We start from the raw sequence: 111,229 nt of genomic DNA on the forward strand, positions 1-111,229 counted from the left end.
CACGTCGATCGCCGAATCTAGACAGTTTACACCCAAACTTATCACTATTCTAGAAGAGCTATTATATGTCAACTCATCATATGAAATTTTTTACAGTTAACGTTCAATTTTGTACCCTTTTTATTGTTAGAACACAATAAACCCCATCAAAGTCTTTCTCTCTCCCTTATCCTCTCTGCGTACGACCTCAAAGCCCTGGTTCTGCTCCGACGTTACCGGCGCGTCCGCACGCGTCAGGCCGTCGGGGGCTCAGCTCTTTTTTTATATGTCTTCGTCTTTGCTTCACGATCAAAACCCCTCTCCTATCGCTTTGTTCCCGGTCTCTGGTCAGGCGAGTCTCTGTTTTCAATGAGCCGCGCGCGAGGAATTCGGCGAAGGTGGAGATCCGGCTTGCTCTGGAGTCGAGGCGCGGTGTGTTGCAGGGGTTATGGTTGGCGGAGTCGGCTTTTTACGGCTGAGAGAGAGGTCGCATTTCCCTTTTTAGATCTTCTCTCGAGGCCTCCATGTTCGTGGTGGTGAGTTGGCTCGCCGTTACGGTGAGGTAGTGGCTTCGTTGCTGCTTTTGTCCGGTGTGGTGTGTGTTTTCTTCGAGAGGAACCGGGAACCCTTACGGCGTCGTCGGGTTCGTCTCCATCTGCGGTGAAACAAAGGCAACTGGAGGCGAGTCGAGGTTGGGTACGCTGGTGTTAGTTGTACTCGGTCTCCACAGTCGTCTATGGCTGTCTATGGCTCGTGTTGGAGTGCCGAGTTGAGTCCTACACAGTCGTCTATGGCTGTTTCAAGCTCTCCTCAGCGTTCCACTTGTCTTTCCGGCTTCATCAACTCGTCATCAGTTCGAGCACTTCATTAGTTTAGCGGCCGCTTCTCTATTGGAGTCGAGCTCTCGTGCTTTATCTGTTGGTTCACTATTGACACAGGTGGATTATGTTGCGAGTCACATTCTCCGTTTCTTCGGTTCTCAAAGGCGGCAAGAGGCGTCACAGATTGGTCTTCGGTGGCGGTGTCTCTCTTGTGTTCCACTACCATCCCAGTACCGGCAAAGGGTCACTTGACCCGTCACTGGTAGTGTAGCTGGCTGTTTTGTGTGCTGGTCGTTAGAGCTCTCTTGGATTGGTGTGTGGCTTGGAGGTCAGGCCTTTTTAATGTTCTACGGCGACAGTAGCGAGTTTCTGTTCGGTCGGGAGGCAGTTTCAAGTGCTGTGTGGTGCTGTGTACAAGTCGGCTTTGGTGGCATTAGCAAAGCTCTGGTATGTACCCGAAACTCTCCTCTATTTGTCGTTTGGAGCTTCATGTTTAGAGATGGTTGCAAGTATGGTGGAGTTCTTTGGGAGCTAGCTACTCCGGAAACGACACGAGAAGTCCCCGCATCCGAGGCAACGAGGAGAACCTCACCTTCTTGTGATTATCGTTAAGGGTTGAGAACAGTAACCAATTCTGAAGAATTACAAAAAACGGATTAGCGGAACGTGCCGGGTTTAGTGGGTGGGCGAAGCTAATTTCTGTAATAGTTTGACTTCGAAAATTTTGTACAAAACTTGCTTGTAACCGGATCTGAAATTCCCGTTATACGGGTTGATTTTAATATATATATATTAATTAAAAGAAAATAATAATTTGAGAGTTGAAGCCAGACATGTCAATTAGGGTCAAAATCCGCAGTCCGATCCCGTCTAGCCCTAAAAAATATCGAGCTTGAGCTTAATTTTATAAGCCTAATAAAAATTGGACCTTTCGAGCTAAGCCTTTGGGCTTTGGGTATATCGGGCCTAAGCCCGTTTGGGCTGCTAAGGCCGGCCCGAAAACCCCAAAATTTTTAATTTAGCGTAAATATTATTGTTCTTGCAACCAAAACCATTATTATTATTTACATATTTTTATCCAAACTCTAATAAAGCAAATATAAAAGTTGTTAATACACTTTATTGTTTGATCATTACAAGTGTCACATTTTAAATTTTGCAAATGTACTTTCTTCTTTCATGTACAACATGTTATTTTTTTTTAATTTCAAAATACAAAGTATATGAAATGTTTGACCATGTTTATCATAAATTTTATTCTCTTATATGTTTAGTTTTAATTTATATTTGATTATTTAAATCTTATTAAATTTGGTTTGTTTATAATATGTTTTTAAAGCATACGAAAAAAAAAAAATATTTTTTGATAAAAAAGAAACTGTTTTTTTTTTATATGACAAGTATTAAAACGATAGATATGACAATGATATATTAAATGTTTTGTGATATGACAAATATAAAAAAGAAACTGTTTCTTGATAAAATATATTAAATATTTTTTGATAAAAAATGAAACTGTTTTTTATAAAAATTCACATGTATTAAAATGATAGATATGACAATGATAAATTATGTTTTGAAAATCCAAAAAAACCCGAAAAACATGTAGCCCTACAAAGACCGGACCGGACTCTGTATTCTAGGCCTAAAATATTTTCGAACCAGGTTCAAATATTTACGAGCTTATCGGATTTGGGTCGGACCAGGCCAGCCCGAATTGACGCTCCTAATTGAAGCCTTGGTCATACATTAACGGAATATATATATATCAAAATATGTAAGGAAAGTTTCGCAGAGAGATGACATCTAATCGCACCATAATTTGATATTTTATGTTTTGCATGTGTAGAACCAAATCTATATATATATATATATATTATACATATATATATATAAATTTGTCTTTTTCTCTTCTTCTGCCAAGTGGCAGGGGGGATTTTACGACACATGTCATCTATGTATTTGTTTTTACATTTTAGGTCTTTTTTTTAGATTATTGTCATTTGTCCAATTACTTTCTAATCATGAACTATTTAATCATTTTCGCACTAACTATTATCGTATGAAATTTGATAATCTATTTTATTGTTCACTAAAATTCAAGATGAATAAAAAAATAAATAAAATAATATAAATATATTTTACATATTTAATTTATTCACAACTAAAAATAACATAATTTTTGTTATTTTATTAGTTTTTTACCATTTTCTATTATTTAATTTACAAATTATATATATATATATATATATATATTTAACTATTAAAAGTATAAAATGACCAAATTAATAAGAAATTAAAGTGCAATACATAATTTAAACATAAAACATCCACAGTCAGAAAGAAAAAGCAAATTATCATAGTAACACTAACTCAATAAAGATTTGGAGCTGAAAAAAAGATCAATAAAGAAAACTAACATATCTCATCTTATTATAGAATGTCTTGGATAGAACAAGCAGATGTCAGAAAATGCAAAAAACAAAATATGAGACAAAGCAATCCCCGAAACACAAAGGATCTCGATCAAGCACCAGCGCAAAAAACAAAAAAAAAACCAGTCAGAGAAAGAATAATCATCTGAAGAACAAAGTCACCACGAAACAAAAAGACGCATGTCTAAAGCACCAGAAGCACAACCACCAGCTAAGAGATAAGAAGCACCTCACAAATTAAACAAGCATATATAAGACAATTATGCAGCGAAGAACCACAAAACTCTGAATAGAAAAAACCAAAGCTCCAACAGACTAACTCCGCACACCTACACTAAAGGATGCATGATAAGAAGATACCCAACCTGAGTGGAAGAGAATGGAAGCCAACCACCGAGAAACCAAAGCTTACCACTAACAAGTGGTATTATACATACAACAACACATTATTAAAAAACAAACACATTATATATTATTTACTAAGTATCTACTAATACATAACATAATAAAACATCAAATATGATCTTTACAAATAAATACTGACCACATAATTACATCATCAGAAAATCATATTTAATATTTAAAAATAATAAAATAATATTCTGCGCGGAGCGCGAACAACCCTCTAGTAACTAAGGTAAATAAGGTGTTGTAGCTCATATAACAAATTAATATATATTATAAACTTACACTTTTTCTTTTTGAATACTAGGAGGTTCGAAACCCATAATTCCTCGGACCTGAAACTACATTTAATATCTGTTTTATCTCAGCAGTCACTTAAACCGGAGACTTCTGATACAATAACCATGGTTCTTTCCAATTAAGCTAACGATCTCTAGTGAACTTGCACTTTCAGGTAACCTTAACGAACTATAAAATAAGAGACAAAACATCAGAAACAGTCAAGGAACATATCATCTCTTCATCACAAGCAACCCAAATCTCTTACATATATATATATATATATATATATATATATATATATATATATATATATATATCATCTCACAAACCCGATTGAGAAGAGGAAGAAGAATCCCCGAACCGCCAAAATCTGGCATAATCTTGCTCTTCTTGTGGCCTAGAAGAGCCACCAGAAGACGAAGAAGTTGTTGCGGCAGTAGTACTAGTTGTTAAACTAAAGCTTAGCATATCAGTATTATTCCCATCTTGATAATATTGGTTATAGTATGGTATATTTTTTGGCTCGATTTGATTGGAGGAGTAATAATTAGAGTTTGATAACTGATCATTATAGGCAACGTTAACCCTCTCCGGGAAATTGAGTTTGGCTTTGCTTCCTTTGAACTTAAGAGCAGCTTCATCATAAGCTAAGGCTGCGGATTCAGCGGTTTCAAATGTCCCAAGCCACACACGTGCAGCTTTTTGTGGATCCCGTATTTCAGCTGCCCATTTCCCCCATGGCCTTTGCCTCACGCCTCTATAACGTCTCCTCCTCATCGAGTTTCCTTAATATCAATCACAAAAATTGAAAACAATAAAATTGCATTGTATTTGTGTAATAAATTGTATATATTGGTGCTGACTTACTGAATCATATACTAATAAGGTCATACTACAATTGTATGAGAGATCCTCTCAAATAAACTATATTATAAATTGTTAATGAATAAAAGTTTTACATCATCCGTTGTTGAAAAATTAATAGTCGATTATATATATAAAGCTATGATCAATTCACTTATCACCAATTGGTTTTTAGTTAGAAATCAATGATAAGCTCAAATTTAACCTAAATATAAGTTTGAGATTTACATTTGATATGGAGTTCGTTTCACAAAACTTCCAAATAATATAAGACATGCGCATGTATATGTATATATACCTTGATCTTGATGAGATGGAGCAACTGGCTGACTAGGGTCTTGTGGATTATACACAGAAGGACTATCGTGAGAGATGCTCTGTTGGTTTCCGATTACTTGAGTCAAAGCCGAGACCATAACACGCATGTCGTGTTGAGATCGGGCCGAGAAGACCGGGAACAAGTTCTCATCTTCCTCGGCTTCTTCCTTTTCTTCAGGTTCATCACCTCCAAAGGGCATCTTCTCATAGACTCGAGGATCCACTTTTGCTAATTTTTAGTGAAAATATAATCTTTTGTTTAGAAGATAGAACCCGATATGTGATTGAGTTTAGGGTTGTTCATTTTATCTTTGGACATCAAGAACAAGGAGGCAATAAAGAGAAGAGATTAGACTGAAGTAATTAAATGGCAAAAGATTGAGTCAATGGTTTTTTGGGGAATGCAATATTCTGAGGCTTTTTATGTAGGAAGTCTTTTCTACGTGTGTGAACATATGACCTTCAAGAATATACGTGAAGTTTGTTTTTCTTTTGTTTTTTTTTGGTCTTTATTTATTTGTTATAAAGTATTGTAATTGTTTATAATTGTATTTTAGAAGTAATAATTATACACAGCCATGTTGTACGATTAGTACGGATCGATGTTTTAGGGTTTTGAAATGAAAACATGTATAACATGAGAATGTTTGTTAAACTTCTCTTATTGGGGAAAATGCATGTGTATTTAAAGGGGTTTTTGCCAAAACTAACCCACAACTTGATTTTAATCCCAAACTTGAATCAAATGCAAAACTAACCTAAAAGTCTAGTGAAATTACAGCTCAGCACCTTGTGACCAAACAAAAAAACAGAAGCCATTTTTACGAATATAGCCCCAGTAAATCGTCTGAGTCGTCTGAATTGTTGGAAGTCGTCTAGACGACTGAAGTTTCAGTCGTCTGGTACCAGCTTATTTTAAAAATAATTTATAAATCTTGTAAAAAATATTTTGATGCGTGAAAAATAAAAATCAAGTAATTATAAACAGTTTTAAGTGATATAAATTAAGATATGATAAAATTGATTTGTTTTGAAGATAGATGAGTGGAAGCAGTGTATCATTATATTATTTGGCTTAGAAGTTTGGCAAACATATGTTGTAGTATTGTATGTATTGTTAGGGTTAGATCTTGGAAAACTAAAATGTTTTTTTCAAAAATTAGTTTTCACCAATATGTGTTTATTTCTGTGTATAGTAAACACTTTTCAAGTTTGATTTGATTTTATGAAGTGTTTAATTAGATAAATAAGTTTAGGGGTTATGTTTAGGGTGTGGACGACTTATATTTCAGTCGTCTGTTGAATAATTTACACGGACGACGTATATTTCAGTCGTCCACATCGTACCGAACCTTTAATTTTACCAATGTACGTTTTAACCTAACCGGATCATTTACCGGACATATAAAAGCTATTTTTTCACTATTTCACAATTTTCCGAAACCCTAGCGCCGTTTCTCTCCAACGGCGATTTCGAAGGCGATAAGACGAAAACCCTACCGTGGTCGTGTTCCGCCGTTATCTTCGCCGGTAATCTCTCTGATTACGACGAATCTCGTTTCTCCTTCATGCCGTAGAGTATTTTCGTAGTTTAAACTGACCGTCCGCTTCTTTTTTTCAGATCTGAAATCTCGTTTGCCAAACTCCGCCGCCGGTATGTTATTTCTCATGTATTAAGGCGTTTAGCCGCCGGAAAAACCCTAAATATTTTAGTATTGATTCTTCTTTTCCCTTCGATTTGCAGATCTGTAACGGCTTGGGGCCACATCTTCTCCGACCATATCTTCTCGGACAATATATTCTCCAACTGTAAGTCATTCGTCTTTTGTTTAAAAGATTTTGAGATTGTTGTAGTCTTTTGCTGAAAGATTGCCCAGACGACTTCCAGGAAGTGAGAAGACTACTCAGACATGTAATTCGTCCAGAGAGTAAGACATAGTAGAAGACTTCCTGGAAGTCGTCCAAGTAGTCTTCTCACTTCCTGGAAGTCGTCTGAGTAGTCTTCTCACTTCCTGGAAGTCGTCTGGAAGTCTTCTATAGCATTTAGCATAGTGCGCAACCTATGTGTTTGAGATGGTTGTTTGTGATTATTTGCAGGCCTTAAAATGGATTTACCAGAATTCCCGCCGAGGATGTTTACATTAGGAGAAGAGCCTGATGCAATCAGGAGCATTTCGTATCATTCTGATGACACGAAGTTGTTTAAAGCTCTATGTGATTGTCTCACAGCTGACAAATATGAGGATCTGAAGGCGTCGAAGTTAGGAGTGTTCATCAAATTCAAGGAGCTTGACTTTGGTTGGACTTCAAGGCTGGTACATTTTATGCTTTCTTTCCAGCTAGACATCAAGAAGAAGTTTGAGCTCTGGAGTCTTGTCGTTTCACAACCTGTGAGGTTTTCACTGATAGAGTTTGAACACCTCACTGGGCTGAACTGCGATTACATCAAGGACCTGGAAAATCCAAGGTGTGAGGTTACGACGGAGATGGCTGCTTTCTGGGAGAAGATGCGTGTTGATATCGATACTGGGCCAAGTATTGATCAGATAACAGAAGCATTTTACAACTGCGACGAGTGGTCTCGGGATGATCGCATGCGGCTGGGATACCTTGCCATCTACGCAGGGTACATCGAAGGGAAAAAGTTCTCATCCGCTACATCAGCTAGTCTTGCAAGGCTAGTGATGGATTTAAAAAAATTTGAGAATTATCCATGGGGGAGAGTGGCGTTTAAGGTGCTGATGGATTCTCTGAAGGCAAAAGACTTGACGCAAACTGGTTACACTGTTGATGGATTCATACAAGTGCTCCAAGTGTGGGCGTACTATGCTCTGCCAGAATTGGGTGCTAATTATGGGTCTCCCATACCAAACAGACCGTCTCCACTGTTGCTGGCTTACAAGAGTGGCAAAAGACAACGCAAATTTTTTAAGGCTGCTATCAATAAACATGTACTTAACTTCACTCCTAAGACTTCTCAGACGACTTAAAGTTAAGTCGTGTGGAAAGTCTTCCAACACAAGACCACTCAGACGACTTACTTTTAAGTCGTCTGAGTGGTCTTTTTGTTGGAAGACTTCCAGACGACTTAACTTTAAGTCGTCTGTGAACAAAATACTTCTCAGACGACTTAACTTTAAGTTGTCTGAGAACAAAATACTTCTCAGACGACTTAACTTTAAGTAGTCTGAGAACAAAATACTTCTCAGACGACTTAACTAAGTTTATATCTTTTATTTATTGCAGACTATCGTGAAGAACTTCGTTCAGAAGGATTTTGATGAAATGTTTCCAAAATGGGACGGAGACGTAGATGACCCTGCCGCGGATAACATAATTAAAGTCATGTTTAATGATCCTGGATGGGAGTGGACCATGGAATGCTGGCCAGTCACCGGTACCCGCAAGGTTGTGAAGATGGAAGTGATTCCAGTGAAGAATGAAGTGAGTCCCGTGAAGTCAGAGAGTGTTGTGAAGGAAGAAAGTAGCAGACCTCGGAAGAAAGCTCGTAAAGGGTCTTTTGTTTCTGCTGAGACACCTGCGGCGGGTAGTGAAGGGATGACGCATCAGCAGATTGAAAAGTCCTTGAAGGACATATCTGATGCCATTAATATTGGCTTTGGGACGTGTCTTAAGGAGCTCAAGTTACTGGCGGATAGGATGGAAGCTGTGGAGAAGAAGGTGGGAATCACCAACAGAGGGGGTTCATCTGATGATCATCAACTTACAACCACTTCAAATCCACCAAAACCTGTTGACGAACCCTGGGTTAGTACCAAAACCTCTCCCAAAATTGCAGAGAAGAGAGTCACTAGGCAATGTGTTAGGAAGAGTCAGGACTGATGTGATTTGTTTCTTGTGTGCTTTGATGAACATGTGTGCTTTGTTTCTAGTGTGCTTTGATGAACCACTGTATGCCTTGATTCTGAACATGTGTGCTTTGTTTCTAGTGTGAATTTGATCTTTGCTGTAAGGGCTTTTGTTAATAGTTTTTAAACACACTGTGAACTCGAAATTGCAGAGTGAAAGTGTGAATGGGGCGAAAGCAGAACAGAAGGAAGCCAAAGAACCGAGTCTTACTACAGAACCGAGTTCCTCGAGAGAGCTCTGTCTTGTGAGTCCTGCAGACGACTTACCGAGTGATGATCCTAGCCTTCTTATATTGGACAAACAAGTTTCCACCGCTTCAGATTTACTCGTTGAAGAAGCTAGAAGGCAGACAAAGAAGGAGACTGCTTTGGTGAATCTCCGTAAAAAAAGTGTGCGAGAAAGGAAGCTTGCTCCCACACAGCAAACTCCTTTTAAGGGAAACAGCACTGCCAAACAGATCATTCCAAACAAACAGGTTGGCGGAGGCTATGATCCTTTTGCACCCATTGACAAGATGAAGTCGAAGGAGCTCACTGCATGGGTGCAAAAAGATCCGTAAGTTGCTGTTAAAAATATGCTTACTTATATTTGATTAAAAAAAGCTTCCATTTGATTATTTACATTTTGTGTTTGCAGTTCTTATAAACTGCCTCTGAAAAAAAAACCACGTAGATGTCGAAGTCGATTCTATCAGGTCCTCCGAACTCCCTTAGAATGGTTAACCGACCATGTAAGTCTTCTGCTATTTTCTTACTCTTATATAAGTCGTCTGGTAGTTATCTGGTACTTTTCTGATTTGTATAAGTCGTCTGTGAGTCGTCTGTGAGTCGTCTGTGAGTCGTCTGTGAGTCGTCTGTGAGTCGTCTATGAGTCGTCTATAAGTCGTCTGGTAGTTATCTTACGTAAGTCGTCTGTAAGTCGTCTCTAAGTCGTCTCTGAGTCGTCTGGTAGTTATCTTACGTAAGTCGTCTGTAGGTCGTCTCTAAGCCGTCTCTAAGTCGTCTGTGAGTCGTCTTGTAGTTATCTTACGTAAGTCGTCTGTAAGTCGTCTCTAAGTCTTCTCTAAGTCGTCTCTAAGTCGTCTGTAGGTTGTCTGTAAGTCGTCTGTAAGTGTTTTTGACTTGTATTGTTTTATATGCAGCAAATGGATGCTTTTATTAATATACTGAGGCAACGGTACCAAAACCATCCAGAACATTTCAGGAGCGACAGAATGTGCTTTCTTGATCACGTCTTTTCTCGGCAGTGGAGGGCCTCCTACCCTGATTTTAAGAGCGACGCTCCTGATGCCAACGGTTTAGGAAGAAGACTCCCTGGTGGGGCGTGGAATTATCATGCAGGCTTGATACCTTCTTTTTGCCAATCTAAGAAGGTTTGGGGGGTGGATGTGGATGATATCTATGCACCTGTGAACTTCAAGAACCAGCATTGGATTGCTATATGGATATCGATCCCTAAGAGGCACATCGTCGTCTGGGACAGCATTGTCTCTCATATTAGCCCTGAAGAACTCGATGAGGTAATGGAGCCTTTTGTCACAATGGTCCCTTATCTGCTTGTTGAGTGCGCACTCTCTGACGAACAAAAGGTTCAATACACATTGGAGCCATACACATATGCGAGACAAACCGTTGGAGTACCTCAGTGCCGAGCTGGTGATTGTGGCCCCTTCACTCTGAAGTACATCGAATGTCATGCTCTTGGGATAGAATTTCCCACCGCGTTTGACAAAAAACACGGGAAGACCATCAGGGAGAAAATGGCGCTGGATATATTTCGAGAGCTTCCTAAGTGCCATGAATGGGAAAACCAAGACAATGATGAGAACCTGGCAACGTATGATTAGATATTGGATGTGTTATTGCGATTGTATTTGAACTTGATGCTTTTGTGTACTGTTGTTAGGTAGATTAGGGGATGTTAACAGGGTCAGGATAGGATGATGTTTTTTGTAACCTATCCTCACACCAAACTAGAATTCCGTAGGAAATTAGTTTGGTAGTGCAGTAACCTTTCGGAATATGTAATGTTTAACTTGTTTTTTTTAAATTGCACTGTTGGAATTAGTTTCGGAATATGTAATGCTTAACATAGAAGGTCTACAAAGAAAAGTTCATAAAACATATAAATTCATAACATAGAGTCTACAGAGAAGTTCATAAAACATAGAAAATCATTGGACGACTTACTTAAAGGTCTTCTGGACGACTACAGAGAAGTTCATAAAACATAGAAAATCATTGGACGACTAACTTAAAGGTCTTCTGGACGACTAACCAGAAGAAAATTCTAATTAAGACGTTGGACGACTAACCAGAAGGTCTTCTGGACGACTTACCAGAAGAAAATTCTAGTTAAGACGTTGGACGACTTACTTAAAGGTCTTCTGGACGACTTACTTAAAGGTCTTCCACGTCAGTTCTTACATTGTGGACGCTTATGGCCAGTTTCTTTGCAGACTGAGCACCTATAAACCCTGTGTGCTTTCGGGGTTTGCGTCCTCTCATCCTGGATAGCTCCAACCAAGATTGCCATCTTGATTTCTTCTGTCTCCCCGGACCACGCTTTACTTCCGGAGGAAAGCATGTGTGTGCCTCAACAAGTTGTCCAACACAAGGATATATATTCTCTGAGTATCCTGCAAACAAAGTATCCTTTGAGTAGACCGGCCACACAAGTGTGGAGATATGCACACCAGCTGCTGTTCCAGCTGCTATAGCATGAGAGCAAGGTATTTTCTCGACTTGATAGACACCACAATCACACTTTTGAAGTTCCAGATCAACATTACAGTCCCTATTGCCACCTTTCACAAAGAACTTCCATCCATCAATTTGTTGGACTCTCAGAGTATACGCGTTCTCCTCTCGGACAGCAAGCAAGTGTTCAACACCCCGACTATGTTGAGTTGTAAGACTCAAAACATCTCCTCTCCTTTTCCAGTACCACCTTCCTAGCTTCTCCCTTATGAACTCCAGCAGGAACTGAATAGGAAATCCTCTTGCTCGCTTCAGTGCGGAGTTAATTGATTCAGCGATATTGCTCGTTTTTAAGTTGTACCTGTCTCCCTGACAATGAACCCTAGACCATAGGGTCACATCGGCTTCCTTCAGATACTCAGCAAGATCCGGATTTGCACTCCGTATCGCATCCATGTACCGATCAAAATCGTAAAGTGTATGAGCATAAGCAGCACCTTTCACCAAGTGCAAGAGATGCTTCCCTTTATACTTTTTGACAATATTCTCTTGAAGGTGATAATAACATATTCCTCGGGTTGCCCAAGGAAACACCTTTTCACACGCATTTATAATGGAGGCGTGCCTGTCGGAGACTATCACCAGAGGATCAGATACACAGCTCGCCAATTTTGTGAAAAACCATTCCCAAGATTCATCATTCTCACCATCTACGATCCCAAAAGCCAATGGATATATCTGAAAATTATCGTCTTGTGCGGCTGCAACCAACATAGTACCCCCATACTTCCCACTTAGGTGAGTCCCATCTACCACAATGACCCTTCTTTGATACTTAAATCCTCTGATCGAAGCTCCAAAAGCAAGAAATATATACTTAAATCTATTCAGAGAATCGAGTTCTATAGCTGTGATAGAACCCGGATTTGCTGCCTTGATTTGCTCCAAATATGAAGGCAGTCGCTCATACCCGTCTTCCGCTGATCCTCTCACCATTTCTTGCGCATATAACAATGCTCTGTATGAAGTGGTGTAATCAAGTGTCATGCCAAACATGTTCTTCATTGCATCTTTGATATGCTGCGGATTCAACCCATCAATGATTCCAACTCGATCTATGAAAAGTCGACCAATGTACTTCGGAGTACAACGTTTCCGCTGAGCGATTCTGTCTGGGATGGAACATGTATGAGTTGCCAAATACTTGGTTACCCAAAACGTTTTAGTCCCATGTTTCACACTTGCTCGGACCTTCCATTGACAACCACTAACACGACATGTTGCCACAAACAGAGTTTTCGTTGACTTGAATATTCTGAAGGAGAACCTACGCCTCACCGCTGTCAACCGCAACTCTGAAAGCAGTGCATCCTTACTAGCAAAACTCTGGTTGACATAGATTCTGTCTGCAGATGATCCTTCTCCTTCACAACCATATGCCCCTTTGTAATCATCAAAACAGATTTCATCATCTTCTTCCTCATCCTCATCTTTAACCTTTCCATACTCACTATAATCCTCAGCATCAGCAACAACAGGGATGTCAGCATCCTCCTCCCCATCATGATCCTCAGCTTCATCCCCCTCTTCAGCTTCATGCCCCTCCTCAGCTTCATCCCCCTCCTCAGCTTCATCCCCCTCTTCATCTTCATCGCTCACATCAGCTTCATCCCCCTCCTCAGCTTCATCCCCCTCCTCAGCTTCATCCCCCACATGATCTTCATCCCTTTCCTCTGAAACCGTTCTCATCTTGCTAAAGCTTGATACACAAAGACGTACTTCATGCGTTTTAGTTATCTCGAGCAAGTTCCGAACTTGTCTATCACTTGTAACATGAATAGGAGGAAGGTCTGGAGCCATCTGTTGTAATGAGTAGGTTAGCTCCACAGACTCTGTGTTCATGTCCAGGTTATAATCTTCTTGAGCCATTGCAACAAGATCAGCATGTGTCGAACTTTCATTCAAAAATAACATTCTCGCTCCTTTGAAATGATCAACCACAAAATTCCAACATCCATCTTTCAACAACCATTCTCCATACACTGCATGTAACTGACGCATCATCTGAAAAAGTCAAAATATAACACATTAGCAAACTTAGAACAAAGAAAACGAAAGTTTATTAAAAACTGACGCGGACGACTTCAATCTAAGTTGTCTAGACGACTAAACTATATGTCGTCTGGTCAACGCAGAGGTTATTTTTGCAATTGACTTTGAAATCTGTTATTTCGGACGACTGAAAGTTAAGTCGTCTACTATTGTTTGGTTAAAAAAAAAACTCCAAAAAAGCTAGACGACTTACATTTCAGTCGTCAGAGGTTAGTTTTGCATTTGACTGGATTATTTCAGAAGTTTGACTTTTTGGACGACTTACATTTCAGTCGTCTAGTGAAAATTAAAATAATAATATTTTTTAAAAGTAGACGACTTACAGTTAAGTCGTCATAGGTTAGTTTTGCAATTGAAAAAAAAAACTTCAAGATTTAATTATATACAGACGACTTATAATTCAGTCGTCCACGAGACGACTGAAATGTAAGTCGTCCAGGATTTACGAGGTTTGACCAGAATCTCGGAAAAAAGTCCTGGACGACTTACAATTAAGTCGTCTGGTGGACGACTGAATTATAAGTCGTCTGTGTATAATTAAATCTTGAAGTTTTTTTTTTCAATTGCAAAACTAACCTATGACTACTTAATTGTAAGTCGTTTACTTTAAAAAAAATATTATTATTTTAATTTTCGCCAGACGACTGAAATGTAAGTCGTCTGGGGAAGTCAAACTTCTGAAATTATTCAGTCAAATGCAAAACTAACCTATGACGACTGAAATGTAAGTCTTCTGGTTCTTTGGAATTTTTTTTGAAAGCAAACAATAGTAGATGACTTAACTTTCAGTCGTCTCAGGTTACAGATTTCAAAGTCAATTGCAAAAATAACCTCTGCGTTGATCAGACGACTTCCAGGTAAGTCGTCTACAGCCAGACGACTGAAAGGTAAGTCGTCTACAGCGAGACGACTTCCCAAGTAAGTCGTCTGACGAACAGATCTGGAAAAAAACTCGATGTCGTACCTTAAATTGGTGAGATAAGTTCCTTAGCATGCATACATAGGGCTTCTCCAAGCACACAGAATCACAAACGAAAGTCACCCACCCATAATCGTTAGCTTCTATGACTTTATGAACCATAAAAATTTTAGAATCAAAATCTTGGGTTTTTTTAGCTCATTGTGGAGAGAAAGTGAGAGATATGTTGTGTTTAGTTCACAAGAATGGAAAAAGAAGAAGGGTAAATCGATTTTGGGAGCATTAAGAGCTTCAAATTGGTTGTTCATGGTGGTTGTGGTATTGATGACAATGGCAATCTTGTAATTACTTGAAGATGATGAGGGTGAGAGAGTAAAAATATCATTTTCGAAAAAAAAAAAAAAAATTGATGGCATTTTCGTAAATTATATGAACTTGTGGGGTGAATAGGGCAAAACCAATTTTCAAAAAAAAAAAAGGTTAGTTTTGTGTTTGACTTTAAGTTGTAGGTCAATTTTGCAAAAAGTCCGTATTTAAATATCAGAAGATGGGGATATTTCATAAAGGTTACTTTAAAAGATACTAAACGGGATGGAAAGACTAAAACGTGCAAAATAATAAAAAAAAAGAAGAGGGGAAAATGCATGCATGTTCACGTTTGGTATGATTATCTTCGTAAAAGGGTCGTTCACACACTCATGAAAACGAGGGAAAGAAACCAGTATTCTTTTTGAATATTAGTCTAACTATATACTAGAAGAACTCTCGTGTTCTTAGGAATGTTAATGAATGTAGTTGTAAATGTAATGGTTTACAACACAAATGACGTTTTAAAACCTCTACAATCCTAAAAACGTGTACACATTCAAATCGAATTGAACAAAGTGAAACCTTTTTGTTTTGGCAGCAACGCGGAATATTTAATCTTAAAGATCTGCATTGCTGAAAATATAACATTTTAACAAGATACACTGTTGGATAGAAGATCTCACGTTGAAGATATGTAAGGAACTTGAGTAATATATAAGGAACTTGGACCAATCCACTAATTGCCAATTGGTTTTAAGTTGAAAGTCCAAGAAACTTATCATGGTATCAGAGCGGGCCCAACACCCTGACCCATTAATCCGGCTCGGACAGTGATTCGATCATCCCATTAGCTGATGGCCCATATAAGGCTCAGTTCTGCCGAGATCACTAGAAAATAAAACATGGTCTCGGAAGGGGTATGATGGATTCTGCGAAATTAATGGTTATATGCACCATTATCTCGAGGGAGAGTGTTGGAGAGAATATTCCACATTAAAAATATGTAAAGGAACTTGAACCAATTCACTAATTCTCAATCTCTATTATTAAAAGAGAAGTATCCATTAGAAAATACTTCTTAGTTTTTAAAGTTAATTACACTTTCATGCCAATAAGAATTAAATTGAATTTTCTATTTTAATGCTTCCCTTTTTCAGTTAGATGAATGTGTTTTCCTTATTCAAATATAAACTTAATGTCATTAAATAAACCTACATATTTTAATGTTTGTCTTTTCCAGTTAAATTAATGAGTTTTCTTTAATCAAATTTTAATTTAATGTCACTAAATAAACCTAAAAATACATCATATTTAACGTAGCTTATTACGGACGAGTACAGCCCAATAATGAACTTGAATTTTATTTTTACGAAAACGTGAATCACTTGACATATGTAATATTTAAAATATATTAACTACAATATAACATGCATATAACCTAACTATACTTTAGTTTGAAATGATCATGCTCAAGTTTTATATAGTCAACTTACACCATGCATCTATCGATGTACAATATTCAAACCACCTATAGTTTTCGTTTTCTTTATAGGATGTATCAACCAACCAATCATCCTATTGATTTTCTAAGCTTTATAAAAAACAAATCAATAAATACAAACTCAAAATCCAATATCTTTTATTAATCAAAACTGAATATCTTCAATGTCGTATCTTTAATGTACCTATTAAATATAGAAATTGTAACCATAATTACACTAATTATAAGAATAGATTTGATTCCAACCAATTGATCTATTACTTTGGTAATTGATTTGCTTGCAGAAAAGAAAACAATAAATTTAAAATTTGTAAGAATATAAAGATATAGAGATTCCTACCAATTGCATATATTTGCGTATGATTATCGCTTAATAAGCTTCAAATTGAACATTGAAAAAGATAGAGAGATTTTTTTTAATTTTTTACCGATGCAGAACTTAAACAAAACGAAAAGTTAAAGGTATTTTTTCTATTACACTTCCCGGAAAAAACGGTTACAACATGAGCTTTCATAATACGGCCTTTTAACATATTAATGTTATGGACATTTAATAATTATCTTGACGAAAAACAAAGACTATAAATAATTTATTATTTAAAAATTATTGTATTTCCTTTAAACATGTATAACTGATTTATAATCTTTTATACCATACTAAGTCATAATATAATATTTCTTCATATTTTACATTAATAACCACCGTTTTTATATATCGTCTACAATTCTCTAGTTACGTCTATTTGTTCAATTTTTTATATGATATTTAATATTCGTCGTAAATAGATGGTTTAAGATGCCAAAAAAATATTTAGTTAGTGAATATAATATATCAAATATTACAAATACATCATTTAGTGAAATAAATAACCAAAAATCGAAAATTCATACCCGCGCTGGCGCGCAGATCAGAGTCTAATTGGTTTTAAGTTGGAAGCCCATGAAACTGATCATACACTATTAGTTTTATATGGATAAAAATTTATACTCACCTTGTACACCATACTATATAAAAATGCTTCTTTCGTTTGTTATTAAATGTTACTATATAAAAATGCTTTGTTAGTATACAGGAGAAAGCAAGCAAAGAAAATCGTAAGACAGTCTACGTTTTGCTCCTATGATTCCTAACAATGACTAAAATCTTTAAACCATGCTTTCTTACTTTACAAATCATATTTTACTACGTAAGTATGAGGATATTTCCAAGCAAAAAGTATTTAAGTTGCTGATGTTAGGGGATTCTGTACACGTTTCTGCTTCCGAATGGAACTTTTTCATCTAAATAATGAGACTGCTCTTTTATATTATTCGCTTTAATCTACAAAGTATCATACACTATTTGAATAACTAATATAAATCTTGACTAACAAAAAAGTCAACAGCTAAGTAAAGTTGACAGGTAAAAAGAATAGAATGCGTCATGTGGATTTTAAGACTCGCAAACGTTGCTGTCTTTGTGCATTGTGTCTTTGTGTAGGTATAGGTGTTAGAGCATGAGCATTGGTGAACCCCTCTTTGGGGTTCACAAGATTTTTTTAATATTTTTTTGTGGGTCCATGAATAGTTAAGAACCTGTAATTGATTTTTTCTGCATTGGTGAACCTGAAGACGGAGTTTAAAACAATAAAATAATAATATTTTTTTTTTTAAATATTCAAATTATCCAGAAAACAAGAATAAAATATTTAAATTATTATTAAATTTTTGAAAACTATTTATTCAATACATTAAAAGAGTAGATTACATAAATTGAGAAATAGAAAAACAAACGAAGTTTATTCATCTTCATCACCAAACTTTTGCCAAATATTTTCCATTAAATCAGCTTTCAAACGAGCATGCTTCTCTTGATCTCGAATTTCTCTGCGCATGCCTAACATATCACCGGCATGAATACTTTCTCTGGTTGTCACCTTTGAACTTCTGCTTGACTCTCCTGATTCGAACTCAGAAGTATTTATTTGAGCGTATCCGTGTCGTTCGTTCTCTACAATCATATTGTGCAATATGACACAAGTTCTCATTATCTTTCCTATCTTTTCCTTGTCCCATTGTAGAGCTGGGTTTTTAACAATTGCAAACCTCGACTGCAATACTCCAAAAGCCCGTTCGACATCTTTTCTGGCGGATTCTTGCTTTTCTGCAAATTTCTCGGCTTTAAGACCTTGAGGAAGTGGGATGGATTGGATAAATGTTGACCAGTTTGGATAAATTCCGTCAGTAAGATAGTAGGCCATACGATAAGTGTGGTTGTTGACCTTGAACTTAACTTTAGGTGCTCGACCATGTAAGATGTCATCAAAAACATGTGACCGATCAAGAACATTGATATCGTTGAGTGTACCTGGTAAGCCGAAAAATGCGTGCCATATCCAAAGATCTTGTGATGCCACGGCTTCTAAGACAATTGTCGGCTTTCCTGAGCCCCGTGTGAACTGACCTTTCCAAGCCGTTGGGCAGTTTTTCCACTCCCAATGCATACAGTCGATGCTGCCTATCATTCCCGGAAACCCGCGTACCTCTCCAACATCGAGTAATCGTTGAAGATCCTCGGCTGTAGGGCTTCGTAGATATTCTTCTCCAAACAATTGTATTATTGCATCAGTGAAATTTGCCAAACATAAACGTGCTGTACTGTCACCAAGTCGGAGATATTCATCATATGTATCTCCCGATTGACCATATGCCAACATACGTATAGCTGCCGTACACTTTTGAAGTGGAGAAAGCCCGTTCCTTCCGCAAGCACTTCGTCTTTGCTGAAAGTATGGAACTTCATTACTTATACGTTCGACAATGCGAAGGAACAATGGCTTGTTCATTCGAAAACGCCTCCTAAACATTTCTGGTGGGTATGTAGGATTATCATTAAAATAATCGTTCCACAGCTGATTGTGTCCTTGTTCCCGATCTCTTTCGATATAAGCTCGTCTCTTCGGCTTGTTGGGGTGAGCATGAATCATTGAGTCGATGTAATTATCAACAACTTGGTCGACCATTTCTTCTAAAGCTTCATCAACTTCATCACTCGATGAGGAAGACATTGGTGGGTTATTTTTTTCCTAAAAAACAAAAGGAGATTTGTAACTTAAATTTAATAAATTGTACATAATTCTATAATTCTATTAATTTTTTCAAGGTCTATTATATCAATTTTTTTCATTAATCTCTCTTATTTTTCCACTTGATTTCATTTTGTATCTAAATCTATTGGGTTTTCAATTTTTATCATCTAATAAATTGCACATATTTCTAAAATTCAAAAATGTTTCACATTATATCATCTTTTTTCATAAGTTTTTAGTTTCACTTACCTTGGTACCTTGAAGAAAGAAGGTTGAAGAGTTGGAAGCTTGAAGCTTGTTGTTTGACTTAGGTTGGAAGCTTGAAGCTTGTTGTTTGAGCACCACGATGACAAAGAAGGTTGTTGAAGTGTGTTGGTACAGAAGATAGATGGTTTACATAAGATAGATGGTTTACAACTTGTTGAAGTGTTCTTTTGGTTGGAACCTTGAAGTTAATTGTCGCTTTTATTGTAGTGAAATGGGACAAAGAAGAGAAGAGAACTAAGAGAGAAACAAGTTGTTGTGCTTATAAAGTTAGGAACACATAGTTTATATAGAGACAGAGATCAAGTTTATTACATCCGTGAATCAATGTTACAACAAAACAAAAGAAGTCACTGTCTGATCCGTGACTGAAGTGTAGCATGAAACAAAAGGCTACACTTTCACCTACTATCCGCGGCTTAACATATAGAAACAAACAAAAGATAACTTTGTTTAAAAAGCAGAGAGTAGAGACATCATTTAAATAGAGAGACATAGAGTTACAACATAGTACATCCGTGAATCAAGTTCAGTACATCCGTGAATCAAGTTCAGAGTTACAACAATAGAAAAATACATAGACATAGTACATGATTGACCTGCAGTGTAGAAAGAAACATAACCCGTGACCTGCAACAACCTAAACTTCCCGTGACCTGCAACACTGTCACCTCTAACCCGTGACCTGCAAAAGAAAAGATAACATAATCAGTAAAGCAAAGCAAGGAAATACACATCAACTACTCAAGCAAAGCAAGAAAATACACACAATAGACATCAAAGCATTTCAGAGATGAGTTTATTCTTGAGAGCCACTTCATTATCAGAAAGTGTGTCTATGTTTTTGGCTAGCAAACGATCAAGGATCTTTTGTCTGGAAATGGTATTTTTCTCAGCTAGGATGGTATGTATATGATCATAAGCTGCTTCATTTGGCTTCTTGCGTTTAGCAGCTTTGCTAGCCTTAACACCAGGAGGCCTAACCTCTTCCTCCTCACGCACCGCCTCCGCACCACCTTCCTTCCTTTTCTCCTTCGGCTGAGAGTGTGACCTCCACTTCTGATCAAACCGAAGTTCCCTCCAGCAATGTTCAAGCGTGAACTTGAGATGGTAGTCATTGAAATAGATGTCATGCGCAGTCTTCATGACATCATTTTCACTTTGCCCACTCGCTTGCTCCTTCAGAGCGGTTTCATGGGAACCCACAAACCTGCAGACCTCTGCATTCACCCTTCCCCACCTCTGCTTACATTGACCCCACTCTCGAGGAAGGGAGCCAATGAGCTGAGGACTAGAATTGAAATACGCCTCAATTCTCTTCCAAAAAGTCCCTAACTTCTGTTCATTACTAACTATCGGATCTTTGCTGGTGTTTAACCAAGCACTGATCAGTACAAGGTCTTCTTTGGTTGTCCACTTTCTCCTTTCCGGTGGTTTAACTAACCCGGGTGAGTTAACTGCAGCCTCAGCAGAGTCAACGTCTACTGGACTACTGCTCTGCGAAGCTAATAGGTTAACAAACCCGGGACCGTGAAGGGAAAAAGGTTCCATATTTGAGGGTTTTGTGTTCTGGTTTTGGTTTGAGGGTTTCCGGTTTTTGTTTTGGTTTGGTGTTAAGATGTTTCTGTAAATTTTTAGGGTGGAGTTACTATGTTTTTTAACAAGTTTTTACGTGTGGAAAGAGATAAAATTTAACTAACTATACCAACCAAAATTCATTACAGAACTACTACATAGTAATGAGCAGTCAATAGACATCAAATCAGGCGAAAATACAGCAAGTTTTCCGTTTCAAAAGAGAGAAAATTAAACTATCTCTACCAACCTAAGTACAATTCAACATTAATCACAGCAACCAACCAACCAACAATTAATATCTACTTGTACTTCTAGTTCTCGTACTAGTTTAGTTTATGTCTACTTCTAGTTCTACAAATAGTTATACTTTTGTTCTACTTCTACTCCTACGTCTACTTCAATCCACAGATAACAATTACCCTAGATATAGTTTAGCTGACTCTAACCTTTCATTGTCAATCGAAGCAGACCTTCTCGAGGGAATGGACCTGCACAGTGAGGTCATAGACAGCCTCATTGAGTGAATTAACCTGTTCCTGGACATGGCAAAAGTGTAGGACATTTGTGTTAGTAACTGTAATACAAATACAAGGAAAAAAATTAAAAGCGATGAAAGAGCTCAAAATGTTTGACTAACCTCAAGTCTCTCAAACCGTTTACTAAGATTGGACACTCCCAGCATCACCTCCTCAGCCTCTTCCACCCGTTTAGTTAGCCTCTCGAGCTCCTCCTGCACACCTATCACCCAAGGCTGACGATAATGGAGCCCATCAGCCTTGGTTATAACATCAAGAATCATCAGATATACAACTTACAATATAGAACATAAAGATTGATGAGATTATGATATACAACTTAAAGTGAATTTAAACAGAGGAGACTTTACCTCGTAGTTTCTGCAGGTGAAGAAACGCTTCCCAGGAAGAGTGTCGTAGTCCTCCTCCCCGCGCACCTCGTTTATGAGTCTCCCACCACACGGACACCTTTTAGGAATACCGTACTCAGAATCCGCCACGAAACTTAACATGTTGATGTGTTCATGTTGCTTCTTTGAATGTCTTCTATCTTCTTCTGGATCCATCTGTCAAATAAATCAAGATTTTGTTAAATAATTACTCGTAAACCACTATCACGATCTGCAACCCTAAACCCATCACTCCATTTAACCCATAAAACGAAACCCATCACTCAATTTATAAACCCATCACTCACCCATAAAACGAAACCCTAATTGGATTTCAAATCTCTGAAAAAAGAACCCTAAAACAAAAAACAATCACGATCTACAACCCTTGATCGAAACCCATATGTCGATTTAGATCCCTAACTCGAAACCCCCAAAAAATTTCAAAATCGAATAATTGCTTCCCACCCCAAAATCGACCCAATAAAGCTATAAACCTACAAGGTACTCACCTACGCTGGTGGAGAGAAGAGGTCGTCGTCGATTACGTCGAAAAAAACGCCGGGAATCGTCGTCGCACGATAAGTCGCCTCTCACGGTGAAACCCTAGTTTTTTCAGAGAAAGGGGAAAATGAGAAGAAACAAGGAGTGGCCCGACTTTCCTCCTCGTCAACGCGGAACGCTTGACCAACCAGCGTACGCCGCGTGGCAACATCCGCCCCTTACGGGTTCATGCGCAAGGCCCGTTTCATCAAACTTATCGAATTTTTATTTTTTTTTTAAACCAGCGGGCCTAAGATTTCGAGCCCACGAACCTCTTATAAACCGCTAATGCGGATGGTCTTAGGTTCAACTACCATTTTCCTAACCGACGGTTTACTTTTAAGTTCATGCATGATCAAATTTTCTCTATTTAAAATCATTACTGTTGAATGAATTTAATCAGTCTCATCCCCCCACCCCCCTCCCCCCACCCCCCACCCCCCCCATCAACAAAATAACGAAGAACATTAAATTTATCATCATTCCTATAAATTGCACAATTTAAAAATAATACTTTTTATTTTCATTCTTTTTCGTTCATTTTAGAGAATTATAAAAATAAAATTGTTCTTTACCAAAGTTGAAAAAATAACAATCATTCCTTTTTATTTATATTCATTATGTTTTTGTTTTTAGGATGATTAATAGTTACTCCTTCCGTTTCAAAAAGATTCATATTTCAAAAAAAAAATTGTTTCAAAAAGATATATGTTTCAAATTTTTAATGTATAAATTAATTACAAATTGTAAACTTCAAAAAATATAATGGTATTTACAAATATTTTATTGGTTAAAAGTTTTGAGGAACAATTGATAACGGAAAATAATGCATGGTAACTACAATTTGATATGTTTCATTAATAAATGTAAAAAACCTAAAACATATCTCTTTTTGAAACAGATGAATCTTTAGACTAATCCAGGTTTCAAGTCCCGGAGAGAGCAATTTATTAAACAATTATGCAGATTACGGAAGAAAGACTTACAAGAGATCTTCAACATGGTGCAAGTAAATCTGGTCTGACGTGGATCTTCATAGAACGGCTCAGGTGATGTAGTTAGGCGTAGGTCTTTATAAGGCATATATTATTGTCGGTTGTCGAATCGTCTATGTAATCTTTCTCATATCATAATTATAATTGTAAGATCATAATAAATCAATGTTAAAAAAAATTCATTAGACAAACTATAAATTGATAATTTAAGACCTTTTAGACTATGGCTTTCTCATGTTTGAAAACTGTAAACGTAAATCATTTGCATTTATAATGTATTCAAAACACAACCAATCCATTGTTGGCATTACAAATTGCTTCATTCGTCGAAATTTTTTACATCCAAGATTCAGAAAAAGAAGAAACACAACGAAAAAAAGCCAATGTAATTGCACCGTGTAATGTATATACTTATTATGTACACTTTCCTTTGGCAAATCATTTACACACATGACAAATCGTATTCACAGAGGAACTGGCTTCATGTTACGGATTCTCATATACGTCAAAAACTGTGAAGGCAATTCAGCAAGTAGCGCTTGTACTACAGAAACCTCTCCATCTGCAAAGAAACAACACACTCATTAAACTCAAAGGAAGTAACTAAGCCTTTGTCATACGGTTCCTGTGGGTTAAATTCAAGAATCAAGAACAAAACTCACGTTGAACGTCTCGTAGTGCTACAAACTGAACGATATCACGTGACGCCACACGCCCGCTCGAGCTCTCTAGCCGTTCACCTCTATCAGCGTCTAGTATCTAATATACCACACCAAAACCAAACCCACAGTTTACACAAAGATCATATATATATAGTTGTAAGAATCTTCACATGTCTTCTTCTTCCATAGAATTTTACCTCCATCTCTTTGAAATCGGCTCCTCCAACTCCTACAATGAGGATTGATAACGGCAAATCCGATGCACTGACTAATGCGTCTTTTGTTTCTTGAAGGTCAGTTATTACACCATCCTGTAACACAAGTTTTGGTTATAAACAAACAATGTTCGATTTTGTTCTAATGTTGTTTTTTTTATATTTTATTTAATATACTCACTGTGATGATTAATAAGACGTAATATCTCCGTGAACCTTGAGCTAGAGACTGGCTAGCTATCATTGCAGCGGAGTTTATCACCGGACCGAAAAGGGTAGGCCCTGCTAGAGAGACGTTGAAGAGCGCACTTGTGTATGAAGTCATGATTCCTTGAATCCCATCCACCTGAGAGTTAGAAAGAAAAACACTAGATTTGTGAACACAAAAACATCAAAATTTCTAATAATATTTGATAAGCGAGTTGAGTTTTGTTTTTTTACCTCAGAGTATGAACTGCTTCCGTTGAGGTTAAAGCAATGTGAAACTGGAGAGTCAATTGGACGAGCTCCAAATCCCCAGGCAGGGAAACGTTTGTCTGAGTCATAAAACTGCAATACTTCTCCAACATCCACTATTGCCTGTTTAATTAAAAAAAAAAAGAATTGGTTCTAGTCACAGTGACTGGTTATTAAGAAAAAATGGAAGTAACATGATCAAGTCCTCACTCTCTGGTAAGCATTTAAATGCCCTGAAGGATCAATGTAGTGCAAAGAATCAGGGAGGCGTGGATTTCCATTTGATGCTGCAAGGACAAAATAAAAAGTTTATAATAGTAAGAAACTAACAACAACATTATATATATTCAGACAAAAGTTTTTAGGATTATCTGCAGTGGTGGTGTAAGACCTTATACCTGTGAAATCGATTGCTACCATGAAGCTTAATTCAAACCCAGAGGCCAAGTACTCTAGAAATGTGTGCTGGACAGTCTCTGTAAACTTCTCCACAAAAAGCTGGCTCTTTAATACCTTTAAAATAAAGGAGAAATGTTATCAGATAAACTTACATGAAAAATGCATTTAACATGTTTTGGACCTTCATACCTTGCTTTGTCCAGCACCAGTAGTAGGCAAAGACAAGTTGATTCCTTGGCCAGCCAAATGAAGTTTCTCCAAGTCTGAAAGCGATTTTTGAACTTTTCTGGCCACCCAAAATAAACGAGTACTTATGTCAGTTAACAGACAGAGTTACTCCAAAAATTAAATAGTCTGAGCTCTAATCTTACCCGATGAGACTGTGTTTGCCATTGGAATTAAAGTCTGAGCATTCTATTATCAGTGGGCTGTCCTGCAAGATTATAGAGAGAAAATTTGAGACATCTTATCTCAGACAGAGAAATAGACTTTCTATTACATATTCATGGATATAAGATTATTCTGCTATGCTATACCTTACTACCGACTTGTTGAACACTTAGAAAGAGTGGTTTCCAGATAGGGTTTAGATTGTTCTTCAGGACTTCAGTTTTAGACACTGGTATTGGAGTTCCTTGCTCCACAATCTTTGATACCACCAAAAATGGATCCTATAAGAAAATGAAATAAACGAGTTACATTTTATGTCTAAACTGTGTTATTTTAAGTAAAAAAAAGGCTTAGGAGGAGAAGGACTCCACAAACTCTTACACTTTTTGAGAAAAGATCCTTAGATTCCAAACTAGAACATCTGAATACAATCTCTGTTGTAACCTTAGAAGCAAGGGACTCCTCAGCGTGGATAATAAGCTTCCCATGGTGATGCTGAGTCTGTGCGGTAACGCCTTCTTTACGCTTGAGCTCTAATGTAATCGTCTTAGTTGATTTTGTGATTATCTGCGTGGTTAAAAAAAGTAAATATTTAAAGTCCAACACATGCCAAAACTCAGGTCTATCAGACAAGTAAAAGGATAGCATTTAAATTAAAGCAGTAGTTGGTACCTCAGACAATACACATGTTGCCTCACCAAGAAATTGCTGTTGGTCAAGCTTAAGCATCTGAAAAGTAAATCTTCATCAGTAATGAATGAACGTTGAGACACAAGCATGTGAGTGGTGGTGGTGGTACCCACATTTTAAAGAGACAAAAAAGACTCATGAGATTAAAAATGAAAATGGAGGAGGCATAATAAGATGAGGTAGAATTAGTTACCTCCTCTTTTGAATTTTGATACTGAGTGTCAACATCATACACACGAAACCTGTGTAACAAACAAACAAACCAACAGAAGGTGTCAAACTACTTTGATCAAGTAAAGGGTTTTTTTCCTTTTAAATCTCTCTCAGCCACATATTTTGTTTAGAAGCAATCTTACAAGAATGTCTGGACAGTCTCGAAATGATACGCGAGTGTAAATTTCTTAATCCATTTAGGAGCTAAGGAGTTCAAAACAACTTCGCTGCGGTAGACTTCCGAAAGTGTCTCATCTTTTTCCTTTCTATAGACAACCACCATAGGATCACTCTGCAATAAAGAAAATCAAATATAAATGTGATGCTATGGCAAATACTAAAATAGCTCCATCACTTGATAAGACCTTTGGTTAAGATATCAAATGACAAAGCTTTGAGGCCATTGAATAGATACACTGCCTTCAGGCAAAAACATCAAATTAAACAAGCCATTACAACGAATTACCTTGGAAAGCACGTCACGGTCTCGCAAATTGGAAGCAGAAAACGATAGCTGCAAGAACAAAAGACAAGGCATTATCAAACATAAAACCCTCAGATAGAAACAGAATGATGAGAAAAAATGATGTAAAGAGGGAACCTCGATATGAGAGAAGAGGCCGTTGAAACCTCGAGACTTGAGATAGTAATCAACGGCATCGTTAGTAGTGCCGCGTGCGGAGGAGATAGCAGCAGTTCCACCAACGCCAGCTATAGCCCCAGCTCCAGAGGAAACATCGGAGCAGCAGTTTCCCATTATAAACGGTTTGGATGAACAACACACAGCTACACCTGTTTTTTTTTTTTGTTTCAAAAAGAAGGAAGACAGAAAGATTCAGACGCAGTAAAATGGGACCCCACTTATGCCAACGCGGCCTTTTATTTCGAATGACTGGCTCCCTCGTCTTCCCCTTTTTATACTTCTGTTTACACGAAATATCCTAGAAACTTTCACCTACTTTCTCCGAAACTCTCTTTCTCATAAAGAGTCTTAGTCAATTGTCAGAAAAAACGTGTTTATTAATTTTAATCAAACGTCAAGTTTGAGTTATTAGGAAAAAAAGATTAGTTTAGAGGATTCAGCTTTTGTTTATTTTTCATTAAGGGGTCATTAACATTTTTTATTTACCAGTCTTGGTGCTTTTATAAATTCAAGGTGCCAATGTCATGGCACATGCTAATTGGTTTGATCACAACATAATTTTATTCTCGGAAAATATGATAGCTCAATACTAGTTGATCTACCTTTCATTTGTTAGCAATATAATACTATTGCAAACATTCGTTATCTGTTTACACCAATCGAATCATTGTTTATTATGACACATCATAGGCTTGTGGTCAATAAACAATATTAAGTAGAACAGTTGATTTCCATCTAAAGTACATAATTAAGAAAACTATAATAGGCATTTTTCTTGACATTATTGGGTCAATAATTTTATTCAGTGTAATATCTATATTTTTATGCCAACTGGATTTATTATTATTTTATTATTGATGAATATTGTAATAAAGATTATTATTTCACAGAAAATATTGAGAAATTTTCAGGCTACATTTAAAGCTGTTGCTTTTGAAAAATATTCAGACTAATTGTTTGGTGTAACTTGTAGTAAAAAACACGACAATTGCCATTAAAGTGACGGTAGGAAATAGTTAGGGACTTTCACGGTAGAATATTTTACACATTTGGATAATTACTCTGAAATCTTGACTTTTCACGTTATTTCGTGACAATTCACCTAGGCAGATTTGAACTTTGTTTTTCCCCATTTATGATATGTGACACAACAGCAACAACAACAAAAAAACAGGACCAGAGCCTAAGTACATAGTGTACCAAAGCAAATGTAAATACAATATGGGGAAAGAAAGATAGAGACAGACCTCTGAATCAAAATCTCCTTCTTTAATTCGAGAAATAAGTAAGAAAGAAGGAAAATAATTCTTTTTAAAAAAGATAAGAGAAGACAAAGAGGAAAAGCAAGAGAACATGTCATGTGAATTACAGTGCAAGTGCTCAGTCATACACACAGTGTGCAAGACCCCATGAGTGTAATTCTTTCTAGATTAAACTCAAAACCAAAACAAACAAAAAAGGCATTTCTTCTACCAACAGGTCTTCGGGTTTAGGCCAGTTAATCTTAGAGTCAATAAGCATATTCTTAATAGCAAATCCAAAATATCAAACAGAAAGAAATGTTTTAGGAGAGCTTTTGATAAAAGAGTTTTAATATGTTTTTCTTTTATTAATTTGTATCTCAATCAGAATTACACTTATGAGTAGGGATTTGAGGAATTTAGCACAGAAATTAAAACCTTATATGCATAGCTTTTTTTAACTTACAGCAAACGAGCTGGAGACTTTACCTCTTATGTCTCTTTGTCCTTCTTTTCCAGTGAGTTGCAGTGTTGCACTAATTTGCGTCCAAGCTTCTCCACCACGCACAAGTTTCCTCAGATCCTGCAAAGCTAAATTCAAAGACGTTTTCAGCATCAAACAGTTTCCCAACTGAATATAAAATCATGTTTCTCAACTGACGACCCATTTCTAAGTTGTGCAGCAGCTATGAACCGCTCCTCAAAAGATAGCTCCCTGGGTGCTGTTGAGGCTCTGGAACCGAATCTATGAGGTAATGCATGGAGTTCTGGAGAAATAAAAGAACGAAATAATGATAACAGAGACATAAACCTGCAAATCCATGATCCTTTTGTTCAGCCTGGCACTTTGGAGACATGTGTTGTAAATCGAAAGGAAGAGTGAGTGTATTACTTGGTGAGGAGCAAGTTCTTGCTTAAACTTGTGGCAGCCTTTGTACTTCTCATAGATAGCAGACTTGAAAATGCTTTTTGGCAAGGGATAACAGTTGTTAACAATTCCAAATCCAACCTGCCGAAACCAAGAATAATAATCATAGTCACATTCAGTTGAGATTAATCTAAAGAGGTAAATACCTGAGCAGGATATTTCTTGTCAAAAGCTTGTGATTCTATATCCAACTTGCCGCCAATAGTAGCTTCCATAGATACCAACCATAAAGAAGTCTCTTCTCAAAGTCATAGAGGAAAAGCTTTCATCCCTGGTTTTGATACACGGTAACGGTAGCAATCAGGTTTTGTTCTGCCGTTAGAGATAAAGATATATTAACCAGGCAGCTGTTCATGTTCCTGTTCCTGTCTTTTCCTCTCGATCCCATTCTCTAACCCAATGCATGAGGTCCCATAAAGACCATTCCTTTTATACTTATCACTAGGTTTGCTCAACATCGGAGAACTCCATCTCCGTCTCCATCGCCTCTGACACTGTATTTCAGAGTACAAGTAAGCTTTTTGTGCAAGAGGATTCAGACAGCGATCAGATCATTAAAAGATTGGTGACGTGATGCAGCTCACGTGACAACCATGGATGAAAATGAAACTAATGGTCAGAACCTAATGGGCCTTGATGGATTAACATAAGCCCAGCCCACTTTGTGATTGCGCTGCAAGAGCAGAAACAAATAATAGTTGGAACAATTAATCAAGCGGAGACCAGAGTTGGTGGTGGTGTAATCGATCCTAGTCTTCTTGTGTTGGATTTCTATCTCTTCCTGTGAATTTCAGGTTCGTGTGATCAGGGGTTCTTAGGAAATTGATTGTCTCCTTTCGCTAGTTAGAGTTCTGCTCTTGTTGATTCCCCTTGTTTCTGGGTTTCTTCTAGCTTCTTCTTCGATTGCTGAATCTCATTGCCACATAAAGTAGCTAGCTTTGTATTGAATCAAGCTTCCTCCATCACACTTGGCTTGCAGATATGTCTTCAAGGGAGAGGCTAGGTTCATCTAAGCATTATAGCCGAGGCATGTCATCATCATCATCATCCCGGCACCACGAGACCATCTCTTCCGCTTCCGACCACCGGGTCTCCCATTCCGACGTTCTTGAAAACAAGATTGCAGCTCGAGCTGCTGAGATTGACCGTCTCTCTAGTGACAACCGCAAACTCGCTGCTAGCTACGTTGCTCTCAAGGAAGACCTTGCCCTTGCTGACCGCGAAGTCCAGGGACTGAGAGCTCACATCGTCAAGACTGAGACAGACGGCGAGATTCAGATCCGTGGTGCACTCGAGAAGATAGCGAAACTTGAGGGTATTGTCAACAACAGGGATAACATAAGGAGGGAGCTGCAATCAGCTCACATTGAGGCTCATACATTAGCCAGAGAACGCGAGGAGCTAGCTGCACAGGTGAAGGCGGCAGTAAAGGAGTTGAAGAAGGTCTGCCTCGAGTCGGAGGGTCTAGAGTCTTCAGTTCAAGAGCTTGAGCGGTTGAAAGAAGAGCACCAGAGATTAAGGTAAAAGGAAACGTCTTTTACTTGTCAAAAGATTCATCATCGTCAGTTGGTTTAATCATTTTTGGTTTCAATGGAGCAGGGAAGAGTTTGATGCCGAGAAGAGCCGTAACGTAGAGAAACTTGAGCAATTGAAAGAGATGGAGAGTAACATTATCGGAGCAGTCAAAGCTATTGAGAAGCTGCGAAGTGAGATCGCAACCGCAAGGAGTAGAGCTTGAGACTCAAAAGAGGGTCTCTCTTTTCTATTTAGGGAGAGATGCAAAAGAACCAACCAAAACTGTGTTCTGAATTTTCGTAATATATATAACATGAGTTTATCTTTTTCACATCAATCAACAGTCTCATAGAAAGGTTAAGCAACTAGATCAACTTCACATCGAGCCTCATCATACTCTTGTACTCTTCAGGCACAGGTGCACCACCTTGCACACACAGCCGCAGGAGCTTTCCCATAAACGTCCTCGAAATCTACAATCCGTCCTTCAATGCTGTTCACAGGTTTGGTGGATCGTCTCTTCGATGGGAACTTGTCAATCTCTACCTACTCCTGCTTGTATGCATAACTCAAGAAGCGCATAGATTTTAGGGACGGTAAACCTCTCGTCGTGGATAACTCTAGGTTTGAACTTCATTGAACACTAAAGAAAACACATTACTATAACATAAACATGAAAAAATCAAAAAGGCTAAATCATAAACAAAGCAAGCACACATAGTTTTATTGAGAAAGTAGTCCATATGATTCCACACTCTACTCAGCGCCGGCTCTGGACGTGTGCGGACGGTGCTTTGGCACAGGTTCTCATCATTTTTTGTATATTTAGAGTCATACAGTTTTAATTTTTTATATGAAAAGGTCATTTTTGTTTTTTTGAACACACAAAAAAAGGGCCCTAATTTTTTTTGATTTGTATAAGAAAGGGCCCTAAAAATTTGTTTGTGCACAGGGCCTAAATATATTCTGAGCCGGGCCTGACTCTACTAAAGCTGATACTCAATTGTATCTGCTCGGAGAGGCCGGAGAGTAACCCTGGCTGTGATTTCCTCAGCTGTTTCTCCTCCTTCATTGGAGTCTGATTAGGCTTCCTCTCCGATTAATCCTTCCGAGGCTTAGGTACATCGGCGTAGAGAGGATCGTCATCATCAAGAGGTTTTGGTTACGCCAAGTCGAGAGACTGTGAGATTTGCACAAGCACCTTTCCTCTCTGCATTTTTATTGTTGTTTTCCAAAAGAAGAAGAAGAAGGTTTAAACCTTAAACCCTGAAGCTATTAATGGTTTTATGCTAGGAGGACCCAATAGCCTAAGCCTTTTAAAACGAGAACGAGCCCATTATGAAGACAGAATATATATATGGGAAGTGATGCAGGTTTGGATATGGTGAAGTTGAAGAAGACATCTGCATAAAGCTTATGACTAGTTCTTGTGCTGAATTGTGATGCCCAGATCTTTGTTGGTAACCGGAGAAAGGCCAGAGATTCTGTTTTATGAAGCTGGTCGGTCTGTGATGGCCTAACCGCTAATATCAATATGGGAGAAACCTAGCATTAAACTGCCTCTCACTTCCCTACAGTTTTTGACCGCTCAATGTCTCTAAAACAAAGAGTTGCATTGTGTTTCCAAACTCATCTGGCGACCATACAATCATGTAAAGAAAAAAAGATTATGAAAATTTATATTTATCCAAAAAGGAAGCATTCATTAAAATCTCCAAAAAAGTTACAACATGAAATGGCCACAAATAGCCAGCAAAGACGTTGAATGTAAATCCAAGGCTTGTTACATACTACATCGATAGCAAGAAGACAAAAATACTTGAATAACCCCAAACAAGACAAAAAAAAAAAAAAAAGTAAAGAGAAACTCTCGAAGATATTTCTCAGGGGATATTTGATAATACAACAAAACTGGTGAAGCAACCTGTGAAGGTTTGAGGTCAACAAAGTTTAATGATCTCTCCAAAAATATATCTTCACCGCAAAAACAGTTTTGTCAGGGTAAATTTAACACCCCCGATTTACAGAACTCTAGGGTGTGCTGATGATATGATTATAATAATATAAAACTTGTGTTATATCTTTAGCTCTTCATTTTTCCTTAACTTTCTTTTACCTCTGCTTGGTTTTTTTGCTCATTGGTTAGTTCTCCTTCAAGAAAGGATCGGTTCCATTAGGAGGTTCTTCTCTGTTTTCTGAAACGGAAGCGATGCTAAAACTGTTGTGGTTATCAATGCTACTGCTTCGTGGCTTTCCTGGTCTTGATCGTATGTTGGTTCCCATTGGAAATGGTTCCTGCAAATAATAACAACAAAGGTGAAAAATATGAAACAAATCAAAATCTCTTATTGAGTAACTGAGCATCACCACATCTTTGAACTTATGAGATCTCACTAAGAACCCATTTCAATATGTGCAACCAAAGGGAGAGCGAAATTGAGCAACTACTACGAAATGAGAACCCTAACAAGATGATGTTATCTGATGTGTTAGTAACATTCACCTGATCACCAGCATTTGGACCATCGGTGTGGAAAAGAATAGGCCGGCAACGTTTGTCTTCGTTCATTAAGCTTGAGTTCTGGAAATGGGCAATAAGTGCTACTTTTCCTTGAATTCGAGCATATGTAAGAGTTGCCACCTTCTCGCTGTTAAACTTTTCCCACTTTTTTCCATTAAAAGCCTGCAAGTTTTTTTTAAACTTTTAACCAATGCTCTTCAAGAGAAAAAGCCAAAAAATATATAAAAAGCAGCAACAGAAAAGGCTGGCTGTACCTTATAAAATGGTACAATCTTTTCAGGTTCAATAAGGTTGATGAAAGCGTATCCCACATTGCATTTGTTCTGAAACGAGAAGGTAAAATTAGGTTAGCAAAAAAATACTGATATTGCAAATACCAAAAGCCCATTTTCTACATAAGACTATTATATAAAAAGGTAGGACGGACGCCTGCTTGCCTTGAAATCAATTGGCAAATAAAGGAAATCATACGTTCCTTTACAATGCTCGTCAATGGCGGAGAGAAGCATCTTAGAAGTATACCTAAACCATAGCAGCATTTTATAGAGTTCAGAATTGAAAAGGAAAACATCAAACAACCTACGAAGCTAACAAAAGATATATAACAAGGAATAAAGGAAAGACACTGAATCCACTTACTTATTAGGAATGTTTTTAAGCATCAGTGTTGTCCTGACATCATCCCCACGTAATATACGGTCAACATCAAGCTCAAACAGTTTCTTGTCAGCATGACTAGAGCTAGACTCGCTTCTACGGTGTGAGAGATTCCTGTATCGTTCATTAGGCGAGTCAAACGAACCCGGCATTGAAACCATTGGGTTCCTCCCGGGGAAGAGATGAGACAACTGTTGGGGAGATCGCAGTACAGCATTTTGGGAATTTATATCCATGCGATTCCCAGCAACATGGGAAAAGGACTTGTGAGAACCAATTTCCATTGGATGTGAGGGTGAAGAGCCAGGAAACCCCATGCTACCATGAGAACCTATGTGGAAGCCAGGCGATTCTAGAGATTCAGCAACATAGGCTTGTCTTCTATCCCAGAAAGGCGAGTTTAATACGGGCGCAGATCCAATGTGGTGGTGCACAGGGGAAGATGCCATATTCACCATAACAGGAGGTGCTCTAGAGAATACAGTAACAGGTGGGCGCTGACTAGTAATGCCGTTGAGGTGAGACGGCGAGCTAGGCCACATCATGCCACCTGAAGGATTTTGTTGCTGAGTGTTAGAATTGCTCCATAAATTAAGGTTAGGGCGGCGGGAGTTTTGGTTCATGGGAGACCCTATGCCTACAGTCAAAAGACCACAACAACTAAAAGTGAGAAAGAAAAAAACAATATTATGTATGACAGTAGAAGAAATACTAGCACTCAGTAATTGTGCAATTCTGTTGACATACACAACGAATGTTTCAGCCACTTTCAAATTCAATTTCAAACCCAGCACAGTTATCTGTCTATATGACTGCAATTAAGAACATAATACTAATAATATTTTCCCAGGATGACAAGTTTTACACCAAGAATGCTTTTAAAAAAAGTTGTCTACAGAAACAGTACCTAGAATTTTCATCGCTGTAGCACATTTCAGATTCCACTAAAATTGTAAGGACCATCCTAACAGTGTGCTACGGCAGACATTCTTCTTAAACTCACAATTGTCAACTACATATCATCATTATTCTTCGACAAATTTATCAAAACAGTAGCAATTTAGAGATAAAGAGCTTACCCCCTCCGTTAAAGCCATCCACTCCACGAACATTATGTAACATAAAGGCATCATTTGCTTTCGAGCCATCACTGACGACTTCAGAAAATGCTGTCGAGGACTTATATGGACTACCATTTGTAAAGTTGTCGAGGTACTCTGAAAAAGAATGAGGATGAAGGTTTGGCATGCTTTGGATCCCCATATTTGAATTGTCAAAAGGGTGGACATGCTCCTGAATTCCGGGCTTGCTGGCTGAGATGACGTTTGCCGAAGGTGGAAATCCAATAGGAATGCTGAGACTCCTATGACGTTCAATGAAGGAGTTCACAGGCGATCCAACAGAACTATGACTAATCCCCATAGGTCCACCATCAATGGAGGTTGAAGGAATTATTCCTGGGAAATGTCTCCCTGACACAGAGATATTTAACGGCAGTGATTTTGAGTATCAAGATGACAAATCATTCAATTAAAAAAAGAATTACAAATGCTGAATGCAAAAGCATACCCATGTGCCCAGATGATGTATTAGTAAAAGGCATTTTAGGTAGAAACCCTTCAGCATCATGTGCAACAAACTGTGACATGTACCTGAAATAAAGAAAAAAGAATGGGTGAACCCCATACATCAACACAACTGGCATCCTCGTAAATACTTAACAGCAAAGCACATGTTCAAATCATTTTGATTTAGGATTTTGTATTCATTCACAGCCCACAAAGGAATATAAACCAGGGAGAAAAAAAAAACAACCAGTCACCCACCTTTGACTCTCTGGATAGGTTAACGCAAGTTTAAGCTGCTTCCCAGCAACCTCGAGTCCATTCAGGCCACCAAGAGCAGCCTCTGACGCTCGGATGTCAAAGAATTCTATGTATATCTGTGGGTTATCGTGCATGGTTCTACGAATCTGCAAACCACAGAAACATCATTAGAATCTACCTCAGAAAAGTAACTAAACGGAGCATCTCAATATATCAACCTCTTTGATTTCTCCATACGATTTGACCATTCGATTGAGTTCTTCATTTGAAATAGACGAATCAATATTAGTAATCAACAGGGCTCCTTTACTGGCGTCTTTTCCTGAAGGAATTTCCTGGAGCCAAGAAAATTGTAAGATAGATACAAATCAACATAAGTCACAAATACTGTCCACAGAGCAAAGACAATATATTTCATAAAAACAAGGAATCATACCTTAGGGATAGAATAACGAATATCAAGTTTCGTTCCTCTTAACAGCTTATTGTGGAGTGCTCTCGCCGCATTTTGAGCAGCCCTTATATCATAGTAGGATACCATGATAAAACCACGATTCTTGCAAGCTGTATGAAGAGCCTGGATGTCTCCAAATTGCTGAACAAGTAAAAGTATTCTCAGTACGAAGTAATCAATTCCAGATTATATAAACAAATCTGTGGGGGGAAACGCTGCTGGAATAAGGTACCTCAAAAAGGACCTTCAGCTCATAGTCTTCGACATTGCTACTGATATTTCCGGCCAAAATTGTTCTGGATGGAATTTCCGCTCGATGATGTTCGCCAACAGAATTATTGCGGCCTCTCTCTCCGTTTCTGGGGCCCATAGGAGGAAAAACATCTCCATCTAGCTCCATGCCACCAACACTGCTGAAAAGGTCAAAATCATCTAGATCATCTCCACCGGCACGAGATTTACGCCCAACGTCACCCATCACTTCTGCAAAGAGGTCATCTTCATCTGGCAGAAGATTTCCAATAGTTTGCGCCTCAATTTCTTCTAAAGATTCAGAGGGTTCTTCCTCACGGTGGGTAACAACTGTGTTCGCAGACATAGGAGATAGCATATCACTTCTCTGTAACCGTACTGCAAAAACCAAGAATTTGGAGACGCAGTCAAGTAGTTAAAGTACAGTAAGTTAAAGGAGAAAGAAACAAACTTTCACGATCGTCTATGATGTACTAGATTAACAAACGGCGTTTCTTTACCGTAGAGGATAAAACAAAATCAACATAATAAGTAACAATTCATAAAAGTGAACCAGAAGCTTACGTTTTCTACTAAATGTATCAGACAGTGAGCTGGAAAATAAACTACTTTCCCACTGGCTACCATTTGTGGTGTTTCTTGCGTTAGGGCTAACAGAGGGGTGCACCCCAGACAAGCTAGATTGTGGCTTCAGCTGGTGACTTTCAGGTGTCCAGGAACTCTTTGGCAGATTTGAAAATCTATCACGACCACCTTGGTTTTCAGGAATCAGGTCTGTTTTCAGAAACCCAAATTGCCTCTGCCAGACAAAAGAACAAGTATACTTGAGAAACAAAAAGAAAACAGTTTTAAACATCATAGAAAATAGTGGCAGATAATGTGACAAAGATGGTGCTACACAGTTAAAACCCCATGGAAAAAAAAAGTTACCTCTGAACTAATACGAGTATCTTCACGAAAGTGGGAAGGTGTTGATACACCTCTCTGTTCCATTATATCAGACGGCATCATGCAGATGACAGCAAAATTTGGAATAATAAAACAAAATCTCTTTTGTAGCTTTTTAGTCTTTTTCAACGGACCATATCACTTCCCCTGAAAGATGAACAACCAGTTTTAGATTCAAAGCCAGTAAGTCTCCAAAAGAAACAAAATCCACTATTCATTGCAAAGAAGGATCTTGCCAGACAAAAAAGATTAAGCAAAATAACTCAAAGGACACAAAAAAAAACAACACAAGAATTCAATTAGAACTAAGCAAAATCAAACCCTAAATCCAAACAAAGTCAGCAACTTTACGTACTCTAAGAAGAAGTTCAATACGAAAAAAATCATCTTAAACCTCTCTCCTTTAAAGCGGAGTAGAAACACCTGGAAGACAAAGATTAGGTATTTCAAAAAGCCATAAGAGACTACAATTTCGCCTAATTCATGATCCTTGTTCAGCTCATTATATGCAAACAGGGAACCAACTCCTACCTAATTCACAAACTTGGGCACCCAGTTTAACTTAATTTAAGAAAATAAACCTAAATTACTCACCAGCAAATAAAAAAACAAATACAAAGAGCTTACCTAATTTACAAACAAACACAATTACGCTTCCTCCCAAACATTTTTTCCACTAAATTAAATTAAATTTAAAAAAAGAAAGAAACTTGTGAAGAATGGATCTCGTGAAATTCATTACCTTGAAAAATAAAAGGATGCACGAAGAAAACACACAGCAGCAACAGCGATGTTCGACAGAGAAGAAAGAGAGAGAGAGAGAGAGAGGAGCAGAATAATTCGCCTTCTCTTTTATCTTCCTCCTTTCCTTTTTGTTTCCTTCTATCCAATCACATCCATCGCAGAATATTTAATTCACACAAATCAATTAAAATAACCCCCAAAAAAAAAGTGAATCGGTGTTTCTAATTTTTTTTTCTTTTTTTCGAATTTCCTCTCCTCTCACGACGCGTTGTTTCCAACGAATAATCTATGCGACCGGCGGTAATTATAATAGTTCCGGCGATACTCTTCCCGTCGACGTGCGATTCCGGTTGTCTCTCCTAGAGAGAGAAATGGAGAGGAGAGAAAGAGTTTTTTGTTTTTTTCGGTTAGTTGGTTTAGAGTTTCGACTAAAAAAAGAATGAGAGGAAAAAAACAAAATAGAGTTGAGGAGAGGAGAGCACTCTTCTGTGTTGGATGTATCGTGGATCTAGTGGTTTCGTACGATATTAAATCTGGACCGTAGATTATAACTAAAACTGACAAAAATTACGGTCTCACACGAGAGTCTCGACGGCAGCGAGCAGTCGATGAGCGCGGTTTTGTAACCAAGGAGCAGCCTATTTATTGAACATGTGGACTATTTGATTTTTTTTTCTTTTCAAAGTGTGATTTGTTTTTAATCTACAAACTATTTATTAGAATATGTTCAAATGAAGTTAGGAAATTACACTTTACTATTATATATGAATGAAAACACGAATAAAAGTTGTTAGTTTTTAATTGATATAACCTCTATAAATTAATAATTTTATTATATTGATAATTTTATAAGTGTCATTTTAATTCTTGATTAAGTTTTTTTCTGTAACAACTTGAGCGAAAAGTTGATAAGAATGTTTTTATAGTTACACTCTTTGTTGAAAGAATACAAAACAAAGTCTGAAACTATAGTTTGTGTTTACAAAAAAAACTACTCCATAGTTTTTATGTTTACTAAATAAGCTTTTTTTTTATCAACTGTCGTAAAAACATTGTAATTTTTGAAGATAATGTTTGGTTGGTTGGATCAATACTATCTTAAAATGATTTTTTGCTCACTATATCTCTTTCTTTTTATGACTGAGTGAATTAGTTTACTCGTGATCCACGGTTGTTATCATCCGTGTTTGGATTTTTTTTATTTTACAATGAAGTGCACAACAACAAAAACTGATAATAAATATCCTTGATTGTGAATTTTTATTTGTTTGATGGCCAATCCTTCCACGCTATCAAATGAGCATGTGCAGGTTCGAACAACCAAATAGAGAAAACCGAAAAAGGTGGTATGGGGAAAAAAGTCATCCACTATTGTATTTTGCCTTATTATTTCAATTGTAAAGTAACAATAAATAGGGGAAAAAAAAGAATAGAGGGTCATGTAGCATGCTACAAAAAAAAAAGAGTCATGTAGCAAGTCGACCGTGAAAACATCTCCAAATAAAGTTTGCAATATTACAAATTTAAACTTCGAAGGTGATTATTTCCGAAATAACAACTTCAAATTAAACTTTAAATATTTTACATTTTGCATTATAGTCTTTTATTGGTGAAAAAGTAAACAAAAGTCATAAAATTTTTATTTAGCAATAAAATATATAATAAAAATATTATACATAATACTCCATCCGTTTCATCAAGATAGACTTTTTTGAAAAAGTTTGTTTCACAAATATGTATTTTTGTGTTTTCTATGAAAAATTTGTAAATTTCAAAGAAATTAATTGACTTTATTGAATTACTATTGGTTAAAAGTTATTGAAAATTGAAAATTACATAAAACAATACATTTATTATGGTAGTTTAGCGTGTTTTCTTAATATGTGTGAAAATACTAAAAAAATTATATTTGTGGAACGAAAAGAATATTAATTACTATTAGTAAGATAATACATTTTACTAGCATATTACATGCATTTTGAAATAATAGCCAACTTTTTTTTTTTTTTTTACTTGTAGCTTACAAGCTAAAATTGTTGAAATCGTGTACTTTTATTAATTGATGTAATAATTTTGTTTTCATATAATTTTATCCTTTGTGTATTTTGCTTTATAAGTTGTATTAAATGTGCATTTTAATTTTTTGTATAATATTTTGCTTTAATGTTATTGATATATTTGTATTTTGCATAAGATAAAAAAATATAAAAATTAAAATGGTAACTATAAAAGTTAACAAGATTATTTGAAAATAGATAGCTGAAATGATTTTAAAATATGGAACTTTGAAATTGCTTTTGGAATATGAAAAACTTCATATTGGAAATTTTGAAATTGCTTCTAGAGATGCGGTGTATGATGATATCTCTCATCTGTCAAATTAATAGTTAAACAAAAGTTTATATTTATGTGTTATGTTGTGTATAAATGCATTGCTTAAAGATTCATGAAGTGTTTTGTATTGGGATCTCCGTCGAACATTTTTATCATTTGATTTCGTAGAATACAAAATTTATATATTATTCTGAAAGTTTCAAATAGAGTATTTCCCCTCCCGCTTAATTGCAGATGTATGAGTATTTATAAGATAGTAGTGGTCCACTGTCTTATAGTATAACGAGTAGATGATTCACATAAATACAGTAGATGACTTGAACCGAGCTAAGAAGCTGAGCTAACTAGTCGATGGAAACTGAGGGTTGCGTGAGAGAGAGGGTCACTGTCCCATATTTTAAATGCTGCTAGGCGCTGCGTAAAGGATTAGAAAAGCATTTATTTTTGAAGATGCTCTTCTCAACGTATCCACGTGTCAGTATTTCATTAGCTTACACAACAAAAGATGAACCAGCAAATCTTAGCTCAGGATGTGATCATCTACCCCACTAACCATCTTAAATCTTTGTGGACCTTTTTCATATGAACCGTTGGATTCATCGATCCACTTGTGGTTAACCGTATCTAACCGGCGTTGAATTACAACCAAGACCAGACCGTCTTCCAGCTTTTAGACCAAGAAGCGAGATTTGATTTGATTTGATTTTTTTTATCAACAGCGAGATTTGATTAGAGTTAGCATTTTTTATTCCAAAAAAAAAATTAGAAACATTTAATAAAATCCTCTTTTGTCATAGACTTTGTAGTGTCACGCTGGTCTCACATGCCTACGTTCTTGGAAGTTTGGAATAACTCAGCTACGGTCACCAATATTAATTATTGTTAACATTTAAAGTTATTCAAAACTTGTGTATGAAATCATTGGTAAGAGATAATTTATTTATTTTATGGAATCCTACTATAATTCAGTTCTTTCAAGTACATATTAATGGTTATAAGTTGCAACAATTCAATGTTTCATACTCCCTCCGTAACACTTTAAGTGGTGTTTAAAGGAAAAAAATTTGTTTCAAAATAATTTATGTTCGTATTATTTTAGATAGAATTTAATATCATTTAAACTTTGTGACCAATAGCAAAATACTGAATTTTTTTTATTGGTTGGATTAATTTTATTTAATGATATTTTTACGTAACCAAGATAAATTGTATTCCATCTCTTTCTTAATGTTACATATTCTAGATTTTTTACACATTTTAATAAAACACATTAAATTTACACATTTTTTGTGTTTATCTTTGTTTCATAATTTTAAGCCAATAACAATTCAGTAAGTGCAATTAAGTTTTTGAAATTTGCAATTAGTTAATAAAACATGTCTTGAAAATGTAAAAAATGGATCTTTTTAAAACAAATTTTTTTCCTAGAATATGTAATATTAAGGAATAGAGGGAGTATAGAAGTTTGTATTTTCTTAATCCAAATGTAAAAACCTTAAAAATCAATGATAAGAGTGAGTATATTTTTAGTTGGCACCAATACATGCTAGTGTGATTAAAGAACCACACGCAATTCAAATCAGCAACACACTAGTTTGGGTTTTCACGAATGAGAAAACAGTATGAATTCTATAACACCATTGAATTTCAACTCTGCTTGAAAGATCAAAAACTAATAGTAACTTTTAAAATTTTGTATAAAGGCTTCACGTGCTAAATCTTGAAGAACACATTGGACAGAACAGCAAGACAGATGCAAGAACCAATGGAATTATGGCACATTATATAAGCCTTTTATTCCATTGGATAAGTTAACTAAAATATTTATTATAATGATTTTTGAATTATTTGGTTGTTATAACTTATATGGTCCACCCGGTCCTTTATCTTATAGATTTTCGTCGGTCTATTTATTAATTATCTACTGATTTTCAATCATTAAAAATGTCAGAATATTTTGATGTCAAAAAAAGTCATAATATTTTATTATTTTCTATTATTTAATTTTATGTCAGCAATCTTGTGTATTTATATATGGATTGTTGTGAACAATCGCAAATTAACCAGAAGAAAACAAAAGAGAGCAAAAACATATTGAAACAAATACTTATTTAGGATTTCTTATTATTATGTGAGTTAGATCTTTTAACCGCGCTACGCGAAGGTTATGTATTCTAAATTATAAAAACTAAAAACAATTCTTAATTAAGGTTTTTAAACAAAGTTTTATTTAAATTTATTAAAAGCTACACTTTTTACACTTATGTACACAAAATTATTAAATATGAGTATCTAAATTATTATAATATATTATCATGTAGTTGTTTAAATATTTAAAATAAAGCTAAATAAAATTTAAGTTGGTATTTATTTTCGTTTTATAACAATACTTACATAATATCTTACTAATAGATGTCATAATCATAAAAATAAAACATAAAGCATTTCTATTTCGTCCTATCTTTCATTGATATCTACTTTTTTATATCTACTCGTTCCTCTAAAAAAAATTTCTGGTTATTTTTCTTTTAACTAAATCAAAAACTGGTTTAGATTCCATCACTTCCAAAAATTTAAAGTTACCGAATAAAAATAATCAGAATATATAATAATAGCAAAAGAAAAACAATAAAAGTTGCATCGTATAAAAAAAAACTCAAAATCGAGGCTCTTCGTAATCTAAATCAGAGTATAACAAAATTAAATTATAAAATATTGACCTGAGATAGAAGGTTAGATAGACCAGTATGCATGAGGTATAGAATTAAGTTTGCAAGGTGTGTAAGTTCTCTGTGTATATAGATTTCGTAACTTTATAAAAAATGGACTTTAAAACGTTTTAGATTTATGCCATATTTTCAAATATGCAGAGTTCATGGAATATTGGTAGTAGAAGTAAATTTGGCTACAATTTTACTTATGCACACCTTGTCATACGATTGATACACATTCGTTTTATATCTGGAGATCCGACCAGTTGAAATTTAATCAGTCAACATGAGTGCAGGTTCTTATATTTCAAGAACTACTTTTTACATAGATATGCTTCGGATGTTTTAGTTCCTTAAAAACCATATAAATGACTTTAGTTTGCAGTAATGATTTATTCAGCTAACAATATAACGGTAATTATATATACTAGAGATTTTGTCCGGGCTACGCCCGGGATTAGACACCTGTCAATAGATTTAATACATATATTACATCCCTTGATATAAAATTATTAACCATATATAGTGAAACCTCTATAGATTAATAATGTTGAGACTACACCTAAACTATAACTTTTTTATTAATTTATCGATATACTAATTGAACCAAAAAATCAATTTGGAACTATAAAATTATATTATTTTATAGAGATTTTTAGTGTATATTAATTTATAGAATATTAATTTAAAGAGGTTATACTGTATTGAATTAGAAATGAGTAAAACTTACAATTTATCATTTTTACTATCTAAAAATACATATAGACAGATGAGCAAATGTGTAATGAAGAAAATATAATTAATTCTAAGTTATGATCCAAATATTTTTTATCTTATATATTTGGTTATTATGAAAATAAATTATTAATCATAAGTAAAGTCCATCTGATTGCGATATAAATAAACCATATATTTTATGTACACGCGGTTTATATATTTTAAATTTGTTAATTTATCATTTTTACTATATTGAGGATTGTTTTTTTTTGTTTATATTTTTTATAAAATTTATTGATTTTATAATTTTAAATATTTTCCTCTGATTCTTCTAAATTTAGAATATGATTTGCTAAAACAGTGTAGTCTAACCACATATTTTTGCTGTCATAAAATATGCTTACAATTCTTTAAACCAAAAAAATGAATTGCATGATTAATACAATTTAGTTTGGTGTTATTTATGGTATGATGTTATATTTCATGTATTATTTTTTTAATTTTTATTTGAAACTTTAATTTATGTTTACAATTCTAAGTTATGATCCAAATATTTTTTATCTTATATATTTGGTTATTATGAAAATAAATTATTAATCATAAGTAAAGTCAATCTGATTGCGAGAATAAATAAACCATATATTTTATGTACACGCGGTTTATATATTTTAAATTTGTTAATTTATCATTTTTACTATATTGAGGATTTTTTTTTGGTTTATATTTTTTATAAAATTTATTGGTTTTATAATTTTAAATATTTTCCTCTGATTCTTCTAAATTTAGAATATGATTTGCTAAAACAGTGTAGTCTAACCACATATTTTTGCTGTCATACAATATTCTTACAATTCTTTAAACCAAAAAATGAATTGCATGATTAACACAATTTAGTTTGGTGTTATTTTTCTTCCTAGTCGTTTTGACTTTGATTAAATCCAATTATAAAAGAAAAGAAAAGATAAATTAAGAATAAACTCTGTTATTTTTAATGTTATGTATTATATTTTATCGTATAGTTTCTAATTCTTTAAATCACGGTTTTCTACTATTATATAATTATTTTGATACATAATTTGAATATATGGTTTGGTTGGTAATACTCATTTTAGGTGTTTTATAAATTTTGAAAATTTGATTCATAGTATCTTCGACAATAAACTATTTATCAAAACTATGAAGGTATTTTAATTTGATCATCCTGTCAGCATAATTGATTTTAAGATGGTTGCAAAAGAATTTAAAGTCTAAATATATGCATGATAATTTATTTAATTACAAAAGTGTATTTTATTTTTACGTTTGTATGAAATATGTTATATTTGAAAAACTTTGTAATAATTAAATATGTTTTATATATTTTTGTAAAGATACTGATGAATAGTCGACAGATTCATCTCATTGATCTTATAGTTATCATTTCAATATTAGAATGTGTATTTGTTTTATTAAGCTAAATTTCTAACGGGGGTCAAACCCAGCAATATTATTAAACATATTATACTTCAATATCATCAAGAGGAATGCATTAGAATGGATAGGAAAATATAAAAACACTAATTTTAAAATAATTAAATAACTTTTTTTCAAAAAAAAATATATAAAAGCACGTTTGGCTTATTTAAGTTGGCGATATATTTTTTTAACAAACACGATGAGTGAATTTCTTTTTTGAACAACGATGAATGATCTAATATGCAAAAATATGATGCATATTTTGCGTATACCATTGGCAGAACATATAGTTTTGACATAGACTCGACTCTTACTTCAATCTTATATACATATATTCAATGATTGTGTTTCATGTATGCACTAAAAGATAAATTTTGTTCTGATTATTTTGTTTATTTGATAGTTTAAAGTCTTTCAGACTGAGATGAATCTAATGTAATTTCATTTCATTATTATTTTTATCATATAAAATTTTTAATTATCTGTTTTGGATTTTTTTTCAATAGTAAAAATAATGTTTGTTTTGAAAGTGTAATAGTGTTTATTATTTGAATGGAATTATCATCTTTATTATGATATTGTTTTTATATTTAAATTTGGACTCTATCATACAACAAAAATGTAAATAATTAACATATATATATATATATATATATATATTTTACTATGTTGTATATAATTTTCACACATAATGTCCAATGAAATATGATAGTAAACATACTTAAAATCTTAAAGTCGATAAATTATTGTTAGTTTGATAAACTGTCTATTCCTAGAGAGGTTCCTAAAACAAAATAAGAGCGCCTTGAGTTTGGGCAAAAGGAGGAGGAAACAAAGATTCATTGCCATTTGCGGAAGGCTGTTTAAAAGATAACAATAAACAAAACAAAAACAAAAACGTATAGATAGTTGTGTTACAAAAAAATAAGTAGCGATAGAATTTAAATGAGTGCTTATTCAAAGATGGGTATAATTTAAAATAAAACATAGAAAAGTAGTTGTGCCGCAACACAACATTGCCATGGCCTCAGTTTACGTGGCTTATTTGCAGAAGGCAGACCAGTCTCCTCCAGAGACAGGTCAATTTTACCATGACTATTTTCTTCACTACCTTCTCATGGGAGGCCTTTAACCTGCAAGCCTTCTATGATTCCAGAATTGTTGACAGCTACACCAGTGTTAACTCAGTTTGATTTGAATGTGGAAAGAGCTCCAACTCCTACCCATATCATCGCCTGGGTTGTCATCACCTCCCTGAAAAGGAGACAGTTGATGAGAACGCAGCAGTAGGTGGAGGATGTAGTAAAATAGTCAATTCACATGTTGCTCAAAATTAGGAAGGCGTAGGCGTTGGTCGAGTTCGAAAATCCGTGCAATTGTAAACGACTTATGCTTTGAAGAGAAATTAAACTGCGACACCTTCACAGGTAATGTAAAGGTCATACCCACAATATCTCACAGGCATTGTGGGAGGGAAATGTTCTGTGTATCTTCCATTGGACCACCCTGCAAAATTCAAAAATTAGCATTCAGTGGAATTTGTTTTTTTTTAAGTAAGATTCTAAAGAACAGACATGGGAAATTGTTGCTGAAACTCAGACCTGCGACACTGCTGCAGCTGAAACATTTGTTAGCTTGTTCATCTCACCATCAAAACACACAAACATGGCAGACTCTGAGACGTCGGAACCTTGTTGACACATGTAATAAAAATATGTTGTGTATACTGGTGTGACACATATCTTCTTAAAAGCTAGACTTTTAACTGAAAATGGCTGAATAGTAATTACCTTAACACTCAAAGCAACATTTTCCCCATTACATAGTCCACATGTAAAGGATGAGAAGCCACGCTGAAGTTGATGGCAACAATTGGAACATGAGATATAACACTAATGAGCTGTTTCAATGTTTGTCACTTCCCCGGTGTATAGGAATTCAGCAATCTGCTTCAATCTAAGTAAGTTCTAGTGAGGTTTTAACCTGTGGAGAGGAGTTGAGGACAAAGCCATTCAGTTCCGAAATTACCGATTCTATCTTTTTCAACGCTCCAAATTTTGTTGGAGTTGAGGAAGAGCTCTCTCGTTACTGGTTACCACCCTGTAGAATAGAATGAATTACGGTACTGCACATAATAATAGCTTCATTGAAATGAAATACATACGAAACGCAAAAAGATAACCTTATCCCTCAGGTATTTGGCGCTGGCCTCACACTGATGGTCAGAGTAGAAATGTGTCGCTGAGGTTGCATTCAGAAAAAAAAGATGACCTGCAAGTAAGTAACAGTTTTAGCATTTTAACATTATGGTTTGAGGTCGTAATTCACAATCTTATTCCAACACAGGTGCCTCCAACCAATTTTGGATTGATATTAGTAGCTACAATAACCCGGGGGTTCAAACCATAGAAAACCAACTTATGAAGGAGTTGCATAGGAGAGTATTATAATAAGACGGTTTAATAAACTAAACCATCCATTGTCATGGTGAGCATTACAACATAAAAGCGATAAGTAGGCCAAACCTTTGAATGCATACTATTGCCATAATACGTTTAATTTTGTTGGGTTTCTTCATTGTAAGCTGTTTTAATTCCCATTCACCAACAATATCTGGAGACAATCAAAATTTTGATTTAGGATCAGTAAAATGAATTAAGACAGGGGAGTCAGCAAGTATGAAGGTTTGGTGGCTCATAGTCCTGGTCACATCTAAAACACTGAGCCCACCTTCTTTTATGAGGTTTCTGAATGCATTGAGCCTATGCACGTTGACTGAACCCTGGATCAAAGTGGACTGCGGCCAAACATATGAGTACCCGTAAGCAGGATACTCAGAAAGGTGTACAGGTTATTAAAATCGAAGCAGACAGCAAGAAAGGTTACCTTTCGATCGACCATTTGGAGATCCACGCCTTTAGCTCAAAATAATGGAGCTGCTGATTTACCATCGTCGGAGAAAACTTCAAGCGAATTAGAGTGATCTGACTTGCAAATAAAAGCTCGAATCTCCATGGCGCCTCTAACACCGTCTGTGGTAATTCATCGTCTACAAAAGAGCCTTCTCTTTCTTCTACCGTCTATCTCTCTCTCTCTCTCTCCTTCTCCTTCTATGAATCATCGCACAATGCGAGTCTTCCCCAACTCCTCCATGACGATTCTCTCTGTTCTCCTCACAACCCTCCTACTCTCTCTCCCTCTCCCTTCAACCCAAGACCTCAACGCCGAAAGAGCCGCTCTTCTCTCTCTCCGTTCCTCCGTCGGCGGCCGCACATTCTGCTGGGACATCAGACACACCTCGCCGTGCAACTGGGCCGGCGTAAAATGCGACAACAACAGAGTCACCGCCCTCCGTCTCCCGGCATCTCTCTCTCCGGCACCATCCCGAACGGTGTTTTCGGAAACTTAACTCGTCTCCGAACACTGAGCCTCCGTCTCAACACCCTCGCCGGCTCTCTCCCTCTCGATCTAACCACCTCCTCCGATCTCCGTCACCTCTACCTGCAAGGAAACAAATTCTCCGGCAAATACCCGAGAGCTTGTTCAGTCTCACAAACCTCGTGAGGCTTAACCTCGCTGAGAACAGTTTCACTGGTGGAACAGATTCTCCAGTCGATCTGACGGTACCAAGTCTCGAGTTTTCTGCTCGTCCTCGTCCTCGTCTCGGTTGTGGATGGTGATGAAATTGAATCAAACAGACGAATCAATCTATTGTTAGAGATTCTATGGGTTGGATTAAAAGATAATTATGAATGATGGAGGAAAGTATGGGAGTTGAGAAGACAATCGTTTTTTGCTTGAGGAGAAAAGATGAGACGACAATCGAAAGAGACGCGATTCTTTTGAGAAAGCTGATTGGTGATGTGGCAAAAAAATGATATTTGATTGGCTGATTATTTTTGAGGATGTGCAAGCATGAGTGGAGCCCTTATTCCCCTTTTAGTATTGTATTGATGTACTTTCACGTATTGATTTTGGAATACGATAGTTACCTAATAATATAAGCAAATTATTTTTTGATGTGGTCAGTTATAAATAGATTTTCGTATATTACATTACGGGTACGTGGGATTAGAGCTAGAGTAAATTAAAGTAGGTGACAATTTATTTTTAACTTATTTACTCTAATTTCACCCAATCAAATAAAAAATTATTATAACTTAAATAGTGAGAAAACAATAAACAGGGTATATCTTAACTCAAATTTAATGAAATGAATTTTTTTTTCAAATTTATTTATTTTCATCCCTCTCATTTTCACCATATTTTCCACCTTATTACTCTGATATCTAACCAATCACATTGTACAAATATTCTGAAATCTATACTGTGTACTGATTTTCACATGAAAACTGATGACTTCTTGTGTTTATTTATTGATTTTATCTGGCTATGACATCAACATATAAAACATAGTTAAATTTTCGGCACACAACGTTAGATGAACATTATAATTTTGTTTACATGGCTTTGACCAATTCCAGCTTACAGAAAACCGGTCTCTAAAGTTTATTAAATATTCGGCACACAACGCATGTGTGTGTTTACCATTATTGCACGTCACAAACCGCTGCATCTTATACTTGGAAGGAGTGATGAAACCAAGCATATATTCTAATGAAAAGAAATACTACATGGAACAAAGTAAGATGCCTTCTGAGTGTTACCTTGTGAGGGAGTAAAAGTAAAAACGTCTCACTGAGTTATTGCAGTGTAACAAAATCTCCTAAAAGGGTCTTAGCGCAGTCACTCCTAACTTTGAAAATTTACATCATGTCATAGAACAGCTTACTAATGGTTGATAAGCCGAGCTATATTCCCTTTATTTGTAGCATCAACAACTACTTTCTCACTGATCTTGAACAGCTGCAACACAAATCCCTCCCTTGGTTAGAAGAGAGATAGAGAGAGAAATACATAATTGTAGAGATAAATGGGAAATATTCTGAACTCATATAGCATTTTCCCTTCTCTCAGGTCTGCAATGGTACGTCTCACCTATTCCAGTCTGTATTTAAGAATCTGAAAAAAAAAATATTGTCTATCATCATTCCCTCTCTATAAAAAAACAGACAAAACCCACATGGCCACATTCATAGATAATTCTGCTGGCAGAAAGGCCCCATCCATGTATTCCAGATTTCCAAAAGAAGACCCGATCAATTTCTGTCCTCTGTGGCATGGAACATACATATTAGATTTGATGATAATACCAAAAAAGACCTGTAGACTAAAATCTCTTTACAACATCAGAGAATGCTTACATGCAGTGTATATTTGAGAGAGAACCTTCTTCTTCTTTTGGTAATTTGAGTGTGAGAAACCATGTTCATTGCTGCAAGATTCAGTCAAATGAAACCGACCAACCCAGTTGCTTGTCCCTTGGATTGAAGAGGGAGGAAACTGAGCAAGAGCTAGATCGCAGATAAGGAAGAAAGTTAGGAAAAGCAACGCAGCTCTTAAGAAAGGTGAGATCCATGGCATGGCATATAAGACATCAACCCCAGTGCTATGAAGGCTGCACCATGGGGTCTTGCTTGAGAGCACGTTGCAGCTTCAGTACCTCGTATTGTTGACTTGTTATGCCGTAACGTTCACTACTTGCTGGAGCAATGTTGGACTGAACATCTCGGGAGAGAAGTGCCTAGAGAAAAGATAATCAAACACAGAGCCAATATAATAGATTTAATTAAGCTTCCAAATTATATGATCAATCTGAAGAGAAGCACTTTGAACAAACTGAAGAGACTAATCCTAGACAAAACACAAACATACAAAACATTGAATATTGATATTACTCTATCAAGTATACTTCTTACTAATTATCAGCAGAATTCTAAGTAAATTAGGTTCATATAGCAGAAGGAGATGCCTGGTGATTTAGGCCATACATTTTTTTGTTGTTTCTCGTAATGCAATATGTCAAGAGAACTAATAAAGAGCTTATCTTCGCCTTAGGTGAAAGTCTAGTGATCTCGTGCAACAAATTCTTGTTATCATCAAATTCGCTGCAACACAATATGTTAATCGTCAACTAACGCACTGGAATAAAAAAACTCGAGGTCGTCGTAAGCTGGGGATCGAACAGAAGGAGTAAGCATGCATATATATATCCAAAGTAATTTAGTATATGACAAAAGAAATTAAGAAACAAAACTAAAAGATGTTACATCCTATTTTCAAATCTGAAATCAAGAGATAGAAATCGATTGAGAGAAAGTTCCATACCTAAAAGACGCAAAACTTTAACGGTCTCGAACCTTCTCTTCGTAGTATGTGGACCTTCCTCTCTCAAGTGATCCAACACATGACAGACGACCTCTTGCATTTCTCTGACGTCGCGGCTGGAATTGAGGAGGAGGAGGCGATGGCGGAATCAGCAAGGGAAGAGGCGTGAACAGGGGCGGAGGCAGCATATGAGGAGGGGGGTCAGTTGACCCCACTATTTTTTAAAAAATATTGTTTTGTTTTAAGCAAAATTTTTGTTGACCCCACTAAAAAATAATTTTGACCCCACAAATATAATTACTAAACATTGAAGATAAAATTTAATTATACAACTAAAATAATTATAATTTTTATCATTGAAACTTTGGAGTTCTATTAGTTTTAACCTCATTTTTTATAATTATCAAAAAATATAAAATCCCTAAACATGTTTTGTTATTTTAAACTTTTGTAATATGTTAGTTTAATCCCAAATTGTATTAGGTCCAAGTAATTTATAATATAGAAACATTATAAAACAAGTAAACATAAAAAAGAAAAGAAAATATGTTCCTCTTCCTCGGGAACATAAGAGTAAGACTACAGCGGACTTCTAACTCGTGCTCTATAATTATTTTTTAGTTAAATTTTAGGTTGGTTTTCTATATTTTTAGCCAATAAACCTGTCATAAAAAAGTTTTAAGCTATAAGTGTGCGTAGAGTAAAACTGTTATAATCGTGTGGTTCGGTCTGAAAAGATTTTAGAGATAGAGATAGAACTCTGTTTTTATTCATTGTTGCTATGTTTTTTCTTGAAAACTTTAAAAATACAGAACACTCTAAACAAAGAAGCGGTCATTGTACAAACGTTTTTTGGTTTGAATAAATTTTTACATTCAACAGAAAATGGAGTGTGCCTAGAGTATATATAGTTTTTTGTGGTTTATAAATTATATTTTTGATTTTTTTTTACCCCGGGACAAAAATTTCTGCCTCCGCCACTGGGCGTGAAACTGGCATCAGTTACAATCGGCTTGGAGTTTTAGATTTTGAGAGGAGATCTCTTGGGTGAACTGTTTCAGCTATGTGGAGTAGAGATAAGATTCAATGTAGTTATGTGCTTCTGAGTTCCATGAGATATTCGATTCCTGGTGGTAGCTTGAAAGCTACATCAGTTTATACTGGGTGAAAGAGGAAAAGTGGAAGAGAAAATCGTTAAGTTTTTGTGTTGTTATGAAGAGGAGAATAATGGCTGCAATTAGTGTCTGCTTATGCAGATTTAATGGAAAAAGGGGAAACGACACCGATAAAGGTAGAGGAGATAATAGTTGGGCCACAACTGTGAGTGGTAAAGGGTTTAAAACTGTGAGTACTATCACTTGATTTCGAATTCAGACCACTGGAAAATTAATATTTCGGCATCGCCAGAGACAGAGAAGCGACACGTGACAACACGTGACTACTCTGGATCACTTCTGTGGAACCAAGACGCCTCTGTATAATTAAAAAAAAAAGATAATAGTTGGGCCAAGATTGCAAATTAGTTTAAACCCAAATGAAAGCTCACTTTTATCATTATCGACATTAACTAAACTGACATGGCAAAAAGACTCTCCATCATTGGTCAATTTAATTAAATGATGTGACATGTCTCTCTTTTGAGGATCAAGGGCTTTTCGTATTGTAAGATAATTAATCTTACAAACCTTTAGACCCGTATTTATAATAGCCTTAAAACCCAATTTTTTTTCTTTATAGGAATACATACTATTCTAGAAAAAATAAATTTCTGACCCAACGAAAGTTGAGATTTTACTGGTACACATAGATTTAAGAAACATTCAGATACAACATTGACCTTAGCTAATCCAAGTTTAAAAATGACATCTAATATGCGGGAACAAAATTTATAGGGCAATTTTCCTAAATAGACAATTTTTAAGTTTTGATCACAAAAATAGACCACAAGGAGGAAAATGACAAAAATGTTTCGTTTAATAGGTAAAATGACCTTAATACTCTAGAAATATAAACCAAATTTAAAATCTTTTAAAAAATTTAAAAAATATTTTTTTTATGGTTTTAGATTATATGTTTTCAAATTCGAACTTTTTTATAAAAATATATTTTTAAAAAAATTGGTTTTTTATACTTTTTTCAATTTTTTTTGTAATTTGAAAATACTTTTTGAAACTATTTTTAAAAAATTATTTTCAAATTTTAATATTTATTTTTTATTTTAGATAATTTTAAATCTCAATCCCAAATCTCCACCCATAGCTCTAAACCCTAAGGTTTGTATTAAATTGGGTGGGCGCAAGGTGGGTACTTGCTTTTTTACGTATACTTGATACTTGACTTGCCTTGAACGAGTAATGAATTTTTCGACTTCTACTTGACTTGTTGGAAACGAGTACTTGTTATTTCGAGTACTTGTCCAAAAATATGTTACTTGCAAGTTACTTGTCTTGTTCGATTACTTGCTACTTACAAGTATTTATTAATTACTTGTATATATTTTCAAGTTTCTAAAAATTACTTGATAGATAATATCTTACGATAGAAGGTTATGAAGTTTGTTTTATTTACTCGACTTGGTAAAAACACGAGAGTTATTTTAAATACAATATTTGCACCTAAAAAAAGAAAATAGAATTCGATAAGAAAGTATTGTTTACTTCTTACAACAAAGAAATATTAGTTTAGGGCTTTGGTTTTTATGGTTTAGTTATCATTTTTTTAGTCGTAGAACAAGTAACGAGTAATATCAAGACGAGTCGTAACTTTTTTTGTTATACTTGTTACTTGCCTTGTACTTGCAAGTAGCAAAACTCAACGACTTGATACTTGACTTGACAACGACGAGTACTTGAAAAAACGAGGCGAGTACAGGTCAAGTAGCAGGTATAAGGCAAGTAACGAGTACTGGTGCACATCACTTAACCATAAGTGTATATTTACCTCTTTAATGGAATATTTTGGTCATTTTGATCTTTAGAGTCTATATTTGTGAAGTAAACTTTTTAGTGCTATCTTAGGGTATTTCTCAAATTTATAAAAAAAATGAAATTGTTTTTTAATTTGATGACAAAAGTAATTATGCAACTTTATATTACAACAATAAATACAATATGTTTATAGCATCTCCAACTCCACTCTATAGTTTACTCTAAAATAAATAAATAAATATTGCAACCATATTTCATATAAAACAATCTTACTTCATAAATGAAGTAATCATTTTAATTTTTGTTCATTATTTTATTTTTTACTCTCTATGAAGTAACCGTTTTTAAAAAAAATTTCATTATTGTATTTTTAACTCTATATTAATTTAGAGTACATTTGAAATATACTGAACTCTGTATTACTCTATTTAAAGTAAAAATAACCCTTCACATTGGAGATTTTCTTACCAACCACCTATTTCTTTTTGTTGATGTTGAAGAACTAGTCAAACTCGGCTATAAATAATAGATATGGTAAAAGTTAAATTAAACAGCCAACAATATAAGAAATTGTGTAATTTACTGTACTAGGATAAGACATGCGCTTTGCGCACGATAAATTTATTTTATAAATATTTAGAATATATAGTATTGACATTAATATTTTATATTCGATCATTTTTATAGCATTAATAAACCAAAATCTAGGTTAAGTTTCACGGTTTACGTGAAGTGACACAGACGTAACAATTATATATTTAAAGTAGTGCTGTTCAATTTCGATTTATGTTTGGTTTCGGTTTGGTATTTTGGTTTATAAAATTATAGACCATATAAAATTATCTACTTTGGTTTGATATTGGATTATATAATGTCGGTTTTAGTTTATTATTTTTTATACCAAAAACTCAAACTATATTTTTTATAACATTTTGTCATTTTAATTTTATATAAATAAAAATCGAATTTAATAGCGCATCATGTATATTTTTAGTTTTTCATATAATATTTTTTTTTAAAATACCACAGCACTATATTTATCAAATCTCACGTATTTTTTAAAATTAATTAGGCATATTTGCGAATATTATACTACATCTGGTTGATGCCTAGTTGGAAATATGATGGTCTCGTCAATGTGCTAGAAATCGTCTATATAGTTTGGCTTATTTAGGTTAACATCATTAACTTTTAAGAAATGTAATTACCATTAAATTCATTATCTTTTCAAATTATAAGAGAATGATTTGTGTAATTTTTTTAATCGTAATGTAATATTGCAGTGCATAACCTTGGTCTACAATATTATTGAAATTTTTTTATATAACTATAAGCTTCTAAATTTTTTAAAAAAATTAACTACAATTCTTAAGAAATATTTTAAGCCACCAAAATTTCTAATCCAGTCTTGTTGCATTGTAGTAATTTACAGAACCATACATTTTTAAAATTTATATGGTGTAGAAGTTTAAATTTATAGTCTACATTATAAGGAATATATTATATAGGAATTCATAATTTACACGATTTAATAATGATAGAAAGACACATTTACCTTATTTTAGAAATATAGAAAGTCCCACATACAGTTTAGTACAATGTTTATTTGACAATTGACATAAAATCACTAACTATATTTATTTCTTTCCAAAAACATTCTTACCTTACATAATTTGAGTTATTACGCCTTTGAAACTTTCCAAAATCATTCTAACTCACAAGCTCACATTAAAATTATTTTTTGCTAATACGTTGTTTTGATTTTCGAACACGTACATTATATATATGATATAAATTTGTAATATTTTTCACCAAGCACGGTTTGTGAAAGTTTAACTGGTACTTGGTATTAAAAGAGTTCAGATTAACTTATATATATGATATTTCTATTTAGATAAATTATTCACAAACTTGAGTAAACCAAACCAAATTTAATCTGGGGTTGAATTCATGTCATCTTAGTTGTCTCTATTCAATATATTCAACAATTGATATAATCTTCAAGCTTATGCAAAATTGATTAGAAATTATTAGGGCTGTTCAATATGGTAAAACCGAACCGTACCGAACCGAACCGAAATAGACAATATGGTTTGGTTTTGGTATATACCATATAAACCGAATGGATATAATTTTATAAAAACCGTAGGATTTGGATATGGTTTGGTATATAACCGATTAAACCGAATAAACCGAACAAAACCGATTAAAAGTAAAAACATGTAAATATGTATCTATTTTATAATAATACATGAAAATCTATTTGTTACATAAGTTAAATTTGTGTTAATAACTATTACCATAATTTTATAGTAATAAAAAATCTTAATTTGTAAAACACTTGAACTATAACTAAATAACAATACATCGCAATTCAGACATCTTATTTTCTAGGTCTTTTTTGATCTTTTTTATTTATTTTAGTCTTCACTATATTAATATGAAGATTATAAATTTGATAGACAATAATTAATGGAAAATTTTTAATTGAAAAAGCATGACTTTAATGAACACTAAATATGGAAGAGTGGAAAAAATTTTCATTCATGTTTCTGTTTTGTTTCATATTTTTATTTTCAAAATTTCAAGCTTTGATTTTAGTTATAGATTTGATTATTTTATTTGATGGTATAAGCATTTTTACTTTTTTGTTCATTTATTTGAACATGTAATATATTTTTAATAAATGACTGTGTTGACAATATGACTCTAAAATTCATATAATATGATCTCAAACAAAATAATTATGTTTTTTGGTATAAAACCGAATAAACCGAAAACCGACGGTATATAAACCGAACCGAACCGAAGTAAATATGGATTTAGAATGGTAGTTATATTTTACTAACCGAAATACCGAAAACCGAAAAAAACCGAACCGAAACCGAACCGATATCCGGATTGAACACCCCTAGAAATTATCCATGTTTATCTGTCTCCAACCATTGATAGATCATAAATCTCGTGAGTTATATATATCTTTTTAGATATATTATTCTCAAACATAGTAAACGAAATAGAAATCAATTAATAATATCAAATAACATAAAATGTTTTAAATAGACGAATTGTGAGTTATGTCCATACATGGTTGCACAATAGAGAGGTTCACAGTGCTCAACAACGTGTGCTTGTTGAGTAGTTTTTGTGAGTTTAAAGTTGTAAGAACAGCCATTGTCATCTCTATTCTCTGATTTAAATATCAGTTTATAATGTTCAAGCTTTTTTTGTGAGTTTAAAGTTGTAAGAACAGCCATGGTCATCTCTATTCTCTGATTTAAATATAAGTTTATAATGTTCAAGATTTTTCTTGTGAGGCAGAGATTAAACAATGTAATCTATCAATAAACTGTGCTGGCGTGATAAAGTATAAAAAAGGGTGTTCTAATTATAAATGTATAGTATACCTATCTGCAAAATTTTGACTTTGATTGAACCAGAAAGTATGTGAGGTATGCTAAATATACGATGGTCCCTCTGTTCGGTTATGTTGTTGGTCCGTAGATTGTGATAGTTGAACTTGAGTAATAACTGATACATAAGCTAATAATCCTAACTGAGTGATTAGGATTATTGTCACATTTGTTAAACCTACATGATTCAAATATTCTGTTTATAGTAAAATATAAGGAATATGTATACGCTAATTTTATACGATATATATGCGATTGTTGTGTTTTATACGATCCTAACATGATTACATATATATGCAACTGTTACATAATGATATTTATTAATAGGGGATATGTGACCAACGTTATATTTTTAAGAGAAATTAGGAGCTATACCAACAAAGTATAGCGTATTTAGCAACCTACCAAACGACACTGTTTGGAAACTCTCATCAAATGTTTAAGACATTTATACCCCTATAAGCCTTCCACGTCAAATAGCTGTTCAGTAGCCGAAATCATATGGGGCAATTCTGAAATCTTTGACGTGGATTCGGAAAGATTTTATAGTCACTGTTCGCATATATGGAAATCTTCCTGTGTCAGAGACGAACAAGGAAGGAAGTAATCTATTACACAGACTCTCTATCTATCTCCCCATTTCTCTTCATCTCTCACTTTCAGAAAAAGAAAAAAAATCCCAATTGCAAATCAAAAACCCTAGAAAACAACTCTGTATAGTTATAATGGAGAACGAGAGGTCGACAGCTCCGCCGTGTACTATACCGGGGAGAATATTCAAGGCTGGCAAAGAACCAACTGGGGTGAGGGTGACACCTTATCACAAACCGTTTGGTATCAAGCAAATTCTAAACTCTCTTGAGCCCGAAGAAATCGAAAAAATACGAGCTTCTCCTTTCAGTAAATTTGTAGAGCTTGCTGATAAGCCTTCATTCTCTGGTCGATTCGGTCGCTATATCATCTCAAGACAGTTGAAAGTTTCCTGCTACTCAATTCAACTCAAATATCTCAAACCACATATAATCAATTCCCTGTTTTTCAAAGTTATATTGTCTGTATACAGAATCTTGTATGACCGTTTATATTAGCTTAATACTATACATTAGATACATAAACTTATCGGATTAGCCGGTTGCAACACATCAGATTCATAAAATTATTTGATTAGCCGGTTACAAAGCATCAGATACATAGACTTATTAGATTAGATTAACAGGTTAGGACGCATCTGATACGGAAACTTATTAGATTAGCCGTTTACAAAGCGTCGGATACATAGACTTATTAGATTAACCGGTTAAGACACATCGGAAATGAAAACTTATTAGATTAGCCGGTTATCTTTGTAGATATCTGACATTTAATTATTGTTGGCGACCCTTATTGTTTAGACCATGTTATTAAACCGAAACAATTAATATATCCTTAGGATATGTAGTAGCTCCCGTGCTTGTTTTCTAAATTGTATAACCGTAAATTTGAATAATTTACGGATATTTATTTTAATTGAGAGTTTTCATATTATATGTGAAATGTCCCAGCCTATTTTTCCTTTATCAATGTGATATGCAATGACAATATTAGTTGTCTTCATACTGTAAATAAACTTTGATACATCTGCTGCCATCGACATTTAGTTATACAAAAAGTGTTATTATGATGTTTATCCTTTGAAAACATGCACCTAAGTCATATGATCTGATCATGTTACTAACTTTGTTGATGTTTCTTGAAAGCTTTTTACATAGACATAACATGTGTCTTAACCGGTTAATCTAATTAGTCTATGTATCTGATGCTTGTAAACGGCTAACCTAATAAGTTTCTGTATCCGATGCATCTTAACCGGTTAATCTAATAAGTCTATGTATCTTATGCTTTGTAACCGGCTAATCAAATAATTTTATGAATCTGATGTGTTGAAACCGGCTAATCCAATAAGTTTCCATTTCCGATGTGTCTTAACCGGTTAATCTAATAAGTCTATGTATTCGATTTAATAACATGGTCTAGACATCACATATTAGATAAGCATTATTATTTTTGAAGACATGGCATTCCAAATCGCTCAACGCACCACCTCAATCGCCTCCCATCCCCCTTCTACTACATATCTTATAGATGGGTTGTTTGCAGGTGACTTTGTTATGACCTATCACTTTGCATCTGCTGCAAACAATAAAAACTGATGTAACATATCTGACTAAAATACACGTATATCTTTCCATGCTGCATTTTTTTTCTTCTTTTATCTCTATTTTTCTACCCTTTCACATCCTAAAGTAAAGTCATCGTGGTGACAAGTTTTCAAAACTGTTGTCTGGCTAATATACATTGTACCTGCGGTACCAAAACTATTGTTCCAGTAATATCATTTTTACACATATAGCTAACAATTTTAAAATAATAAAAAGAATTACTGTACTGTGGTTCATTGTTCTAGAGCGTTTAGCATGCCAAGGTTTTGATTGATAAAATCTCGCTCACCAATTCACACAGGAAAGCTAAGAGGATCGTTGTGGCAGCTTGGCACTCTTTGAACGTAGGAAGAATCACACGAATCACACAGAAGCTGGTGAAGTAGATGACATCGTTAATCGAAATCATACAACATCTGGTTTGGATTTTGATTGCTTCCAATCTGATTTGGGCATAGGTCGACATGCTCAAGATTTATGAGAAGAAACAAAGTGCACAACGTGCAACGACATGTACATCTCCGTCGCTAAGGATCCCACCATCATCTTTGACGAAATCTTATCAGAGATTGAAACGAAAGAGGAAGATATATCGAAAGCTCCACATTTTTTTCATAGCCATTGTCTCTTTTGTCTCCTTTGCACAAATATTTGTATGTATGGAAACTAAATCTTCCAAAGGATTTGATATTGAGTTCCACCGTTTCTGATAGTAAATGTGTGAATGGGAAAGTGATCTCTCAATGTTACTGTAACTCTTAACCCTTCTGGGGAACACAAAAAATCTAGAACATATATTTGCAAATCTTTTTGATATCTCACAAAATCTATTTGCCAGCTATATAACCTACAGCACAAACACGGTGAAAACCCATCGCCAACTGGTAAGAGCTTTAAATGTCATTTTGCACATAACTTATCTACCACAAAATCCACTTTTACACTGTTGTAGGTATTTAGTTAATTTTGTGGTCTTTTATGGTTTTTGACCAAATTATCTCTATTTTTAAACTATAGTTTATATAAGGTGCTCTAGAATTCTTCTAAAGGCATCTCTAACCCCACTTTATTTTCCCCTCTAAAATAGAGTTTTGAGTAAAAGTGTTTTAATGATATTCATTTTCTACTCTATAATAGTGTAAATTTATTTTTACTCTATATATAGAGTAATTTTTTTATTTTTTGTTCATCACTCTAAAATAGAGCTATTGGAACAACATCCAATTCTATCATAGAGTATAGAGTTACTCTATTTTAGAGGAAAAAATAGAGTAAACCATTGGAGATGGTCTAAATAACATTTAAGAAGACATACATAACTGCCAATTATAGGAGATTCTAAAGTGATTTTGTGCATTGTGAAGATGATTGCACTCAATCATATGGTCCTGGGCTTTGAGGCCCATATCAGCCCAGATAAAACCAGAATGGACTACCAAAACTCCATAACATAAGCTTCTACCCACCTGTTCGCCCTCTCCTCTCGTGCACTTGCTTGTCATCGATCCAAAACTGAAAATTTCGCTCGCATCACATACTCGCCGTCGCCATCGTCAGTCACTGCCGTGAAATCCTCTCACCGAATCAAAAGTAACTGGTTGAGCTTAGATCTTTCTTGCATTTTTACGATTTCAATTCGCTGTGTTTTGTTCGATGAATCCCTCAATTTCTATATCGTCGTGGTGGATTTATCCGTTTTGGTGTATTTTTCCTTAGCTAGGGTTCAGTGGATTGATGGGGAAGAAGGAGAACGAGATGTCAGCAATGGAGATCGACGATCCCAAATCGGACGGCTCTGAACAGATCCTTCCGAGGTTCTCGATGAATGGTTAGTATATTCATGAATATAAGTATCTGCATGTCTGTGAATCTCGAATTTAGCAATTGGTTGCTTACTTGAACCGTACAACAAAGCCTCTAAGTTTGTGAATCTACGCATTTGGGTTTTCAGTTCTGCAGCTGATGAAAACTTCTCAGGCGCAACATGGTCTGCGTCATGGTGACTATGCTCGCTATAGGTAAACCCTAAGCTCATTAGCTTACATGGTCTTTTCAAATTTGTTTTAGCTGATGCTATCTTGTTGTGTAGGAGGTATTGCTCAGCACGGTTGAGGAGGCTGTACAAGTCCTTGAAGTTTACTCATGGTCGTGGTAAATACACTCGGCGAGCCATGCTTGAATCAACTGTCACTGATGTTAGGTATATACTTGAATCCTTCCAACTTGAAGTTTTTTGTTTGAGATGTGCTCTTTTTTTTATGTTTAATCTTAACATTAAAAAAGCTGTGAAGGCTCTGTTTATGCTTCCACTATAAGTGGTTTTGAGGTACTCTACTCACATACCTGTAATTGAGTTAATGTTTTTATTTGAATAGGTTTCTCCATGTGGTTTTCTATATGACGGAGAGAGCATGGAGCCATGCAATGGACAAAAGACAGCTACCGGATGGGCCTAATGCAAGGCAGCGGATATATTTAATTGGTAGGCTGAGGAAGGCAGTAAAATGGGCTTCGCTTTTCTCAAGTCTGTGCTCTAATAAGACGGACTCCAGGACATCTTTGGAAGCTGAGGTATTTCGGTGATCCCAATTGTTGAAGTGTTTTCATGAACATACATCTCTGCCTTTAATGGAAGAAGAAGAGTATTCCTCAGTTTTAGGCTATTAGCTTAGTTGTTTCGTCATTTCCTGTAAAATGTATGTGTACTCTATAAACAGACGACATGAGTCTTCATACTTCATCTTACTCTTTTATAGGCATATGCTTCCTATATGAAAGGCACCCTGTTGTTTGAGCAAGATCAAAACTGGGAAACTGCGTTGGCATGTTTCAGAAACGCCAGGTTTGTCTTTGTTCAGGATCCTCTTTTTGCAATTTGGTAGGTTTTTGTTTCTGAAAATTATTCGCCTTCGCAGAGCTGTTTATGAGGAGCTCGGGAAATACGGTGATCTAGAGAACCAGGTTCTTTGTCGGGAACGGGTTGAGGAGCTTGAGCCAAGTATTGAATACTGCAAACACAAAATTGGCAAATCAAACTTGCAGACATCTGAACTACTTCAGATTGGTGAGATGGAAGGTCCTGCGTTGGATCTTTTCAAAGCAAAGATAGAGGTACGCACACATATCATTTCTGTCAGCCTCACCACCGAAGAAAGTGATTAACTGTGTGTACATGTTTCAATTGTCCGCATAATTATTGAAGCATAACATTTTTGTTTGTTAGCTTTGCCATCTGTTATTGTGAGTTTAGAGTCCGCTTTTGACCTGTGACCAACACACACAAATACTAATTACATGTATACGATCTTGGCTACTCTTGAATGATTTGCAATGGTTTAGTGGTTAACTCTTTCTCAGATCTCTCAGACATTTCGGATTAATATGATGTATATTGCTCGCTTGTCATATAGGCTGCTATGGAAGAGGCCAGATCTCAACAAGCTGCATCTCTTACAGAGTTTAATTGGCTTGGCTACAGATTTCCAGTTTCCAACCCAAAATCTCGGGTTTCTATTTTAAAAGGTTCGACTTTTCCAATTCTCTCTTTTTGAACTACTATGGTATGCCGACAAATTATGATCTGGCACAATTATGGTTTACCTTTACTATGTAGTTACTGTTTGTTATGCGTTACCCTCTTAATATATAACCTGCTTTGTTTGGACACTGAGCACTTCTCTGCGGCTCTCACTCTTTGTTCCTTTTTTGCTCAGCCCAAGACTTTGAGAAGGAGCTACAGGGTCCAGCAGCAGAATCTCTCCCTGCAGAGAAAAAGCTGACCATATATGATAAATTATTCACTGCATATCATGATGCGCGGAACACCATACGCAGTGACTTGGTGAGTGAGTTTACAGGAGATGGCTAATTTATTGATTTGGTTCACCGAATAACCTTTTGAAGATTTTTGGAAGTCTAGACAAGTAAAGAGTATCTGTTTTTTTTTTGGGTGCGTAGCTGTTTCTTTGATTTATTTTCACAAGGAGTATATTATTTTTAGGTAAGTGCAGGAAATGCTGAATCTGTCAAAGATGATCTAAATGGTCTGGACAAAGCTGTTGGAGCTGTGCTAGGACAAAGAACCATTGAAAGGAACCAGCTGTTGGTTAAAATAGCAAAGAGTAAACTGAACAAGAAACGTGATGATAAAACTGAAAAGGTTACTAAGCCTGAGGAACTTGTTCGATTGTATGACCTTCTGTTACAGGTTAACCACTGTGTACCTCTCTTTTTCTCCAGAAGCAGATTTTGTGTGTTAAACCATCGAGAAGACCTCATCTTTGTTTCTTTTCTTTTCTTTTTTCAGAATGTCGCTGATCTTTCCGACCTCATTAGCTCTGGAAGAGACAGGAAACCCGAAGAGATTGCCTTCGAAGAAGAGTGTCAGCGCAAAAGCTTAGCCTTTCGTGCTGAAAGGTTTAGTTCTTCTTCCACGTTATTGTATTTTTTGGAGGGTGATTGCTATTGAGTTGTGGCCTCGCTATATTTTTTATTTGATTTAGCATATTTGATTAGAGTTAAGCTCCTCAAAGCCGTTGATCCAATCCTTACATGAGTTAGTTGTAATCATTAAATTAGGAATCTCTTTCCCCGTCAGTCATCTCCTCACCTATTTCTTTTGGTCTATACTAGAATCACTTATTAGATGCTTTAGCTCCTGTTTAGAAATATTCACACAGTTTTTTCCATTTGAGAAAACGTAATATTTTCATATACTAACTGCTGCGTTCAGTTTTCGTCGCCTATGATTAAGTTAGCTGATGATATCTTCTTAAATCTATTTTCAGGTGCTTCTACTTGGCAAAGTCATATAGCCTAGCAGGAAAAAGGGTTGAAGCATATGCCTTATATTGTCGAGCTCGATCTCTTGCTGAAGATGCCCTGAGCAAGTTTCAGAGCATAGCAAACAAAGATGAGGTATCAACGTATTATTTTACTTTCTTACCTCATACATAGTCATTGGATAGCAAGTTCTATGTTACCTCCTCACGTCGATTGGATAAGGTTATATGTTGATGGTGTAAGTATAGGCATGGTGTCACTAAAGTATATTAGGTTTGACTAATTTTTTTTTCCAATAATTCTCAGGGAACAATCCAGGAACTGAAGGCACTGGACAAAGAATGCAGAGCTAATAGTTGCATAGAACATGCGACCGGGATCATGGAGGAAGAGAAGGCGCCAGAGAAGCTGTCAAAGAAAATCTCAACGATATCACTAAACGATACAGCCACGAAGGTACAATCTCATTATATTACCTCACTTTTCCCCGTCACTTACTTGGTTGTATGGTGGCAGATGATATAAACATCCCCAGCGTACGTTATGTGTCTTGCTGTTATGTTATTTTGTTAATCTTGCAAATGTCTCATAATCAACAAATTGCACCCTGATGGGTTTTTTTTCGTCCTCTTGTGTCAAACATCAGGTGGAGAAATACCTGGTAGATAAACTGGAGGTGTATGAATCAGCAGTTGGAGATGCAAACACAAAAATGGCCCCAAAGATCGAACGGTTCCCACCTGCATTCCAGTCTATACCTCGTAATCCAATTGTTCTAGACTTGGCCTACAATTGCATTGAGTTCCCAGTTCTTGACGAAAGGAAGAAGAAAGTCCAGAGAGGATTCATTAGTCGTCTCTGGGGATGAAGAAGTTTTCTTCCTCAGGTTAAAAGAATCTCTGGTTCAGTTTCCCTTTTATTACACATACTTTGGAACTTCCTGCTGCTCTTTAGTTTCTGAATAACGAATCCAAATGCATGAGTTTTTTTTTTGTTTGTCATTCTGTCGATTTTTTTTTTCAAAGAACCACAATTTAGATTTTAGACCGAGATTACATTTTGCTACTCCTTTAATGACACTTGAAGTTTTGGAAATATAATTGTTTTCTGCATTTTTTGTTGAAAATGCCACACTGGTTGAGCATTGATTGGAGTAAGATTGAAAGCCCGATTTGGTTATAGAATGTTTTGACCGGGACCAAATTATATTGAATAGTAGTATATAACTAGTGTAGGCTCTAGTTTTCTAGTCTAACCAAAAATAATAGACTTTAATTCACTTTGCCTTAAATTCTCAAGTAGCAGAAGAGAAGAGGCGGGGATATTCGTTGGAAACCAAAAGTGTTTTCTAATACTCTTGCCGTTCTATAAAAACATTAAATTTATAAAACTAAATATTTTTGTTTATTTTTTTATAATTTAATAATAAAAATTGTAGATTTATTAAAAAATGATGAGATTTATCAAATTATTATCTTTTAATAGTTTCTGACACGATTAAGGATTTTTAAAGTCAACTGCTTTGGATTTGCTGGCTCTTAAAAATTTATTATTATTGAAAAGTGAATACTTTGGACTCGCCTCATGGATGCCTCATGCCTCTAAGAAAATCAAATTAGTCCCTTAATGTGCATATTAAATTGGATGTTATAATATATAATATAAATATAAGAGTGGGAGCCATGGAATTGGTTTCAAAGGTTTTGTACACGATCACCAACACCACCACAAGAAAGAGAAAGAGTAGTAATTTGTTTTCTCCATGGCACGATCTTCTTCGATTCCTTATTTTGCTCACATTTTACCACTTGTCAACCAACCCTAAGAAAAAAGAGTTTCCCAATAAAAACATTTATTTCCTTATATAGCTCTCTCTCTCTCTCTCCGATCGAGTCTCCGGTGGAAGACAGGAAAAGGAAGAAAAAAGAAGACGACGACGAGGGAGGATGCATTTCGCTAAGCTCGATGATTCCCCCATGTTTCGTCAACAGGTTTCTTCTCTTTTTATTCTGTTAAACGATTCCATTGCTAAACAGATAACGACAAATGATTCTCTGCACCAGAGTTAAGAGAGAGATCTAAGAACTAAAGTTTTTTTTTTGTGGTGCAACAGATGCAATGTATGGAAGAGAGTGCAGACTTGCTGGGGATGCGATGCTTAAGGTTCTACAAAGACTGCACAAAATACACGTAAACTAACTAACTTCTTTATTACAACTATATATACTCTCTCTCTCTCTCTCTCTCTCTCTCTCTCTTTTTTGAATTGTGATTTTTTTGTTTGGTTTATTATTAGAGAGGGACTCGGAGAAGGGTATGATGGAGATATTGACTTTGTAAATGCACTTGAATCTTTCGGCGGTGGCCATAATGATCCCATCGGCGTTGCTTTTGGAGGTACTTACCTCTCTTTCTTCTTTTTCCTCAAATCTCATTATCTCAAGGAGATAAGTTCTTTTTTTTTTCCTTCAGGTCCTGTAATGACAAAGTTTACTGTTGCTCTTCGAGAAATTGGGACATACAAGGAAGTTCTTCGTTCCGAGGTACTAACTACTTGCAGGGGCGTCCCTGAGATGCTGGGGGCCTAAAACAATTTAGTAAGAGTTTTATAAAAAAACTTTTTTTACAAATTTAGAGGCCCCTTCTTATGTAAAATTTTTAAAAAAATTTGGGGGCCCTAAGCCGGTGTTTCAGTCCGCTATGCCCAGGACCGCCCCTGACTACTTGCCATCAGTACAAGAGATGAACTGCATTCTTGAACTAGTCTCCCTTTAGTTTGGGGTTTGGTTCATTTAATCAGTTTTTTTGAACAAATGCATAACTAACTAGCCTATGAATATGATATTATCAGGTAGAGCATATTCTGAATGACCGGTTGGTTCAGTTTGTGAATGTTGATGTCCAAGAAATTAAGGTACACTTGTACTAATACATCCTTTCAAATTGCTTCCGACCTTTTAAATTCATCTTCTAATGCTCTCTCACCAGGAAGCACGTAAACGCTTTGACAAAGCCTCCATTACATACGACCAGGTGTGTTATAACTGACTTCATAATATGTCCACTATTTTTGAAAAATTGTAACTTCATTTTATGTGCATCTCTGAATGAAACAGGCACGAGAGAAATTTCTGTCATTAAGAAAGAGTACGCGACTGGATGTGGCTGCAACAATCGAGGAGGTATGCACAAACACACACACATCCTCGAGAGTCAATAGAATAACATTCACTTCTTTTTCAAAACTAATGTTGGTAGAGAGGCATTTTCAGGACCTACATAGCGCAAGAGCGGCATTTGAGCAAGCCCGGTTTCATCTGGTAACCCGGCCACTTTTTATTTATTTATTTATTTCCAATGCTACTAGCTATTCGCTTATTATATATTGTAACCGTACATTAAATTAATGTTTGCTTTGCTTCGCTTCTTCCTGGCACAGGTTAGTGCACTCTCTAATGCGGAAGCTAAAAAGCGATTTGAGTTTTTGGAAGCAGTCAGCGGGACAGTGGATGCTCATCTCCGTTTCTTCAAACAGGCAAGCTTTACTATATTTAGAAACAAAAATTAATAGCTTTGGTTTTACAAGAAAACAATGGTCTCTCTTTTTCTTGTTACCTAATTCGCTTTCTCACAAATGATTCTTTCTTTCAGGGATATGAGCTACTACAACAAATGGAGCCTTTTATTAATCAGGTGTTGGATAAATACACAGAGACTCCTTGTACCATATTTGGTTCTTTGGATTTTTATTTTCTGCAGAACGTTTCTTATCCAAGCAAAAATACAAGCCTATCTGTGTTTGATTGTAATTTGAATGCAGGTGTTGAGTTATGCACACCAGTCTAGAGAATTTACAGACTATGAAATGGCATCACTTAACGAAAGGATGCAGGAGTACAAAAGGCAAGTTGATCGAGAAACTAGAAACTTAAATGGTTCGCCAACAGGGGATGGCATGAGACACAACTCAAGAAGCTCACAAAAAGTCATTGAGGCCGTCATGCAATCTGCTGCTAAAGGAAAGGTTAGAAAATGCCTCTGAGGCTTAAGACTGCCCTCCCCTCCTATCTTTATACTGTTTTTTTTTTGTCCTACAGGTTCAGACTATAAGACAAGGGTATCTGTCTAAACGTTCGTCAAACTTGAGAGGTGACTGGAAAAGAAGGTTCTTTATCCTTGATAGCCGTGGGATGCTATACTATTACCGCAAGCCATGGAATTGGTCTTCTGTAAGTTTCAAAGTAAAGAAAGAACCAATTGTGCTCTTTTGATATTTCCATAATCGACAACGTTTGTATCTAATACTGAATCTTTGAATTGAATCAGGGAAATGGAAACAGGTCTTCTGTTCACAAGAATATGACTTCAGAAAACAGTCCCGGGCTGCTAAGTCGGTGGCTGTCTTCTCATTATCACGATGAAAAACCAGTTGCACGTCTCACTGTGAACCTGCTTACCTCAACTATCAAAGTTGATGCGGACCAGACGGATCTAAGATTCTGCTTTCGGATTATTTCGCCTACAAAAGTCTACACATTGCAGGCAGAGAATGCGCAAGATCAGATGGACTGGATTGAGAAGATAACTGGAGTTACTACTTCTTTGCTAAGTTTCCAGACACCTGAAAGAACAATCATGGTGAGGTTTTTATGTGCTGAATCTTTTATTGTCTGACCCCATTTTATCTAAAAAATATCATTTACTTGCACCTGTACCAGCGTCTTTCTACAATGGACGGAGATACTTTCTCCGCAAGTGAGTCCGGTTCTGTAGCAGATCTATATGATATCGAGCATGCGGAAATTGGAGAATCCACTGTGGAACATAATCATCACATAACAGGAGGAAACCGTACGAGGTTCTCAGGGTGCTTGCAGCAACATGATATGGTGGCAAAGCCAATTGATGTCTTGACCAAAGTATTGGGGAATGAGAAATGTGCAGATTGTGGTGCTCCTGAACCTGATTGGGCCTCTTTGAACCTCGGTGTCCTCATATGTATTGAATGTTCGGGTATACATCGTAACCTTGGTGTTCACATTTCGAAGGTCAGCAGCCATTGGAACTCTTGCCAATCATTTTATACAAAGAAAGTATATTCAAACTTTGTCAAGTGCAGGTCAGATCGCTCACGCTTGATGTTAAAGTATGGGAACCATCGGTCTTGACGTTGTTCCAGTCGTTAGGTAACGTATATGTAAACTCTGTGTGGGAGGAGTTGTTGAACTCAGAGAGTAGATCTTCAGGGTAAGTAGTGGCTACGTATTCTCATCAGTTGTATCTATTTTACACACTGTGTCGTTAACCTTCCTTTTTTTTATTTAGCACTCCCATGTCAGATCGACCAACAAGAAAGTTTCTTGCAAGGAAGCCTGGTCTCAGTGATCCCATATCTGTGAAAGAGCTGTTCATCCATGCAAAGGTATTTAAATCAAGAAAAAGTTTTTGTGATAAAATCTCATGTCTGTCCATTGCTAATTACACAGTACTCAGAGAGGATATTTGTCCGGAAAGAAACAGACAGTCTGCATTTTCCGGCAGTTTTCCAAGAGATTTGGGAGAATGTGCGTGCCAACGACAAGAAATCAGTTTACAAACACATTGTCTGCTCTCAAACAGATGTGAATGCTCTACGTGGACAAGCAACGTACACGGTGTCTTTGTCCTTATGGAAGATGATGCAACTGGAAGCGAAGGAGGAAACACTCAAAGCCAAAATCAAGAGAATTGAAGAGGAGTTTCAGGAGAACCCTGAGGGATATTCTGACTCGAAACTGGAAGGGGAAGAAAGTATGGTCAGAGAAGAAACTTCAAAGGACTGCTCTTTGCTTCACCTCGCTTGTCTTTATGCTGATATCGGTATGGTGGAGTTGTTGCTTCAGTATGGTGCAAAGATAAATGCAACAGACTCAAAAGGTCGGACTCCACTTCACCACTGTATCATCAGCAGGAGATATGCAATTGCAAGGCTGCTACTTATGAGGTAAAAACTCCATATAAATTCATCACTCTACTTACTGGTCTTAAACTTTTGACAGAAGTTTATAACTCTGGTGCAATGATTCAATCACAGGGGAGGAGATCCAAATGCTGTGGATAAAGAGAGTAACACACCGGTCAAATATGCTTTAGAGACGGAAGTCAATGACAGCGAACTAATTGCATTATTAACAGACTCCAAAAGATGATAATATCTGCTGAGATAAAAATAATAATCATTTGATTTGCTTAATCACTTTTTAAAAGCAGAAGACGGTACAGCACTAGAAAAATGTTGCTCTCTACGTGAACACTTTTCGCCTGTTAGTTCCGTTGTGTTCATCAAGAGCCTAGGAGTATACATGTAGATTTTCTTTGGTGCTTGCTAGGTTGATGATATACTGGTTTATACTCTGGTGTACATATGGTCTTATTTTATTTTATGGGGTTGTATCTTCTGTAAGATGGAAACCTCTGTTTCTGTTGTTTGTGTAAATGAAAAGCAGCACCATTGTTGTGTGTTCTTCTGTTCTGCTGTATGTTTTCATACACAACTTTGTGGTTTTGCCCATCCGAGAACCTGCTTTTATTGCCAGACAGATTTTCAATTCATCAATAAGACATATCCGATATTTGTTTTCATTTGACTTCATCTGTTTGGAATTTGGATCAGATCCTGTGTTTATAAGAATGTTCTTTGTTCATCAATTCTTCACCGAAAATCTGTATTTGCAATGTTAACGACTCCAATGTAACATTCAGTACATCTTTTAAAAAACCTGAATATGCAGATTTAGTGACGGAAAACATGATACCCTGCTCTAAGAAATCGTAAAAAAAACTGCAGTTTAAACAGCTCAGCTGTGTCTCCCATTCATCATCAACTTCCGAGTGTCATCATGATGACTAGGTGAAGGCAAATCCTTTCTGAATCAAATGCAGAGAGTTTCTGAGCAGACATAAGCTTTTCCAAGAACAACAACTGGAAATTCTCAACGGCAACTGAACAAATAAACAATGACTTATCATGCCCACCCAACTTGCCTTACTTGTATCCAGTCACACAACGAAAAAGTTTGACATTCAGAGATAGAGACTGACTAGATTCGTCTGGTGATACCAAGTTTAAGAGGATCAAAAAAGTGAAGAGGACGAAGCTTTTAGAGAATAGATCAGGTTAGGACTAATGTTACCTTCGCGCAATTTCAAGTCGGTCAAGACATTTGCCGTAAACCAGCCGTCTCTCTTTTAGCTACATTGTAGGAGGAGGATTTATATCTGCTTTTGGCTTTTATGGAGCAGCATCTGCTTCCATTCTTTCGTTTGAGGAAGTACCCTCATTAATCAACTCAATGACACTCAAAGAATCGGGAATATATTTGACACGTATCATGTTCTCCATAACCTTCTCAGCTGCCTCCATTCCTCCCACTTTAGCAAAACCAGAGAGTAGAGCCCGGCATGTCGATATACTTAGCTTACACCCGTCCACAGCAGCGTTCTTGGCAAACATTTCATCCACGAACATAAGTGCTTTTGTCTTCATCCCTTCTTTCAGGAAAGCAGTAATGATGACACTGTACATTATGCTGTCTGGTTCAATTCCTGAGGCAATGGCCTCGTCGAATATAGCAAACATTTCCGATCTCCTACCCATTTTATCACACCCGTTTAGAAGAGATGTGTAAGTTACAACACTAGGCATCAGGTTTGCCTTCTGCATGTCCTGCAATAGCTCCTTTCCAGCTTCCAAATTTCCTTCCCTGCATAAATAATCTATCATGATGTTGTATGTTACGTCATTGGGCTTGCCATGCTTATCAAGCGACCCGTCCATCACCATATTTATCAGTTTTGTTTTTAATTCTGTTTTTCCGAACTTCAAAACCCAGTTGATCAAAGCATTGAAGGGGGCGGTAGAAGAGCCACAACTCATCTCTTTTGTCTCGAAGATGGCTATAGCTCTTCCCAAATCGTTCCATCTGCAACACCCATCCACAAGTGTCGTGTACACAAAACTGTCAGGAGCTAATCCCTTTGGTTTCATCTCGTCAAATAACCGAAAAGCCTCCTCTAGATCCCCATATTTGCAACAACCATCGATGATTGTACAGTACGTCACTGCATTAGGGGGGAAACCTTTTCCTGACATTCCGTTGAAAATTTCTTTAGCTCTTTCGATGTCACCAGACTTGCAAAAGCCACCAAGCAACATGTTGTATATGATGACATTAGGAGTCACACCTTCTTGAACCATCTCATCAAAAATACGAGAAGCCGTTTCCATATTTCCCAACTTAGAAAACCCATCAATGAGTGTACCGTAAGAGTATACATCAGGTGCTACACCCTTTCCACGCATTTCCTGGAAAATCTCCTCCGCATCGTCTACTTTACCGTTTTTAACGAGACCATTCATAAGAACAGTGTATGTCTTAGCATCCCCTGGGATCCCTTGTTCAACCATGGATCTGAATGCTGAACACGCCTCAATTATTTTTCCCTTTTTGCAATACTCACTGATCAGACCGGTGCACAAGACCTTATTTGGAACCACACCACACTCCACCATCTCTTTCAAATATTTCTCTGCGGATGCAAATTCCCCTGCTTCTATATATCCACTGATAAAAGCCCCGTAGGTGAAAGCATCAGGCTTTAATCCGTTTTCAACCATTTCAACCAGATAAGACCTTGCTTCGTCCATCCTTTTGGCCTTTGAAAGACCAATTATAAGGGAATTGTAGCAGAATGTGTCTGGTGCAATCCCTTGTTCCTTCATTTCTTTCAGCACCCTCACAGCATCTCCAAACCTACCTTTCTGGAGAAAGGTTTTGATCAATGTTGTGTATATAACCACATTGGGTCTGCAGCCGCTTGCACCCATCTCCTTCACAATCTTATAAGCTCCATCGATGTCCCCAGAAGAACACATGCCCTTAACCGTTGTACCATAAGTATATGGAGATATGACAATGTTCCTCCTTTTCATTTCAACAAGTAACTCATAACCCTTAAGTGCATTCTTTCCTTGAACGTATCCCTCGACCAAACTAGCAAAAGCTCGAGCACCTGGTGTCACTCCGGACGCGATCATCCCATCAAAGAGAGCTATTGCCTTCTCCATCGCCCCTTCTTTTGACATCACACAAATATAAGAATCATACATCTTAGGATCAATGTTCATCCCAAGAGAAACCATCTCATGGACTAGTCCATTTGCAGCGTCTGCATCCCTCCCCTTCAGTAAACCCTCGATCAGTATACTGCAAGTGATATTATCAGGAAACACACCAAAACTATTCATCTCTACCACCAACGCTTTAGCATCATCTAGTCTCTTCCGCTTACACATCCCACCTACAAGTATATTAAATGACTGCTTCGATGGCACCAATCCTTTGATAATCATCCTCTTCTTTAGCTCAAGAGCTTCATCCACATCTCCCTTCTTACACAACGCTTCGTTTACCAAGCCATACACAGCCACACTCACCATCCCAAACTTTTCTTCGGCTTTAAGAAGAACATCTTTTGCCAGCTGAACATTCCCACCTCTGCAATGTGCACCAATCAACTTTTCATAACCGTGCACATCAAACACTAGACTTCTCTCAGCCATCTCATTATACACATCCCAAAACAAATCAAGACGATTCCTCTTCAAAAACGCATCCAACAAATAGTTACATCTTGACGAATCAAGAACCAAATCCTTAGTGTTTGTAATCACAAAAGCAGCTTCGTCTAAAAACCCTTTTTCAATATACACATCAATCAAGATCCCATACACAACTCCGCCGCCATCACTCAACTCTCGCGAACATCTCGCAACCGAGCTCAAAACCTCAGATACAGGCCACTTCCTCTCAATCATCCTGATTGCAACACTACGAGCTTGCCCTAAACTACCGAAGCTACACAAACCTAAAGCGAGAAACGAAAACGAATCAAGTTTCTGCTCCGTGACCTTCTGAGAATCCACCCAATTGAAGAAGCTCAGAAGCTTAGCGGGATCATCGACGCGTTTTGATCGCAGAACGGAGAGAACGACGTCTGGGTTTATCTCCGCCGCGAGATTCGAAGACACCAAGGCGTCGCGCCAGTTCGCCGTATTGAGGATTCCCGCTATTTCGGCTGATGCGTCGGGAGGTTTCCCGATGTGAACGGAAAACGATCGGAGAAGTAAACATCTGCTCCTAAACAACGTTGAGCCTATCATCTCCGATACCGGCGATTCAACAACCTCGTCGGCGAAGATTAAATTGAGATACAAAAAACAATTATGAAAATATATATCCATTAGGCTCGTTTTATTTGGGCCTTTGGGCCCAAACAGTTACGGGGGCACGAGAACAAGCCCTTAAACCGCCAAAATGTATGTCCGGTAGTTTGGAAGTTTAGATCATTGGTATGAGTGAAAAAATAATAATAGAAGTTCATTGGTATGTTTATTTTGCATTTCCACCTGATTTACCGATTTTGATAAAAAGTTTTAATATGGTTTTACGAAGTGCTATATTACTATTGTCGAATTAAATAATAATATTGTGTAGGTCTCAAGAAATTTATTCATCATATATGGAGAGGTTATGGGAGAGATATGATGAAGATCCCCACCCACTAGACTACTAGAGTGGGAATTTCAAATGGTGCATGAATGTTTACCCAAATACATAGTGTATGAAATGCATGGTTTGACCAAGTTTCTTTCTTATTTTGTTTTGATATGAGAGCCAAACCAAATCCAGAAAAGTCGACGGGTATGGGTAAACATGAACTAACACTAAAACGTGTCATGGTTAATTCCACGACAGTGGGTGTAAGTATATTACTATGTATCCTAGATGATTCTTATATAAATACGTGACAGGTCGAAAGAAATTGTGTGTTTAACCGCGTTTGTAATATAGTTAACGAATTTTTAAAGGGATAATTATTTTTCATAAAACTCATCTTAAAAGTATATGCCAGATCCCTTAAACAATCACTTTAATCATTAAAACTACTACTAATTGTGGCTAATTAGATTAATTATTTTTCACCATGGAGAGAAGCGATAAACTATGGATGACACTTGCTATGGATGAAACTTTAAAGTAAGGATGATCTTGAGATTCTTGAGTTGTAATCATTTTAATATAAATTTTAATATCTTAAAAGTTATAATTTTAATTTATTTATTTTTAACAATCCTTTTTAGTTATAGTTTTAATTTTAATTTATAATTTATAAATATCTGAAGACAAAACTATTGTTTTATTTATATATATAACCAATCATGCATTACATTTTTGAACATACTAACATAGATAAGTAATAAGTTTGGATGCGAGTTCAGTTCAAAAATCACTGAAAACATAATGGCTGATGTAGGAAATCAATACTTCACACATAAATTATTGTTAAATGGTGCTTTATACTATTGTTACACTTCTCCAAGTTGATTAAACTTTCCACAACAAAATAATTTGAATGATTGTGTTGGAAGGAAGGAAGCAGTGACTAAAGAAAACAGCTTAACCAAGCACGACTAAAAATCATATTAGAGGGAGTCATCGTCATTAGATCCAACTAATTATTATTGTTTATGAAACCCATAGACCCAAGTTGGCTCAATAAACTGGTGCATTCCATTTTAACAACCACTAAGTTAATTGATAGCATAAAATAATAATTAGCTTCCGTTGCAGTCAAAGAAAACGATTACAAGTATTTGTTTTCTTAAAGTGATGTTTAGTCAGAAATGGCATATCTTCTTCTTTTTTTTTCATTAAGAAAGAAAAGTTTTCTAGATTCTATTAGCAAACAGTTATATTATGAAAAAGATTAACTACTCTGTCTAACCAAAATAAATATTCCTGATAAACTTTAAAACCAACTGTTTTTTCTTTTACATTCCAAAATTTATGTAAGATCTGTAGATAGTTTTTGATTTCTAACTCGAGTTCAATTTTCTAGCGGCGATTTTAAATAGTATAAGCCGACAACATTGAAGCATTGTCGGTGTGGGAGAATCCGTATTCGTTACAGAATTAATAAATTTATTTTTGTCGTATTTTGTTCATAATTTGACCCGATCAAATATAATTATTATGAAATTATTCATAATTATTAATTAGATGAACCTAACCACAAGGACAGGAGGCTCGACACTTTACAAGTCGGCAAAATGATAGAGGCTGGTCATTTGAAACAAAAATAAAAGATTAAAGAGTATCTAATAAAAACATCATATTATCATTTTCTAATTAGAAAGTACACTAATTTTGAAAATGATTCAAGCTTTACAGATAAATTCTCGAGATAGTATCCTACTCCCTCTGTTCCACAAAGATAAATTTTTTAGTATTTTCACACATATTAATAAACACATTAAACTACCATAATAAATGTATCATTTTCTGTAATTTTAAATTTTCAATAACTTTTAACCAATAGTAATTCAATAAAGTCAATTAATTTTCTCGAAATTTACAATTTTTTCATAGAAAACACAAAAAATACATCTTTTTGAAACAATTTTTTTTTTTAAAGTCTATCATTAAGGAACGGAGTGAGTACTCTGTTTCAGTCAATTAAATTATTTTACTTACATGTCAATCATTAGTAAAGTCCTGAAATTTTTTATTATTTAATTGGTTGTTGACTTTTGAATTTTAATTAGATCTAAAATAAAAAAATAAGTCTACAACCAGTTAATATCACTTAACAACCAAAATAATATTACAAACAATAAATGTCAAAATTATAGAAAAAGCAATAATGTTCAATTGATTATTTTTATTTTTTATAAGATAATGAATAGAAAATAATTTATGGAAATTGACATAAATAGTTTTATATTCTTATATAGAGAATTATATTCGATGAAAAAATATAATTATATTCTTTTTTATAGATAAAGTATTATAATAATTATTAATGTTTTATAATGTTATATATGATCTATAAATCATTTATAAAGATTTAAAACCTTTATAACCTTATTTATCATGGTTTACAAAATCATTTTATTGTAAATTTAATTTATTTATAAGAGTTTATAAACCATTTGTAAAATAAAAATAGAAATTAAATATTGAACTAGAAGTTACTTAAGTAACTTTTGCATACATGTCGATCATTGGTGAAATGTTAAGAAGATTATTATAATATTTTTGGTCGATGGTTTTTAATTTTATTTATTTTTAACTACATAAAAATAAAAATAAAACTAGAAATAATTAATATCAGTTGCCAAATAATCTAAATACTTTTACAAGTAATGATTTATTGTAACTAATTGTTGGAATAATAGAAAGAGTAATAATTTTTGATTAATTCTTTATAGTTATAAATTACATAATATAATGAACGAAATTTTTATATAAAAATCACTATAATAATTTAATATTTTACACAAAGAATTATATTCATATAAGTATACGATAACTATTAATGTCTTATATAATTTATACATGCTTTATAAATCATTATAAAGTTTTGGAAAAAATTATAAATCATATATATAGTTTTCTGAAAAGTTAAATTCTATTATTATGGCTTCCAAAATCATTTTATCAGAATTTTAAAATTATTAGTAAGAGCGTATAAATCAGTTGTAAGAGAAAACTAGAAAATTTTGGAAAACAAAGATAAATTTACAATAAAAAAATGTTATGCTTTTCATTAAAAAAAATAAAATTAATGATAATTACGTATCAATATAAATGCATGATTATTGCAATGTACACTGGAAAATATTCAATATATAAGCTATGAAGATTGGATGAATTATATTCAACCAAACATGTGAGAACATTGCAATCATAAAATGTTTTGAATTTTACTTAAAGAGACCATATATAGTAAATAAGGTAATGTGATGGTTGAAAAGGATTATAAGGCGGGTTTTGGTTTATTGATGGTATGGTTTGGCTTGATATTTAGAGAGAGAGATTTTTTTTGGAAAACAATTATGTAAGAAAATTATGATGACATTAACAATGCATGTTAAAATGTGATAAAAAGTGAAATTATAATGAGAAAAATAAGAAGAGGTTGAAGAAGATGAATAATATGTGTTGGAAAAGTTAATATGATAACTACATATATAATTCTATTGACATTTGTTATTACTAAATAGTAAATACTCATCATTTATTTTGCATCAATTTTATAAAAATTTCGCAACTGATAATTAATTTGCATCAAAATTAAACGAGGTGATTGATAATATAATGATTATAAAGTGTTCAAAAATAGATCTTATGATTTGCAGTTCATGAGTTTGTTAATTGTTTCATCAAGATCATGTAAAATAAATATTTCTAGTGATTTTGATTAATATTACTAAATTATCACTGAATCACATTCTTCTAAAAATACAGTACTGAGATTTTAAATTTTCAGTATTTGGAGCTAAAAATATATTTTTAATGTTCTAATTATTATTCTAAATTTATAGCATTATGTAATTTTCATATATTTATATACGTAAATTAGAGATGACAAACAGGTTGTCCTATTCCGTCATGTCCCAGAGCGTAGCAGGATTGTCTTCAAGCGGGTCACGACGGGCCAGGTCCCTGCAGGCCGCTGTCTTCGGAATAGCTGCCCAAACCTGCCCCGTTATATGTACAAGCCTTTGCAGATCGGCTCGCGGAACATGGACATTATTTATCAGTTATTGATTTGCTTATTTCTTATTTAAAAACAATAGTTGTAATTATTTTTGTCACACTCCAAACATATTAACATATTAAGTAAAGATAATTGTAAAAGATGTTTTTCATTAGCTTATAACTCATAAATTCATAACCAATGCTTTAGTTTGATGAATCCAAAAATTAATAAAACAAACACAAAATCAAGCGATCAATGAAATTAAATAAAAAGAAAACACCAAATCAAAACAGCGCCTAAGCTCAAATTGTTATCGGAGGAGCTCTTTTTGTTTTCTTAAGAAAAGCCACACGAATCACCTTCTTTTCACTCTCTTTCTCTCATTTTTTTTCCAGGTAAACAGAAATGATGAAAAAAGAGACGCGAGTCCTTCTAATCCACATGCCCATCCCAAAAATGTCCAGTTCCACGACAAACGATTTCGTGAGGTCTGCTAATTTACGAGTTTGGAAAACTCCGGTCCAATACCGCTCCATCCGTGGTCCAGATTCATTATTGTTATTTCTACCGTGAATCCATAGACAACTGCCTGGTATAATTTTAAACCATAAAAGTCGTTGAAAAATGTATATATTATCTGTTGGGGCTTAGACGGTCTTAAATGTTCAGCATAAACGCCTATGCTGCCTCGACACTTGCTATATGGCTATATAATTAATCAAAACGTAGATTGATTTTACTTAGAGATAATCAAATATGTTATCTCTAATTGACTTGATAGAGGGAAGTTATCTTCTATGGTGGAGACATGCAATTACTTTAACATGAGAAGATAATGTTGAATCTATATTTTAATTGATCCCATGATGATAAGTCCTTTTGACGTACATGGGTGGCTATAATTATGCGTATGTATTAATGGGTTTTGTTTGTCTTTACATGGAAATTTCTGTGTTTCTATTGTAGTTAGGTAAAATTCATGTGAACGGTATTCGTACGATATATAAATTACCTAAACAAAAGTTTTATGATCAAAATAGCACACAGGAGAAAAAACAACTAAAATATGTTATATTAAAAAATAAAGCTAAACACATTTAATGAATAATAGATTAATAAAAAATTGGATAAATCTCTTAAAAGAACATAATTTTTTTCAACAAAAAGCACAAATGACTAAAAGAGATTTCACTAAAAATGTAAAAGACATCTATACATTTACTCTATAAATAAGATAAATAATAAAATAAATATTTCTAGAAAAAAACTTTTCAATTCAAAATATTTTTTGAGTTTTCATTTTTTTTTAAAAAAAAATTGATTTAAAAAAACTATTTTAAGTTTTTTTAATTATAAATCTTGATTATCATTATTTTAAATAACTTCTTAAACCCACCTCACCAAACTCTCTCCTTTAAATCTAAGATTTGAATTTATTTCTTTATTTTTTTTTGACAGCAAGATTTGAATTTATATTAGTTAATCTTATGGATATAAATATAATTTACATTTTAGTGAAACATATTTTGGTCATTTTTAACTTAGTGTGCTATTTTTGTGATAAAACTTGTTTGAGTCTATCCTAAAGTATTTTTCTAAATATTTTAATAATTATTATTTTAAATTTATATCATAAATTTTAAATTCTAGATCCTAAACCCCATCCCTAAAATCTAAACTTATAGGATATATATATATATATTATTTTTTTTTCTGGTCTTAACTGAATTTGTCATTTTTCTATTTTGTCTGTGTTATTTTCAAGATAGTATTTTGTGCTATTAGAAGATATTTCTCTTATGTATCTAGCATAACTCTATTTTTATATGTTACATAAGTGTGCGGTAATTTACATCTAGATAAATATACAGAAACATAACACAATGCTTTGTTTACCTGACATTAAAGAAAACAATATTTTTTAAATAGCAATGTAACTAATTGCAAATGGTTGCAGACGATAATACATGTTACTATAGATGCAGGTAGGTACGGTGCTTTATATAGCTGGACCGTTTAAAAGTTTCTGTTGTGTGTTTCTTCCAGCTTTATGATTCTCACTTTTTCTGGGAGAAAAATTTAAAAGTCATTAACAAAAAACAATTATGTCAATAAAACATAATTAGGTGTATTAAACATTTAAACATATTATAAAACAAACAAATCCCTTATATACTAAAGCACAAGTCACAAGACCAACAAAATTTTGACACATGGAATATGTTTAACAATTTTATAAAAAATTACAAATGTCAAAAAAAAAAAATAAACAGTTTCGTCTTTCTTAACTGATTTCTATGTATTATTTTTATTTATTTTTTATATAAAATCTCCTTAATATTTCTCACAACTACTCCCATGATCTCATTATATCTGAAACTGTTACAGTGCCATAAATTCAACTTCATCTCTTATTGCACGTAAATTCCTAAGTTTTTCTGCAGAGGCTCCAATGACTCTCTCCGAAAATGTGATGACATTTCAGTTTCTAACTAAATAGATCGAAACTTTCTAATGTTCGTATCTACATTTCTGAGATCAACATAGTCTCTTGCTATGGGCGACGGATAGACAAGCGCACAACAAAATTGGCCGATGAAGGTTAAAGTGAGGTTAGTGAGACTTAAAATGCCCAAACTCTTTATGCTCAAAGGATAATTTTCTTTATGTTGATTTTTTATTCACAAATCTTTTTCTCCTAATCTTCTTATAACCTTTTTCCTCTTTTAGATATTAGCAGAAGCTACATATTGCAAAATGAAAAAGTGACGCGATCAAAATATGTCGGTAACATTTCAAAATGGACTAAATCTATTATCGCTGAAATATATATGTTTTATATATTGTGCTTGTGGTTGATTATTCAGGGAACGAGAGTTAGAGAGACTCCTATGGGAGCACATGCACAAGACTTCTAACTTTAGAAGCACCACAAGAAAAAAACAGAGAAAAATTTGTTGAGAACCAGAAGGTAACAAATGTGATAAAGAAACTCGGATGGTAGGGGAAACGATAAAGATTCATGTCTACTTTCAAGAGCAAGACCTAATCTGATGAGGTTAGTCTTCCTATTTTTATTTGCATGTTTATATTTTTATTTTCATTGAAAATGATACAAACGAATTGACCAAAGAAAACAACAGCAGATAGACGAAGGAAAAAAAAAACAAAAAGATTGGTATTTTAATTTGCTCTGTGCAAGAGATATGCCTTCTCTCAATTTGTTTGCATGTGTAATGATTTATTTTGTTTTGAAAATACGATCAATAATTTACAGTTTGGGTTTATAAGGGATTGTTGCAAGATATAACATCAAACTTCTTTCCCGTGCAATGCACTGGAGATAATACTAGTACTACTACTAAATAAGACGTCATAATTTGTAGTTAAGCCTAGCCCGTTTCTTCACCAAAACGACAGCACGCAACGTGCGTGACTAGACGTAACCAAACTCGATAGGAACAAACTTTAAAATAAAATAAAAAGAAAAAGAAAAACACGAGTAATTCATTCTGGCTTTTACCTGCGAGACCCACGTGCGTTGGAAAGGAGACTGCTAACCAACGTGGCCTATGTTCATTAGTTTCCTGAATAACCGACAAGTCACTCCAGCGTTACCCTCTCCCAAGGTAAAAACGACTCCAATTAAAAATCCTTTTTAATAGAATGTCTCGAGTCCACCAATCAGATCTGAGAAGCCAATCAGACCTCATTCGCAATAAATTGGATTGAATAACTTCGCTTCGAGTCCGCCCGTCAGCGCGTGTGTTTCACTGGTTCGATATGAGAAAGTGCGATATGACATGGCATGTTGCGATAAAGATGAAAGACCAGATTTATTTTTTATGTCTTGAATTAAAAACCAAAGAACCTGAGTTTGTAAATTCTACTCTAATTTTAGTGTTTCCTTATTGAAGTTTAGTTATACTAAAAATTATGCGAAAATACTCATATAACGGGCAGTGTTTTATTTATTTTTCGTTCAAATTTTAATACGTTCTCGTTTTAATGAATGGTTTTTAAAAAGTAACAATAATTTCAATAAACTAATTGGAGTATTAATTATTAAGCAGGGAAGTAGGGGTTGGTCTGTAGGTTAGGGTTCAAAAATGGGAAAAGATTAGAAGAATGGAAGCATGAAGATATATGACCCATTTCTTGAATTAATGCTCCTTAATCTGACGACACGTGTAGGCCCCACGTGTGATCACTTCACATTATTTTTAAAATGTAAAACAAAACACAGTCCAGCATTAGAATATTATATGCTCCCTCCCTTTTACTATGTAATTAACGCCCACTCTAATTTTTAATTAACTGTACAAAGGTAACCCCAAAACATCTTGTCATGGGTTGGTGATGACACATTAGCAGTGCTAAAGAATGATTCCTTTTCTTTTTGCTAATGGGGTTCTACAGTGTAATATCATATGATAACTCTCCTACTCTTAACACAGCATAGGAAAATACTCAAGCCATGTCTTAATATTTCGAATACCGTATAAAATATTTATTGATACCAAACAAGATTTCTTAACTAGAAAGCCAGCACGAAAAATAGAGCACATTTTCCTCGTTTTCCATCAACCCTATTTTTCCAATTCGCAGCATCCGTCATCAAGAATATAGAAACAAAAATAAAAAAAAGTTGTTTGGCCATACAGATTTACTTTAGCTATTAGTATCAGTAATTGACAAGAAAGGGAACATTCACGTGTGTGAGTATGTACTAAATACTAATTAACTACACACATCTCGATAGTTGTTATATCCGTTCGGATCAACTATAACAAAATTCAGGTTTGGAATGGTAACCCGCTTCCCGCCCCACCCCGCAGTTAACACTAACAAAAATCTCTATATATACTTTATATCTATACATTTTTATAACTGTTAGAACCGCACTGCAGTTAAACCGTTTGTTCCGTACCGCTCAACCCGCAGTCACTATTCAGAGCCTGAATTATCTTTGTATCCCGCAAGCTTCTAGTCAAACTTCTCGATTGAACTAGAGGTCATTTAAATTTTCCAAATGTATTTTTTTGACTTCAAAATCAACTACTTCCCAAGAACGCAAAATAAAATTACTGATTCGCTGGTTAGGAATGCCCGTTCTTTTCATAGATCTTTTTTGTTTTATTGGTTATACTATTCCGGTCTGGTTACTCAAATCACCTCAGACTTAGTAATAGAATAGTCGTTTGTTGTAAAAAAACATCGAGTTTTTATACATTTAAAAAAATATATATTTATATTAATCGTCCCAAAACGGAAAAGAGTTTGGATTATAGACACGACTCGAACAAAACAACTCAAATCACAAATTTTCTAACTAGCTTCGTTCGACCAACTAATCCGATACATTCTGTTAATTTTGATCTTAATTTTCCAAAACTAATCTGATACATTCCGTTAATTCAGATCTTAATTTTCCAAAACTTGAATATCGTTCTCAACCGTTGACATGAACCACGAGAAAGTGAGATTCACCGCGTTTTTCCGGATGTCGAGACTTTCCTTCTAATACCTGATGAACTCATCAATGCCTATATTCTTCACTGACAACAGAGACTTCGCTTGACGTTTCCAATGTAGGTTTTTATACATTGTTTTTTATATTTTATTCCTTATGTTCCTAAAAGATTTATGTTATAGATTTTTCACACTTAAGAAACATTTAAAATTGTATTTTCCAATACATTGTTTTTCTTAATTAAATATTTCCAATAACTTTTAAGCAATGAGATTTTATTAAACACAATTGTATTTTTGAAAGTACAACATTAATTAAGGTATTGAAAATGTAAAAAATGTATCTTTTTAAAATATTTTTTTTCTTCTAAAAAATAGATCTTTAAGAAAGAGAGGGAGTATCTTTTAAACAAATCTGATATTGTACCATTTAGTCTATGTTAGTTTGCCAAACTCTGTATTTATTAGTGTACTATTAGTTTCAATTATAGGTGCATCACTATGTATATGTCCGAACAATGGTCCAAAATGTTCTGTAAAATACAGAAACTATGTATATATATATATATTTTTAAAAAAATTGAACAAGGTTGATTGTTCATCTGGATAATTAGCAAGATAATAAATAATGTAGGATTAATTATGATACAAATTAACTGTTTTACAAATTATCAACAAGCTGAACACATGCTTTGCAAAAGCTGTGTCTACTTTTTGTGTTTGATTATAAAATTGACAAGGTATAAAATTCGAAGGCTTTCAGGACACCAAATAAATATTTATTTATATGTTGATAGACATACGCTTAAAGACTCCACATAGTTTAAGATACGGATTAACAAAGTACTACATAAACTAAAGAAAAGAAAAGAAAAGAGTTTTTCTTTTTAACGGACAAAGATTCCTACTATGGTTGCTTTAAGACCACACACAAATGCTGCACAGTACTTGTGGGTCCCACTTCTCTACCAAGTGCGTTGCCAACACGTGAATTTTCTCCTCCCAATTTCTGGTTTATCATATGGTCTCCTATCCCATAAGACCAAGACTCTATAAAATATCTGTAAATATTAATTTAATTCATTATCTATTTTAAGTTGGACTGAAAATTTTGAATATTCTAATTTTACGAAACAAACCAAATATATATATACATATGTATGTATATATAAAATATATATACATATGTATATATATAACATTTATAAAAAAACAAAGTTAATTATAAATACTAATATTTTTAGAATATGATTTTAATGAATTATATGATTATATAATTATTATATTTTATATATGTTTACATATTTTATTTATTCACTAATTATCTAGGTATTAAATTTTTAATTTTTTTATTTTCATAACAAATAGTATATTACTATTTTATAATATTTTTGAATTTTTTTATCTTTTAATTTGTACGGATCTAATGTTTGGTTAAAAAATATAAATTTTTTGGAATGTTTCATAGCTATAGATTGAATTAAATTGGATAATTAATTATTTGAACGAAATAAATCATAACACAAGTAGCTTTAAAACTCCCGATCTAGATATTCGATTTATACCCATCTTTCTCGACATGATCTTGCATTCTTGTGTGTAACCCTTCTTTTTTTTTCTTTTTTTTTGTGTGTAACCCTTCCTTAAAACATTGTTTTAATAACTTCTTTATCCTATATATTTTTATTTATTTTCAGTCGTCAATTATATATTTATATAGGAGTATGTGTTTCTTTTGTCAATTCCAATATCTTGACTTATTCATGGTTTACGTGGTGTTAGAGGCGAAAGATTATGGTTTATAGTTGCGTGACTTGTCTCGTTAATCATAAGTCCATAACATATTACTAGAATGTAGACAATTATTTGTATCTATTGGTGCATTTTACGGCGGTGACATATTTCGATCAAGGAGCATAAAAACGTATCCCATGAAAAGAGAAACAGTATAGTATATCGGAACATCACATACGATTAGAACTAACTTTATAAACAAATATGTATATACGCCTGAGCGTTCGTTTTTTACTTTTTAGTTACAAAAAAAAACCTTCATAAACAAGTTAAACAATATAACTATTAGTAAAATATCTCCCATGTTCAAAAATCAAATTATGATGGACTTTTCTGATGGATTACGGACAAAATTAAACATGCATACACATAATATGGATGAATCATGAATGAATTATACTAGACGTAATTTGTGACATAGCAATCGTCTTTTTTTTAATACAATTATGAAACGTCTTTGTTTTTCCATAAAAAGAAAAACATGGTAATTTAAGTACAAGAGATTCACGAGACGAAAATTCGTGAAAGCGCAGGATAGCCGAAAGAGGTTGGAAAATGACACAGAGAAAATCAAAAGAGTGCTAAAATGCGCAAAATTTTATGGCGCCACGTAGCTATTCAATACTCTCTACGTCCACACAGACCTGCCTGTTCACAGCACGACAAAGCCACTACCCGATAAAAACACAACACCTTTCCCATTGACGCTCTCTTTCCACAAACACCGTTATCTTTTCAAAACCAATAAAAAAGCAGACGTGTGCTCACGACGTGTTGACGCCGTTAGTGACATCTAAAAAAAAAGTAAAAAGCATCCTTCATAGCTTCCTAATCGAAATTACTACGACCATCTAGACATTAATTCTTTTGTTTCTCAGAAAACCATAATAAACACATTGATAATCACTTTTAATTTCCTCTCCCCAAATTTCAGCCGGTGGTTTAATACCTTCTTTTTTTTTTTTTTGTCAAAAAGATGACTAAAAGTAAGTCAATTTATTTTACAAATGAAATTTAAAGTTAAGTTAGAAAAAGGTGTGTGTATTAAAAATGTTTAAAAAGGAGGAAAGAAAATAATTGGGTCACTTGTGTATCTATCTATCAATGGGTTTGTGAGGTCGCAGAGGCTGGTCCCCCGGAAATAGCCGGTGCGAAAGAGGGAAAGGTAACCGGTAAATACCGGTTATGCGTATGGTTAGAAGTTCACCGTGGTTGAAACTTTGTCTGGTTAAGCCTTTGGTCGCCTCAGACCCAGAAAAGAAAGAAAGATAGGAAAAGAGGAAGAAAGAGCAGAGCAGAGAGAGAGAAGAAAAGAGAAAAAAAAGGAAGGCTTGTTACAATCGTCTGTGACTCCGATAAGTGTGTAAGAGGAAGACGAAGACGAGGAAGAGAGTAGACGGAGTTGCCGTATCTCTGAATCAAGCGAAATTAGAGGTGAAATTGGTGGTTTAAACTCGTTTGAGTCTAGGGTTTATCGCTGTATCTGGAAATGTAAAAGAGCGTGGTGATTGTGTTTTCGACAGATTTAGAAACGAAGAAACAGAGCGAGAAGTGGTGGTATATTTGGAGATTTTCGTCTGCTGAGAGGCTTCTTCGTCACCTGATGAAACAGATCTGAGCTTTGAGGTGGTTTCAGAAGCATGGCGAGTTCGGATGTTTCTATGAAAGGAAATCGTGGAGGAGGAGAAAACTTCTCCTCCCTTGGTTACAGTGGCCCCACGGGCGCCGCCGGCGAGTCCCTGAAAACTCAGTCTAACCGATCTGTGGCTGCTGAGCGCGTTGGTAAGCCTGACTTTTCTTTAGCTTTGCTTTGGTTACAAACTGAGCTGATCTACCTTTTCTTCTTCTTTAGTCGACCCGGACGCTGCTCTCTACCGTGAGCTGTGGCACGCTTGTGCTGGTCCTCTCGTTACAGTCCCTCGACAAGATGACCGAGTTTTCTACTTCCCTCAGGGGCATATCGAGCAGGTGAGATTTCTTCCCTCCGATTTGCTTGTGATTTTTTTTTTTGTTTAATTTTTTTGTCGTTTTCTTGATGAGTAGGTGGAAGCATCGACAAATCAAGCTGCAGAACAGCAGATGCCTCTCTATGATCTTCCTTCGAAGATCCTTTGTCGTGTCATTAATGTTGATTTAAAGGTAGCCTTCTCTCACTTTCATTTGGAAAAAAAAGTTTGGGTTTAGAGAGTCTTGAATTGTCGGCTAACTGTAGCTTTTTTGTCTGATTTTGCAGGCAGAGGCAGACACCGACGAAGTTTATGCGCAGATTACTCTTCTTCCGGAGCCTGTTGTAAGTTGTAATTTCTATATTCTATTTTTGTTAGAGCAGAGTATAACAGGTTGATCATATTATTCAAGAAGCTTATCTTTTTGTTTTCGTAACAGCAAGACGAGAATGCAATTGAGAAAGAGTCGCCTCCTCCTCCGCCCCCAAGGTTCCAAGTGCACTCCTTCTGCAAAACCTTGACTGCATCGGACACAAGTACACATGGTGGATTTTCTGTACTCAGGCGGCATGCCGATGAATGTCTCCCACCTCTGGTTGGTGCTTCCTTTACATATTGAACCATTATTATTATTATTGCATTATGTTCTAAGACGATCTTTAATTCCCCCTTTTCTTTTGTGGCTTCTCCCAGGACATGTCACGTCAACCTCCTACTCAGGAGTTAGTTGCAAAAGATCTGCATGCAAGCGAGTGGCGTTTTCGACATATTTTCCGAGGTATTGAATTTTGTTTGAGTCGTATTATTACTACCTTAATTTATTTTGTGTCCCATGGATGCTTATGTTTGTGATGATGTTATGCCAGGTCAACCACGAAGGCATTTGCTTCAGAGTGGATGGAGCGTGTTTGTTAGCTCCAAGAGGCTGGTCGCAGGCGATGCTTTTATATTTCTTAGGTTTGTTGTTTTTTTTTTGTTTCATGATATTCTTGAGTTGTATCTATTTGTTTATTTTTGTCTTATTCTTCTGTAGGGGCGAGAATGGAGAATTACGTGTGGGTGTAAGGCGTGCAATGCGGCAGCAAGGAAATGTGCCATCCTCTGTTATATCAAGCCACAGCATGCATCTCGGAGTATTGGCCACTGCCTGGCACGCTATTTCAACTGGAACCATGTTTACAGTCTACTATAAACCGAGGTTCGTTTTTTAGCTAACCTGACGTGGCAGCCTTTTGCTGTTTGTCTGATGTCGCGAGTGGTTATTTTACTAAATTTCCATGTGTTTTTCTTTGTGACAGGACTAGTCCTTCTGAGTTTATTGTTCCGTTTGATCAGTATATGGAGTCCGTGAAGAATAACTACTCCATAGGCATGAGATTTAAAATGAGATTTGAAGGCGAAGAGGCTCCCGAGCAGAGGTAAAATGTTTTCTGCTTGTTCAGTCATTTTATTTTGTTTCAATGTATCCCTGTTTTCAAAGACGAAGCTCACATATTTTATTGATTTATATTAGGTTTACTGGCACAATCGTTGGGATTGAAGACTCTGACCCCACGAGGTGGGCAAAATCAAAATGGAGATCCCTCAAGGTATGTGTTCTTTTTCCTTGAGAAGATCAAAACTATTGTTATTCCGATGAATGCTAAATATTCAATTTGTTTCAGGTACGGTGGGATGAGACCACTAGTATTCCTCGCCCTGATAGAGTATCCCCGTGGAAGATAGAGCCAGCTCTTTCTCCTCCTGCTTTGAGCCCTGTACCAATGCCTAGGCCTAAGAGGCCTAGATCTAATCTCGCTCCTTCAACTCTGGACTCTTCCATGCGCATAAGAGAAGGTAAAGTCTACATTGCATTGCGTCTGATTAATTATTTTGTGAAAACTAAATTACATTCATTAAAAGAAGGTTTAATTCATTTTCCACGAAACAGGCTCATCTAAGGCGAACATGGACCCTTTACCGGCAAGTGGACTATCAAGGGTCTTGCAAGGTCAAGAATACCCGACCTTGAGAACGAAACATGTTGAGAGTGGAGAGTGCGATGCTCCTGAGAATTCTGTTGTGTGGCAATCCTCAGCTGATGATGACAAGGTTGATGTGGTTTCAGCTTCTAGGAGATATGAGAACTGGATATCCTCAGGCAGGCATGGACCTACTTGCACGGATTTGCTTTCTGGCTTTGGGACAAACATAGAACCACCTCACGGTCATCAGATACCTTTTTATGACCGTTTATCATCATCACCTTCTGTGGCTGCAAGGAAAATCCTCAGCGACCAGGATGGCAAGTTTGAATATCTTGCTAACCAGTGGCAGATGATGCACTCTGGCCTTTCCCTGAAGTTACATGAATCTCCTAAGGTCCCTGCCGCATCTGATTCCTCTTTTCAAGGGATAGGCAATCCCAATTACGGCGAATATGCTTTGCCTCGTGCAGTGGCGACTGAGAATGCTGCTGGCAACTGGCCAATACGTCCACGTGCTCTAAATTATTTTGAAGAAGCGGTTCATGCTCAGGCTAGAGAGCATGTAACAAAACGTCCTGCGGTCGTACAAGAGGAGGCAGCAAAGCCAAGAGACGGGAACTGCAGGCTTTTTGGCATTCCTCTGGTAAACAACGTGAATGGGACAGATACAACTTTGTCTCAGAGAAACAATTTGAATGACTGTACGGGGCCTACGCAGATAGCATCACCAAAGGTTCAGGATCTTTCTGACCAGTCAAAAGGGTCAAAATCGACAAATGATCATCGTGAGCAAGGACGACCATTCCCGGTTAATAAACCCCATCCGAAGGACGTTCAAACCAAAACAAACTCATGTAGGAGCTGCACGAAGGTGAGTTTTTTTTTCCGCTATTTTTCAACACAAATTGTATGAGCTTGTAGGGATCATTGAAGCAATTTTCTTACTAACACACACAACACATTGGTTTTATTTTGAAAAGGTTCAGAAGCAGGGCATTGCACTTGGCCGGTCAGTGGATCTCTCAAAGTTCCAGAACTATGAGGAGTTGGTTACTGAATTGGATAGGCTGTTTGAGTTCAACGGAGAGTTGATGGCTCCTAAGAAAGATTGGCTGATAGTTTACACAGATGATGAGAATGATATGATGCTTGTTGGAGACGATCCTTGGCAGTAAGATTTTACATTTTTTTCCATCTTCTATTCATACGTCTGTGTTGGTATTTCTTTTTGACACTAAGACCGTGATCAAATTATACAGGGAGTTTTGTTGCATGGTTCGTAAAATCTTCATATACACGAAAGAGGAGGTCAGGAAGATGAACCCGGGAACTCTAAGCTGTAGGAACAAGGAAGAACCTGTTGTTGGGGAAGGATCAGAGGCAAAGGACGCCAAGTCTGCATCGAATCCTTCATTGTCCAGCGCCGGAAACTCTTAAAGCAAAAAAAAATCCAACACACCCTTTTGCTACTAGCCGAGGTATGTATATATAACTAATATCAAGACAGACTGGGTTACATACACTCGATAAGACCCCGAACCGAGTTTATAGCATTACAGACAAATGAGACTTGGGTGTTTTTGTAACGCAGGGGGAGAGAGGTAGGAATATAAATCAAGAGGAGAGTACGATGGTGGAGTCTAGAGAGCAAAAAAGGGATTATGGTTTTTTTTCTACGTTATGATGATATAAAAGAAAATGCAATTTTTGAAGTATTTGGTTGGCCACTTAGATTATTAGCATCTCCCACCATCTTATTATCTAATGATAATAATATTTAATAAGCAATATATATTATAAAGTAAACAAAAAAGGTTGCAGGTACGATATGGTAGAAAATGTGAAGGGATCTTTTATAAGTAAGTAGAAATGATGGTGTGGAGTTGTAGATGGGAGGCTGGTTTCGGTTATTTGCTATGTGTATTTCTTTTCTTTCTCTCTTCCAAAGATCTCTCTTCAAAGTTTATTGTTGTTTATATATTAATGCCAATGTACATAAGTTTTTAAGGTTTTGCTTTTCATAGGGTTCGGATCTACGCTTAGCTGCGTATAACGTGTTTTTGAATTTTAAGAGTGTGGTTTTTATGGTTCATACGTACAAATGCTGCCTTTCTCTGTTTTCATCGGGTGAAAGAAATCTTTTGGGCTTGGTTCACAATCTAATGTGATGCGGTTTTCTCAAAGTGTGCTAGAACACTTCATCGTGCTTCCTGTGTCCTACCGGTCTAGAACAATAATCACAACCCGATTTGAGCTCTCTCGCCTAGTCCGAGGATAGTAGTCATGTGCCTGTTTCTAATTTGTGTCACGGTTCTTTAGTTTCCTTAGTAAAGGTTGAGAAAGATACTAGCACCCTAAAATGAACCAAGAGCATGAATGCTGATTGTTCAATGCAGACTTCTTCTCCATTAAACAAGTATCATGCGTGCTTCTTTTAGAGCCCTGATGTGTCTACTCGCTTAAACTACGGTTTTCTTGTTAGGTTTTTTCTTCAATGGTTTCTTAAATCAGATTTAACTTTCTCCAATATTTCATGAACTGCCTTCAGCGATGTAGGTTATGTATGAGTTTGCGTCTACTCGTTTTCATATCTGTTAGATTTAGGTGAACAGTGTACATGACCGGTTCTAAGCAAATATCACGTCCGAATTTTAATATTTACTTTTATTAGTGTTAGAATTTTGTAACACATTTTAACATGTCTAGTTTTGAATAAAATTGTTCGCTCTTCCCTTGTTATTAGTCTATATACACCACGGAAACATAATCCTGATGAGTCCCGATAACGATTGACACATCAGGCAGACATCTCCATATAATTCATTTATTTTCCCCAAAATAAAAATAAAAGAATAAGATAAAGTAACCGGTGGGGTCCCACCACTTGGTGGACACATCATATAGGGCGGGGGGGAATAAACATGCAGAGGAAGTTTCCTGAAGCAGCTTCTCGATCTTCTTATGACTTCTTTTTCTTTTAAACACACACATCATTCCTCCCTCATTATCACTATTCTCTTTCGTGACTCTCAGGGGACGTTCTTGTCTTTCGTTTTTACTACCAATCTTAACTCATGGTGAGCGATAACGGTGAGCCGATGATGGTAACAACAAATGAGTCTCAGAGATCTGTTCCGACGCCGTTTCTCATCAAGACCTTTAACCTCGTTGAAGATCCTTCCATCGACGACGTCATCTCATGGAACGAAGACGGTTCCTCCTTCGTCGTCTGGAACCCGACTGACTTCGCTAGAGACTTGCTTCCTAAACACTTTAAACACAACAACTTCTCCAGCTTTGTCCGTCAGCTCAACACTTACGTACGTTATTACTTAACTCTTCTGTCTCGTTTCAGACCACTTTTGCTACGTTCTTACAGTTCTGGTCTTTATTTGTTTTTTTATTCTTGCAGGGTTTCAAGAAAGTAGTCCCTGATCGGTGGGAGTTTTCGAATGATTTCTTCAGGAGAGGAGAGAAACGTCTTCTCAAAGAGATCCAACGTCGAAAGTTAACGCCTCAAGCAGCTGTTGTTACTCCGCCGCCTGAAGTGGTTGCTGCGGCGGCGGCGGCTCAGAGAGTTCAGACGACGAAAACGGTCGTGTCTCCGTCGAGTTCTGCGGAAGATCAGGCGGTGTCTCCGTCGTGGTATTGTCAAACCGGAAACGGTGGTGGTTTGTCTGTTGAGCTGTTAGAAGAGAACGAGAAGCTTCGGAGTCAGAACATCCAGCTTAACCGTGAGCTTACTCAGATGAAATCCCTCTGCGATAACATCTTCAGCCTCATGTCCAACTTCTCCGGATCTCCTCCTGATCAGAACTGTTCTCCGGGACCTAGTAGCAGTCACGAAAGGATGAAGCCGGTGGAGTTTTTTCCGGCGAAGCGGTTTTCAGGTGAGACGGAGGTTGAGGAAGAAGCGAGTCATAGGCTTTTCGGTGTTTCGATAGGGCTGAAACGGACGAGAAGCGAAGGTGTTCAGGTGAAGGCGGTGGGAGAGAGATCCGGCGGAGGAGGGGAGAAGGAGGAGACGCCGTGGCTGAGACACTATAATAGGACCAATCAGAGAGTCTGTAATTGAACGGCTCAGATTGTGTGTGCGCGAAGTACAGGATCACAGCTTTCAAACAATAGGCACGTGTCTCGTCTGTTTCAAGAAGTTTCATCAATCTTGACTTCTTCTCTAACATGTTGTCATAATAAAAAACGCTCTTTTTTTCATTTTTTTCTTCTTTAGATTTTTCTAGACTTTGCCTTTTTGACTTTTTTTTCATTTCTTTTCTCTTTTGGGGATATAAAATTATAATAATTGTCTAGCTGAAGGAGACGTAGAGAACAGATCAATTAGCATTAATAGCGAAACTGGAAGTTGTGGTGAAGCTTCCGGAATCTCCTGTTTGGTGGGCGCGGATCATACAACGTGGACAACGTTTCTTCAAATATCACTAGTAGATTCTCTATAATCAATAATTAGTATTTACTATTTAGTAGTACAACTTAAATTGTAGTTTACTGTGGATGACGATTATTATGTAACGAATAGATCATCACAAATTACATGTGGTTTTGACTATTTTAATACAATAGATCCCAATTGGTTGCATGAATATTAGCTAAATCTAATCGTTTTCGGCTGTTTCTCTTGATTGAATGTGTGCTGACTTAGACAGAAAACGTTACGTACAAGTTCGTTTATTCATACTATTCTTTCTTTGGATTTACAATTACCCACCCGCAAAGGATCTTAAATCAAAATGAGACGTTATAATCATCTAAACACTAGGTGATTTTCCCGTGCTCATGCACGGATATAAATATTCATAAAGTAAATATATTATAATAATTGATTGCTATTTATTTTTGATTTTAAATTAATTTATAAATTGTGTGCATAATTTATACTAATAATATTATATTTTTTTATTTAATTAGTATTATTTTAGATATGATATATCTAGTTGTTTTTTACAGTCGATTTAGTTATCATTTGGGTATATTTGATTGTATCTATTTTTCTGAAATCAACTATTAAATGTTTTATTCTAAATATATTAAAATTTTCATTAATTTTCTTATTTGCATTTAGGCTGGTTGTTATCTTAAATATGTAAATATATTTTAGGAAAATTATGTATACCTTAAGATATATTGTGTTTAGAATAAAATAAGAAATAAACTAAAGTATCAGATTTCAAATTACATAAATTAATATAACGATAATACTTTAAAATCTCATGCATATATATAAGTACATACATAAGTAACTCATACATTTTTGGAAGTTCATGAACACATATCAATATTTACAATAATTAAAGTATTTTATAAATTCTAAATAATGTTATGCCTTAGATTTATTGATTGGTAAATTGAGATTTATTTTAAATAATCTTAAAATGAGAATTCATATTTGCTTTGGTATCTTGATCATATACTAAGTTCTACAAACATAAAATTTTAAAGCAAATTATATATTAAGAAAACATATAATTTTAATAATGATAAAATATAATATATATCTCTTGTTAAAGTATATAATGTTATGCTATTTTAAAATATTATGTAAGTATTTGATTTTCTTTGGTATTCACATTATATACAAATATATGTATTTCATATAAGAAAATATAGATATAAAGAAACTATTTTATTACTTCAAAAGTATATTTTGTGTTATTTATAAATATTTTTTTAAATGGAATATTACTATTTTCTGAACTTTCCTTTTTAATGAATTAATATTATATATACATATATTTTCTTTTTTAAATTTACTTTTAAAACTTTATAAATATTTTCTATTTTATAATATATGTTATCTGGAAAATTTTAAAAAAGGAATCTAAAAAAATCAGTAATAGTATTTAAATGTAATATTTTAAATTCATTAAGGGTATCAGTGTAATCAACCATCTTGAGAGTTAATGTGAGCACGACACATAAGAAACTGACTTCTCAAATAATATTATAGAGATATTTATAATAATTAAAATATTTATAAATTCTAAATAATTTTATGCCTTAGATTTATTGAATGGTAAATTGAGATTTATTTTAAATAATCTTAAAATGAGAATTCAGATTTGCTTTGGTATCTTGATCATATATATATTAAGTTCTACAAACATAAAATTTTAAAGCAAATTATATATTAATAAAACATATAATTTTAATAATGATAAAATATAATATATATCTCTCGTTAAAGTATATAGTGTTATGCTATTTTAAAATATTACGTAAGTATTTGATTTTCTTTGGTATTCACATTATATACAAATATATGAATTTCATATAAGAAAATATAGATATAAAGAAACTATTTTATTACTTCAAAAGTATATTTTGTGTTATTTATAAATCTTTTTTTAAATGGAATATTTCGATTTCTGAACTTTCCTTTTTAATGAAATCATATTATATATACATTTATTTTCGTTTTAAAGTTTACTTTTTAAACTTTATAAATATCTCCTTTTTATTATATATGTTATTTGGAAAATTTTAAAAAGGAAACTAAAAAAATGAGTAATAGTATTTAAATGTAATATTTTAAATTCATTAAGGGTATCAGTGTAATCAACCATCGTGAAAGTTAACGTGAGCGCGACACATAAAAAACTGACTTCTCAAATAATATTATAGAGATTTGGATTTCCCCGTCGATGTGAAGCACACTTGTTCACTATAAACCATTTTCTTAAAACAGTAATCGATCTCGTGTTTCTATAACTGCTAAACAACCTCTCAAGTCTCAATGCATGTTTATTCTCTTCATGTGTAATGATTTATTTCATTTAATTCAATCATGCTATGATGGTATGAGATTCTTATGAATTTTAAGATACTACTTTATAAATGCATTTTATTGCTAAGAAAGAAAGCTATAGATTTGGCTCTTTTGCCTAACAACTATACAACAAGACTCGAACTTGTGAGCATCTATTCAAACTTTTCCCATAAGAACCATTTATAGCTACAAACTTACGTACCCACTTTGGATACCTTTAATTTCCGAGCAAAACATGAAAAACCTCTCATGAATGGCAACTAAAGATGGGTGAACGTACGTTCATTTTGTTTAATATATATACACACATTATGGGTGCACATATTGATAAATGTCTCTTATTTGTACTATATTTTGTTAGTACATATCACTATTTTTAGTTTGCTACCGTACACAATGAATACAAAAAGATTCAACCAGGCAACCAAGTGTATACTGTAATACATCATGTTTTTTTTTTCTGATTAACATGAGGTATCTGGTTATGAGAAAGTGAATCACTATTCTTTTAATACACATATACACATTGTGAATACACTTTTACAGTACTACACAATGTATTATTTTTTATGACCCGGGTATCTAGACACCATACGGGACTTGACTAGCCGCAAATAACACCTCCGCTGATGCGATTCCAGAGAGCTGACGATTTTCTCATGTAAATCCGCCATTAGCCACATGCATGATTAATAATCTCTCACCAGAGGGGAGTTAATCTCTGGTCTGGACCAACATAGCAACTCTTCTTTTAGTGGAGACCACTAGACTACCACTAATGGCGGAGTCAGAAATTTTTTATACTAGAATCAAATTTTTACTTTTCAAATAATTTATAAACCATTAAAAACTATAAATTATAACTTTAATTTGTAATGTTTTGTATTTATTTTAGTAGGATTATATTTTTTGTGGGGTCAAATTTTATATTTTAATGGGGTTAATAATCTTTTTCCTAAACAAAAATAAATATATTTAAAAAATAGTGGGGTCAGCTGACCTCACTTCTCTTTTGCTACCTCTGCCCTGACTACCACAATGTGGTTAATGTAATACACAATGTTGATGAGAAAGATATTAAATCCATGTAAAACTTGTTGGATAAGAAAGTGTATATTTGTTTATGTGGCAGAAGATATTCAACAAAAAATGAAAAAAAAAAACATTTGCTTTGTGTCCTGAGGAATTGGAATGTTTTGTGTAGTATAGCAATAAAAACAAAGAAGAGGATAATAAAAATTGTGTCCAAGAAGCAGAGACGTCAAACGGGTCGATCCACATTCAAGTAGGCCAATATATAGCGGGTTCAATTTTTTATGGACTGCGTGGATTGATCCGCTGAGGATTGCGGTTTGTATATATATGTCTAAGCCCGTCCCGCGTAGTTAAGATGTTTTGCCGGCCAACACGCAAGTCTCCATTCATAATATATCAAATATGCTATATAATATTTATGCTATAAATGTCATTTTAGAATGAATATACCTTATAAAGTTAAATCATAGAGTTTTTTTTCACTAAATGATATGCATTAGATTGAAAAGCGTTAATTCTTAAAAAGCAACGATAAAAGAATCGTGGAAAAATGAGAGAGCATAAACAAATATATTTCACATTACTCTTATCATTTAAATTATTTACTTATAATATGTTCATTTTTACTAATTACCCTACACTTATGTCCAAGAATTAACATAGTCTAGAATAACAAATATATAATAAATTGAGATACAAAATGCATAGATCATTCAAAAGTCTACTATATCAACTAATACAAAGCAAATGGCGGTTTTACAAAAAAAAAAAACAAATGAAAGTTAAAGTGTTGAGATAGTTGATTATAAAATTCAATTCATTGTATTTGATGTAATAATTAGCTTCTTTGTTTTTTTAAAGAAACATAAAACCTAATTTATATTATGTAAATATGAAATGCAAAATTTTTAGTTGTCTTGTTTGTTCTATTTTCCTCTTCATTTTTAATTTTAAATGGCTCAGTTTCTTCTTTTGTTATAGACTTATACTAATAAAATATTTAAGAAAACATTTGTGTTTCAAGTTATTTATAATTTTTATATTACATAAAAATTCTTAATTTTAAAAATGTTAAACGGACCAATCCATATCCAAATACCCAAACCCGCTACTGATTTGATTTGATTTTAGTCTGGACCGACCCGCCGTGGATTGCGATCTATATATCCGTATATATCCTGCTACTACTAGGCTACTTGGACAAAAACCACGGGTTACGGTCCACTTTGGTATCTCTACCAAGAAATCTGTAATTCATAATTCAGTAAGGTAATTCTATTAATGCAAAACATTGTATTAAATTATAATTATAGACTTTGGACAAAATTGTTAGATCCACCAAATTCACAAAGTTAAGAGTTTAAAAAACGTGATACTACTACACATGCATAGGCATTCGGGTCTTCGAGTCGGTTCTGGACCGGTTCTTGTCTATAATTTATATATCCGCAAAATATCTATAATTTTTGGGTATATTTCGGGTTCGACACGGTTCAAGTATTTTAAATTTAAAATATCCGAAAATCAAAAAATTATCCGAAGACCCGAAAGAAACACCCCAAACCCGAAAAATACACGAGTATGTATCCAAAGTCTGACCCGAAGATCTAAAAACACCCAAAATTTTATTCAAATACCTTAATTATATTTATGAAAATCTAAAATTTTATCCAAAACTACACTCGAAACCCGAATCTGAAACTTAAGAGAGATGGTCCGATTCAGGAATTCAAATTTCGGTTCAACGAGATTTAAATTAACCGGTTGGTTTAATAAAAACATAACACTCTTAAAACAAAAACCCTGCCGTGACTCGTCTGTACCTGTTAGTTGCGCCTCCTTCTCTTCCGTCTCTCCTCTCGATTCCCTGTAAGCATCTTAGATTCCTTTCCTCTCAGACCAATCTGGTTTCTTCCTCTGGTTTGTGTTCTATCTCTAAGTATACTCTGATTGAACTCTTGTCCTCTTCCGATTGATAGTATAGTCCTTTTGACCTAGACAGCAAAAGAATCCAACTTTCAATGTCTGTTTTGTTTCAGGGTAAAGCATGGAGCTTTCCGACCCAACGAACGCCAAAAGCAACAAAGCGAAGCAGCCTCCAAAGCGCTTCATAAAGAACCAAATCCCAGAGTCGATCCTCAACGACGCATCCCTCAACGCGGCGATCTCCCTTCTCCCTTCCATCTACCAGTTCGAGGTCCACAAATGCGTCTGGCGCATCAGTTCCACAAACGCCAAACGCATCGCTATCCAGCTCCCGGAGGGTCTTCTCATGTACGCTCTCACTCTCTCCGACATCTTCACTTCCTTCGCTGGAGCCTCCCACTGCTTCGTCCTCGGCGACGTCACTTACGGAGCTTGCTGTGTCGATGACTTCTCCGCCTCTGCTCTTGGTGCCGACTTGCTTATTCACTACGGTCATAGTTGTCTTGTCCCTATTGACTCTACCAAGATCCCTTGTCTTTATGTCTTTGTTGAGATTCAGATTGATGTCAAGTGCTTGCTGAACACCATCCATCTTAATCTCGCTTCTCATGTTAAGAGCATCATTCTCGCCGGGACCATTCAATTTACTTCGGCTATTAGAGCTGTGAAACCGGATTTGGAGAAGCAAGGTTTCAGTGTTTTGATCCCTCAGTCAAAGCCTCTGTCGGCTGGGGAAGTCCTTGGATGCACAGCGCCTAAGGTTTCGAGGTTTGATGATCATAAAGACGCTGTCTTGGTGTTTGTAGCTGACGGGAGGTTTCATCTGGAAGCGTTTATGATAGCTAATCCCAAGATAAAGGCGTTTAGGTACGATCCGTATCTTGGGAAGCTGTTTTTGGAGGAGTATGATCACAAGGGGATGAGGGAGACCAGGAGGAGAGCGATTACGCGGGCCAAGGATGCGAAGACTTGGGGGATCGTGTTGGGGACGTTGGGAAGGCAAGGGAACCCCAAGATTCTCGAGAGGTTGGAGAAGAAGATGGAGGAGAAAGGGATTGATAGCACCGTTGTTTTGATGTCTGAGCTTAGTCCCACGAGAGTGGCCTTGTTTGAAGACTCTGTGGATGCTTGGGTGCAGATAGCGTGTCCGAGGCTTTCTATTGATTGGGGTGAGGCCTTTCTTAAGCCGCTTCTGACAACTTTCGAGGCTGAGATTGCTTTAGGGTTTATCCCCGGTTGGTGGGAGAATGGTTCTCTGAGCAGAGTTGGGTCTTCTTCCTCTGGCTGCTGCAAAGAGGATAAAGAAACAAGCTGTGCGTGTAGAGATGATAAGAAGGATGATGATGGGATGCTCGATGGAGACTATCCGATGGATTACTATGCACAAGAAGGTGGTGAATGGAACTCATCATATCTCAAGAAGTCATCTCGTCCCATTCGAAGAAACCCTTTACCTTCTTCTTCTGTAGTTTAGAGTGCTGTTAGTAGATTCTCAGCACACAAGTCAAAATGCAAATGGGCTCTGTTGATGTTCATTGTGCCATCAAGATTCTACGGATGAGTTGTTATTAGTGAGTGAAACAAGCTTGTTGGCTGTTTATGAGACTGACAACATGAAGAGCATACAAGGGGTGAGGATTAAGAGAAAGCTACAACACTCCTTTACTGACATCTTGTCTTTTCAAATTTTCGGTTATGGATTGCCAACAAAATGGTGACTGAAGTGAAACTATACGTCTTGTCTGTAGTAAAAACTGATGATCTTTGCTTTTCAAATTTTATCCGGTTTTGTTTTTGGTTGTGAAATTATTATTTATGCTTTGGTTTGATCCTATCTAGTCACTCATGGATCTGTGGGTAAAACAAGAAAATTATCTGATCTTTGATGCAATGAAGTTAAATTTCGTTACTATTAGTAATGTATTACATTTAGTCGGAAGTATACACATGATATTTCATGAAACTAATCCATAGTATTTTAGTTATATACAATAATTATATTTAGGTGTGAAAAGCTCGTTAATACTATTAATTAATTAGAATGTGGCAAATAATTCTACCTAACTATGCAAAACAATCACAGCCCCTCTCTCTGATACATTGAGAGATCTGTCAAAGTCTACTTTCGCATATTATGTGGCGAAAGGCTGTAGTTTTAATTGGTTTAATAGTGAAGCTACTAGTATATTTTTACCTTTTCATGTTGTAAGAATAATATTTTGGTCTAAGAAAACTTTGCCTGTTATACCCACAAAAAACTTGAATTATAGTATTACATCACAAGCTGATTTATTGAAGTCAACGCTTTGTAAAATTTAGAAGCGGCTTCTGTTCATCATCTTTGAATCGTTATATAAATCATTAAAATCTATAAATGTGAAATTAATGATGAGGGTAGATAGTCAAATTTATATGGATCATCAACATAAATGCTAAGCTATATATAGATACATTAACTTATGTTGAAGTGAAACTATACAAAGTTAATCATCAATATTATAACTCCCGAAACTCCAATATAGAGGGACCTTTATATTTTATTATAAAGATTCAAACATGATTTTAAAAGAGTTTGAGCTGATTTCATTAGTATAACTTCTTATAATTCTTTGCAAATGCATAAAATGTTAGTCTGACCGCATTAATTCGCTCGTAATTCGTAACGTTAGAATCCAATTACACTGAATACCAATGTTTTTAAACCCGACCCGGACACTGAACCGGACAACTTACCGGATCGATGGGTCATTGGGTCAACCGCGGACGGACAACGGGTTAATAAATGAATTAATTTTATTATATAATAATATATCAGCTATGTAAATAAAAATATAGAAACTAAAGTTTGATATTTTTTAAATATTTATAAATATAAAATAATAGTTTGGATATGTATATTTTTATGTTTAATAACATTTAGAAAATACTTAACTTTAATTTCTATATTTTTATTTTTATTTGATATACAAAATATCAAAAAATAGTTTAGACTATTTATAATTTTGTCTAACAAGGTAAGAGTTTATGATATCTAAAAAATCAAGACATAAAATTTATAAATATTTAAATGTTTAATGTGAATAATAAATTAAATTTCAAATACAAAATAAACTAAAAGTAAAAAATTATTATAATAAATTATCAATAACAGAAATAAATTAACACAAAATCACATCAACTAGTTTTGGTTCTCTCTACCGTCGTTCACTTTATTTTCTTCAAGTGGCATAGTGAAATCTTCATTAAAATCTAAAAATCACAAATCTAAAACTGAAAAGGAAAAACCTAAATTTTTTTTGTCAGTATATAACTTCTTAATTAGAAATTTAAAATACAAAACATAATCTAAACAGAATTAAAAATTAAAAAAAAGTAAAAGTTATTTATTGGTTCAACCAGTGGTTCAACTGGTATCGGGTTCTGCGTTTTTGTGGGTTTCTAAATAATGGGATTTACCGGATTTTTTCTGGATTGCCGGGTTTACCAGTTCAACCGCGGATCCGAGTCGGATTTCAAAACACTGCTGGCTACATAAAATTTTTTCTTTTTATGACAAAAAACAAAAAAAAGGATCGGTCGTGCAAGTAAAGAAAGATGACATATGATATTAGGATCGCACACTTGGACATCATTTATTTACTAGTTTCGTTGAAAACTTAATAATCTTATATATTAAAAGAGAAGTCACAACCTTGATTCATGTGTGATTTTTTAAAAAATAGACTTAATGGACATATTCCTAGAAAGTCATGTTACATTTAATATCTAATTTTATCATTTAAATTTTGGGCCTACAAAAATTTTTTATTGGGCTATCAATAATTAAATTTAAACAATAGATGATCCATTGGATTTATATATAGTATAAATAAAATATATAATTTAATGTTGTAATACTATACCTCTATAAGCTGAATATTTAAATATTTTTTGAAGTTAACTTTTAAAATTATAAAGATTTTTTTGTTAAATAACAAAAATCATATTATCTAACAATGATTAATCTTTAATACCTTAAGCCAATGAAAACAAAATTTAAACTATATAGTTTATTTTAAAAACTAAACAAAAGTTAAATGTTTAATTATTTACTCGATAATATAAATCTTTGAAACGAAAAATTTTAATTTCTTAAAAACTTTCTAAATTTGTGAAATATTACAATATCTTTGAATATGACAATAAAACAATATTTTACTAATCTTTATATATATAGTTATGATTTTAATAATGAAATAATAATTTGAAAATATATATAGAAGAAGATACAAATACATGTGAAAGTATGAAACAATCTATTCAATGAAAAAAAAATATACAGTAAGCTTATTATGTTTTAGAAATTGATAGACACATATATATTATAATATATACTAATCTTATATATTAAAAGAGAAGTCACAACCTTGATTCATGTGTGATTTTTTAAAAAATGGACTTAATGGACATATTCCTAGAAAGTCATGTTACATTTAATATCTAATTTTATCATTTAAATTTTGGGCCTACAAGAAATTTTTATTGGGCTATCAATAATTAAATTTAAACAATAGATGATCCATTGGATTTATATATAGTATAAATAAAATATATAATTTAATGTTGTAATACTATACCTCTATAAGCTGAATATTTAAATATTTTTCGAAGTTAACTTTTAAAATTATAAAGATTTTTTTGTTAAATAAAAAAAATCATATTATCTAACAATGATTAATCTTTAATACCTTAAACCAATGAAAACAAATTTTAAACTATATAGTTTATTTTAAAAACTAAACAAAAGTTAAATGTTTAATTATTTACTGGATAATATAAATCTTTGAAACGAAAAATTTTAATTTCTTAAAAACTTTCTAAATTTGTGAAATATTACATTATCTTTGAATATGACAATAAAACAATATTTTACTAATCTTTATATATATAGTTATGATTTTAATAATGAAATAATAATCTGAAAAAATATATAGAAGAAGATACAAATACATGTGAAAGTATGAAACAATCTATTCAACGAAAAAAAAATATACAGTAAGCTTATTATGTTTTAAAAATTGATAGACACATATATATTATAATATATACTAATCTTATATATTAAAACATAAGTCACAACTTTGATTCATGTATAATTTTTTTAAAAATTGACCCTCCCTAAAAATCAGTTATCATTCATTTATTACTAATAATATGGATTAATAATATCATTCCTAATATAACATCGACTCCTAAAAACCCGGATTGGTTAACAAACTCACCTTGATTCATGTGTGATATTTTTATTTGAATCATCATTTAAAATTTGTAGTAAATGTATTTCCTTAATGCTAATATATAATCTTTTAACTGCTGAAATCATAATATAATTTGATATCTTTTAATTTAAAATATAAATATTTAATTTTCTTAAAAAATGTGTTGAAAAACGTTATAACAATATCTTAATTATCAAAAATTGTATATAAATATTTTCTCTAATTTTGTAATTAGTAATAAAATTAATGTTATTATACATTAATATATATATTTTATTATATATTAATGTTATTATACAAATAATCAGTTATCTTTTATAAAATGAAAAACATTATATCAAATTTTACTATTTTATAGTTATATCTATCATTTTAAAATAAAAAATTGTATTTAACTAAATATGATAAAATTATTTTAAATTGAAAAATTAATATATTTTATTTTGACAAACATTAAAAATTTATGCTAGAAATATAATATGTTGGTAGAACGGGTTAACATTAGTAAATTAGATAATTCATGTATAAAATTAACTTATCTTAAACTTTTATATATATATATAGTTATTATCTTAAATGAATAAACATAAAAAAATACTGATAAAGAAAATCTAGCACTTTGAATTACGAATCAGGATCATAATAATTGAATAAAAAATAATTTTAAAATATATATAATAAAAATACCAAATATATGTGGTGATTTGAAATAATCAATTAACTTACAGCATGAAAACTATCAAATTGTTATATTAAAGATAGTTATATATAAATATTTAAATATATAAGTAACTTTAAAAATATATTCTAATTATGTAATATATATATATAAACATGAAAATTAATACCCGTACGGTTGTGCGGATCCAAATCTAGTCTAATATATTAAAACAGAAGTCATGACTTCTCTTCATGTGTGATTTTTTTTAGTTTTTTTTTAATTTGGACCATTCTTAGAAAATATCATATTTTACATAAGTTCATTATTATATCTTTTAATATCTTTATTTTTTTATTTGAAATACAAATGAATATATTTAAAATGTTCTAACAAAATCTTTTTAAAATCTTCTTAGAATCTTTTTAAATTTACTTTCGAAAATTAGTTAGTTTTAATTTCAACTATCATAAAATATAATTAGAAATAAAATTGAATATAGTTTTGTTTATAAACGAAAATTTAAATAAAATGAAATTAATTAATTTCAAAAATACATTTACTAATAATTTTTAAAGATTTTTAAAATGAAATATTTTCAAAAATGAAATATATTTATTTCTATTTTAATTTTTTCAATTTTGTTTTTTAATAAAATAAAAATCATGATTTTTTGATGAGTGATATTTTTATTTGGACCATCATTTAAATTTTCTATTAAATGTATATCACTAATGCTAATATATATAATATTTTTAACTACTTTAATCATAATATATTTTATATCTTTTAATGTTTAAAAAAATTAAAATTCTAACAAATCTGTTGAAAAAAATTATAATAAGATCTTAATTGTCATAAATGGAATATAAATATTTTCAACTAATTTTGTAATTAGTAATGAAATGTTACTAAAAGAATAAAATTATATCCTATTTATGCTAAAAATATAAGAGAATTTATATTTCCTACACACCAAATATCCCCTATTTGCACTCCATACCCTATATCCTTCCATATTTCTTCCCCCTATCATTACCATTTTCCCCCATTTGTATGGTATCTCACCCTTTTAAGTATATTGAACTAATTTGCTCAAAATATAATATGTTGGTAGAAGAGGTTAATATTAGTAAACTATATAATACATGTATAAAAATTTCTCTTATCTTAAATATTTTAATATACAGTAATTTATTATATAAAATTAAGAAACATTAAAAATTACTAAAAAAATCTAGCGATTTAAATTATGGATCATGATTATAGTAAATTAAATACAAAATTGTTTTCATATATGTTGTTTCATGCATTAAAAAATTAATTTATTAATCAAACGCAAATTCAATAGGACAAATATATAATAAGCAACATATATATGTGATGATTTTAAATTACAGCATGAAAACTATAAAATTATTATATTTGGCATAATTATACAAACATCTAAATATGTGACTAACATTAAAAATATATAATAATTATGTAAAATAAATATCTATATATATATAAATGTGAAAATATATACCCGCACAGTTGTGCGGGTAGAAATTTAGTGTTCTCTTAATATATTACCAGAGATCTCCTCAAAGATAATATCACTCCAATCCCACCCACCTCTCTGTCCCCCGTTTTATTTAGTAATATATAATTGCAGAACATTTTACTTTCCAGCAAAGTATTAATTCTACAAGGAAATGTTTACAAAAACACCTTAATTTGTTTTCTAGTGGCATAGATTTTCTTGAAACAAATCTTACATAGGGTTCATGATTTGGTTGACTATTTGTTTAGGCAGCTTTCATTCCGTACGACGCTAGTAAAAACTGATACTACATAAGACACTTAATTATGTTTATATGCTCATTGTAACATTGTCTATCTGTAATGATTTTGGAGATTGACGATTTGTAATGTGAATTTTTGTTTAAAAGTAAGTTTTTATTGAATTTATAATATTTTCTTTATATAATTTACTACGAATTATCAAACAACCTCAGGCAAATCATCAAGCAACTATGATTCCCTAGAGTCCCACGTACAAAATTTGATATCTGTCGACCCGAAATTTTATTTTCATTTTCTTTCTAAGTTCTAATTAATTTGGCCGACGCCCAAATTATAAGATCATGTGATATTTTCGACGCTGTACCTTGTAGGTAATTTATTTATTTTGAAAAAATTGTAGTTATTACATATGTTCTATCGGTGGTTGAGTTATTTAATGAGTTATTCTTGGGTTTATCCCTTTAGGTTCACTAACCAATAGAATTTCATTATTTTAAATTCGATATCTTTTAGAAAAGAAAACAAGATATTGTCAAGTTATATATATTTTTAAAATAAAAAAAAATAAAAAAATAGTAGTTACAGAAAAAAAGAATTTTTTTAAAAATATTTTCAACATCGTCAGCAAAACAGTAAACCCTAAATCCTAAATACTTAGCTAAATCATAAACCTTTAGTTAAACCCTAAACCCTTAGATAAATCATAAGCTCTAAATCAAAAACACTAAACACTAAAACTCTAAACCTTAAATCATAAACCCTAAATCCTTCAGTGTTTCAGTGTTTAGTGTTTTTGATTTAGAGTTTAGGATTTATCCAAAGGTTTAGGGTTTACCCAAGCGTTTAGATTTTAAGATTTAGGGTTTAAGGATTATTATTTATGGTTTAGTGTTTTGCTGGTTAAAAAATATTTTTTTTGTAATTACTACTATTTTTTTATTTATTTCATTTTACTTTTTAAAAAAATATATAATATAACTTGACAATATTTTATTTCCTTTTCTAAAAGAATTTGAATTTGAAATAATGAGATTCTATTGGTTGGTGAACACAAGTTATATCTACTAATAATAGCAATCCCAATTAATTCCAAAGGTTGTGAGTCCACTTATGTTGAAAGATTGTGTCTTTTGAAAAAGAAGTGTAAAGGGTTGTGTCTTTTCTAAAAGTTCTATGTTGGAAGGTTGTGTCTTTTACAATTAATTTCTAAGGTTGTGAATCCACTTATGTTGAAAGGTTGTGTCTTTTGAAAAAGTAGTGTAAAGGGTTGTGTCTTTTCTAAAAGTTCTATGTAGTAAGGTTGTGTCTTTTCCAATTAATTCCTAAGGTTGTGAACTTCAATTATGTTGAAAGGTTGTGTCTTTTGAAAAATATGTGTAGAGAGTTGTGTCTTTTCTAAAAGTTATATGTTGTAAGGTTGTGTCCTTCTAAAAATAGTCTAAAAGTTGTGACTATTCACTAGTATCTTTTAAAAAATGAGAAGTTGTGAGTGTTAGAAGAATGCAACTATTCATATTGAAGGGTTGTGACTATTCAAATAGGCTTTAAAAAATCTATAAATAGTCTCTCCCATACATTTTTTAAATCAAATTTTCACTAATCTACTAATAATAAAATGGTGAAAAAAATAATGTCAAAGTTGCAATTTTTCATCTAAACAAGGTGTCTTTTCATCTCAAAGTGGGATTGCTTTAAAAAATATAGGTTTTATTTAAGTAATGTGTTAGTTTATATAATAAGTGTTGGTATTTTATGAGAACTCTCCCAAAAATTTAAAAAAAAATATTATAAATGAGACATGTCATATTAACGTAAATCAACATATATTTATTACAATATTCAATTTTCTGAATATTCATTTTCAATAAATAAAGCAGGTAGATAAATATACAAAATAACAATTACCAACATACAAATTATAATTGTTTAAAATTATAAACTAATAATTTTAATATTATGTCTTAAATAGGAAAAAGTTATATATCATGCAAAAAAAAAATTGCATTTTGTTCAAAAAGTGGTTGAAGATAACTATCATGTGAAAAATGTATGAAAAAAATTAAAAAGGATGAAGACACAATTGTATGTAATATGTGTTTTGATAAAAAATTAAAGAGAATATTAAGGTTTATAAAATATATATATATATATATATATATATATATATATATATTTGAATACTTTGTAAATCATATTTTAATCATCAAAATTAAATTTAATTATTTATATGGTTTAATTTTTTTATCAGGCATATAAAATTATATATTATAGATTATAATATATTTTTTATAAAATGAGTTCCCGTGCGATATCGCACGGGCTTTTTGCCTAGTTATGTTTAAAATAAAAATAAAAAAATAATAGTTACAGAAAAAAGAATTTTTTTAAAAAAATTTTAACGTCGTCAGTAAAATTTTACTAAATCCTAATCCATAAACCCTAAATCCTAAACTCTAAGCCTTTGGTAAATTCTAAACCTTTGGTTAAACCCTAAACCCTTGGTTAAACTCTAAACTCTTGAATAAATCATAAACTCTAAATCAAAAACACTAAACACTAAACTCTAAATCATAAACTCTAAACCCTTCAGTGTTTTAGTGTTTAGTGTTTTTGATTTAGAGTTTAGGATT

General features: G+C 34.3%; 12 protein-coding genes, 1 long non-coding RNA gene and 1 pseudogene across 28 annotated transcripts; 7 read left to right on the top strand and 7 right to left on the bottom strand.

Moving 5' to 3' along the window:
- Positions 1-3,791: 3,791 nt before the first annotated feature.
- Positions 3,792-5,452, bottom strand: LOC106413411 (ethylene-responsive transcription factor ERF114-like). Its single transcript, XM_048781865.1, has 2 exons — positions 5,085-5,452; positions 3,792-4,707 (listed from the first exon to the last, which is right to left on the bottom strand). The coding sequence occupies exons 1-2, from the start codon at positions 5,302-5,304 to the stop codon at positions 4,244-4,246; spliced, it is 684 nt and encodes a 227-aa protein (XP_048637822.1). The 5' UTR covers positions 5,305-5,452; the 3' UTR covers positions 3,792-4,243.
- Positions 5,453-6,736: 1,284 nt separating this feature from the next.
- LOC125610111 lies at positions 6,737-8,171 on the top strand. The gene is made up of 2 exons (XM_048781864.1): positions 6,737-6,913; positions 7,202-8,171. The coding sequence occupies exon 2, from the start codon at positions 7,210-7,212 to the stop codon at positions 8,092-8,094; it is 885 nt and encodes a 294-aa protein (XP_048637821.1). The 5' UTR covers positions 6,737-6,913; positions 7,202-7,209; the 3' UTR covers positions 8,095-8,171.
- A 12,452-nt stretch (positions 8,172-20,623) lies between these two features.
- LOC106413409 (glutathione S-transferase T3-like) lies at positions 20,624-21,397 on the bottom strand. The gene has a single exon (XM_013854192.1). The coding sequence runs from the start codon at positions 21,395-21,397 to the stop codon at positions 20,624-20,626; it is 774 nt and encodes a 257-aa protein (XP_013709646.1).
- Positions 21,398-24,114: 2,717 nt separating this feature from the next.
- Positions 24,115-30,211, bottom strand: LOC106347758 (protein BONZAI 1). Of its 3 annotated transcripts, XM_048781867.1 has the most exons (20): positions 29,850-30,211; positions 29,668-29,784; positions 29,433-29,586; positions 29,265-29,366; positions 27,493-27,683; positions 27,358-27,405; positions 27,035-27,183; positions 26,872-26,920; positions 26,661-26,717; positions 26,370-26,555; positions 26,135-26,269; positions 25,970-26,031; positions 25,788-25,884; positions 25,598-25,712; positions 25,410-25,486; positions 25,185-25,322; positions 24,925-25,089; positions 24,726-24,839; positions 24,529-24,625; positions 24,115-24,428 (listed from the first exon to the last, which is right to left on the bottom strand). In XM_048781867.1, exons 5-20 carry the CDS (start codon positions 27,646-27,648, stop codon positions 24,331-24,333), a joined length of 1,743 nt encoding a protein of 580 aa, XP_048637824.1. In that variant the 5' UTR covers positions 27,649-27,683; positions 29,265-29,366; positions 29,433-29,586; positions 29,668-29,784; positions 29,850-30,211; the 3' UTR covers positions 24,115-24,330. The 3 variants fall into 3 exon arrangements, with proteins under 3 accessions (XP_048637824.1, XP_048637823.1, XP_013642806.2); XM_048781866.1 differs by having other exon boundaries at positions 29,265-29,542; XM_013787352.3 differs by having other exon boundaries at positions 29,265-29,586.
- Positions 30,212-30,350: 139 nt separating this feature from the next.
- LOC106347757 (protein FLX-like 4) lies at positions 30,351-31,555 on the top strand. The gene is made up of 3 exons (XM_013787351.3): positions 30,351-30,497; positions 30,683-31,223; positions 31,303-31,555. The coding sequence occupies exons 2-3, from the start codon at positions 30,685-30,687 to the stop codon at positions 31,439-31,441; spliced, it is 678 nt and encodes a 225-aa protein (XP_013642805.1). The 5' UTR covers positions 30,351-30,497; positions 30,683-30,684; the 3' UTR covers positions 31,442-31,555.
- A 1,316-nt stretch (positions 31,556-32,871) lies between these two features.
- On the bottom strand, positions 32,872-39,044 carry LOC106347756 (protein MEI2-like 1). Of its 2 annotated transcripts, none has more exons than XM_048781869.1 (14): positions 38,619-39,044; positions 37,859-38,023; positions 37,493-37,727; positions 36,909-37,306; positions 36,659-36,817; positions 36,441-36,557; positions 36,223-36,368; positions 35,966-36,048; positions 35,476-35,868; positions 34,379-34,946; positions 34,177-34,261; positions 33,994-34,062; positions 33,722-33,901; positions 32,872-33,513 (listed from the first exon to the last, which is right to left on the bottom strand). In XM_048781869.1, exons 2-14 carry the CDS (start codon positions 37,937-37,939, stop codon positions 33,361-33,363), a joined length of 2,667 nt encoding a protein of 888 aa, XP_048637826.1. In that variant the 5' UTR covers positions 37,940-38,023; positions 38,619-39,044; the 3' UTR covers positions 32,872-33,360. The 2 variants fall into 2 exon arrangements, with proteins under 2 accessions (XP_048637826.1, XP_048637825.1); XM_048781868.1 differs by having other exon boundaries at positions 34,379-35,033.
- Positions 39,045-46,662: 7,618 nt separating this feature from the next.
- On the bottom strand, positions 46,663-52,288 carry LOC106347754. Of its 7 annotated transcripts, none has more exons than XR_007340122.1 (12): positions 52,066-52,279; positions 51,102-51,845; positions 50,921-51,010; positions 50,789-50,859; positions 48,724-50,703; positions 48,568-48,634; positions 48,363-48,450; positions 48,020-48,108; positions 47,628-47,937; positions 47,439-47,527; positions 47,283-47,343; positions 46,663-47,091 (listed from the first exon to the last, which is right to left on the bottom strand). It is a non-coding gene; the product is annotated as an uncharacterized LOC106347754 (long non-coding RNA). The 7 variants fall into 7 exon arrangements; XR_001270810.3 differs by having other exon boundaries at positions 47,628-47,783; positions 47,866-47,937; positions 50,789-51,010; XR_007340120.1 differs by having other exon boundaries at positions 50,789-51,010; positions 51,102-51,481; positions 51,729-51,845; positions 52,066-52,278.
- Positions 52,289-62,037: 9,749 nt separating this feature from the next.
- LOC125610112 (signal recognition particle subunit SRP68) lies at positions 62,038-66,497 on the top strand. 4 transcript variants are annotated; one of them, XM_048781871.1, is made up of 14 exons: positions 62,038-62,193; positions 62,320-62,431; positions 62,555-62,621; positions 62,693-62,803; positions 62,979-63,174; positions 63,360-63,445; positions 63,519-63,714; positions 64,014-64,125; positions 64,317-64,444; positions 64,604-64,810; positions 64,910-65,019; positions 65,391-65,520; positions 65,692-65,841; positions 66,032-66,497. In XM_048781871.1, the coding sequence occupies exons 2-14, from the start codon at positions 62,338-62,340 to the stop codon at positions 66,251-66,253; spliced, it is 1,809 nt and encodes a 602-aa protein (XP_048637828.1). In that variant the 5' UTR covers positions 62,038-62,193; positions 62,320-62,337; the 3' UTR covers positions 66,254-66,497. The 4 variants fall into 4 exon arrangements, with proteins under 4 accessions (XP_048637828.1, XP_048637830.1, XP_048637829.1 ...); XM_048781873.1 differs by having other exon boundaries at positions 62,045-62,193; positions 62,324-62,431; XM_048781872.1 differs by having other exon boundaries at positions 62,048-62,200.
- A 161-nt stretch (positions 66,498-66,658) lies between these two features.
- LOC106347752 (ADP-ribosylation factor GTPase-activating protein AGD1-like) lies at positions 66,659-71,895 on the top strand. 3 transcript variants are annotated; one of them, XM_013787342.3, is made up of 18 exons: positions 66,659-67,376; positions 67,499-67,575; positions 67,682-67,782; positions 67,858-67,928; positions 68,237-68,299; positions 68,374-68,418; positions 68,502-68,567; positions 68,658-68,705; positions 68,825-68,920; positions 69,037-69,078; positions 69,206-69,409; positions 69,483-69,626; positions 69,712-70,023; positions 70,104-70,433; positions 70,505-70,632; positions 70,711-70,807; positions 70,872-71,368; positions 71,459-71,895. In XM_013787342.3, the coding sequence occupies exons 1-18, from the start codon at positions 67,332-67,334 to the stop codon at positions 71,571-71,573; spliced, it is 2,481 nt and encodes an 826-aa protein (XP_013642796.1). In that variant the 5' UTR covers positions 66,659-67,331; the 3' UTR covers positions 71,574-71,895. The 3 variants fall into 3 exon arrangements, with proteins under 3 accessions (XP_013642796.1, XP_013642797.1, XP_048637827.1); XM_013787343.3 differs by having other exon boundaries at positions 69,483-69,614; XM_048781870.1 differs by having other exon boundaries at positions 67,682-67,928; positions 69,483-69,614.
- Positions 71,896-72,072: 177 nt separating this feature from the next.
- On the bottom strand, positions 72,073-75,633 carry LOC106347751 (pentatricopeptide repeat-containing protein At5g61990, mitochondrial). The gene is made up of 2 exons (XM_013787341.3): positions 72,558-75,633; positions 72,073-72,474 (listed from the first exon to the last, which is right to left on the bottom strand). The coding sequence occupies exon 1, from the start codon at positions 75,584-75,586 to the stop codon at positions 72,656-72,658; it is 2,931 nt and encodes a 976-aa protein (XP_013642795.2). The 5' UTR covers positions 75,587-75,633; the 3' UTR covers positions 72,073-72,474; positions 72,558-72,655.
- Positions 75,634-83,054: 7,421 nt separating this feature from the next.
- LOC111199005 lies at positions 83,055-87,012 on the bottom strand. The gene is given in 3 exon segments (XM_022688411.2): positions 83,055-86,410; positions 86,413-86,472; positions 87,009-87,012. Coding segments are annotated over 3 exon segments (144 nt in total). The 3' UTR covers positions 83,055-86,330.
- Positions 87,013-88,310: 1,298 nt separating this feature from the next.
- Positions 88,311-93,173, top strand: LOC106427261 (annotated as a pseudogene).
- A 908-nt stretch (positions 93,174-94,081) lies between these two features.
- Positions 94,082-95,365, top strand: LOC106427207 (heat stress transcription factor B-2a). Its single transcript, XM_013867945.3, has 2 exons — positions 94,082-94,470; positions 94,563-95,365. Exons 1-2 carry the CDS (start codon positions 94,225-94,227, stop codon positions 95,223-95,225), a joined length of 909 nt encoding a protein of 302 aa, XP_013723399.2. The 5' UTR covers positions 94,082-94,224; the 3' UTR covers positions 95,226-95,365.
- A 5,332-nt stretch (positions 95,366-100,697) lies between these two features.
- On the top strand, positions 100,698-102,807 carry LOC106427201 (2-(3-amino-3-carboxypropyl)histidine synthase subunit 1). Of its 2 annotated transcripts, none has more exons than XM_013867941.3 (2): positions 100,698-100,838; positions 101,009-102,807. In XM_013867941.3, the coding sequence occupies exon 2, from the start codon at positions 101,017-101,019 to the stop codon at positions 102,367-102,369; it is 1,353 nt and encodes a 450-aa protein (XP_013723395.2). In that variant the 5' UTR covers positions 100,698-100,838; positions 101,009-101,016; the 3' UTR covers positions 102,370-102,807. The 2 variants fall into 2 exon arrangements, with proteins under 2 accessions (XP_013723395.2, XP_013723394.2); XM_013867940.3 differs by having other exon boundaries at positions 100,768-100,889.
- The last annotated feature ends 8,422 nt before the right edge of the window (positions 102,808-111,229 follow it).

The sequence above is a fragment of the Brassica napus genome, chromosome A6, assembly GCF_020379485.1.
Source record: "Brassica napus cultivar Da-Ae chromosome A6, Da-Ae, whole genome shotgun sequence".
In the NCBI taxonomy this organism is placed as follows: domain Eukaryota; kingdom Viridiplantae; phylum Streptophyta; class Magnoliopsida; order Brassicales; family Brassicaceae; genus Brassica; species Brassica napus.

Coding starts and splice junctions, on each gene's coding strand:
- LOC106413411 (XM_048781865.1), bottom strand. CDS start 5,304: ATGCCCTTTGGAGGTGATGAACCTGAAGAAAAGGAAGAAGCCGAGGAA. Junction 4,708..5,084: donor TCCATCTCATCAAGATCAAG/GTATATATACAT, acceptor ATTGATATTAAG/GAAACTCGATGAGGAGGAGA.
- LOC125610111 (XM_048781864.1), top strand. CDS start 7,210: ATGGATTTACCAGAATTCCCGCCGAGGATGTTTACATTAGGAGAAGAG.
- LOC106413409 (XM_013854192.1), bottom strand. CDS start 21,397: ATGGAACCTTTTTCCCTTCACGGTCCCGGGTTTGTTAACCTATTAGCT.
- LOC106347758 (XM_048781866.1), bottom strand. CDS start 29,391: ATGCTGAAAACGTCTTTGAATTTAGCTTTGCAGGATCTGAGGAAACTT. Junction 26,921..27,034: donor GAGACTGTCCAGACATTCTT/GTAAGATTGCTT, acceptor TTTGTTACACAG/GTTTCGTGTGTATGATGTTG. Junction 26,718..26,871: donor ATCAAAATTCAAAAGAGGAG/GTAACTAATTCT, acceptor TTTACTTTTCAG/ATGCTTAAGCTTGACCAACA.
- LOC106347757 (XM_013787351.3), top strand. CDS start 30,685: ATGTCTTCAAGGGAGAGGCTAGGTTCATCTAAGCATTATAGCCGAGGC. Junction 31,224..31,302: donor GAAGAGCACCAGAGATTAAG/GTAAAAGGAAAC, acceptor TCAATGGAGCAG/GGAAGAGTTTGATGCCGAGA.
- LOC106347756 (XM_048781868.1), bottom strand. CDS start 37,939: ATGATGCCGTCTGATATAATGGAACAGAGAGGTGTATCAACACCTTCC. Junction 35,869..35,965: donor TACATCATCTGGGCACATGG/GTATGCTTTTGC, acceptor TCTCTGTGTCAG/GGAGACATTTCCCAGGAATA. Junction 33,514..33,721: donor GTCCAAATGCTGGTGATCAG/GTGAATGTTACT, acceptor TATTATTTGCAG/GAACCATTTCCAATGGGAAC.
- LOC125610112 (XM_048781871.1), top strand. CDS start 62,338: ATGGGGAAGAAGGAGAACGAGATGTCAGCAATGGAGATCGACGATCCC. Junction 63,175..63,359: donor GGACATCTTTGGAAGCTGAG/GTATTTCGGTGA, acceptor ACTCTTTTATAG/GCATATGCTTCCTATATGAA. Junction 64,445..64,603: donor ACACCATACGCAGTGACTTG/GTGAGTGAGTTT, acceptor TATTATTTTTAG/GTAAGTGCAGGAAATGCTGA.
- LOC106347752 (XM_048781870.1), top strand. CDS start 67,332: ATGCATTTCGCTAAGCTCGATGATTCCCCCATGTTTCGTCAACAG. Junction 67,377..67,498: donor CCCCCATGTTTCGTCAACAG/GTTTCTTCTCTT, acceptor GTGGTGCAACAG/ATGCAATGTATGGAAGAGAG. Junction 68,921..69,036: donor ATCTCCGTTTCTTCAAACAG/GCAAGCTTTACT, acceptor TCTTTCTTTCAG/GGATATGAGCTACTACAACA.
- LOC106347751 (XM_013787341.3), bottom strand. CDS start 75,586: ATGATAGGCTCAACGTTGTTTAGGAGCAGATGTTTACTTCTCCGATCG.
- LOC106427207 (XM_013867945.3), top strand. CDS start 94,225: ATGGTGAGCGATAACGGTGAGCCGATGATGGTAACAACAAATGAGTCT. Junction 94,471..94,562: donor TCCGTCAGCTCAACACTTAC/GTACGTTATTAC, acceptor TTATTCTTGCAG/GGTTTCAAGAAAGTAGTCCC.
- LOC106427201 (XM_013867941.3), top strand. CDS start 101,017: ATGGAGCTTTCCGACCCAACGAACGCCAAAAGCAACAAAGCGAAGCAG.